The 116,666-nt window shown below is 41.4% G+C and overlaps 13 protein-coding genes and 1 pseudogene across 22 annotated transcripts; 7 read left to right on the top strand and 7 right to left on the bottom strand.

The window, feature by feature from the left end:
• Nucleotides 1–3,388: 3,388 nt before the first annotated feature.
• On the top strand, nucleotides 3,389–9,176 carry LOC9271669 (protein STRUBBELIG-RECEPTOR FAMILY 8). The gene is made up of 16 exons (XM_015788233.3): nucleotides 3,389–3,799; nucleotides 3,907–4,039; nucleotides 4,818–4,889; nucleotides 4,968–5,033; nucleotides 5,110–5,181; nucleotides 5,277–5,348; nucleotides 5,447–5,518; nucleotides 5,605–5,670; nucleotides 5,764–5,829; nucleotides 5,922–6,241; nucleotides 6,889–7,148; nucleotides 7,294–7,565; nucleotides 7,662–7,797; nucleotides 7,901–8,040; nucleotides 8,149–8,305; nucleotides 8,541–9,176. Exons 1-16 carry the CDS (start codon nucleotides 3,721–3,723, stop codon nucleotides 8,694–8,696), a joined length of 2,139 nt encoding a protein of 712 aa, XP_015643719.1. The 5' UTR covers nucleotides 3,389–3,720; the 3' UTR covers nucleotides 8,697–9,176.
• Nucleotides 9,177–14,412: 5,236 nt separating this feature from the next.
• On the top strand, nucleotides 14,413–18,447 carry LOC4341595 (nudix hydrolase 2). 2 transcript variants are annotated; one of them, XM_015787951.3, is made up of 9 exons: nucleotides 14,413–14,648; nucleotides 15,350–15,570; nucleotides 16,228–16,293; nucleotides 16,606–16,743; nucleotides 16,939–17,016; nucleotides 17,114–17,164; nucleotides 17,256–17,290; nucleotides 17,773–17,881; nucleotides 18,008–18,447. In XM_015787951.3, the coding sequence occupies exons 1-9, from the start codon at nucleotides 14,465–14,467 to the stop codon at nucleotides 18,254–18,256; spliced, it is 1,131 nt and encodes a 376-aa protein (XP_015643437.1). In that variant the 5' UTR covers nucleotides 14,413–14,464; the 3' UTR covers nucleotides 18,257–18,447. The 2 variants fall into 2 exon arrangements, with proteins under 2 accessions (XP_015643437.1, XP_015643436.1); XM_015787950.3 differs by having other exon boundaries at nucleotides 15,344–15,570.
• Nucleotides 18,448–21,846: 3,399 nt separating this feature from the next.
• LOC4341594 (nuclear intron maturase 4, mitochondrial) lies at nucleotides 21,847–29,394 on the top strand. 4 transcript variants are annotated; one of them, XM_026026187.2, is made up of 6 exons: nucleotides 21,847–22,241; nucleotides 22,344–24,994; nucleotides 25,599–25,701; nucleotides 28,172–28,577; nucleotides 28,673–28,893; nucleotides 29,072–29,394. In XM_026026187.2, the coding sequence occupies exons 1-2, from the start codon at nucleotides 22,163–22,165 to the stop codon at nucleotides 24,731–24,733; spliced, it is 2,469 nt and encodes an 822-aa protein (XP_025881972.1). In that variant the 5' UTR covers nucleotides 21,847–22,162; the 3' UTR covers nucleotides 24,734–24,994; nucleotides 25,599–25,701; nucleotides 28,172–28,577; nucleotides 28,673–28,893; nucleotides 29,072–29,394. The 4 variants fall into 4 exon arrangements, with proteins under 4 accessions (XP_025881972.1, XP_015643429.1, XP_015643430.1 ...); XM_015787943.3 differs by having other exon boundaries at nucleotides 28,673–28,925; XM_015787944.3 differs by having other exon boundaries at nucleotides 25,599–25,716; nucleotides 28,673–28,925.
• On the bottom strand, nucleotides 25,894–27,982 carry LOC4341593 (uncharacterized). Its single transcript, XM_015787952.3, has 5 exons — nucleotides 27,788–27,982; nucleotides 27,644–27,690; nucleotides 27,408–27,537; nucleotides 26,803–26,852; nucleotides 25,894–26,332 (listed from the first exon to the last, which is right to left on the bottom strand). The coding sequence occupies exons 1-5, from the start codon at nucleotides 27,912–27,914 to the stop codon at nucleotides 26,024–26,026; spliced, it is 663 nt and encodes a 220-aa protein (XP_015643438.1). The 5' UTR covers nucleotides 27,915–27,982; the 3' UTR covers nucleotides 25,894–26,023.
• Nucleotides 29,395–33,760: 4,366 nt separating the features above from the next.
• LOC4341592 (uncharacterized) lies at nucleotides 33,761–38,052 on the bottom strand. Its single transcript, XM_015786221.3, has 6 exons — nucleotides 37,540–38,052; nucleotides 35,647–35,683; nucleotides 35,282–35,518; nucleotides 35,165–35,212; nucleotides 34,380–34,813; nucleotides 33,761–34,282 (listed from the first exon to the last, which is right to left on the bottom strand). Exons 1-6 carry the CDS (start codon nucleotides 37,866–37,868, stop codon nucleotides 34,198–34,200), a joined length of 1,170 nt encoding a protein of 389 aa, XP_015641707.1. The 5' UTR covers nucleotides 37,869–38,052; the 3' UTR covers nucleotides 33,761–34,197.
• Nucleotides 38,053–42,815: 4,763 nt separating this feature from the next.
• On the bottom strand, nucleotides 42,816–46,415 carry LOC4341591 (amino acid transporter AVT6A). Its single transcript, XM_015787834.3, has 6 exons — nucleotides 46,014–46,415; nucleotides 44,908–45,344; nucleotides 44,298–44,450; nucleotides 43,984–44,187; nucleotides 43,436–43,901; nucleotides 42,816–43,343 (listed from the first exon to the last, which is right to left on the bottom strand). The coding sequence occupies exons 2-6, from the start codon at nucleotides 45,326–45,328 to the stop codon at nucleotides 43,211–43,213; spliced, it is 1,377 nt and encodes a 458-aa protein (XP_015643320.1). The 5' UTR covers nucleotides 45,329–45,344; nucleotides 46,014–46,415; the 3' UTR covers nucleotides 42,816–43,210.
• Nucleotides 46,416–54,326: 7,911 nt separating this feature from the next.
• On the top strand, nucleotides 54,327–55,658 carry LOC4341589 (uncharacterized). The gene has a single exon (XM_015785762.3). It carries the CDS (start codon nucleotides 54,410–54,412, stop codon nucleotides 55,424–55,426), a length of 1,017 nt encoding a protein of 338 aa, XP_015641248.1. The 5' UTR covers nucleotides 54,327–54,409; the 3' UTR covers nucleotides 55,427–55,658.
• Nucleotides 55,659–59,118: 3,460 nt separating this feature from the next.
• On the bottom strand, nucleotides 59,119–59,643 carry LOC136357042 (bZIP transcription factor 2-like). The gene has a single exon (XM_066311768.1). It carries the CDS (start codon nucleotides 59,641–59,643, stop codon nucleotides 59,119–59,121), a length of 525 nt encoding a protein of 174 aa, XP_066167865.1.
• Nucleotides 59,644–64,708: 5,065 nt separating this feature from the next.
• Nucleotides 64,709–66,614, top strand: PSK1 (Phytosulfokines 1). 2 transcript variants are annotated; one of them, NM_001421657.1, is made up of 2 exons: nucleotides 64,709–65,014; nucleotides 66,152–66,614. In NM_001421657.1, exons 1-2 carry the CDS (start codon nucleotides 64,871–64,873, stop codon nucleotides 66,275–66,277), a joined length of 270 nt encoding a protein of 89 aa, NP_001408586.1. In that variant the 5' UTR covers nucleotides 64,709–64,870; the 3' UTR covers nucleotides 66,278–66,614. The 2 variants fall into 2 exon arrangements, with proteins under 2 accessions (NP_001408586.1, XP_015642599.3); XM_015787113.3 differs by having other exon boundaries at nucleotides 64,711–65,026.
• Nucleotides 66,615–80,455: 13,841 nt separating this feature from the next.
• LOC4341587 (protein GLUTAMINE DUMPER 6) lies at nucleotides 80,456–81,157 on the bottom strand. Its single transcript, XM_015787068.3, has one exon. The coding sequence runs from the start codon at nucleotides 81,103–81,105 to the stop codon at nucleotides 80,719–80,721; it is 387 nt and encodes a 128-aa protein (XP_015642554.1). The 5' UTR covers nucleotides 81,106–81,157; the 3' UTR covers nucleotides 80,456–80,718.
• Nucleotides 81,158–91,451: 10,294 nt separating this feature from the next.
• On the top strand, nucleotides 91,452–95,080 carry LOC4341585 (uncharacterized). Of its 3 annotated transcripts, none has more exons than XM_015788855.3 (3): nucleotides 91,452–91,723; nucleotides 92,569–92,904; nucleotides 92,975–95,080. In XM_015788855.3, the coding sequence occupies exons 2-3, from the start codon at nucleotides 92,582–92,584 to the stop codon at nucleotides 94,818–94,820; spliced, it is 2,169 nt and encodes a 722-aa protein (XP_015644341.1). In that variant the 5' UTR covers nucleotides 91,452–91,723; nucleotides 92,569–92,581; the 3' UTR covers nucleotides 94,821–95,080. The 3 variants fall into 3 exon arrangements, with proteins under 3 accessions (XP_015644341.1, XP_015644339.1, XP_015644340.1); XM_015788853.3 differs by having other exon boundaries at nucleotides 91,452–91,727; XM_015788854.3 differs by having other exon boundaries at nucleotides 91,452–91,739.
• Nucleotides 95,081–100,146: 5,066 nt separating this feature from the next.
• On the top strand, nucleotides 100,147–103,536 carry LOC107276309 (putative B3 domain-containing protein Os06g0632500). Of its 3 annotated transcripts, none has more exons than XM_026026074.2 (6): nucleotides 100,147–100,377; nucleotides 100,475–100,796; nucleotides 100,982–101,046; nucleotides 101,703–102,027; nucleotides 102,113–102,306; nucleotides 102,977–103,536. In XM_026026074.2, exons 1-6 carry the CDS (start codon nucleotides 100,297–100,299, stop codon nucleotides 103,217–103,219), a joined length of 1,230 nt encoding a protein of 409 aa, XP_025881859.1. In that variant the 5' UTR covers nucleotides 100,147–100,296; the 3' UTR covers nucleotides 103,220–103,536. The 3 variants fall into 3 exon arrangements, with proteins under 3 accessions (XP_025881859.1, XP_015642659.1, XP_015642658.1); XM_015787173.3 differs by having other exon boundaries at nucleotides 102,107–102,219; XM_015787172.3 differs by having other exon boundaries at nucleotides 102,107–102,306.
• A 3,668-nt stretch (nucleotides 103,537–107,204) lies between these two features.
• LOC107278631 (uncharacterized) lies at nucleotides 107,205–107,858 on the bottom strand. The gene has a single exon (XM_015787227.3). It carries the CDS (start codon nucleotides 107,721–107,723, stop codon nucleotides 107,493–107,495), a length of 231 nt encoding a protein of 76 aa, XP_015642713.1. The 5' UTR covers nucleotides 107,724–107,858; the 3' UTR covers nucleotides 107,205–107,492.
• Nucleotides 107,859–114,315: 6,457 nt separating this feature from the next.
• Nucleotides 114,316–116,666, bottom strand: part of LOC107278401 (cytochrome P450 89A2-like) — a 3,059-nt pseudogene continuing 708 nt past the window's right edge.

Here is a 116,666-nt window from a genome sequence, read left to right as displayed (position 1 = left end):
TGTAAAATCACCTGTCGGTTTGGCTAATTGGATTGGTCGATCCAACCAACAACTGACGACAAGTAGGTGAGCCCTGATCAGAAAAACCCCCAATGATTTCGTCCTTTTCTCCTTCCTCCTCCTCACCACCTGTGTGCTCTGGGACCGTGGTGGGCTCACTCACCATCGGGGGTCCATCGCGGCGACGTGACGGGAACGAGACGCCGACAAAATACCGGACGCGCGGTTTCGAGCTGTAAAAGTGCGTGAGAACTGAAGAAACGCCAACAATTCCCCGGCTCTATCCGGTGGCGCGACGCCGACGCGGATGCGGTGAGCGATTGCTCTCCTCCCGCCGCTGTAGGGAAGCACGTAGGTCAACCCGCGAACTCACTTATAAATCAAATAAATAAGTAGTTCTAGAGATCTCATGTCGTGATCCGACTTACCGTATCTCTGGCAAGGTTTAAAATTGCAGAAAGAAATTTTCGAAATTTTGGTCCTATCGGCCGATTTTTTTTTTGAATTTGGTAGTATTTTGTTCAAATTTGATCAAAATTTATTTAAAATTTTGGACCGAAATTTCTGAAATTTCAAAAATTTTGGTATATCGGCACTCTCCGATACAAACGCCAAAAACGAAATACCGAAATATGATCTAGGGATACAAGTGGGACGATCCGTGAACCCATTTATAGATTAAATTAGTAGGTAATCCGCGGGTTACTAATTTTGTTTATAAATGGATTCGCGGGTTGATTCACTTACTTTCCTACCCGCTGGTGCATCGGTGATCTGATGATCATGGGGGTTGTGGCCTGTGTGGCCTACTGGCCACGAGCGCTGCCTCTCACAGGTTACGATTTGTCACGGGTGTTGCCTATTGGTGAGATGCTGTGATCTGATGGGGTTGATTAATACGGGGAGAAACCGGATTGGTGGCGAGCATGAGACTGGGAGCTTCCAACTTGGTTAAACTAAGAAAGCTTGGGGAGTGTCCAAGATTGATTCGAATTCAACCTTTATTCCGCAATTCAGCTTCTACTATTGGCTTAATCACGTGCTCGTTGGAAACTTATTGAGGTACTGACGTACTGATTGGAGGGGGAGGGGGATTTTTTTTTTTGGCCGTCGCAGCTGCTCCAAAAATCTACAGCTATTCTTTAGTAGCTGCGAAATTAAAGGTTTGTTTGGAGGAACTTAAAGCAATCACAATAAAAATATAACCTTAAGACAACAATTACACTTATAAAATAAGTCATATACATTGTGGTTATCCTTGAGATCTACCACAACACAAGCAAATAGAAAGTAATTTTTTTCACTCTCATTCACTTCATGAACGAGAGCTGAAACATTTTTTTTTCATTTGATGCAGGCTCATTTTGTGGCTAATTCTAATGATGGTATTGTGGGAATTACTTTAACGATGATCTACTATTCATGTGTCTCACCTTAAGGTTACATTACACCATAAACATTGAGGTTGCCGTAAGATTCTGAGAAGCAATTGGTTGGTATACAACTTTTGTGAATTTCTTAGCTTCTAGCTTTTAGTTTATTTTTTCTAAATTCTATAACTATAACTTTTCAGAATCTAGATAAAAAATAGACAGTTTGAAAGAGTTTCTGATTTTTGAAGAAACTACGGCGGCTAGAAGCCTAAGATACTCTTAAAAAAACCCCGCAATAAAAAAAAGATACTCTTAAAAAATTACTACATCCGTCCTAAAATATAGCAATTTTTGGATTGTCCAGATTCATAGCTAAAAATGATTATATTTTAGAACAGAGGGAGTACTTTTGCATTGTTGAAAGCAGAAAGCTCTCCCAAACAGGTCCCATAAGCTCTCTCAAACGGTTCAAGTTACTTGCATCATTTATTTCACATGAAAAGTCTAATTTGGTTAAGAATAAAAGGTAATTCACATGTACTTCGACAAATAAGGTTAGACTAACTATTGGTAATTCACATGTACTTCACATAATGGATTATTTACGTCGAAGGTTAGAATGGGACCTCGTATGTCTATTGGTTTCGACCTAAGGAGAAGCATTATGTCTCTTGGTTTCGACTTAATTGTGTGATGTTTATTCCGTTGTCATAAGTATCTGTACTAGTTCTAAGAAGAACCTTTGGCTCTGGCCTAATTCAATAAATGTTGTAGGACACTGAAATACAATATGTACTGATTTCTTTCCCTTTATATTTCCAAATGGTTGGATTAGCTTCTCCTGCCAACATTCTGATTAGCAAGGCTCTCAGCCTGTCAAACACATGTAGCCATCCACCAAACAGTTTCCTGTCCTCTCAGCTGTTTAATTAGCTAACAACACTGTACTCAGTTTGGTCGAACGTCGCACAGATTTCGGGTGGTGGTAATCTGGTATGTTTGACGAATGGTTCCCTAATGACTAATGCTCCTAACTAATCAATTCACTACCGACATTTTGCAGTAAATCTATTAAAACAACAACTAACATGATGTGAAAACTACAATATATTCTTTGCTTACAAACCTTCGGTTCACACTACCGAATTTTGATTTCTCCTCTTTTTTTTTATTAGACCCTCGTTTGTCAATAGCAAAACATCATGCCAACTAATGAGTGATAATAAGTGTAGACAATTTGTACATACTGGCCACCTTAAACAATGTTTAGTAGGGACGAAAACGTGGAGTGTGTGTAACTCAATTGGTTAGTCCACTTGCGGTGGAAACAGTCTATCCATATGAGTTATAGACTTAACACAGGTGTTCGTATTTACGATTAATTATTCTTTTAGTGGTAGGTGATGCACCTGTCGATAACAATGTGTCTATAGTGACTCCTTCAATCTCAAGATATACCAGCTTAGTTTTATGAAGGTGTCATAGGAGAAGGGTGTAAGTATGCGCATTTATAACAGCGAGTGTGCAAACATTGTGAGCTCTTGGATTTATACCGTGTTCTCAAAGAAAAAGATAGGGATAAAAAGGGTGATAGAAATTTCCGACCAACTGAGCATAGTTTTTTTGTAAAAACTGATACCAACCGTTTTTATTCTAACCCCATATATTTGTTTTTTTTGTTTCTTTTATCATCATATTGTAATCATCACTGGTTTTCGTGAAGATGCTACCGTTTTCGAACATTTTTCATACCTACTTGTAACCGTTAAAAAGGTCCCTCTTCATCTGTAGCAAAGGTGCATTCCTGTTACAACTTACGACTTGACACTGCCAGTGATTAATTAAAGCTCACAGTGAAGTGTTGGGTAGTGCAGAGAGCGAGTGAGAGAGTAGAAGCACGTCAATAATCGGGTGGAAGAGGGTCACAATCGGTGTTGATCAATGAAGCCATCAGCGTCTTCTTCCAACAGTTGCTCCGCTCCCACATTTATCATCTTAACCCCAAAAGCTCACTCACTCACTGCAGCTGTACTGCCACACCCCCACCTCACTGCGGACTAGCAGCAGCAGCAAGAGAGAGAGAGAGAGTGGGAGAGTGGGGAGAAGCTAAGAAGAAATCAAGAATTTCAATCTTTGCCGACACCACACTGGATTTCCTTCCTCAAGCAACCATGGCAGCAGCAGCAGCAGCATCAGCATCCATCGAGAGCATATATTAGCTATCCGTGGTGATCATGTGATGCCAAGATTGCTACTATAAGCAAGGAGATAGCGAGGGAGATATTCTTCTCTTTCTTTTTCAGGTGGGGGAGAAGGTGAAGGTAGGAAGGAGGGAGAGAGGCCAAGAATGGCGGCCGCCGCTTTGGCCGGCGTTCTCCTCCTCGCCCTCGCGGCGGTGGCGGGAGCCGACACCGACGGCGGCGACGGTAATATCAATTGCAGCATTCACCCCAAGTTCTTGGTTTCTTGGAATGCGTGCGTACTGTTTGATGATATGTCTGCACGGATGATCAGTTGCTTTTGGTTCTTGCAGCCGCGGCGCTGGGGAATCTGTACTCCTCCTGGAATAGCCCGGCTCAGCTCACCGGCTGGTCGGCCGGCGGCGGCGACCCTTGCGGTGCCGCGTGGATGGGCGTCTCCTGCGTTGGCTCCGCCGTCACCTCGATGTAAATAAAAGATCTTCTGATTAAACTCCCCCCAAAATGTTTTTGAGTGATGAAAAGATTTCGCGTTTGATGCCTTTCATGTTCGTGGAAAGCAGGAGTCATTTTGCTGGTTTTCTTTTCACTGCATTTCGTAAAAAAAGATTGCCGTGGCTTTGTCTTGACGTGTGGGCATTGAAAGCCGCTGATGAAATCCTGAAGTGTGTTGGTTTTTCACATTCTCTATCTTTCAGTAAATTTCTGATAGATAATTGGAAATTCTCATCCTTTGCAGTAGTTGATTGATTCTACTATCATGAGATAAAACGTTGTCCAAAAAATTTTCATTGGATGCCTATGATATTAAGAGATAGAAAGTTTTTTTTTCCTCCCTGCATGATGTCAAGTGGTGTTAATATAATTCTACTCTACTCTCTGCATCGATTAATTTGCCAGCTCAGAGTTTGGGAGACTGGATCCAGCCATCCAGGCAAATAATGGTGCTCTGCTGGTTTTCAGTGTCTTTTTCAGTTGTAGGAAAAAGGGCTTTTTCGTATGCATAAAAAAATATTTGATATTTGTTCTCGTTCAAAATCTGATGTCTGGGTAACATGCAACAAGCAGAATATATCTATTCTGGCTAAAATATAGATTATACAAAAGAGGCTGGAGAGTGTATCTTATCTTTAAGACCATACCTTAATTTTGCTATTTTCCTCTCTTTTTTTTTTTTTGTATATGAAATCGCCTCAAATGGAGATGCTCGATGCTGAACCATTCTGTTTGTTCCCTTGTTCTGCAGCAAGCTTTCTGGTATGGGGCTGAATGGCACTCTTGGCTACCAACTATCCAATCTGCTAGCATTGAAGACAATGTATGAGCTACTACTTGAGCACAAGTATTTATTGTCTTGTTTTCCCCTAATTTATGTCCTTCATTTCTTAACTTACAGGGACTTGAGTAGCAACAACTTGCATGATTCAATTCCTTATCAGCTGCCACCAAATCTCGCCTATCTGTAATGCTTCCTGGCTTGCACAAGTTTATTCAAGTAGTTTTTGATGCCTGCATCTTCAATAACAGTTGCGATGCAGGAATTTGGCAGGAAATAACTTTTCCGGTAACCTTCCATACTCGATATCCAACATGGTTTCACTCAACTATCTGTAAGTGCTGGCCATTGCAAATGTGCAATTCATTAGGTGGAGATTGTTATTTTGGTTGACATAGTCTAACTGTAAAAAAACACATCTACATGCAGCAATCTCAGCCACAACTTACTATTTCAGGAAATTGGTGAAATGTTTGGAAACCTCACTGCACTTTCTGAACTGTAAGTCCTACAGGACCTTTCTTTGCAAGGCTTGTTATCTCGATTGTTGAAACTCTTGGTTTCATGACATGATCTTGTACAATTTGAAATCTTTACAGAGATGTATCTTTCAATAACCTGAATGGCAACTTGCCTATTTCTTTACGCTCTCTGTCAAATATTTCTGGCATGTAAGTTCTTACTAATCCTCAGTTCAAACTTCCAAATTTCGTATTTCATTTCATGGTTCTGATAGTTCTTTTGACCCATTGTGTAGTTATCTGCAAAATAACCAACTATCGGGCACAGTCAATGTACTCAGCAACCTAAGCCTTACTACACTGTGAGTGATTTTGTACAGGCTGACACGATTTCTATCCTAATCTTCCTCTCATGCTTTTCGCCTAATTATGTGAGCTATTGTGCCTTTGAACAGAAACATAGCAAATAACAATTTCAGCGGTTCAATACCACAAGAATTCAGTTCAATTTCACATTTGATGTACGCACCAACAACCAACATGTTTTAATGTTCTTTTCTATGAAAACCATCAAATTTTGCATGCTGATGGGATAATGCATTTTCAAAAATAGACTTGGAGGAAACTCATTTCTCAATGTACCTTCATCTCCGCCATCTACTATCACTTCACCACCTCAGGGTCAACCAGACTTTCCTCAAGGACCAACAACTGCTCCAAATATCCCTGAGATTCCTATTGATCAAGGTAGTGACAAGAAGCAACGTCTGCGAACTGGTCTGGTTATAGGGATAGTTATTGGCTCAATGGCTGCTGCTTGTGGTGTACTTTTCGCGTTGGTACTGTGCCTTCACAATGTCCGGAAAAGTAAAGATGGTGGGATCAGTGAATCAAAAGATGTCGCAAGCACTTTTGCAGTAAACATAGATAGAGGTATGCTCCTATATATTTGTGCACAATATTTTCATTTTATCATACTATTAATATTTGTTATTTGTGGCTCAGATTTTTTTCCCCATATAAGAATAGTAATAGTTCTTGTGGCTGGTGATAATCGTGAAATTTAGGCCACTGTCTGACATCTGACTAAGACCAGATGGCATGAGCAGGCATTACGAAAAAATATGTGAGTGAGATACTAATATCATTTTTTCTCCAAATCTGATAAAATATAAATAGAAAAGAAACGAAGACTTGTTTGAGATAAACATTTTATTCTGCCAGATATCTCAAACATGGTGTTTGCTTTGTTGATGACTAGCTTTTTGGCATTCTTCTTCCTTTATTGATGTGCTCTTTGCACCTGCATTATAGCTATTAGGTGCTTGGGTATGCTTGGGAGATGGGAATAATAAACTTTGTACCTTACTTTGTGGCTGTTTCTGCTTATTTTATTGGCAGTGCTCCTGCCATTTTGAGAAAAAGGCAAAGTGTAACATTACTTTGTGGTTTGCTGTTACCAATATATAATAAAAAATGAAACTTAAAGAACTGCAGAAGGCCCTGATGTTCAATTGTTCATTCCCCAAAGTTGAAAATAAATCAATATTACCTACATCTTTGGTGCTTTTCTTTTGCAGCTTCTAACAGGGAAATATGGGATCACACCCAGCAAGACGCACCTGTTTCAAGTTCCGTGCTCCCGCCTATGGGAAAAATGACTCCTGAAAGGGTATATAGTACAAACAGCTCTATGTCAAAGAAGATGAAGGTCTCTGTCACAGCGAATCCATATACAGTTGCTTCTCTCCAAGTTGCTACAAACAGCTTCTGCCAAGATTCGCTCCTAGGTGAGGGTTCACTTGGTCGTGTTTACAAGGCCGACTTCCCCAATGGAAAGGTAAAACATCACTTGCAGTAATCTATTGTTGGTCAATACAGAAATATTACTTTGAACTTAGCATGGTATTGCCTTATATATGTTCAACAAGTGTTTATTTGCATAGCTATGACGCAGTGGAACTGAATTCTGTGCTTGATCGCAGGTACTTGCAGTGAAGAAGATAGACAGTGCGTCACTTTCCTTGTATGAAGAAGATAACTTTCTTGAGGTTGTGTCGAGCATTTCACGACTTAGGCACCCAAACATTGTGCCGCTTGCAGGCTATTGTGTTGAACATGGACAAAGGCTTCTTGTGTATGAGCACATTGGAAATGGGACACTGCATGATATATTGCATTTTTTCGATGATACAAGCAAGATCCTTACATGGAACCACCGCATGAGGATAGCACTAGGCACCGCGCGAGCTTTAGAGTATGTTATTATTTGAGCACTCTAGTGTTTTTCACTCTATGAAAAGGTTATGTTAATCAAGTATAATGCTACAATGCAATGCCAACCTTTCTTCAGATACCTGCATGAGGTGTGCTTGCCCCCTGTTGTACATAGAAACTTAAAGTCAGCGAATATCCTGCTTGATAAAGAATACAGTCCCCATCTGTCTGACTGTGGGCTTGCTGCCCTGACACCAAATCCTGAGAGAGAGGTAAGTAATGTAGTACCACATCTCTATCAATGTAGTTATTTCCAACATTTCATCTTTAGGTCCTACAGTAGTTCTTTGGGCTAAACCATGTGTTATGATGCAGGTTTCAACTGAAGTGTTTGGATCTTTTGGATATAGCGCCCCAGAGTTTGCCATGTCAGGAATATATACTGTAAAAAGTGACGTGTACAGTTTTGGAGTAGTGATGTTAGAACTATTGACAGCACGTAAACCGTTAGACAGGTACATTACCTTATTATTTCAGAGCTAGTAAGTAGTAAGAAAATGAGTAATGTATTTCTTTATTAGTAACTTCAAGGCCGTCATTCATTCTTGTGTTGCAATGTGCAGCTCTAGAGAGAGGTCCGAACAGTCTCTTGTCACATGGGCTACTCCACAGCTTCATGACATCGATGCGCTTGCCAAGATGGTTGATCCAGCAATGGATGGGATGTACCCTGCAAAATCACTCTCCCGTTTCGCTGACATAATTGCATTGTGTGTCCAGGTAATATTCGTTATCTTTCGCACATTTCTTTGTCCTGCATATGACTACCCATTTCTTGTTCGCCCAAAATTGTTCTTACAGCTTCTAATATGAACAACTCACTGAGCAGACGGTTCAGTTCTATCAATCTTAAAGTTGGTTTTGGATAACATATGAACTAGAAATACTCTTCAGAAGCACGCTAAGATCGATCATCATTTTCAGTTTGTACCATAATGCTGTCAATGCTTTGTAGCCCGAACCGGAGTTCCGTCCACCGATGTCCGAGGTTGTCCAGCAACTGGTGCGCCTGGTGCAGAGGGCAAGCATGGTGAGGCGTCAATCAGGAGAGGATGTGGGGCTTTCATACAGGGGCCCTGACCGCGAGGGAGGCACAGCCGACGCCATCTGAGACCAAAATCTTCTCAGTCTCTCAGCTATGCAGGGTTACAAAAGTTTCAGAGAAAGCAAGCTGGGACTGTGGCAACATCCCAGTATCTCCAAAGCTATGGATCAGATCACTTGTTCCTGCACAAAATGAAAAGAGAAGAGAAGAAAAGAAAGAATGATCTGATCACCTGTTGAGTTTGGCATGAGCTGTTCAGTGTTCAGTTTTTTCACTCTGTTCTCTCTGTGGTATCTGTCCAGATTGTATACTACAGTATGTGGATTTTGGGCCGCTACTGGGACTTTGTGAATGGCATGTATAGTGTTCAGGTGGCTGGTATTTTGGTAGTTGTTAATTAATTTATAGTAGATAAGAAAAGAAGGTAGATAAATGTACATTTATGGACTTGTGCACTGCTACTGTCAACAGCTGAACATTCCACCTTCTACGGCGAGCTGTACACTACATGCTTATAGTTTTAAGAGATCTCTAGTTTTAACGGTATTTACATTCTTCGAGCACTTCCTCTTTTTTTTTTTTGAAATATAAGTATTTATACGTTGTTTAGCAGAGATTATCTTTGGGAAGAAAAGACTTTGGTGTCCCATATTAAGTGATAGATGGTTGGGAGGTAAGATGTGAATAAATTTCAGTAGGAGGTGACTGATGGGATAATAAGTGGAGTAATACTCTGAACAATGCTAGAAGTGTTTATATTTTGCTACAAATTTCAAATGTTAGAAATGCTTTTATATTTTAGAATAGAGGGAGTAGTTTGTTGTTCTTCTAATTTAATGGTATTGTACTCTTGTCCTGCCATAAGATACCACCGTACTCTACGACTATGTGCATCCATGATCATCATGTTCATCCTCTGTCTTAAAAGATAAAACTGCTGAAAATTTCTCAGGATAGTGACATGTGCCTGGTTGGTAAGTCAAGCCTGAGTACTACAGCATATCGATGACAGCAAATTGCGATGCAATCATGCAAAGTCTGCAAACACATGGCAATTAAATTCAGTAACAGGAGGCTGACAACTCCATCATTTAGTATTAGGTACAACTAAAATTTAAATTTTAAAATCATTTTAATATATATTTTTTCATCTAACTTATTTTTTAATCTTACCAGTTGAATCGTTAAAAAACACAAATATAAGATTTTATTCACAAATAATTTTAAAGCATTACAATTTATAATCAGTCGTATACGAAAACGAAGAGAGAGTAGGAGGCTCTACTCCAGACCTCCAGTGGTGTCCTCTTGCGTGCTAATGTCAAACCGTGAGATGGCGATGCGGTTTGACGTTGAAGGCATCTTGATCTCTTCCCTGATTCTGGCTCTGTTATAGGAGTATGTTTGAGTGATCAGCTGGTGTGCATTGAATTTGAGCCAGAAATTGCTCTGGTCGAATTTAGTTTCAAATTTTTTCTTCAAACTTTCAACTTTTTCATTATATCAAAACTTTTCTACACACATAAACTTTCAACTTTTTCAATTTTAACCAAACTTCTAATTTTAACGCCACTGTTCGAAAAGTTGGTGCTTCTACTAATTAAAATGGAATATAATTTCTTCTTCTAAAGTTAAATCAGTTGTGCCACGTGAACCATTTGGTTTGGGGATAAGCAGAGAACTTTCAGATGGTCACGTCGACGGGACAGGTTTACTTGCCCGTCTAATCACCATGCGATCACACGCCATTACGAGACTAGGGAATATCCATTTGTAGAGCATTTGTAGAGCAGCAGCATTAATGCAGCTGGAGAAATGCAGGATTTAGGAATAGATTTTTCTTTTAAACATCATTAAACCAGCATGTAGGGATCATATGCTCAAGTAAGGAACAGATGATAAATGGCATACTACTTCTTAATTTTTATGTACATAGCTTATGTTCATAAGCTTGTATAGAACTTTATTTATTTTAAGATGGAGAGGGTAACATTACTGTCAAATTATTATAAAAAAGATAGCACTAGCAATATGGTGGCATATTTTACCCATATAAGAATCGTTCCGGTGACTATGTATATTACCCATATGGCCACATGTAAATGTACTTTCAGTGAGGCCAGTAATTTCTCACTAGTCTCCATCTTTCTGTGTGTTAACGAACGTATTTGTATGTGGGTACGTGTCTCCTCTGTATAATTGAGAAAAAAAAACCTATGAAATTTGACGTTCTTTCTAGCTGCGTCATCTTCACCTAAACGAAAGAAAGAAATGCCTCCATGATATATCGACAAGGAAAATAACCACATCTTCTTTTGAAAAAAGAAAAAACCATGAATAAGAAAGGAAGACAATCACTATCTACTCTAATTTAATAATTTTCGTTCAGAAAAAAACTTTAATTTAATAATGTGAAATGCTCTCTATACAACAATACGGTGCAAGAATTTTCTCTATATGAAATGATTCGCCCATATGTTACCGCCACCAATTGACGACGACGGAACAAATTAATCCTCTGACTTTGGAACCAAAAAGCCAGATACAGAACAGTTATTCAAGTACTGGTGCCATAATGATGTGTGCAGTATGAACCGTGCAGGTACTGTACCAAAAGGGCTGTAAGACACTGTTACCGGAAATTAATCCATCCATGTTAAAATAAGAGAACTTTTACGATATAATATACTACCAGTATATACTGACAGTATATAAAAGGGCATATTAGGAATTTGATAGAAAATAAAACAACACTTTAGTAATTTTTGGTTCAAATTGAATTTAATTGAGAGTACCTGGTCCTGGATCTTATCGTGCACTAGGGAAAGAGCATCCTGAGCGCCATTTGATGACAAAGCACGTGATGATAGCACGATTTGATGATAGAATAACGAAGAAAAGACAAAATTACCCTTTCAAACTTTATACTGCAATCTAATTAAATAAAAAATTAAATCAATCTACACCGTTAGATCATATATACTTGCAGTATATACTAGCAGCATATCGTATCGTAAAAATCCTCTAATAAACTAGTTCGAAAAGCTTAAAGTTTATCCCAATACAAATCAATTCTTACCTTCATGTATATCTTCGGTCCACAAATCGAGAAGTTATATCTATTGAATACCTTTGTCTATATGTAATTTCTTATTAACTTTCTTATTGACGAAGAGTAGTTTAATCTTTTATCATCACTACTAAATACTTTGTACTAAATGTATCTTTGTAATGCAAGAGACTGATTTATTTAGGAAAGAAGAAGTATACAACTGAGCAATTGTATTATTTACGCGAGCAAGTTTAATAGTAGATTATAAACTAACTATAAACTTATATAGATTTTAGAGAACTAGAAAAATAAATAGTATTGGCTCTTATAAAAGAGCTAACTCTTCATATACTATTTTAAGATGAATGGATTAAATTCATAGGTAAGAGAAAAATGGAGAGAAAAATAGAGATAACGTTATAACTCATCCACTATAAAATGTTAAACTCTAATATAAACATAATAGTTAGCTCTACTATTAAACTTGATATGATACTATAGCAAGTTGACCTCATCCATCAGCTACCTAAATCAAATGACTCCAAATTCCAAACCCATGAAGTTATATCGATGTTCCCCTTGACTTTAACCCACTCAAATTCAGAGGACCATTTCCACGACAACGGCCACTCTAGAAGATCACAGAAAGGCTGAGTGCCCTGGTTGAGCGGCTGAGCCCGAGAGCAAGTCAACAAGTACTATAGACATTCAAGCTCTTGCTTAAGGTGGCATGATGAGATGAATGAGAGAAGAGAAGAGAGATGATGAGTCACTGCTTATGCAATGGGTAATATCCACACACTCCTAGATAGATGAAAGAAAGAGACCAATAGATTAAGTGGAAATAAATAAAGTAATACTCCCCCTACCTACTTTTGATAGTCATATTTCATCTTGGCACACAGACCAAGGATAAGTAATTCTACTTATCATTCATTTAAACATGCTACTAGCCATTCCTCGTAAACAAGTGATTCATTAATATTTACATTTCTCAATGCCCATGTAGCCAATCATGTGTGGAAGAATAGAAAGTCACACATTAAATCCGAGAAAGTCATTAAGATGATAGGTTGTTGGATTGAAATATGACTATCAAAAATAAAATTTTTAGATTTGGAAATATGACTATCAAAAATAGATGGAGGGAGTATATTGGGACAAGTGCTTTAGAGGCCATGTATTGTATAGATTACCTCGTAATTAGTGAGTAAATGATTTCAACAAAATTAAATATGACCATCACCTCTACTATAGAACTGTATTCGTTAGTTCAGGTTGAGAACTTGTCCCACCAAAAAAAAGAACATGATTAGTATTAGTAAAAAAAAACTTGAAAAATAGATTCATATGATTTTCTTTCAAGCGACTTCCCTATAAAAAAATTTCTAAAAAAACACACCATTTAATAGTCCGGAAAACATGTGCGTATAAAATAAGGAAGTAGAAGTTGGGAAAGAGAAGAAATGAAAACAGCCTAAAATTTGCTATGAGCAAACACCGTGTAAACTATACTCCCTCGGTAAAAAAAAAAAGATACAGTAACGTTTAGGGATGAATCTTCACTGTTCTAACAAAAAGATAATTTTTAGGGGGTTTTAAGAAAAATATGAAGTGAAACCCTGAAAATTACCGTTTGATCGAAAAATAAACGTTTGAGATTCGTCCATGTCACCATAAGTAAATATTTTACTTGGGAATCTCAAAAGTCTATTTCTAATCCAATAATAGTTTCCACTACATATTTTTCCCTTTTTCTTAAGGGACACATGGGTTTTTCCTCCCCCCTCCCTCTACTCTGTTTAGATAACTACGGATCCGTCAACCCCCTCCACCCATCTCCATGCGGCGAAAAACGCACAAAAACCCTTTTTGGGAGCTTCCAACTCCTCCAAACAGTCAGAATTCTTATCCAGATTCTGCAAAAATGTAGCTATAGAATCGTGAAAATAACCTAGAAGTTTTCAAAGACTAACTACCAACCAATTACTCAACCAAAATCCCCAAACAGAGCTGAAATCCCCCGTGCCACGGCTTCCCCAGCCGATCCAACAGTATCCACCCGTTACTTGGTTCCCCATGCGGTGAGAGCCGGTGAGGTGAGACACTGACTGGATTTTTCACATTTTTGTCCTTTTAAAAAACTTATTCTACAAATAAACTCCTAAAAAATTTATTATAGAAATGGTCCTTTTCGCAGCGCCAAAATCATTGGTGCCATGGTCCAATATGATGGTGCCATTGACGTTGGCGTTGTCACATTCACCCCCGGTGAAAGCTAAGTTAGTAATGTGAAAGGGGACGGTGTCAGCGTCATTGCACCAAGGACCTATTTGTAAATATTTTTATTTACACGTGGGTTCATTTTAATTACAAATAGGTTCTTTCCAAAAAAAATACAAATTGGTACTCGGCACCAATCACGTTGGCACCGGCCTCCTTCGCATTTATAACTTAGCTTCCACTGGGAGGCTAGAGGGACGGCACCAATATCATTAGCGCTGTTATGATGTACTATGTGCCAATAATATTGGCGCAGTAAAAAGGATTATTTTTAGAATAAGATTTTTTTTCGACATTATTTATCGAATAAGTTTTGGATGAAAAACTGAAAAATCCGGGAGACACCGAGATCCGGAGGCCGAAGAATGTTGCCGCCCACGCGCAAACGCTCACCACACCTGCCTGCCTGCGTAAAATAATACACGGCGTGGCGGCGCGCCGCGCGTTGCGCTGGTGGTGGTGGAGTAAATAAAACGCGGGCGGTGATGCGCTGAGCCAGATGGCCGCCTCCGCCTCCGCCGCCGCAACGCTCCCCACCACTCTCCTGCTCCGCCGCCTCCTCCTCCTCTCCCCGCGCCGCCACCCTACCACCCCCGCCCCCCGCCGATTCCGCTCCTGCTGCTGCTCCTCTTCCTCCTCCTCCCCCGCCGCCGCGCCGGCTCACCCCCACCCGCCCGCCGGAGGTGCGTGCTCCGCTCGACTCCATTCCATCCAGCTAGCTTTAGCTTAGCTACCAACCATCCACGATCCCATCTCGCGTCAGTTGCCGACTGCTTCAGAAACCGAGAGAGACCCTGCTCGAACTCGTTCGTGTGCTTCCACCCGCCGCGATTTTTTTTTTTTTTGAGGAGGATGATCTCGGTCGCGCCCACCGACGTTCTCCCCCTGGATTTACAATGCTTTCTTTCTTCATTCTGCTTCTGCTTCTGCGCTGCCATGTAAACGCGAACTGAAATCGCTCGGATTATCCGTACAACTCCGCCAAAAAAAAAAAAAGAAAAAAAGTTTGAGGTGGGGAATGGATAAACGTGGAGAGGCTGGGTTCCCAGATGCTGGGGTTACAGGATGTAGACCGGGAAAAAGAAACAAAGATGGATGCAAGGATGAAAAAGATGGTCACCATGGTAAAGAAAAGAAAAGAGAGGAGATAATCACGATGGAGACAATTCAGCGGTGGCCACTGGGCCGCCTTCGCCATATGCCGTTCCCATTTGCATCTTGACTATCTCTTATCTGTCCATGGGAATCGAAAAAATTTTCAATACTGTGTTTCAATCATTTTTAGTGCACGTTTGCTTATGCTGAAGTTCTATATATAACGAACATGTGCTTCAGGTAATGGCAGTCCATGTGTGTTTGATTTGCTCAAGTGTGGTAGGTGCAGGGAGAAGACTGAGAGGCGAGCTGCGCAGCAGAGCCATGTCAAGTTCCACGAATTCGACGGTTTTGGCGGAATCGGTAGCGACTGGGAGCTCAGTGGATGTTGAGCTTCTACCCTTTGTGAATGACAAACATGGTGGTGTGATCGTTGAGATGACGGCCCCGATGGATCCCCAATTGTTTTCAGCTTCCTTGAAAGCATCATTGTCAAAATGGAGGGAACAGGTAATTTCCGGAACAGTGGGGTATACACTTATAGGCGTATGATTTTCTTTGGGTGTTAGCATATGTTCTGGATGATTGGTTAGTAATGTAAATATCCTTTAATATTCATATTTATATATGCAACTTAATAAATTACAAACAGTTCAAGTTTGAATAGTGTCCAGTTTTTCAAGATTCATAATGGCACCTATGCACTATACGTATTTAAGTTAATATTCAATACACTTAAGATTTACACAGAAGTCAATGGTGTGCAAAAAAAAGACCTGAATATTGATTGATATTTGGTATGTATCATTTAAATGCATCCCATGCAATGTTCTATGTACACATGTGGCTGCAATGACCACTAGAAGGTTTCAGTGCTATGCGGAATGGCACCCTGAGAGATTTAAATATTTCAGCAAGGAGAACGGAGTCTAATTTAAATAATGTTTATGAGGGTTGGGGATCCATCATGATACCCAATGAATGCCATAGATCAGCAAAACCTATTAATGTTCATACCTAAGTGCACTTTTCATGGCGACCTGAAGGAGATAATGTTATAACGCATAGCCTTCATACAGTTTGTTAATTAAATATAATTTCCTGTATGATATTCCCGTTGGTATCTCTGTAATTGTTTATCATTTTCTTTGCCTGCCCTTGTTGCAGGGAATAAGAGGTGTCTGGATAAAATTGCCCATCAGCCTTGCCAACCTTATTCAATATGCAGTGGAGGTAGCTAAACTCACATATTTACATCTCTTTAGTAGCAAAACTAGTTTCATCCTCCCATTCTCAATTTAATTTGCCACGGTACTATTATTTTCCAAATTGAGATACTTTAGTAGAATTATGCATTTTTAAGTTGGAAATAGCAATTATTCTAGTTTTTTATAGTAGTTAATATGCATATTACCATATAAATCTGTTTGGACATTTTTATGGACGAGACAGTAAGAGATTATCTTACTGTATGAATGAAATGCGACATTGTACAGGAAGCTGTTTGATTGATCTCCGAATCACTTTTACTTCATCTTCATGTAGGAAGGGTTCTGGTACCACCATGCAGAGGAAACTTACTTAATGCTTGCATACTGGCTTCCAGCTACAACACATACATTACCTGTAAATGCTACTCACCGTGTGGGTGTTGGAGCATTTGTAATGAATGACAAAAGAGAGGTACTGAATTTGAATACAAAAGCACTATTTCAGGGATTCAGAATTTCAGATAGTCATGGTTCTGTTATATCTTCCCAGCATCCTTAAAATCAATGTTAAAAGCTTATATAGTGATATTACAATTAGGTACCCTGTTACATAGCATCTTTCTAAGTATACTGCTTGCTTTTTATTACTTAACTCCTAATTATGCAGGTATTGGCTGTCCAAGAAAAGAGTGGTGTACTTCGAGGCCTAGGTGTATGGAAATTTCCAACTGGAGTTGTTGAACCAGTAAGCATTTCTGCTCTGGACATGTAGAGATGTTATCCATGAATTTTTTTCCTCACCACCTCAGCACTTAATGACTACAAGATCTTGATTCTTTCAGGGAGAAGATATAAACTTAGGAGCTGTAAGAGAAGTAAAAGAAGAGACTGGGGTAATTATTAGCATATTGAGAAGAATTCCTTTCAAAATACTGCTTTAGTTACTTATACTCTTTTTTATTTTTCTTCCTGGTCATGTTTCAGATTGATACAGAATTTGTTGAAGTTCTTGCCTTCAGGTAACCGCTGGACCACCTTTCTTATTTTTATTTAATTTTATCCATGTCCAAAGATCTAAAGAAACTAGTAAAAGTTATAGTTATGCCAACTTACCTATTAGTATGTTTTTATGTGGCACCTAGCTGGCTAGCTTTGTTGTCTCATTTGCCCATACCAGCTACTTTCCAGATAACAGGAAGACCTGTTAATTAACTCCATAACGTACTGTTAGAGAGATTACTTAAGGAAACAACTGGATATGTTATGAATTAGTAATATCCATCGACACCCGTCTTGCCTGTTTTGGTCTCCTCACCTTTGATGGTGTTTCACTTAGTATGGTTTCAACTTCCAACTGCCAGTCCATTATTTTGCATTTCCATTAACTATGCAGTTTTACACCATTCCTTCATTCTTCTAATTTATTGTAATTATTTCAATTGTTTTTACCTGTACAGTTTGAGTTAAATCTCTCTCATATGGATCAATTACCAATGTGCAGGCAGAGCCACAAAGCTTTTTTTGATAAATCGGATCTGTTTTTTGTTTGCATATTACGGCCACTTTCCTTTGATATTACCAAGCAAGATTCAGAAATCGAGGCAGCTCAGGTATTTGGAACCTCTATTCTAGCACCAAACTGACCTATCAGAGAAGGGTCATTTGTTGCCAGTTTCTTATTCAACCTTTGAACTACTTTCATGTAAATGCCCTGTTAACATACTTCTCAAATGTAGTGGATGCCTGTGGAGGAATTTGCTGCTCAACCATTTGTCCAGAAACATGAGCTAGTGAAGTACATTCTTGAAGTGGGTTTGGCGAAGGTTGACAAGGACTATGCAGGATTTTCGCCAATCCTCATAAAATCCGCATTCACGGACAAAAAATCGTTCTTTTACATGAACAGGAGGGACCTGGACAAGGCCTCAGAATCCAGTAGTACACAGAAAAAGACTGAAAAACCTTTGTTCATGGAAAAACTGTAGCTTTCATACTGGATCTTTTTTTCCATCACTGGTAGCTTCTACACCTGATTTTGACCGAATGTTGCCGCTCCACCAGTCCTGTAATTCAGAAAAAGGAGCAGCAGTTCAGAAATACAGCTGAATTTGTTGTACCTATGAATTTGTATTGAATATTTATAGGCTTACAAATAATGAAAAACATTTGTTGGACACTTGGACTTCACTAGAATTTTCTCTTTTTTGTACTACTTTTATCTTTTGTTTTGAGCGTGTTTCATCGGAGGAAATCTGAAATACATAGAGCGTAACCTTTGCCCCCTCCTCTATCCCCATTCTTCTCTTATGTTTCATGAAACTCTTACGGTTGTTTGAAATAAACCTCTGAACTACAAAACCGGGTATAATACACCCCCAACTATCAATACTGAACATCTAGAGCTTGTTTGGTTGCTGCCCTGACAGCAAGTTGCTGGAAGTTCCCAGCAAGTTCTCTGGCCGGAGACATGCCTGGCAGCAAGTTGCTGGAAGTTCCCAGCAAGTTCCCTGGCCGGAGACATGCCTGAGATTAATTTGTGAGTGTTTGGTTGCTAACCTGAGGCTCCTTCCACCTCGCCTGGCCTGATGTAACTCAGGCGCGGAATTAGCCTGAGCCAGGCGACCGATGGGCTCCAGGCGCAGCAGCGTGCTACACATTAGCACCATAATCCCCTCATCCCCGCCGTGATAACTCCACACGAAGCCGCCGAGGCCGCCGCCGTTGCCGTCGCGCGAAGCCATCGCAGCCACACGAAGACCCCTCCGGAGTGCTGCGTCATGCTTCACATGCAGATGCTCTTCTATGATGGATGCATGGATTTTGCAATTCTATTCTGATGGATGCGACATGGATCTGGGGATCTCTTTGCTCCTGTTCTTCTCTCTTTTTTCTCTTCTTGATGATTTCCTTGTTGATCCTGGTGTCTACGCAAAGCAGCGCCGCCGCCGTGCGGAGGCATCGTGTCGCCAGGCAAGGATTTCTTCCGCCCGTGGTTGAGTAAGCAGATCGACTTTGCAATCTGGGTGCAATCTTTGCTTTCTTTTTTTTTCCTTTTTCCCTTGTTTGTTCCCCTTGTTTTTAGATTATTTTTTCCTTTCTTTGCTTTATGATTGATTTGTGTAGGGATTTATTGCGCTAGATGAATTTGGTTGTAGGTCAGATGCAATTAAATGCAAAAATTTGTGCCGGATATTAATACTTGACTTAGCGGCATAATAATCAAACATCTAATTGAATTTTTTTCTCAGGCACAAGTGACAACCAAACAAGCACAGGCTCAGGCTGCCTGACCAGGCAACCTACATTATAAACTTGAATGCTACTCAAGCTTACAAATTTCTCAGGCACGGAGGTGAGGGCACCAACCAAACAGGCTCCTAATCCCCTTGGGCTATTTTTACCGTGGTTTTTGCACACGTGGATGACATGTCGGATGCCACATCAGCCCTTCGCCTGAGCTTGATGAAATTCAAGTTCATTTGCTAGAACCTGTCTGAGTGTTGCTTAAATCAATTTAATACAAATTTTAGACAGATTTCACAGAAAATTTACACATATCAAATTCCTGAACCTGTCTCAATGTTGCTTAGACCAGCCAAATACATGTTGACAGACATATCAATTGAGTACACAACGAAAGTTTATTGCCATCACATACATAACATAGATATAGATTGCACCCATAAGGATCTACCATTGTATCTAAAAAGTTGAAGGAAACCATAAGCAGATTTGTCCACTAAGAGTGTGTTTGGTTCCTGGTCAAGATTGGATGGGATACGGCGGTCCATATTTTGCTGGATATGGCGGTCCAGTTTTTTGTTTGGTTGTGTGAATATGACGATCCAATTTTTTGTTTGGTTGTAGGGACAAAGGTAGATTTGGTGATCCAATTTTTTGTTTGGTTGGAGGAAGTATGGTGGATTTGTAGGTGTGGTCACCTCTCACTTGAGATGGTGAATATACCCCATCAAATTAATACATAATACACATTCCATTATAAATACACACTCCATTATAAATACATATTCCATTATAAATACACATAGAAAAAATAAAAAAGAAAAAGAAAAAAGAAAAAAAAAAGCAGCGCCGGATCTGGGCTCGCCGACGCCGTTGGCAGCCTCCTCCCGTCGGCTTCCTCCCGCCGCCGGCCACCTCCTCCCACCGCCGCGGCTCGCCTCCTCCCGCCGCTGCCTTCCTCTCTCGTCACCCACGCCGGCCGCCGAGCTCGTCGCCTCTCTCGCCGGCCGCCGAGCTCGTCGCCCTTCTCGCCGGCCGCCGTGCTCGTCGCCTCGCTCGCGTCGTGGTGGTGAGGGGTGACGCGAGTCACGCAACTCGCTTGCCCGGCTCGCCCGAGCCTCGGGCGGTTGCATCCGGCCAAATCAGCCAGATCCCTCTATCCAGCATCTAGAGGGAATATTCCCCTCTGGGCCGCCCTATCCCACTCTCGCCCAGCATCCAAACACCCTCCAAAAAGCGGCGGCCATGTCCTATCTGGGTATATCCTACCAACCAAACACACCATAAGCCACAATGCAACTATCAACAATACTAATCCAGCAATAATTGACAACAGAAATTCCCTTCCCTCTTCTAATTCAATACATTAAGTTTACAAGCTGAATCATCTTTCTCCTTGAGTTTTCTTGTCCAATCAGCCACATCTCTATTGCACACACCATTGTGCACAACCTTTAGCTCATCTCTTGCACTGACAAGACATGCTCTCATCTCTGAGTTCTCCTTCAAACCATGAACAACATTGTGCAAATCATTTAACACCTACCTTAAATAAGGTGTAGTTTCTGGCTCATACCATCTCCAGAATGCACAGCAACCATTCCGCTCAAATAGAAGAAAAATCGTACAATATTATATCCATTTAAACAACAAATGCATTATATTAATATTTTACCAACTCACGCGAGCTCTCGCACATGTCAGATACCTCCTAGATGGATTATTCCCACTCAAGAAATCCATCTGACCGTCATTGTACCCACACTTGCATAGAATAGCCGGAGAATAATCAAATTGCCCCTCCCTTTGTCGAATTGGAGGTGGATTGCTCCCGCCTTGACTGGATTTGCTGTCATTTCCAGAACTAGTCATGTCCTTCGATCTGCTTGTTCCACCGGCTGCAGATTCCACCTGCTCATCGTCGCTTCTTCCTTGATCAGCCATCTCTATAGCGTGTGTGGCTTCCATCGGCAACCGTCACCGCTCGTGAGAAGGTTAGGCCAAAACAACCCAGCAAATCCTACGCGCTGACGTAGTGAAGGGCTGATGTGGCATTTGACATGTCATCCATGTGTGCAAAAACCACGGTAAAAAACAGCTCGAAGGGTTAAGTGCCCGGTATCGACAGTTGGAGGATGAATTATACCCGGTTCCGTAGTTCGTGGTTGCATTTAGATAACCATAAAAGTTCGAGGGTGTAAAATGGACTTCTCCCCTGTAAGCCTAACCCATACAGAAAGCTTAATTCAAGCTTCAAATTAAAGGGGTTAAAGAATACAAAACCAAAAGGAGTTTTTCTGGCTTTTTTGCAACCTGATCCAGCGTAACACCCGAAAAATTGCCTACTCGTCGACGGACTCTCACGACCCGCGCGCGCCACGCAAGAATCAAAGATCCCCCTCCAGCTTCAAACACGCTAGCCGACGCCGCCGCCGCCGCGGCGACGGCGCGAGCGACGCCTCGTCGCCCTTGGAGAGGCCTCGACAGCGCGCGGCGCGGGCGCGCCACAAGCTCCGCTCGGCTTAGCCGTCGCCGCCGCGAAGCGAAGGCCGGGGGCCCTCGCCGCGCTCTCCTCGGCATTCCGCGCACGCCACCTGTTCGACCCAATGCGCAGCTAGACCGGCTAGAGATTAAGGTTGCGCGATCCCATGTCCTTCCTGGCGCCCGGACGCGGCCGCCTCCTCCGGGTGCTCCCCACAAGGCGGCACCGTCTTCCGCCTCCCCAAGGTACGCCACCTTCTCTCACCAACGCGTCGGTTCCCCGTCACGGCCTCACGGGGTAAGAATGCCACTAACGATGGTGTTCTGTTGTTGTTTCTGTTCCTGGAGGGTCAGGAGGCTACGCGGCGTGCTTCCGGCGGTGCAAGGCGCACTTCTTGCTCGATGGAGTCGAGGATGCGGTGGAGGGAGCCGCCGAGCCGCAGCAGCCACCGGTGTCACTTGCGAAGAGCCTGGCCTCTCTCACCGAGGAGTCGGCCGTGGCCGCTCAGAGGCAGAGGAAGCCCCTGCTGCGGATGGAGCGGAAGAGGCTGGCTGAGCTCAGGATCAAGAAGAGGGTCAAGGCGCAGTATTTGAACGGCAAGTTTCATGATCTCATGGCTAACGTGGTGGCTAGCACTGATACTTTGGAGGATGCTTATGACATTGTTCGGCTCAATTCAAATATTGACATGTCATCGGTGAGGGATGATGTTTGCTTTGCTACATTGGCGGAGCTGCTCAGGACTGGTGAGTTCGATGTCAGAGCGAATGTTTATGCGGTGGTTGCAAAGAGGCGAGATGGAGGGAGGCTTGTTCTCCCACGGTTGAACTTGAGAATTATTCAGGAAGCAGTAAGGGTGGTGCTTGAGGTTGTTTACAGACCCCATTTCTCAAAGATATCACATGGCTGTCGGAGCGGCCGAGGGCATCAGTCGGCTCTGAGGTTCATTTCCAATGAAATTGGGATTCCAGATTGGTGCTTTACTATCCCCATGCATAAAGAAGTAGATAGAAATGTTCTCTCTAAGATTATCTGTCTAATACAGGAAAAGATCGATGACAATCAGTTAGTTACATTCATGCAACACATGTTTGATGCAGAGGTGATCAATTTGGTATTTGGAGGATTTCCTAAAGGCCATGGGCTTCCTCAAGAAGGAGTACTTGCGCCAATCCTAATGAACATATACCTCGACAGTTTTGACCACGAGGTGTTCAGGATTTGCATGAGGCATGAAGGCCTTGGTTCAGAGGCAGCAGATGTTTCAGACAACCAGGAGTCAAATTTGCGCCACTGGTTTCGAAGTCAAATTTCAGGCTTGAAGGATAGGGAGGAAAACAGTGACAATCAAACAGACTATCCACTAAAAACAAAACTATATGCTTGTAGATACATGGACGAGATCTTTGTTGCAGTTGTTGGATCCAGAGATATTGCAGAAGATATAAAATCGGAAATGATTACTTACTTAAGAAAAACACTATTCTTGGAAGTTGATGACAGGTTGTATCTTATGCCGGTCAGAAGTAATTCCCGGGGCTTACAGTTTGCTGGCTCTATGGTAAGAGTTACAACAAAGGAAAGTGCTGCACTGAAAGCTGTGCATAAGCTGAAGGAAAAGGTTCATTTATTTGCTTCTCAGAAGCAAGAGATATGGGATGCTATGAATCTTAGGTTAGGAAAGAAGTGGTTGGCATATGGTTTGAGAAGAGTAAAGGAGTCTGAGATCAAGTCACTTGGTCTTAGCACGCCTTTGTTGGATCACATTGCACAGTTTAGGAAAGACTGTATGAAGACAGATCATTGGTTCAAAACTTTACTCAAGGTATGGATGCAGGATATCAATGCTAAACGCGAAGCTGATGAGAGCATACTCCTGTCAAAATACATTGCTGAACCATCACTTCCGCAGGACCTCAAAGACGCGTTCAACAACTTTCAGAAGCAAGCCAAAGATTACATCTCATCAGAAACTGCTGCCACAGAAGCATTATTGTCCAGCTTAAAGAATAAAGAATCAGCTATTACCTGCACTGATGGTGCTGTCATTAAGATCCATGCTCCTATTAGCTATATCCATAAGTGCCTTAATCGTTATGGTCTAATTAATCTTGAAGGTTTCCCTAAGCACGTTTCAGCCCTTGTTTTGCAAGACGATGAGCTAATCATAAGTTGGTTTGCAGGAATAATTCAACGTTGGATGAGATGGTTCTCAGAGGTTGACAATTTTAAAGAACTTAAGCTTATGTTGGTTGAATGTGTCAGGAAATCCTGCATCAGGACATTATCGGCAAAGTACCGAATGTATGAGAAAATAACAGAAAAGCGATTTGAACTTGATGATTATGGTATTCCAATGGCCGAGGACTTTGAGGCAATAATGGCACCTTTAGAATCTAGTTCGTCGGTTTGCACTGATGAAGCTCTGATGTATGGCATTTCTAGTAGTGGATTGTTTGTGCTCACCCTCTCAAGAGTTAGAGTTCCTTCTCGGCAATTTGACTGTTTTGTCATGGGATGCCAATCTGCATCGCTGAGTATGTATGTTCTTCATGTCAAAGAGAGACAGCGGTTTCCAGGATTTAGGACAGGTTTCTCATCATCAATTCATGGCAGTTTGGATGGTAGACGGGTTGGGTTGTGCACTCAACATGTTAAGGATTTATATCTAGGACACATCTCCCTTCAGTCAGTTGATTTTGGTGTGCTGATAGATGACTCTAATAAAATACCTTAAGTTCTTGTAGCTCGAGTATGAAGGACTTTATACAGATTTGCAAAATAGTGTATTCAATGTTTACAGGCGCCAGTATTTTTTTTGAAAGAACGCTAGTATTATGATTTAATCATAATGGTTCTAAGATTTGTGCAGATTTGTTTAAAAAGCACAGGTGTGCATCGCTACAAATAAGTGATATTACTGTTCATACATGTATTGCCTTCTAAAGCTGAGAACTTGGTGGCAATAACACTCCTCTCTTGATCTCATAGGACAAAGGTATATGCTTACATTTACCATGGTACATTGTTTATTCGTGTTGCATATGTATACAACTGACATGTTTGAGGATTCAGTCATTAATGTGATCTCTACGTTAACCATGGTCTGTTGTTCCTGTTATCTGAGCTTACAACATCTTGATAGGTCTGCATTATTCTCGTTCCCCAGTACTTACCATGTGACACTACACTCTAATCAATGTTTTTTTTAATGTAAATGTGATGGCACCAGCAATGCACGATTTCCATTTTATATCATCTAGTTGTGCAATACCAGGTATGCGTAAATGGAAATTATCTCAGCTTCACAATATTTCACTTTAAAGAAACAAAATCCCATGAGCATAAACAGTAGGTGATAAAATAATAAAGCCCATGTCATTATGTTTTTGTATCTACTACTTTTCCCTGAATTTATATAGGATCGATCATAGCTAATGAAATCCATCTGCTTTAGATGGGCTGTTATAATGCAATTATGCAAAGTGGTGCTACATCAACTCATTGGTTATATGTTAATTTCACTACTCATATACGTGGGAGGGAAAAATTGAATTCCTAACTGGAAATAGACAGTTTTGATTATGTATGTCAACATGTAGGTGGAGAGCTGGTCTTATCCACCAAGAGAATTTCATACAAGGACAGAACAGCGTTCTCATGTTCACATGAGGCAATAGCAGGCAACTCATGGACTTTGGCAAGGTTTGGTTTTCTACGGTAAACCATTGTTTTCAGCTTGCATATTCTCTATTTGGTTGTCACGTAAACCAGCGATGGCCTTCTGTTTAAACTCATGTCACATTTGATCTCTTGATGGGGCTGACTGTTCCACTTCCTCTCTGATGCCTATGATTCAAAATTTGAACTGCTTTAAATAATCTGTGAGGCATCAAGTTAAGTGGCCCAATTGTTTTATTCCTTATGATACATTACAAAGCAAAACATCATACAGTTATAGTGAGACACCACCAGACATTAGTTTGGGCCATAATACATGACTCAGGCTTGAGTGCCTTGCCCTTTCTTAGTTATGAACTGGTGGCCTCCTATGGGGGTTGGCATGGTAATCCTTGTTAAGCAATCTGAGAACTTCATCTCTGGACTCCAGCATTTTCTCCTTCCAGTCTTCATTAGTTCTATATGAGTTGCAGCAAATACTCGAACCTTTTTGTTCTTTTTTGGAGCCCAAACTCAGATGCCTGTAATAAGGCTTGAATGGCAGTATTATGATATGTTGGGGATTTGGTATGTTCAGTGTCTGCTCAGATGTGCTTCCTTCTAGTTTTATGTTGTCCACGGATGGTCTTGCCTTCATCGTCGAGCTGCTACTATCCTGAGAGATTTTGCTAGGAAATCAGTAGCGGCATATATTCCTATAGTCCATTAGTTACTCAATAAGGGTAAGAAACATAGGGAATCCGCAATATGGTTGGGCATGACTTTCTTAGGCATGTTTTCTATTGGAAAGCATTAAACATAGTCATAGAGTGGGTTTGCACGTGTGTGTGACTGTTTTCTTGAATTTATAAGGTTGACAGTAGGCTTTAGCACCAAGTACATTTTGCACTGTGTTGTTTGACAATATTGCATAAAGTTTTGACCTACCTAACACCTAGACATTTTTTTTGTCTTACATGTGCATGTCCATATATTGCTGGCAAATAACATTCTCATACCAGCAAATGTAGATGTAGGAATTTTCAGTTCTGTCTCTAGTCTATGTCACTATGATAAAATGTAAAATATGCCAACCTTTGACAAAGATAAAACATGGAGTGTGTCCATGAAGGAAGAAAAGATCACCTTTAAGCTTGAAGGTACACGTGAGTTGGATGAGTAGTTGCTAATCTCTCCTGCATCAAGACCAAGAATATATTCAATTCGAACATAATTTGTTAGTGTACTAAACAGTAAGTTTCCTTTAGGACTTCCTTTTCTTTATGGATATTTCTTTCCCTTTTGGTGAACTCAAGCTTGTAAGAACTAAAGAAGTATGATTGAATTAGTATATACTGAATGCACTTGGAGCATAAGAAATAGTCTTTTTGAAGGAGCATTAACAGTACTATTATGACACAGTGAAAACAGAACAGATTACTATTATATCATGATTATTAAACACCTATATCTAACAAGAGGGAAGGCCATAAATTGACAAATACAATGGCCAATCAAAACAGAAAACAGAAAGGGTAAGCGAAACATGCTAGTTCTAGATACTTGGATGTACCCTATATACTTCTAGTTGTTCTTGGGCGGGTGGTGCCGGGGTGTACGGTAATCAGCTGTGAAGGGTATGTGGCCATCAAAGTTAACCCCTGGAGGAAATTTTCTACTTCTAAAATAACAGTTCATACTCAAATCCTTTCTTCCTCCATGCCCACATTTTCCAACAGAATGTTTTGCACCTGAGCTTGGTTTGCTTCTAGCATCCTTTGGGTGGTTCTCCATGACTGCAACTCCAAAAGCCATCTTCCGTCCTGCAAATATTTTGCTTTTGATCTCCTCATATGTTCTGGTTTCATCTACACCATGATCCTACAATCAGAGTATCTGTAGTTAGAAATGAGTTTGGATATTAAATTTCATTGAGTAAAAAAAGTAGAATTTACATAAGCAATGCTTTGAGTAATTCTAGTCCTACCAGCTTGTTTTCTGGGCCTTTCTCACTGTAAGTTGCCATCATCAGTTCTGAAAACAGGTAATATGTAACGTCAGTTCTCACACATGCTATTTACACGGAGGAGGAAATAAACTTGAAAAGAAAAGGAAATGAATCAGCTTGTACCTCTATGTGCAATGGTGACAAAGGGTCCAAATGTTACCGATAGGATGGCCAGCCCAAGCAGGAAGATTACACAGTTTAACGGCTGCATAACTAACTGTCTGACCCTGCTTTTAGGTATGTCTGTCATGCAGCCTAACAGAAAGGGAAGGAGAAAGCAGGAGAAAGAAAGAAGGGGTAGATTTATAGGACTATATGAGCACTGGTGCTCTACCAATCCATTGGTCAAAGTTAGAGTTGCAATATATATTTCCTGTTCATAGAATGCTGCACCTGTACTTTTAATTCATACAATAATCTGAAGCCTCATCACTTTTTTTTATTAGCTTTAGTATATTCATGTACTTGGAAGTACTAAAAGTTTGTCCCTTGTCATTTGCCAAGCAGTTCTTTCCAAAGATCCTACATATTGTAAAAGTGCTCCAAGGATCTACCATTGCTTGGGATAGAAGATTTTGAGTATCTTGGGCATTCAGCATTCTGCCCTACGTCGCCCTGTCGATGCATGGAACGATGGAGAAGAGGCAAAGTCTAGTGGCCAACTAGAAAGGTTTCCGGTGACCAATGCCAGAACCTTGGGTTTCACCTCCCTTTGATCTAAAGTATGCCATTGGTAACCCCCACATGTACCTTAAACCATATTGATGCATCAGACTCCCAGGTGATAATAAACTAAAAATTACATGTGGTGTGGGGTGAATCAGACGCCCTCGGTACACAAGAGCGTACCCGTGTAACCATGTTCTACCCCTGTTGTCGGTAGCACCAAGGGAGGCTTCGGCTTTGATGCACGGTGAATGCATTTTCCAGTGAATTGGTTGAAATTTGATCTATTTTCAGAGAACACATTATTCAAGCATAGACTAACTTGAGGGTTCCTCTTTTCAGGTGTGATCACGGTAGGTGACTCGTAAAGCATGGGCAGGATGCCAGCTTGAGCTTTGGTGCTGCTGCTGGAGGGCATTGGCCCTAGAACCCCTGCTCCTGGTGTGCGGATTCTTGCTGTACCTGGAATGTACTAATCTCAGACAGTCAGCTCGGTCTTCCGGATTCAAGCTGTACCAGCTGCGTGCCCGCTCTTGCCTTCACAACTCACGTTGCGCGAAAAGGTTTGGAGAGCTGAACTGTTTCTCTTGCGTCTGTAAGTCTGTTCACCTGAAGTCTATTAGTTCATATGCACTAGTCAAATTGGTAGCTGTTTTTAAACATCAAGGTCATGAGGTCGTTTGAAAACATAAGCAGATTTGAACTTCCCACTAATAGAATTTTTGTATCGTTATGATGCAGTTGTGTGTGTTGGATTTCGATGCTGAAGATAGCAAGTTGGCAATTTCATCGTCAACTTGATGCTGTTTCACATGTTTTGGTGCAAACAGTTGCGGGCTGTTTCGCACACCACATTCATGCGACACAGTACAAGCACAGGGTATGCGCCCAAATGCCCAATACAATCTGGGAATTTTGTCGGTGGATTATAACTTTCTAGTGGCGAGGACAATCGTACAAACATCTGTTGTCTATAATTTTTCACAATTTATTTACATAATGTTGTACACTTGTGTAGTACTAGCTTGGCTACTCGTCGCTTTCTGTTAACACGCTTTTCAAACGGTTAAATGGTGCATTTTACATGAAAACTTTATATATATAAGTTGTTTAAAAAAGTATAATAAATGTATTCATCAAATTTTTATATATTAATACTTAATCCTATGTTAATTAATCATGTTTCTCGTTTTACGTACGGCTAATTAGCTGTTTCAATCATCTAAAAAGAACGCAGCCTAAACGCCCATGCGTTGCAACCGGAATTAAAAAAAGAACCTTACTGTACACTTTAAAGCCTCAAAAATTAAAGTAAAACTATTTTCATTGTAATATATATATCATCATTTTTATTTCACTTTAAAATAGGTTTTTCTTATTTGATGACTTGACACTGGGAAGAGACAAAAGTTCACCTAGCTCATTGTTTGGAGGACCAACATGATAGTGGTGGTGGCAGATTCACCCCCTCACCACTACCAATCAAGGTTGTCAGGATCGGAATACTAGATAGTATCGTTTTGCTCAAAGTAATATCGTATCATAGGATCATATCGTAGTATCGGGATACTATAAGATTTTCTTTTTTTAAGTTTAATTAATATTTATATTAATTATATATAGCCATTCTATATAAAAAAACATAGTAAAGATATATGTCATGCAAATAGAGACATTTATCAAGAGAAACCTCGTTGGTTTTGATATATTTAACTGATTTTTATATAAATTTGAGCATATTTATTTACATTATTTTCAAACCATATTATTTTATATAATATTTATAGTATCGTAGGGATCGTAGAATCGGGATACACCTAAGATTTTGTAGGATCGTGTAGTAATGAATAGTAGGATCGGGATACTATGAAAATTAGGATACTAGGTGGGATCAGTATCGTTTTGGCTTGGTATGATCATAATATCGTAAGATACTAAGATACAAATCGGGATACTGATAACCTTGCTACCAATAGGGTGTTTTAAAGAGGTGTTGGGGAAATTTTGGTTCGTAACACAGTTGGGACTTCGAATTTGTAAAATACCATAAAAACTTCCCCGCTTTGCTGGATACGATAAGACATGGTAATTTCTCTAGAAAAATATGTACCACTATCGTCTCAACTCTTAGTCTTTCGGCCTACTGAAAAAACGGTAATTTGTTGGTATAATGGTATTATTCTGTGACTTTTAGTCATATTTAAATTTAAATTTGTAGTAATAGGATGAGTTACATCTCATATTAGGTTTATTTATTTTGAAATATTTTTTCCTATGCCTATAAAGCTTTTAGCCTTCTAGTTCAATATATAATCCCTTTCCAGTCTTTCTATCTCAAACATCACAAAGATAAAAACCGAGAAATACCAAGACGATAATAACAATCTTCAAGGCTGTGTAGTCTACACGCTGTGCTGAAAAATCAGGTAGGAGAGCGTCTTGTACGTGCGTGCGGCCGCGCGAGTGTGCGTGCGACACGCGCGCGTCGCGCTTTTGGACTTCGATGAGGACCACGCGACGCGACGGGTCCGTGGCGGTGGCGAGGCCGTCGCGCTGCGGTTCCCGATTTCGGGGGGGACCCAGCGAGCTCTCGCTCTCTCTCGCGCATGGGACGGGGCGCTGGGCGAACGTGCGCAGCGGCCTCGGGCTCCGGCGACCGCATCATTTGGTAGGCCGGGGAGCACGAGGGCCGCCCCCGCACCCCGGCGTGCCATCCAACCCCGCGAGCGCGACACATTTTCTGCCTTGAATCACCTTCCAAAGCACTACTACTCCTAGTAACGACCCTCTCGCATATCGCACTACCAGTACCACATGTGTTCCCTACACACGCCAAAGATGCAAGTGACATTGGGCCCTTGGAACATACAAGTTCACGACTATTCTACTGGGAACAAGACTATTTTGTATTTCGAATCGCATCCCTAGCTCAACTGCAAAACCGGATATAACGCCTCTCCTAACTTCAAAAATTGGTGCAAATATACTACAAAGGCAGGATTGGGCCCGGTTATGGCTCACAAGACATCCGACGCGGCGTATTGATTGGGTCTTCATCCCATGTCAGTGAAAAGAATAAAAAACGGTAGGCCCCACATGTCAGGGACTATCTCCTTCCTCTGGCCTCTCCCCTCTCCTTGTTATCTCAAGGCGGCAACCAGCAAGGAGATGGGCGACGACGTCTCCTCTCTATGAGCAGTGCAGGCGGGGGTGCCTCGTCGGGAGGCAACGACCCGATCTGGAGTAGTTCCTGACTGCTCCTACCCCCGTTCCCCCGTGAGCTCGATGAGGCCCACACCGTCTGCTGCGCCTGCAACCTCAAGCTCGAGATCCATAGTCGTCGTCGCATCTTCGAGCTCAATGACACCGTCGATGCTTGCGCCGCTCGAGAGGGAGGACACGGCACACCACCCACGCCACTCCCTTCCATCTTTGTTGCGGGAGCCCAAGCTCCATCTACACCACCGCAAAGCTCGAAGGCCACGAGGTTGTTGCAGTCACCGCTCGGGTAAGAGGACACCACGGCCAGCGTGACCCCAAGCTCTCCTATTCTCTTGCTCTAGCTCCCCTCCATCTCTGTTGCAGGAACCTGAGCTCCGTCTGTGCCACCACGAGCTCGTCGGCCACTGGGCTGCTACGGCCACCGCTCGGGAGAGAGGAGACCACGGCCGGCGGGACCCCGAGCTCTCTCGTCGCGAAAGAGGGCCAAGCCTAGCGGCGACAGTCCTCTTGCTCCAGTTCCTCGTCATCTTTGTCGTGGGAGCCTGAGCATTGTCTGTGCCACGACAAGCTCATCAGCCACTGGGCTGTTATGGCCACCGCTCGGGAGAGAGAAGACCATGACCGACAGGACCCCAAGCTCTCCCGTCACGAAGGAGGGCCAAGCCTAGCGGCAGTAGTCCTCTTGCTCCAGCTCCTTGCCATCTCCATCGCAGGAGCCCAAGCTCTGTCTGCGTCACCGCGAGCTCGCCGACCATTAGGCTACTGTGGCCACTACACCAACCCTCGACGTCGCCTCAACGACCTGTCGTCTCTCTGTCTCAGTTTCTCTTCTAGATCTAATGCCGTCGTTGCCTAGGGTTTGTTCGGTTGACCAACCGGATTCACCTCCTAGCCTCGCCTCCGACCTTCGACTCCTTCCACATCATCGTTGACTTCTGCATCCCATCGTTGGCCACCGGGTCCCCGCCACTCCTGATAGCGGCCCAGACTCGTGCCAATTCACCACAACTGGTCATGTCCTATGGCCTCTTGCCTCCATGGTTGCATATGAGGAGAGAGGAAGAGGTGGAGGAAGGATAAAAGAAATGTAACTCGCATATGGGCCCACTATATATATTTTGCCATATTTCACTGACATTTAAGGTCATGCGCTAACTCAGCGAGTCTAACCGCAGTCAACCTACCACGTCAGCAGGAACTGCTTTCCAAACCATCGAAGGAGCATATTTGCACCGGTTTTTGAAATTGGGAGAGGTGTTAATATATAGTTTTGTGGTTGAGGGATGCGATTCGATCAAGGGTTAGAGATGCAAAATAGACTTATTCCATTCTACTGAATGCATACAGCCGGCCGTGGCGAGAGGCCTTGGTTTGAACCTGGGCTATCACTATAAATCACATTCAGGCCTCAATCCTCAGCTTTGCCCTTTTCCCTTCCTAGTTTCCTAGTCTAGGCCTCAATCATACGGAACCCGGTCTAGCAGTCCTGGACCCTGGTCAGATTTGGGCCGAAAAACAGTTATAACAGCACCACGAGTGTATGAAAATGTATTAACCGATTACCATCCATTACCCATAACTCACGAGTGCTAATGGTTACTCACAAATAAGTACTAATATTTGCATATCCTTTCTTACTATAAAATTATAACCCACTAATTCTAAAACTCAACATGCAAACATGCCACCTCATCATCCACTAACAATAATTACATGCAAAACTAATACAAGCATGCAACATCATCTATAATTCATTGAATTTACATATCAACATCTAATCATCCTCCTTCACATTATTTTTCACAGTATTTTTAACATGTATATATCCAATATTTTTATAATCCTTAACATATATTCATGCATATAATCAAAGTGCGGGATATCATGTATATTTCATCTACAATCTCATACATAGTCTATTAAATGTATTTATCTCAGAACATAGTCTGTCAAACTAATTTTATTTGTTGTTAATAACTAATATAATTTTTATTTTTATCTCGATTATTAAAAATTTTTAAAAGTTACTTAGGAATTTCCGCAGCAAAGCGTGGGGAATCACATAGTTCACCAGATTGTAAGTACTTAACACGGCTACGCAGAAACTGAATAGTATTAAAAGGGCTTCACTGAAGAAAGGTGATGCATAAACTCACACAATAGAGCCATTTCAAGGCTTCAAGCTCAGTCCCCAGAATTATGACGAAGTACTGTAACTAGCTTATTTTCTTCAGAATTAGTACATGATCAGACAATAAAACTCGCGAGAGGGACAAAAAAATTCCCAGTTTTGTTAGATCACATCTTTGAAATGTTCCCGTGTGAAAGAAAAACTGGACAGTATAATGATACAACAATATGTACATGACATCTATGTAAGAACGGTGCTCCTTAGTGCTCCACGGCAGTGTCGTTCTTGAACTCAACAAAAGAATGTACTCCAAAAACTCAAAAGGGTTGGGAAAGAATGGCTATTTCTTTTCAAGAAACAACTCAAGGAGAAGACAAGGCCTTACCCAAATCAATATACCTTCCACAGCGTATTTCCGAAAAAAAAATACACATTCCACAGCCAGCCACAAACGAACAAAGAATGCAAACGGGGTAAATACAGATGACTCACAAACACTAACCTTTCAGTATTCTCAGCTCCCAGAAGCATAGGTTACTTTGAAACAGTCAATATTGCACAACTTGACGGATGTCACCGACCTCATCATCCCTCCAAAACTGTCACAGCAATGGGTTGCAACAGTCAAATCTCATCTGGTAACAGGAATCCACAAAGAACCGTGAAAACAAAACGAGAGCATATAAGAATACACACCGATCGATGCTTCTCCGTGGTCTATCAGGTTGATCCACACTAGCCCTTGGCTTATCAGGATGATCTATACTCTTTCTGCTTTTATCTCTCCTATCTATGCTTCCTCTTGGTTTTTCCCGCCTATCAACGCTATGCCTGTGATCAATGCTTGACCTAGATTTATCCTTTACATCCGTGCTTTTTCTTGAGCTCTGCATACTTTCTGATCCTATTTCACAAGGATCTGAAGGACCTGAGCTCCCTGAGGATTCATCTTTTGTAGGTGGTAATTTCTCAATGGCCATGACAAACTTTTTTAGGTGCTTGATGTATTCTGGATATAGTTCCAGATTACAATGATTTCCACCTTTGACCCACAGAGGCTCATACTTTATTTTAGAGAGTTCCCACAGTGCCCTCCCATGAGAACAGTCGACAACTTCATCAGCTGTACCCTGCAGATGACATAATTTTTTGTTCTTTTAGAAAAATATTTGTGTACACTATACACGTAGCTACTCAATAGTCATTCTTCATCCAAAACATCATAATCAGAATATCAAAATAGAAACAGCCATCAGGCAACAATTACAAGTGTGACAATGGATGAAAGATTATAACTGATCAGTAAATACTTTTGTTGTTAACATACAAAGTTGAACAAGAAAAGGGTAAAAGAAGGTCAGGAAAAGACAAAAAAAAAAAAGAGGTTCATTTCGAAGTGCATATTGAAGTACTCCAGGAAAATGATATAGTTGTCAGATTTAAAGGCTTCATGCTAAAAATGATATGAGAAGAATACTCACATGGATTACTAAAACAGGACATTTGACCAATGGAACTTTATCAATATTCTGCAAATAAAAAAGTGCATATTAGATCTAGCAAAGTTAAGATTGACATAAACAAAGAAATGTTATCACCTTGTATATGTCAAACCAGTATGTATGCTTTACAGGATACATCACTCTTAAGCCAGATAAAATAGGGCTGTGTAAAACAACAGCCCTCAGATGAGGCAAACGGGATGCCAAATCTAAAGTAGGACCGCTGCCAACTGATTGACCATACAGAATGATGTTTTCCTCTGTGGCTCCATAAGTTTCTACTAGACACCTATATGCAGCCTCTATATCAGAATAAGTGTTCTGCTCACTTGGCTGCAACACCAAAGAGAAATAAATCCATCAGTTATGCAAACTTAGGAGGGAAAGAATTCACTAAAAGGAAAACGAAATGGGTAAAAAAGGAAGGAAAAACACTTTCCTAAGAAAGGATGATTTTATACCTTCCCTGATGATTGCCCATAACCGGAATAATCGTAACTGTAAAAATATAAATATGAAGTTACTTTATGTTAAGATATCAGTGAGGCTTATCACATTGAAACAATCATGACTAGAGAAATATCAAATGAAGCTTATATCATAATCATGATTCAGTGATTTAAGCAAGCTATGCGGATACTGAATGATCATCAAAATCAACAAACTGTAATTGCCATCATGTCAAAGTAAAAGCATAATAGACCACAACCAGGTCCCTACCAGGATAACAAAAAAACTTGGTGATAAACTTTTCATATTACTAAAAACAAATGACCAATATGAGTAGTTGAATGGGAATGCAGAACACAGCAATCGATCAACATGATAAGATCAGAAATTGGCTATAACGTATCTGTGTTAGATCCAGGTAACCACCCAATGACTATCCAACAAACAGATCATCTGCCAGCCTATCCATTGAACGTAGTCATGGGATCAATGCCTACTTCCTTCACTAAAAACCTAGTACTGTATTAAAATGTAAGTATGGAAGGGAGCTATAGACAATATTTCCAGTATTTTTTATTCACTACTACACCTAAACCAGAAATAAAAACCCAGACTTTAATTGAGAAGAGCCAAAGGGCAACAGATTTAATGGAAGCAGGCCAACAGAACGTTCATCAAAGAACCCTCTCATAGAACATGTATTTCTATCGAAAAACTGGTAAATAGAAGAGTTAAGAATCAAACTATGTTCTACCCTCCCTCTAAATGGGTGCAAATAGTCTTAAAATGTCCTGATTTATGACCAACGTTGGCACACAACTTGCAATACGATAAGATCCATAATTTAAACTTAATTTATTTAGGCGATTAACTTCTGTATAAAAAAAACAGAATGGTATACAGTATCGGTGTCCAATAAAAATCATATACAAATATGCACATCACCAAATACACCACAAGGCACATACATCAATAAACAATTCTCAAAAAATATCAGAATATAAAAACAACTCGTCATCTTACCAATCCTTTGATATAAGCCAATGAGGTGTTATTTTTATCAAATGTGGCAACTACATTGGGTTCCACTATATCTAAATATCTAATCTACCAGTTCCATAACACCCATTGCCATTTAACACCAGATCACAGGGTACTAACAGCCTAGTACTAGTGATATGACGCAAACATCCCCACCTATTGCTAGGACAGCACAGTAACCTCCAAACTTTCCAGTCAGCTCTAAAGCTTAGTACATAAACTAATCATCAACTTCAATCAAATCTATCAATTATTCACCACAATAGCCTCACTTTTCTTGAGCCACACAGCCGGATAACAACTGCCGTGTCAGACATTCCCACTGATGCAACAACACATGAATCTTCCACCACACTTCATAACCCAATACACTTCGAGACAACTATGAATAGCAACAGTAGCAATCGCCACCTTCTGCGAATACAAAACCAATCGCAATCACGGCCTTGAACATTATGAAATCTTCCATGATTCCATCAAATTCGCCAGGCACTCAAATCAAATTAGTAAAAAGTAAAGAGCACCGCATAACACATTTTTCCCTCGAACTAAAATAAGGCCAATGGCACTATACCTGAAATATAACTCCTAAACTGAAATGCAAAACTGAGAACAGTAGTGGAGACCAAAACATTGCTACCCATCCATCACAAGATCCTAAACACGCACAATCAAATGATCATGAACTTCCTACAAACTATACTTCAGAGATCCACACTTTCGCCTGAATTAAGCAACTAGTATGCATCATAACGCAAATGATAAAGAAGAGGGTCACGTTCCAAAGCAATCCAATCCGAGAGAGAGAGAGAGAGAGAGAGAGAGAGAGAGAGAGAGAGAGAGAGAGTGACGTGGCGTAATACCCCATGAGGTTGACGTTGAGGTGGGAGCTGAGCTCGACGAAGAGCTCGTACATCTGGCCGAGGTCGGCGGCGTTGCCGTGGGAGTAGAGCAGCGTGAGGCGCGCCCCGGGCTGGCGCACGTACATGGCCACCACCTCCGTGCCCCGCCCCGTCGGCAGCCGCCGCGCCTCCACCCCGGCCCGCCGCGGCACCCCGCTGAGCTCCACCACCGCCCCGTCCTCCGCCGCGGCCGCCGGCGACGGCGACGGCGGCGGCTCCACGCCGTACGACGGCGGGGCCGGCGGGAAGAAGGCGAAGCGCGCCGCCACCGTCGACGCCACCGCCCCCATCCCTCCCTCCCCCCCTCCCTCCTCGCCGCCGGGCACGGGCAGTGCAGGGAGGAAGAGCGCGCTGCTGCTGCTGCTCGCTGGAGATGGTGCTGCGTTCGCCGGGGCGAGGAGAGCTCGGGTTTTTTTTTTTAATGGCGGATTCTTCGCGGAAGCTGCGGCGATCGGAGAAGAAAAGGGAGACGGCGAGAACGGCAGCAGAGGGGTGGCATAGTATAATTAGTCATTAAAAGGTTAATGATGTTGATTAAAAGAGGGATTAAGCTTCAAAAGAAAAAATTACTGTAACTCTTTCCTATCATAAATAAGTGGCATTCTCAGATAAGTGTAGTTAGGATTAGAATATAAGGGTTACTGTGCCACTGACATATGGATCATATCGAAGTGGAATATATATATACAGAGAGAGAGGATATAACCATAAGTTGCACGACGTTAGAGGATTCACTTTCATGTATTGTAGTTAATATGCTTCTAACTTTGACCATCAGAAATTCTCTCTGAATATTTTGATTCAACTTTTCAAAATAATATGGTTAGATTTATCAGCTTCAAAATATTGTGACATTGATATATTCTTCATACTAGGTTTTACTACTTAGTAATTATTAAATAAATTATTGGTGATAATGTTGGTTTCCAAAATATCACTTATTTATGACTGGTGGGAGAATGAGCAAACATGAGGATTAGCGAAGGCCTACAAAGCGTGTTACAAAAAATGTATAGAATTCTCATGTAAAATTAATACGAACCACTCCCTCAAACGTTCACAAAAATCCTTTAAAATTCACACGTTCAGAGCAAAACCTCAGGCTATTTGTTTGCTATAGAAAGTTGGTCATTCTAGTTGGATGATTCTCTATTGTGCAATCAACATACACCTTTTGAACTTTGAAGGAAAAAAATGCCCATACATAAGACTTGGGAATTATTTCCAACACCGACAAAAAAAGGAAAACAAATTTGAACTTTGAAGGCGAGTTGTAAAACAAGAGCAAGTTGGGGGCGCCAATCTTGGCGACAGCCATGATAAAGATGCGGAAAGCCAGCATGTGAAGCAACTAAGCTTAGCTTAGCTTAAGCCTAATCTTAGGCTTAGGCTGCGGCCGGTGGGGGCGTTACGCCATTGCTTTCTGAAAAGGACACTGTCCCCTTTGGCTAACTGCAAGCTACTACTGCAGCTTAACATCTCTCACTATCAGGTGGGGCCCACCTTTGACAGATGGCTCTGCTGTTCAGTATAGTAGGGTCCCAATTTGGAAGGGTTAAAGAGCTTTTGTTGTTTTTTTTTAATTATTGAAGCAGATTATTTGCTTCACATTTAAAGAAAAATTCAAGAAAACTTTATTTGGTTGTATTGTACGGTTATACCCTTTATGTTTTGAGCTACTTGTATTTGTTAAGATTATTTTTAAAATATTAAATTTATCCATATAATTAAGTAAAAAATTTGTAACAACAACCCACTTAATTATCTATTTTAAACTCAGCCTTAAAGCTAAACCAAGTAATTGTTCTTCCCTTGTAAACTCTCAGAACAGGGTGTCATTTTCAGCTAAGATATATAAAGAATTCAGTTAAGAAACAGTCAGGTTTTAAGGAGACTTGTTTACGCTTTAACTGGCAACGAGATCCGGTAACGAGATTCGCATGTTACGTAGGCATCTCATCCTGGAACTGAAAGCGTCGATCTGGAAGCTAATGCAGTAATTAAGCTTTAGGTTTAGGTATAAACAAATGTGTAATGTGAAGCATAAGCCACGGGGATGCATGTTACTGCCACGCGTCTCTCGTTGGAGATATATTCAGGAGCATTTTTAATGGCAAACAACTTCACATCTCAACAACCAGCTCATCACCCAAAGCATCATCCTGCTAGATGAAAGGGTTTACAGGTCTATTAGTTCTTAATGTGATCTTAAAGACAGTGTACACTAACACTACACTATACTCCTACTAAACTTCAATCGGAAGCCTTGATTAGAGCAGTGAAACCTGGCCTAATGTGTGAAGCTAAAGAAACCGGTAAATAACTAAGCATAAAACAAATATCCCGTTTCAACCATCCAGTAAATAATCTAAAAAGAATTTAGGGGCTGTTTAGTTGGTTGCCACACTTTGCCACGCCACACTTTAGTCATGCCACAGTTTTTTTAGGCATGTGTTTGGTTCGCTGCCGCAATTGTGTTATGCCATACTTTCTTAACTTTGGGACCCACATGTCATGCTCTCAAATTTAGAGCTAAGCATGCCACACTTGTGACCAACTATTTCTAAGTCACATTTGTACCACCATGCTACAACTAGTCTAAACTTAGGTATGGCAAGGTTAGGCATCAACCAAACATCCCCTTAGACTTCAACTTCTGTTCCTTGGAATGAGACTTCAAATTCACATGTTAGTGACAGCGCAAACGAGGGATGATTGCACTTGAAAATGTGTACTCCCTTTCAACCCCATCGTTTGGTTGTTTGGTGGAATAAGCCAAACAACATATTTGCAAATAAAAAATAATTTGTGAATAAAATATTTATAAACATATTCTAAATGATCTAAAAACAAAGGCTGAAAAATAAATTACAATGAAAAACCCCTAAAATCAACTCCAAATTTAGAGTTGAAAATTTAAATTTTGGTTGATAAGCATAAGAAAAAAGATAAGGTTCTTTGTTTTATAAAAAAATACAATCCTGTTCTAGGTTTATTTTTTTTAAGTACGAAGGGAGTAGTACAGTCCAATTCCAGTTGATCTATTGATGTAAATTTATGGAAGTACAATGATGGTTCTTGTCAACACATAAATGTATAGAGTAATTAGGATCAGTTTACATCTGGTACTACTAGACAGAAATTCCCTATCAGTCAAGGTAACAGTAGTACAGACAAGTTGGAGATGTCACTTGTTTCTCCAAAGTGAATGTAAGGGGTTGTTTAGTTCACGAAAAGAAAATTTTTGGATGTCACATCGAATGTTTGACCGGATGTCGGAAGGGTTTTTTGGACACGAATAAAAAAACTAATTTCATAAATCACCTGGAAACAGCGAGACGAATCTTTTGAGCCTAATTAACCCGTCATTAGCACATGTGGGTTACTGTAGCACTTATGGCTAATCATGGACTAATTAGACTCAAAAGATTCGTCTCGTGATTTCCTTCCTAACTGTGCAATTAGTTTTTTCATTTATCTATATTTAATGCTTTATGCATATATCCAAAGATTCGATATAATGTTTTTAAGAAAAAAATTTGGGGAACTAAGTTACTTCTTAACTGAAGTAGTACACCTCAACTGGCAGCAACACTGCTAAGCAGTGACCCACTTTCTCAAGAGGCAATAATTGTGTCTTAATCCATGAAACGAAAGGATACATGGGCAAAAATCTTGTCCCGGTAAACAAGCCTTGTTTGTTTAGATAAAAAAAAATTAGCCAAAAACATCACATCAAATGTTTGGACACATTTATGGAGCATTAAATGTGAGGAAAAAAACCAATTGCACAGTTTGCATGTAAATTGCGAGACGGATCTTTTGAGCCTAATTACGCCATGATTTGACAATGTGATGCTACAGTAAACATTTGCTAATGACGGATTAATTAGGCTTAATGAATTCGTCAAGCAGTTTACAGGCGGAATCTGTAATTTGTTTTGTTATTAGTCTATGTTTAATACTTCAAATGTTCGTCCATATACTTCAAAAACTTTACACCCAAAGAACTAAACAAACTTATAATTGATTATTGTCTTGCTGAATGCAGATGAGTGTATCATTCGGTTGAATCATCTGCATCTGCATGTCCAATTAAGCAGAAACTGCCTATTACCACATTCAGTGCACTGATACTAGTCTGTTCAGTGAGGTCCCATTTCTAATCTGTCAACTGTTCTGTACAGTACTTCTTTTTTACTAAGTTTGCTTCTTATGAAGGACACAGCTCATACTAACTACAGAATGATTTAGGTCCAAGCTTTTGCCAAACTATATAGAAGTTACATCTGCTTCACCCGGTTGTTAATCTGCATTCAGATGTTAGTTGTGAGTTATGGTAGAATCAACTTACTAAATGCCTTACACAGTCACATTCTAATTGCTCAAACACCCTAAAGTTTTTCTTTTACTTTCTGACAAGACCTTCAACATTGACAAGGTGGGCAACTGGGAGCATAATTGTTTTTCCAAGTGACGTAATGAAAACAAGATGATTGTTTTGGCCAACTAAGTGTTTTCCAATTCTCAGCTAGCTTGCAAATCAGAGTAAATTATTTTTCAACAAAATATCATTTGGGGCCCTCTATGAATTGATCTCTGAATGATTCCTGACCAACATCTAAACTTGTGGCTCTAAACCCTCCATCTGCAATCTGTCTATCATAATCATACATAAATTAATTGCCTTCATGTCAAGAATTTCCTCTGATTCAAACTCATCAATCATATATTATAGTGTCAACATAAGAATGCAATTTTGCTAGTGCCAGAAGTACTTTGCCAGTGACTGAAAAGATAAGCCTATCACAACTAGGAGGATTCTGTCATTGTGCCCAATTGGCTGGATGTGATACCAAGTATCCTAACAAGAGAATATTAGCGAAAAATACGTCAGACAAACTTCAATGTTCCTTTCAAGGGTCCCTCATATTTGGTAGTGCTCTTATGCATAATTTGCTCTGTTGATTGCTTGGAGCCTTGACCTTTCAAGATGCAAAGAGTATCAGCTGAGCTTGGTACCTCCTGTTCACCAGAAGGCAAATAAGTAGTGTTATGGATCTTTCTTTCTGAACTCTATGTGCAATTCTAAGATTGGCCCAGGGTAGACACTCTGATGCAGTGTGATGAAAATTTAGCATTGTACTTTTCAACATCATTGGAAACCAGAGTTTTTCAAAAGTAAATTAAATTCTCATATTGCCTTAATTCAAACATGCAGAGACTTGACACACAAGTGAAAGTCCGAAAGATGGCAACAACAGCCATTCCAATTTTAAATCGACACTGAGTCCAGGTTCACATAGACATTTAACTCATCTGAAGTATTTTTGAAACTGTACATTATTGTAAACCAGGCATTTTAAAGCCATACATTGCTTGTGGATACAAGAACACTAACAATACAGATATCGCGAGCAGCTCAATTCGAATTTGAGCCGGTTCGCACAGAAGCCACGCAGATTCAACCATCCAATTCATTCGAGTGACTGGAACCTCGACCGCTGACCAAGAAATCTTCGTTCGCTGGATTCCAGGAAATAATTTCCCTTCACAGCATCTGTGTCTCATAACATGAAGCCACGCTTCCTTCATCACTGATATTTGATGACATTCCTTTGGAGTCTGACATTCATGCCTCCTCTTCCTTACGGAAGATATTCATTGCATCGCTGTATAAAGCAACAGAATTGGAGAGGACAGCAAGCACGATCATGGTTACAGCCAAGATCTTGTCACGCTTGGATGCGATTCCATAAGGATCCCTAGAAAAAAGAAAGCCAAAATGTTATATGTCAATATGAAAATGCATGAACACAGAGGGAATATATAACACATCGAGACATAATTTAGTTACCTAAGTATAACCATGGCAGGGAAGATGAAACCAATCAGGACAGCAGCAGTTGCACCAGTAAACTGGAATGCATCCCAAATGCTCGGTATGAAAATGGCAGCAAGATAAATTACTGTGAGGAGTGAGATAGTGATTATGGCAAATCTCTTGTTGTCACGAGAAATGTGCCTTGATGTGGGGAAGAGCAGTCCATCCAAGTTGAGCCTAAGGGCAAAGAAGACTATGGGAAAGACAAGCATAACGTGAGCAGCATAGCTCACTCGCACTATATCATCAAAGACGGAACTAAATGGAATCCCAAGATTTGCATCGAAGTTAGCGAGAACATCATCTAGGGTACCCTCGCCGAAGAGGAGATATGCAAAGAAACTTGTAGCAATGTAAACACTGGAGCAGAGGAACAGGGATGTTCGCACAATAGGTTTAATTTGTGTTCTGTCTTCAAGCTCATTGTCAATGCTGTGAACTGTGAATCATGAGAGCGTGCATTTAGACATCAGATTATTGAACACTTGAAAAAAAAAGGTCTGAGCACTGAGAGTGCATACCATTGTAATGGCAGATGTAGGCAGTGACAAGAACAGGGACAGCTGTGAAGAGCTTCCAGATGGAACTAAGACCATCTAGTTCTGGAAAAAGTTTGGGCATCGCTACAGTTCCATTGAAGAGTTTGATGATAGCAATTCCAGCAGTAATGACGACAAAAACCACAGCAAGAGCAACCGATAGGGCAGAGGTGTATCTCAATGAATCTACAAGGCATGACAATTGACAAAATCTATAAGTAACATCATGCTGCCAATAACATCAAATACAATGAAGGATATTTTTTCTTTACCAATATGAAAACACTAAGACGTACCCAGACGCTTAAAGCTCACCAATGGAGCAAACACGAAAAGAGTCGTCGCAAGAAGAACAATGGCACGTGAATTCCAGAGATGAGCTCCAAACCAGCCCTCAAGTATACCACGATGGTGAACACCGGTTGATGATGTTCCAGATAATACATCACCTATTTTACAAATTTAAGAATTAATATCGACTTCAGTTAGGGAAAAACAAAGTTATCTGTCAAGACAGGTGTTGATTAGGAGGAATTATCCTATGACTCCACATAGCTTAGAATGGATAGGTCATTGTTTCTTTTCAGAGAAGCAAAGATTCCAGTTGGTAGTAAAAAACTGATCAAACTAGCTGACAGCGATGACAAATTGTATTGTTTTTGCTTGAGAATGAAGTGCTAAGAAATCCAAGCCTAACAGCTAGCTCTAAACCTCTAAATAAAAAATCACCAAAATAATGGGGTTTTTTTCACAACAAAATGTTTGGCCCTAAGTTAACTACACTAGAATAAAAGATGTTCTACCCAATCTGTAGATTATTTGCACAAAGTCCAGCTCAGCAATTTTTGGTTGCACATCTAAAAAAGTCAAATGTTCAAATGTAACAGCAGAGCATAGAAGGGATACCAATGATAATCATGTAAACAATCATCACGCCAATGTTGTTTATGACGACAGAGGCCTGCAGTGCAATTCTTCCCCACTGTCCGTAAGCCTCACCCATTAGCCAACCATAAGATGTAATCTTGCCCTGGTGGCTGCACCTGACAAGCATGTCAATTGATGCCTCTGTGAGCAACGCCACAACGATGATCATCAGAATCCCTGGGATGATGCCCAACATCTTGATACTGGCTGGCAAGGCCATAATTCCAGCCCCAACAATAGTGGTCGATAAATTGAAAACCGCCCCGGAAAATGAAGCTCCATTGAACTCATGAAACCCCTCCTCCTCCACCTTGACCGGCAGAAGTGGTGTTGTCTCATCTCGTGTTTCCTTTTGTACAATCTGCTGGCTCCCATTCGGCGATTCGCTGCTGATCCCCATTATGTCTTTCACTCTCCTGGATAGCAAGGATTCAGTCAGATTTTTATCTGGAAAACCAAGTATGCTTATTATCATGCATCTAACTTTCTTTGAATCAGACAGTTTTAACTTGGTTTCCATTTCTTATGCTGTTCAGCTTTAATATTCCCCAAAATGAATGTATCACATTTTTAATTAATGCAAGTATGGACTTATGGAGAGAAGAAATTTCTGATACTAGGTACTCCCTTGAAGCAAGAAGTTCATTCTCTCTTCTACCAAAAGACTTTAAGAATTTAGAAACGCAACTCTCTAAGTCAAAACATAAAGTAAATAAAATTATATCCAGAATATGAGACAAAACGCACAAAGAAACAAGCTGCAAGATCATGTTAGACCAACTAAAGCTCAGCCCAAAAAATCCAACCTTTCCACCACAATTCACAACCACGGGCATAAGCCTACGAGGCTACGACACGGTTGTACGAATGATACTTCAAGTCCATCCTAATCAGCATACATATCCAAAATTTATCCCCAAAATCACTGCGACCCACGAACCAGCTACTCAGAACCAGTCTTCTCCTAGAATTGATCAGGAATCCCACCACCGACACAAAGCCCCCCAAGAAAAGCAACGATCTTCCCAATCCAAGCAAGAATCCTCACCAAGAACTCAAAACTGAAGCAAAAGAAAAGGGGATACCTGATAACTTCGGAGGCTCAGTCCCCTCCCGGATCTGAAACCAGCAAGAGCAGGCAGAACCAGACAAATCGCCAAGAAATCTGTGGAGGGCGGCCTCGCCGCAGCCCGGCTGCGGCCCCGCTCGTTTTATAGCCAGGGGAGACGAAGAGCAATCAATCAACCAGCTTGGATCCAAAACCACTCGCTTTCACAAGCTACAGTACTTCTCCTTGCCCCCACCTCCACACTGTGATTTCCGTCGACATCAACGGCAAGAGAGGGAACAAAAAAAATATTTCCGAATCGAGAACGCGCGATCCCTCCCCTCCCGTCGCTGTCTTTGCTGTCGTCGGAATCTTGTGGGGGGCGCAGGGCAGCGAGAGGTGGTATCCGATGATTGATTGATGGGGTCTTGCTTGCTCTGGTCCTGTTGCTGCTTTCTTGCCGTCTTGATGTTCCTCTCTCTTGGCTGTTTTTCCTCGCTTGCTGCTTCGATCGATGGCGGCGCCTAACCGCGCCCGCCGTGACAAATGTAAAAACGGGGGAGCATTTAACTATTTGCAAACGTGACAATAAAAAATTTACCACGGTCTATAACAACACGTGACCCTTACATGTGTATATATGGTTTCATTTATAGATCCTTAATTATCGCTTATAAGATTGACAAATAGTTAAATATCTCATAGAATGGTAAGGTCTAAAAGCTCACGCTCACATAAAAATAGCGAGGTATAACAGTTGCACCATCCGTTCCAAAAACAATCGAACTTCTGAAGATAAATTTGGATATATAGATTCATCCTAGAGATTGGTTCTTTTTAAGAACTAACCCCTCATTAAAAAAAAGCCCAATCTTAATGAGAATGGGACATCACTACAACAATGAATTTAGACAACCCACTGTCCAAATTCGTTGTCATAGATAGTGTGATATCTCATCCTCATTAAGGTTGGGATTTTTAAAACGGAGAGAGTAAGCTAATATAAACAAGCACAAGTAGAAAATTTTTTTCACCATGTACTTCCTTCGTTTTATATTATAAGACTTTCTAGTATTTCCCAAATTCATATAGATTGTTAATGAATCTAGACATATATGTGTATAGATTTAGATGAATGTGGACAAGAAAGTATTATAATATGAAGTGGATGGAGTACGTCCCACTTGTTGTCAAGCTAACTTAAAAAAAATGGGGATGTTATTTTTTTTTCTTCCAAAATTACCACTACAAAAATTGGCAAGGTAATAAAATAAAATATTACCAAATTTTGTCTTCACTGTGTTTGGTAACAAACCAAATACAACCTACATTTCTTAACCATACCAAATATTAATACCAAAATTTGACAGGTAGCAGGATGGTCGTAAAATGAGTTGGTCAACCAAACAACCAGCAGCAGCAGTAGCAGGATGGTCGTAAAAAGTAACACATCTCACCGAAGTCTTTACCCACGGTGAACCACTATTTAGGGCTTATTCACTTTGCTACCATTTTCAAACTTACCAAGTTTTAGTATTGCCAAATTTTGGTAAGGTTGCCAAAATTTGGCAAGATTTCATACGTACTCACTAAAATTTGGCAACAAAATAAACGTAGCCAAAATTTTGGTAACTTTACCAAAAAATGGTATGGTTGAAAATGTAATCAAAGTGAACAGACCCTTGGATGCGTATGATATTAAAATGGCGGACAATTGTCATCTATCGAAAAAGTTAAACTATTTCATAACCAATTTTCTTTGATTAAAAATCAACTATCGACCAAAAACATAAAACAATAATGATTTTTAAAAAAGGGGGCAATTGCTTATTTAACCCTGTTTTGAACTGTAAGTGCCAATTTGTCCCTACTTTTTGAACTTTGCTTATTTGACCCTCCTTTTTGAGTACGAAGGTCCGGTCTGACCCTATTCCGTTTGGATGAGGTGACGGTGTTAATTTTGTGGTAAATAGTCCATTTTGCCCTTGCTTATTTGACCCTATTTTATCTTGTTTGCTTGCTTGTTTGATCCTATTTTGTTTTACCGTGTATATATTCAAGAATGTTGAAATATTTGTAATAATTTTTGCTCAAGAACAGATTTGGCATTAATTTGGCAAATTTGAATCATTTTGTCAAATTTGACTTAAATTTGACAGAATTTTGTGAAAATAAATTAAATAAAATATGTCACAATTATGACAGATTTGCCATAAATTTGAAAATTTTGATTCATTTTGACAGATTTGACTAAAAAGTTGTCAGAATTTTGACAAAATGAATTAAACAAAATTTTGACAGCATAACTTCTCATTTTGTGGATTCCAAAGTGTATTCAATATAGCATAAACATATAGCCAAATCCAACAAGTTCATATCCAAGCATGTGACAACATACATCAGTTCAACATGCACATTACTAGGTCCAATATAAGGCCAACAAAAGCACACCACCAAGGCCCACAAAAGTGCACCATTAGGTCCAAAACAACATCACACAGAGGCACAAAGCCATGTCCAACATCACACAAAATGCAGTAAATAGTAGGCACATATTACATGATGCAATCAACAGCCTAACAAAGCAGCTAGCCTACCTCTAACTCTTCCCCTACCTCTGCCACCTCCAGTAGCACCATCACCACCACCACCTCTAGCTCTTCCCCTACCCCTGCCACCTCCACCCCCACCTCCACCTCCACCTCCACCTCCAGCACCACCTCCACCATCACCACCAGCACCACCTCCACCTCCACCTCCACCTCCACCTTCACCACCACCACCACCACCACCACCACCATCACCACCACCACCACCACCACCACCACTTGAACTTGCCCTCCCTCTGGCTCTTCCCCTTCCCCTTTCCCTTCCCCTGCCACTTGCACGTCCACCTCGTGCGTTCATGGTACCTTCCCCATCCCCTTCCCCTTCACATCCACCTGCGCTTGCACTGCATATGGAAGCATAAGAAAGTTAGTTTGAGCAAAAGTTATAGATGAACTGAAGTGAGGAAAAATTCACTTACTTAGATGCATGTGCATCACTGCTACTCTCTTGAGTGGCTTTTTTCCTCTTTTGACTAGCTGTAAGGCCTCTTTGGCAATACTTAGCTGTATGGCCCAATTCATGACACTCTGAGCATTTTCTTTTTTTCCTTGGGGCAACCTCATCAGAAGCCTTCATCCTAGAGACCCTTGGTCTCCCTGGTTTCCTCCTCAATTTGGGCTTCTTGATTTTGTAGCCTACATCAACCAATGGCCACAGATGCTTGGATGTCATAGGGTTGAATAACCCTGCATATGCTTTCCTGAACCTCTAAACGGAGAAGCATTCATCCACAAAATCACCCATATGTACTTGTTTGCTAAGCTTTGCAATGAAAGCTAAAGTATGGCTACATGGCTTTCCACTTATTTGCCAAGCCCTACAACTACAAGTTCTCTCATTCAAGTTTACTGCATGTGTAATGGTGGATACAGTTACCTCAGCGGTGCCATCTCCACATCTAAGAACTTCATGGTTCTTGATAGCCTTGCTCTGAGCATTAAGATCTTTGGTAATGGCTGGGATTATCTTGCCCTCCATATTTCTAGCAATCTTGGCTCTCAAGTCAAACTTTGCAACAATCATATGTCTTATTTTCTCATGCATATCCACAATCTGCAAGTCCTTAGTTTTTGACACCCAACTGTTGAATGATTCAGAAAGATTATTATTGATGTAGTCTACCTTACAGAGATCAGAAAATTTGCTCCTACTCCAAACATATGGATGATTCTCATCCAACCATTGTATTGCATCAGGACACTTCTCCTTTATCTTGTCCATGTGGTATTCATACCTCTGAAGTGTGCAGCTCTTGGCAGCTCCCCACATGTTCTGAGAAAACAATGTGCCATGATACTTCTTCTTCATGTTCTTCCACAAGTGCCTCATGCATTCTCGGTGTTCCACTCCTGGATAGACACCATCTACAGCTCCCTCTATCCCTTTGCTTGTTACAACAAAATGACAAGGCATGAGATACAAGTGTACATCACAGTCATGAACAAAAGAATGCAAAACGGAAATCACTTGTTAATATACCTGCATCGGTGCTGATGACCAATCCTGTAGGAGTACCTATGGCTTGCTTCAAGTTCTGAATAAACCATGTCCAACTCTCCTTAGACTCGGTTTCAATCACCCCATAGGCCACTGGAAATAGCCAATTGTGGCCATCGACTGCAACAGCAGCTGCCAACTGACCTCTTTACCTTCCTATTAAGTGAGTTGAATCCATTGCAATGTAAGGATGACATCCTTGCAGGAAACCATCAATGCATGGTTTAAGAGCTACAAAGAATCTCCTGAAACAAACATCCCCATTATGCTCTTCAGTGTCCAACTCAACAATACTACCAGGGATTGCCTTCAGAAGTGCCTCTTTGTAAGTAGGCAATATATCATAGCTCTCATCCCACTTCCCATATATCATGTCCATAACCTTCTCCTTGGCCCTAAAAACCCTGAAATATGGGACATCCATCTTATACTTCTTATTGACCTTCTCTTGCAACTCCTTTGGTCCCAATGTGGGTTTCTCCTTTAACCAGTCCACCACCCTATCAGCTATCCATCCCTTAGAAGCCATTGTATCACCACACTTATTGACTGAAAAACAAATGTGGTCTGGCCCATTAAGCTTAACCTGCATCAAACAATCAATGGGCTTGTTAAAATTCACATGAAGGCACACATGTTAAAATTCATGATTGAAAGCATGGAAAAAAATCAGCTCACTACATACCTTGCATCCATCATATTTGGACTTGCTGGTGGATGCAAAAAACATCCACTTGCAACCCTCCTTTGCTCGCCTACACTTTGCCTTAAACCTATCCTTGTTTTTTTTAACAGTTTGGAAAGCATAATCATTCAAGATTGCATGGTGGGTTACTGCTGATTTGCATTCATCAACATCACGAAACAGCACATCTACATCAATGCATGGATCATCAACATCATATGAAAAATCATGAATATCATCACAATCATCATCATCATCAACAATTTCATCATCATGTTCGTAGCTGTTATCGGAGTCAGAGCATTCAGAATCATAGCAATCAGAATCAGATGATGCAGCCAAGTCAGTGTCATAGCTACTATCACTTAGTGCCACCAATGATTCAGTTTTGGAATATGAGCCCTCCTCATCAACTCCGACTGTCTCATCACTGACCCTTTTCCTTGTGGCTCTTTTGGTATGCTTAGACTTTGAAATAGGTGGCTCTACCACTTTAGCTGTGGGTGGGGTTAGATCAGCAGGAGGACACAAAGAAATATGTGGAGCACTTTCAATTTGCAGCTGCACACTATTTCTGAAATTTGGATGGACCCTTCTTTTTGTGGGAGAGCATTGCAATGGGCCTTTAAATTCATCAACATCGGCTTCAATATTGGCTACTTCATGAGCTATGTTCAGCGATAACCACTCATGCAATTGCTCATCACTACTAATCTCAACCCATGCATCATCACAAACACGCCAGAAAGTAATGTATTGTTTAGAACCCCACACAATTTTAGAGCCGATGAAATCAACTAACTGCAGCAATTTGAAGCTAGCTATGTCCACATCTGTTGTAAAATGCCTACTTGTGAAATAGGTCTTTGGCCCCCCATCTGGCAAACTGAAATGTGACCTTACTCTAACATCAAGAATCAAATTACATGGAACAGGCCTACAAATAGGAGCAACACAAGATAAAGAACAACTTTCAGTAAAATTTTTAGGTGCTTGTAGGAATGGAGACAACATACAACATATAAACCCTAGGTTAGATTAGCAATGGAGACACCAAGTTCAATTAGAGTAAGACACAACATCTAAACCCTAAATTAGCACTGGACACAACATCTATACCCTAAATTTGCATGGTATTGCATATGTTCCTATAACCTAGCAGGGTCACAACCACAAGCATGCACGGGGTCACAGGATCACAACCACAGGGTCACTGGAAGAGAATAGAGAGAAAATACCTTTGTATGGTAGGAATCCCTTGCATGGTTGAGGGAGCGTCGATGTCGGCTACCTCCGAGCTGGTAGGAATCCCTTCCATGGTTGAGGGAGCGTCGATGTCGGCTACCTCCGAGTGCTGGCCCTCCCACCGTCACCGCGTGTAGCACCCGCCGCCGCCCCGCGTCCCACAGCTCGCTGTCGCCGCCCCCACAGCAAGCCGTCGCCGCCCCCACAGCAAGCCGTCGCCGCGCCCCACAGCTTGCCGTAGATCGGCGCCGGCCCGCTCCACATCAAACTGCCGCCGCCGCCGCCCCCACAGCGCGCCGTCCCCGTCCCCTCAGATCGGCGCCGCCCCGCGCCCCATCAAACCGCAGCCGCCGCCGCCTCCTCAGCTCGCCGCCGCCTCCCCGCACAGATCGGCGCCGCCGCCCCCCTCAGATCGGCGCCGACCCGGACCGGACGCGCCGCCGCCCTCCACCACAACGAGCGGGCGCCGCCGCCGCCGCCCCTTTCAGCCGCCGTCGCCGCATGCGTACTCGCTGCCGCCACCGCACACACGAGTGAGAGAGAGGTGAGACCGTGAGGAATGCACGAGTGAGAGAGAGAAAGAGAGAGTAGAATAGGGTTTGGGATTTGGAGGGTATTTTCGCCATTAGGAACTCTGGAAAGATTTTCTTTTTTTTTTAAATTGAACCCTAACGGAGTCAGTGAAAGAGGGTTAGACGGAAGTTTTGTACTCAAAAAGGAGGGTCAAATAAGCAAAGTTCAAAATGTAGGGCCAAATCGGCAATTACAATTTAAAATGGGGTCAAATAAACAATTGCCCAAAAAAAACGCCATACTACAACAAACATGTGTTCACATATTCAAAACAATGGAATCATCTCCACTGTTGTTTTCAACTGGTTTTACTGTTTCCAATTGTGAGTTGGACAGTTCGTTCTGGATCTGCATAGTCAGAAAATCTCGTTAGTGAAACGGCAACGCGCAATCAATAACTATCCTGCTTAGGTATGAGCTTCCAAGTCCCGAATCCTTTTGTCTCAAGTCTGCCTTGGTAATGTGACCAAGATCCAAATTCGAATTGGTTCCTGGTCCTGTTTGGACATAGAATCGAGTCCTTGTGAATGGGCAATTGGATTTGGATAGAAGGGTACATTCTTTTATTTTAGATAGAAGAAAAGTTTCTTCTATCTAAAATAAAAGAATTTTGCTGCTTCATTAGTTACATATCCTGTTCCTGAAAGAACTCCAGAAGGTGAAGATCCAGCAGGAGGTGGTAGCCATTCTTATTGAGAAAGATAAAGAAAGCCACCCTTTAAAGAGTGCGTAATAGCTCACTGATCGAGCGCCCTTGCGCTGAAGATGAACGGGTTCGATTCCACCTCAGAACGAAAGAAAATGCAAGTGAAAGAGAATTATAGGACAAGAGCTGATGGATGATAGAACAAAAGAGCCATTCAAGTTGTTTGGATGCACATACTTTTTTCAATCCTCTCTGATTGACTTTATCAGAAGATTCCTATGGTCTGGTTTACCTTAATTACAATTCCCAGTCAATTCAGTTGATACAAATCAGGATCTAGCGCGGGCCAGTTTGGAATTTCTACCACCATTTCCACCCGTTGAACGTTAAAAAAAAAAGAGGTAACTACAGCCTACAAGTATATTGCAAAATCCTTCTACTTTTGCACTTGACGAAAATTTGATCAACTCCTTGTGAAAATTATACTTTATTTCAAGTAGGTATGGTAATGGCCAGATCGGGCATGGATGGAGAGCAGGAACACACCTGAAAACACTAGTGAATAGAAACCAATACCTATACCCATATTCAATTCATACCGGGCGGGCATGGGTAACCTAGTAGGTTGAGCAACATATGAATAATAATCAACGGTCTTCAACATAGCAAAGGAAATTTTACAACAGTGGGAGAGGTGGAGACTATGATCGGGGAATTGAGTGTCTTTCTCTCTATAGGGTTTCAGCTGACTATAAATATCCACCTAACATATATATCAGGAGTATTTTACAAAACCCAGGGCCAGGTAGGACATAGGTTACCCATGAACGAAATACAAAACCTGGCTAAGCCCGCTAGGGTCTCGGCCTCTTGGGTCGGACATACCCATGAACAAAAGATTTAACCCACAGTACCGGGCATGGCGCCCACCCACAGGGCCACAGGGCCACAGGGCCGGGCCAGAAAGCGGAATCGTCCCACCAACAAGAGACTACGTAAGCGGTGCACCGAAGGCGTATTTCCGGGCGACGTCGAAGGCGGAAAGACGTCAGCGCGGGCGGCGTGAAGAGGGGTAGACCAAGTGGGCGCAGGCCGCAAGTCGACTGACCCCGCCGGGCCCAACCTAACCAAACTCGAGACGGGGACGCCACGCCTCCCTCCCACGCGGTCGCGACCCATGGAGGAGGAGATCGCCGCCGACGACCTCTTCCTCGACGCCGCCGCCGACCACCACCCCGCCGGCTTCTCCTCTTCCTCCTCCTCCTACTTCGCCTCCTTCTCCGAGGTGGTCGAGGAGGAGGACGAGGAGCGCCACCCCCACCCCCACCACCGCCTCCTCCTCGACGACGACGCGGCGGGGTTCGACCACGACGAAACCCTAGCCGCCCCCGCGCCCGCCCCGGGCTCCCCGTTCTCCTTCGCCTCCGACCCCGACCCCGACCCCGACATCGACCTCGAGCTCCGCCTCTCCTCCCGCTCCCCTCCCTTCTGGGACTGCCTCGAGGACGACCTCGCCGACGAGGAGATGGTCGGGGGCGGATTCGAGTGGGAGGAGATCGCCGACGCCGCTGTCCCTGCCCCCGGAGCCGTCGCTGCTGGTGGTGGTGGTGGTGGTGGAGGAGGAGATGGGGGCCTTGTTGGGGACGGCGACGTGTTCGGGTTCCTCGACGAGAGGGAGATCCTCGGCGCGATGGAGGGGCTCGACAGCGGCGACGACGAATCGGGGTTCTCCGACGAGCCGTTCGACTTCGGCGACGAGGGGGACGACATAGGGGACATCTTCCGGAGCGTGGGGTGGGAGGTGCTCCCGGTGCCGCTGGACGAGGACGACTTCGAGGTGCTGCCGGGGCACGTCGCGGACGCCGCGGCGGGAGGGGCGCCCCCCGCGGCGCGCGCGGCGGTGGAGCGGCTCCAGGTGGTGGCGGTCGGCGGCGGCGGGGAGGAGGCGGCGGCGGCGTCGCGGGGTTGCGCTGTGTGCAAGGACGGGATCGCGCAGGGGGAGCTCGCCACGCAGCTGCCGTGCGCGCACTTGTACCACGGGGCGTGCATCGAACCGTGGCTCGCCATCCGGAACTCGTGTCCGGTGTGCCGTTACGAGCTGCCCACCGATGACCCCGAGTACGAGAAGCGGCGGGTGAAGCGGCGTTCTTCTGGTGACTCCGTGGCGCAATTGGGTACTCCTATGCAAATTTGAGCTAGGATTGCTTGGTGATATGTGTTGGTTGCAATTCCGTGGAATTGAGAAACTTCACTCTCTAACTGCTCATTGGGATGCTTCGAGAGTGTCATACCTCTTTGATCTCAAAACTTTTTAGTGCGTAGCTGTCATGATTGGTAATTGAACGGTAAGAACAATTGCTAGAATTTAGAACTGCTGTAAATACGTTGTGCTGCTCCAATAATACAGAAAATTGTTTCAATGTTTCCCCAGAATTGTTAGCCTTTTTTTTAACTTACTGCATGAGTAACAGCCATCATAATTTGATAAACCAAACTGGAAAGTAGTCTTCCTTCTGTACCAGAATACTCAACCAAGTGTTGCTTATTTGCGTTAATTAAAAAAAACAATTCGGAAGTGATTTTAGGTTCTTAAGTTTCCTCTTCATTAGGCTTAGGCTGCTATAGTGCTATTTATGATAAATACCATTTATAAGAAGTTACCCTCTCTGTCCATTTTAAGCTAAGAATCTGGATAACTATCTGTCCAGATTCGTAGCCAAAAGTTGCTATATTTTGGGACAAAAGTAGTATCTACTTGTTATTGTGAATACCGTGGTTTTGAGATTATCACACAACAGTGTAGCATTTTAGGTTCCTCAAAGCATGCCATTGCTAGTAAGCAGTAGCTAATAGATGACTGTGTTGCATGGTCCTCCAAAAATGGTAAACTTCATAGTTTTGTTTTATCTTATATATGGTCAGTACTAACTACTCACAAATAAGCCATACGGTCCATAAACACATGGGAAGCAAAGTACAGCTCATATCCATTTGCAGGGAACATGCTGGCAAAACAGGTGTTTATTAGCTAGCATGCAGGATGAAGAATACTATAATTGGCTTATTGGAAACGTGGAAAAATGGTATAAATGCCATAGTTTCGGTTGTCTCGCTATTAATGTTCATTGAGTTAAAGATTATTCCATATTGTATTTGCTTATATATTAGTGTCCCCTTCAGTAGACTGCATAGTATGTCTTACAAACATTCATAACCATTTATTTGCCGATACTTCTGCGTATTCACGCAGGGCAGGTCTAGGAAAACAAGACACTGGAGTCACTATTTACTAATGTCACTTATGGTGCGTTTGGTTTGAGGGCGAGGTTGGATAGGACGGGATGATACATGGTTCTGTTGCTGGGGTGATCTGCGTTGAGTGTTTAGTTGGGTGGATGGGAAAACACAGAAAAATGTTACTCACTCCATGCTTGTTTTATTTGCATTGTTTCAATGTTTGGCACAGAATTGTTAGCCTTTTCTTGTTTTCGCTTACTGCATGAGTAAAAGCCATCGTAATTTAAGAAACTACACTGAATTATTGTCTTCTTCTGTACTAGAATACTCAACCCAGTGGTGCTTATTTGTGTTAATTAAAAAACAATTAGGAAGTGATTATAGATGCTAAAGTTTTCTGTAGGTTGCTATTTATGACCAACACCATTTATAAGCAGTTATTTACTTGTGACTATAAATACTGTGGTTTTGAGATTATCACACAACAGTATAGCTTTTTATTTTTCTTCATACATTCAGTGTTCATTAGCATGTGTTTCTTCATACATTCAAAAATGTTAATAATTTGGAACCATGCCATTATAATTTTGCAAAGTTTGAGATATGCAGTCGGTATCTCAATGACATGTAGGACCCACAGGAGTCAATGACATGTGGGTCAGGATGACATATCTCAAATTTTGCAAAATTATAATGGCATGTTTCCAATTTTCCCCAATAAATATGTGTTCATTAGTATGCGGGATGAAGTTCACTGTAGCTTGCTTATTGAAAACTTGGAACATTAGCATAGATGCCATAGTTTCCATTTCTAGTCACAGTTAATGTTCATTAAGCAAAATATTCTCCCATCTTTTATTTGCTAATATGTTACCCCTTCGGCAGACTGCATAGTATTGCTTAGAAACTTTCATAACCGTTTATGTGCCATAATTCGACATATTCACATACAACAGATCTAGGAGAACAAGCCACTGTAGTCACCATTTAGTAACAACACTTAACTCATACATATAGTTGTGGACATGGATTTGGGCCGAAGGTAGTTGGAGTCACAGGGACCCCCTTGGAACTGTGGAATGTGGATCTAACCTGCATATGTTATAGCACACTTGAGCTAGTGTATCATGGTGCGGTCCGTGGGTATATAATTAAAGAAAACAGATTTGTCAGGCCATGGAGAACTTATCTGCAAAATCTGGTTATTGATGATTGTTTCTAAAATTCTGTACGTGCTCACATCCTTTCCTTGGCCTTGTTTTGAAATTCTGTTTGAGCTAGATCTGAAGCTGTATCCTATTTTGCTGGTGATATTGCACAAGATGAGTGAAGTTTCTGGCACAAGCTCATTTTGCATCGCTGTTTCAGAAATACTCCTTTTTTTTTTGCATACCTTTGATCAGATTCGCATATATTGAAACTTTGTCCTGCTATTTTTCAGTGTATGTCAAGATTTCAACCATTTACCCTATTTTATGGTCAGGGTACAGAAATCACCACGATTGCACTGAAATTTCAAGTCTTATTACCATATAATTTCTTTCACTGTAGTAGCAATACGTCAGGGGTGTGAGCAACAGCAGTAGGCAGTGGTTCATGTCTGACAGACTGGCAGTAGCCAGTGATTTTTTTACTCAATGATCAGCTTAAATCTCTTGTTTTTAATGTCTCACAGAATGGTTTCCTTCCTTGAGTGCTCCAGTCAGCAAGGATTATATTTGGGATACTCTTGTAGAAATTTGCTAGCGTGTATCTTGCATTCTTGCTGTTTAGAACTAGGAGAACAGATGAATCCTGATGGCTGAACAGGAGAAGATGATACAACACCTGTTTGACACAGGTTTTACTGTGCCTGTTGACTTGACTCTAGATGAGGCTGCTGCTACCTACCTGTTCTGTTGTTCCAGACCTCTCATTTTTGCCTTTTACACAGACATGAAGATGATCTCTGTGGTCAGAATTGCAGAGAAAGAGAGCTTAACAGAAGGTGGTGATCTTATTTTCCTGGTTGAGAAGAACAGGAATGTGGTATGCTGCTATCATCTTCATAGTAGTATATGATAGTAGAAAAGAAGGTGGTGATTTTATTTTTGAGAAAGACAAAAAAAAGAAAAAGAAAAGAAGAGGTGGCCATGACTGATAAAGAAGCATCTATATACATTTATCCTTGTTGGGCCTTCAGTTCAATTGCAGCTCATGGGCTCGTGGTTGTCTTGCAAAAGCCCAAACTCCAAAGGCCCTGTGATAATTTGCTGGTCGCCGGTGTTGGTGGTGCTCGGGGACTCGCCGCCGGTGACACTGGATCACTCACTGATGCTGCTGCTGCTGCCTTTCATTTCTGGCAACCCAATACAAGTAGTTAGCTCAAGTCTTTCACAAGTAACAACCCTGAATCATCAACCACTGTTCGACCAATTTGCTGGATATTTGAGGTATTTGGAACATGTTCTGTTAAATTTCTATCATTGTTTTTTTTTGGAATTTCAATTATGATCCGATGATTTTTTTTCCTAGCTTCATAGAGATTAGTGGACGACCAAATAACAATCCTAATTAATCTCGATTAAGGCACAGTAGCTATGCACAATAAATCAATCACTTCCTCCTAATTTAATCACCTAATGCTAAACACAGATACTGGTTTTAATCTTAATCCATTGGCGCCAAAATTGCCTCCGCGCCGCAGCCTCCTCCCGCTTCCTCCTCCGCCTCGCCGTCGCCGCCGCCGCCGCCGCCGCCGCGGAGGGGCAGCCTCTCCCGGAGCGCGCGTGCCTCCTCGGCGAGCCGCGCGTTCTCCCGCGCCATCTGCGCGTGCCTCGCCGCCGCGCGGTTCAGCTCCACGGCGAGCCGGTGGTTGGCGGCGCGGAGCTCGGCGACGTGCGACGACAGCTCGTCCAGCTGCCGCCGCCGCCGCACCCGCGACCGCCGCGCCGACTCGCGGTTCGACGCCAGCCGCCTCTCCTTCCTCTCGTCGCGCCTCGTCCCCTTCCCGCTCGCCGCCCCTCCATCGCCGCCGCCGTCGTAGCTGCTCCCGCCGTCGCCGCCGTCGCCGCCGCCGCCGCCCAAGAACCGATCGCCATGGACACCGACCAATCCAGGCTGCGGCGAGGAGGAGGAGGAGGAGAAGAAGAAGCTCGCCGCCAAGTCCACCGCGCCGAACGATTGGTACGCCATGGCTGCGATGTCTTGTTGCATGATTTGATTGGATGCCACACCGCTGCTGCAATTTTTTTTTTTTGGCAATGTGGAGGAGATGATTAGCAAGAACTAGCTAAGCTCTTTATATAAAACTGGAGGGAAAAAGATTGAGACGAGTTTAATTAGCTCCTTTAAACAGCAGAAAAAGGAGGAGCCCTAAAAGCTGAAGCCACTGGCCCGGTTATGCTGTAAGCAAACTTGCCTTTTGCAGCTCATTGCGTCTGCATCCTATCGAGATTATCCTGTTGATTCTGGGGATTTGCCACTGTCCTCTTGGTTTTAGTTTTGTATATATATGCACATGTCATCATCACCAGGGAGAACTTATATATGTCGCCTGTTTCATTTTCAGAAATGTTCTTGTCTTGTGGAGAATTCTTCTGTCAGGAAGTAACAACACTTTCTTGTTTTGTTCAGGGGAATTTCAAATCTGTAAGCATGGGTTGGACCATGTAGAAACCATGGAAGCAAAGTCTGAAAATGCATTTGCTTGTGGAAGTTGATTTGAAACTTTGTCAAGATCTCACCTCATCTTGCTGGATTTTTACAGGTATCAGCATAGCAGACTGAGCACAGAGAATTGTGTATTAGGTCATTTGGCTAAACCTTTTCGGTTCGTTTCAAAAAAAAAAAAACCTTTTCGGTTGTTGTGGCAATTGGCAAAGTAATGGCAGTGCTTTTTAGGCCTTTTTGTGTCAAGATATGACAGCTATATGCATATATTGTATAGCGGCGCCACAAAGGATTATAAGCACAAGGGCAAATGCCAGTAGTAGCCCAACTGTTTGGTCCACTTTGAGGTTTTCAGGTACTGTTTGGTCAATCCCTATATAAGAGGTCTTTGTTTGATTTGATGTCTTTTGTTCAGATTCACAAAGAACTAGTTCTTCCTACAAACTCAATGCAATTATGCAAATGCAGTGAGTGGTGACATTTCTGAATACCCTGACATCACCATGCATCTTCAGATGGATACATGATAGATGCAATACTGCATTAGTCTGAACATTGGTTTCTTTCAATATTGTGTGCCATTCTCTGGATTATGGCAAAAAAATTATCTTCGATTTCAGACATGAGAAACAGTTCAATGGCCATCAGGATTCAAATCCTATCGACTGACTCAGGTGCGCACCTCCTTCTTCAGTGAATGCATAATAAGATATTAGCTTCTGTCCAATTTGTTTTATATATAAATAGAACTCTGGACATGACATGACCTCTTATGCATAATAAGATATTATATCTAGGTCTTTAGGTCTACTACATAGGATTAATTTTGATACTATATAACAAGTTTTTATTTGCTTACCTACCAATGCCATTAGCAGCAATAATTGTTCCAATTTGGTTTATGCTAGTACTTCTAGGAGACACTCAAGGCAGTTGTAGTGTCCAAAGCAGAAAGTAATCGAGTGATGAAGAAGTTTAGGACAGTTTAGACATGTTTAAAGCGGAACATACCAATCAGATGGCAATAATTGCTTATGGTGACTCTTGTTGACCATCAACTTTTGGAAACATGCAACATGCATGCATATTTCTTAGGCAAACTTTGCTTAATTTGCTGCCGTATGAAACAAATGGCTCTTGCTTTTGTGCTTTCTGGTAGAAATGCTTCTTAGCACCAGATGTTCATGAGATGTGCTAAATTGCTCTACGCATCAATCACAATGAAAGCAACACTTACCCAAGTAAAACTTAATTTCTTGTGATCCTGAATTCCTGGTTTAGTTTTCTATTAGTTGGGCACAAGATCATAACTGCAGTATTGTATTTAAGATTCAACACAGGTTCAATTTGTCACACCCTGTAATTTGGCATCTACAATCTGAAAATGAATGGCTAATCAAAAGGCTCTGAGGACACAAATGGCTAATTTCTTCCATCTAGTTGAGAAACCTTTCAATTATACAAATGGAAAAGATATGGATGTGATTTGTGGGCTGAAAACCCTTTATCATCAACAATTGTTAGTGCCTTCAACTTTCAATGCACCCATGTTTTCTTGTTACGTTTGCAAGATCAAAACAATGTTGGAAACGTCATCTCGCCAGGTAAAGCAATGAATGACGACAATTAAGAAGATTTTTGCTCCTGAAGACTACTAATGATGGATATTAAGGGTATAATAACCTATCCAGGATTGTGATGTGCAATCCCCTTGTAGCATACCTGATAAGTGTGGTGAGTTAAAGCAGTCCATTTACAAAAAGAAAAAGGAAGGCCATATCTAGCAAAAAAAAATAGACTGCATACGTATAGTGGTTTGTGAAAAAGTTCAAGATGCATACAAGCCGCAGTTTTCTTCAGATAGTGTGGCATCTTCTTACTTCAAGGAAAAAAACATTATGCTAGTTTGGAAATAACTTCAAATTTGTCCCTGTGATGGAAATTAAACCATTGGTAAGTAGTCTAGCAATATCAAACTTAAGGTGTGTATTGCATATGAATTAGGAAAAACCATGTCAAACCAACTGAAACCAAGGAAAATCAACCATACTAACATACTTAAATACCTTGAGGTGAGAAACATATAAAGCATACAGAGAACATGATTAGTAAGAATGACGAAGATAAAATACACTAAGGTAATTAGGGAAAACAGCAAAGTTCATTTGGACATTTGATATCATGGAAAGCTATAGAAAAATGTGTACCTTACAGACCGAAATGGAAAGAGTCCACGATAAAAAGTCATTTTTGCACCATTTTCCATTGTAATACTTATCGAGACAAATTTATGCGCGCACCTTTTTTCCCCCATCCATCCAAATAAATTTTTATTGGTAAAACTTGTTGCTTTATGACAGCAGGAAGTATCTTTTACAATCTAATGTACCCATCAGTACAATATTCTAGTAGTATATCTACAACAAAAATAAAGACCAAGGGCATGCTTGGCACATAGAATTTTGTATGGAATTAGTTCAAGTCATTTGTTAAGCACATAAATTTGGCAAAACTCTCATCTTCCAAATTAACCTTGCAAAATTTAACCAAGAAAAACTATATACTATCATCCGTTCCATGTCCTTCCTAGAGAAACTTTTTATGCAACCATTTTTTTTTCTCGACAGGGATTATTCGTGGTTACTGTGTGCATTAATAGCATTAATAACAGCTAGCATGTGAGCCTGTTATTAGGGGTAGGCAGAAAGATCTGAACCGAAAAGACCGACACCGAGAAATTCAGTCATCAATTCGGTCCTATATAGTGAAAGACCGAACTTTGTTCGGTCAATTCGGTTAGTCTCCTCGGTTAACCGAATAGACCGAAAGACCAAATTAAAAAAAAAATCTAAATGCAACCTACAATCCACCAAGTTCAATATAATTAAACTCTAATTTTCACAGCCCTACTTCTTCTAGGCATGCAACGTAATAAGAGTCTTTAGTCATACGTGCTTATGGATTTGTTTTGTGATTTTTGTGTAAAAATTTCCATTATTTCTTTGCATATATGAAAATGTTGCTGAATTTCGGTCAGACCGAGACCGAGACCGAATTTGTCGGTCATGATATTTTTTGCGTTGAAATTTGGTCTTCACTTTTCGAAGATCGAGACCGAAAATTTCGGTCAGACCGAATGCCCACCCCTACTTGTTCTCTCTATACCCATATGTCAATGATAATTATTATTATTATACTCCCTCCGTTCTAAACTATGAGGCACTTCCTTTTTAATGAAAAATCGAACTCGATAACTTTTAATTAAAAATAATACTAATATATACTAAATATTATGCATGTTATATCACTATATTTATATTTTAAAGTACTTTCATGTAATGCTAATTTCATATTCGTTAAAATATAGATATTATAATTCAAGATGGAGGAGTACAACCAAACAGTAGAGGATCCACTTCCTCTTTATTTATGCCAAGTTATTTTAGAACCATGCTCCACACAAGACACGCACACATGCATTGACATGTGCTAATTTTGTTTCGTGTGGAAAGGCATGGAGGCCGGTTCCCCACAATGTCCAATCGCTGCCAACTCTGCGAGAGAGAAGGGGGAGGAATGGAAGCTTGTGCATGGCCTAAACACACACTTTGACACTTGACTTTGTGTTGGAATCCATTGATTAGCCGCTCAATGCAGCATCCCCAATGCAGAGGTCTCCCCTCTACTCCTAGCTCTTTGCAAAACCCAATGTCCACCATTTACTTCAATTTCTCAGTCTTCCTTGCTCATGTCTCCCTTGCCCTTCTCTCAACTTGGGTCAACTTCATTAAATTTCTCCTTTGGTATGTGCAAAGGCTTTGAAGGTGTAGGCCTGGTGCAAACATTGCAAAGTCAAAATGTACGGTACGATGCATCGAGTTACTGACATGGTAAATCTTCCCGATTCCCGTGTAAATAAACTACTATTTCATTCGTTTCATTTATAAGATGTTTTAATTTTGTTATGGGTCAAACTTGCTTAACTTTGACATAGTTTATTGAAAAAAATAGGTTAGAAAACTTAAATTCAGGAAAAAAAAATAGGTGAGATATCCTAGTATAACCATCTTGGTTTGGTTAAGACATGCCTTAGAATAGACGAGTCGGTCGAAACGGTCAGAATCGGTAGCATCTCTTTAGAAACGACGCTCAATCGACCTGTAATTGACCGTATTTATCATTTAAACTATTCATTGTCAACATTAATACAATGCAAAAAGAAATTAGATTTTTTTTTATAAATAGTCAAAAATGGTACGCCAGTCTATCGGGAATTTATGTGACCGTTTTCACCCCTATTCAAGTGCATGGGCACTTGAGTTGTAAAATTGACTTGATCGAGATACCAACGTATATACAATTTACACATCGAATTGCCGGGAAATTGGACTTTGAGATCATTTTAGCTCCCCAAGGCGATCCACACGTACTCTACCACAAAACTTTGGTTGTTTTTGCTATCATCTCAAGGCCACTGCAGCATGCGCATTGCGCACGTACGAGATGCTACTCTTTCCAAGGAACCGATGTCTCTCTCTCTCTCCAGCCTCCATTGCTTATAAATATGTTCCTCCTTCCTATACTGGTAATGGCAGCAAAGCAAAGAAACAAAGAAGAAGAAGAAAGAAGAAGCAGCAGCAAAAAAGTTGATCAGTTAATTAGCAAGTGTGTTCTTCTTTCTTTTGGTGAGAGAGAGAGAGAGAGAGAGAGAGAGAGAGAGAGAGAGAGAGAGAGAGAGAGAGATCTCAGAATGGTGAATCCAGGAAGAACAGCTAGGGCACTCTGCCTCCTATGCCTTGCTCTCCTCCTGCTAGGTCAAGATACCCATTCCAGGAAGCTCCTGTTGCAGGAGAAGCACAGCCATGGCGTCGGCAACGGCACAACCACCACCCAGGTCAGCAGATTAGTTCAGTATCGTTTCTTCAGCTTATTAACCGTGGCCAAATTTGAATTCTATAACTTAATTTTAGAGTTGATGTGGATGTGTTATTAATCATAGATTATTTCTCAACATTGGGTTTTATGCCGCTAATAACACATATGTAAAACCTTTACAAACAAATTATTTTTCGGTCGCTAATAAGCGTTACGGCTTATAATTTTCCTAGTGAACAGTGCATGCATTTTGCAAACTTCTTGTTGGCTCTGGTTGCAACTTGCAAGCACGCATATGCATTGAGAGAAGAGTTCATACACACACTGTATTATATATATGTACATTTGGGCTATAAGATACTAAAATGAAACAGGAGCATCGTGTTCTGAAATGGCGTGGCGTTCTTGTTTATTTTCAGCTTGTGTAATTGCTGGAGGGCAATAGCATGGGAAAACACTCTAATCTGAATCTGTGACACCTGGAACAGTAGCACCATTCTTGATGGCATAATACATGTACTTAACCACATGTTTATCGTTGGAATCCTGGTACAATGCTCCGAGCTGCATCGATCCATCCATGCGTGTTACCTCCATGTGTTCGAAGATGCTATATATTTGCATACGACAGGCACAGCTTCATGAATGTTACTTCGCACTGTCTTAACAAACTCCCTCAGTTTCATATTATAAGTCATTTGATTTTTTTTCCTAGTCAAGTATGACCAAGCTTATAGAAAAAATTAGAAACATCTAAAATAACAAACTAGTTTCAGAAAATCTAACATTGAATATATTTTGATAATATGTTTGTTTTGGGTTGAAAATACTAATATATTTTTCAATAAACTTGGTCCAACTTAACTAGAAAAAAAATCAAACGACTTATAATATGAAACGGAGGGAGAACTTTCCAAAGAACGACATTATCTTAATTTTAAGACATCGTTATTGTTTTTAAAATAATAATAGGATCACTAGTTTCTATTACAATATATTTGTAAAACACAATAATATGACAATATTATAGAGGTAGTACTACTTTTTGAGATTTCCATACATCCAATCTATAAATTGATCAAAGTTTCTGCTTCCACTCTGTTTCGTTCGTTCTTGAAAGTTTTCTTCTAACAGTATGATGATCTTGATCAATCAGGAACCAAGCAGAGAGAATGGAGGAAGTACAGGTTCCAATAACAATGGGCAGCTGCAGTTTGATTCAGCCAAATGGGAAGAATTCCACACGGATTATATCTACACCCAAGATGTCAAAAAGCCATAATGGCTGTTCATTTATGATTTGAACTAGTACTAGTAGCTTATACCTTCTGCGCGTCTTTTGTTCGTTTGGAGAGGGGATTTTCTTGGGATTTAGCATATGAACTAATTAAATTAAATCCCAGGCAAATCCCACTCAGCCCATTTTGTGCAGAAGTTGTCAGTGTTGCACTGTATAATTATTTAGTCATACACAACTACTCCTGGTAACTACTCCTATCTTCGATGAATTTTCTGGTTTTGCCAGACGTGACAATAGTCCAGTAGCATGCAGTACCCTCTCAGAATCCCTGTAATTTAGCAAAAAAAAAAGGAAGAAAAGAAAAGAAGCTTCCCTACTACTTTCTCCGTTTCACAATGTAAGTCATTCTAGCATTTCCTACATTCATATTGATGTTAATGAATCTGGATAGATATATACTCCCTCCGTCCCAAAAAAAAAGGCAAACTGTGGGTTCCCGTGCCAACGTTTAACTGTCCGTCTTATATAAAATTTTTTTATAATTAGTATTTTCATTGTTGTTAGATGATAAAACATGATTAATACTTTATGCGTGACTTATCTTTTTAATTTTTTTCATAATTTTTTCAAATAAGACGGACGGTCAAACGTTGGGTACGGAAACCAGGGTTTGTCTTTTTTTGGGACGGAGGGAGTATGTCTAGATTCATTAACAACAACTAGGGAGGAAGCCCGCGCAGATGCGCGGACAATTTAGTTATTATTTATTAAAAGAATGCTAAAACATGTTATCTTACCATATTTTATTTAAAATCCATAGATTATCTTATCTCTACCCTAAAATTGACCATAGACTTTGATGATACACTAAATTTAATTATAAGAATGTCTCTCATATTAAAAAAAAAACCTAGCTGGTTATATATAAAGTCCCCTATCACAACTACTTATTTTTGTTCTCTTGAAAGAGTTGGGTGCCTTTTTAATAAGATAGAATTGATTATTAAAAAAACAAACTTAATATATCATTAATACAATAAAAAAATCATCTCCATTTCATACCGAAGTGCACATGTCTCACTTGTGTCTAAATGTATAAATATTTTTAAATACCACTTCTATCAATTAATAAGAGAAAACCATTAAAATTAGATATAAATACCCATCTAACGTGCTAAGTTGGCCATCGCTGCTAAGGATTTATTCTATAATGCCTTTAAATATGGGTGCCGCATTGATGTAGCCATACCCTTCAAGACTATCGTCGATCACAAATTTTAATACCTAGCTCACGGTCTATACACTTATAAAAAAGTGTATTAGTAAGTAGGCTAGTGAGTTCTCCTACCAAGAGTGAAAGGAGTCATAGAGGACTCGATGGACTGATCGTATGTAGGTAGGTACAAACATAATAAAGTTTTAGTTTTAAATTTGAGGATTAGGAGGGAAAGATTAATATTTTTAATCATACATGCGTAGGTATGTTTTTCTAGGTTTTTTTCGATGAATAGTACATATTTTTCTGTGGTATGGATACGGGAGATTAATATGGAGAGATTACTTTGATACATCTAAACTAATGTTTAAAAATAATAGGTCACATGACGGCTTAGGAGCATTTGTATGATGTTCAATGGTATTTTAGTATATAATAATATTCTTGCCTCAATGATTGGTGGATAGTAGTACATACACAGAATTGATACAAGGGTTTAAGTGTAATATAGAATTGACACGTAAGGCAAGACATGTATGAGTCAAGTACACTGGACCTTATATACTATATACTCAGATTAACTTAAACTTATACTCCGAAGACTAAAGAGGAAAAGATCAACATATACACCTCCTATTAGTCTTAATTAAGACATATCGGTCTAGTTCATTTAATTATTTTTTATAGTCGTTGAAATGCTAAAGATATAATTATATCAAAATATTTATCTGGATATATCTAGATTTACATTAATGTGATAATTCATATTTTAAAACAGAAATAACATTTTTTAGTGCTAATCACAATTAGAGTATTCTAGTTTGGGATATTGTATATTCCTTTAAATATTAAATTTATGATAACGTCAATTTTTCTGAAATATTTAACTAACATTACTTTGTTTTGTGAAAATAATATTATTTTAACATATCAATATTTTAGAACAGTGGATTTTTTAGAGTGCTAATCAGAACTAATTATTATATTTTATTTTTTGATATTATAGAGCTAATCTAATTATGCATGATTGTGAAGTGATATATGATGATATGATCTACATTATCTATGTTCTACACAATATTTTTTTATTGTTGGATGGCATGTGAAAGGTTCGGATATGATTTGAAATAATGGAGGAACTTTTTTTTAATGTTACTCATGCTTTAAGTGTTTTTATTTTTTGTCATATCTATTATATTTAATTTATTTATGAAAGTTTTATAAAGTGATACATTGTTGTTTTTTCTTCTTTTTTTTGACAGCTTCAATAGCATCCTAAGGTTAGGATATAATAAAAAATAAATATTTCTTATGAGTTAAAGAATGTAGTACATTTTATTGGTATTTATTTGGTTAATTAAGCACCATGAATACGATAATGAAGAATGATAAAATAGACTTATGTGCAAGGTTATGATTATTCCTCTATACGGAAATGATTTAAAAATATTTTTTTTAATTGTAACAAATTTAAAAGAAAGAAAGAGATGAGAAGATTGCATAGGAGGGGGAGAGATACGTACGTACGTACATACCATAGGGAGGAGGGTGGGTTGGTGGGGGAAAGGGGAGGAAGGTGGATTATGGTTTTTTTTTCTAAAAATAAATCTCGTAAATGAAAATAGTGGGTATTCTAAAAATAAATCTAATAGATGAAAATAGTGGGCCTAGCGATTTATTAGAGAGCCACGTAGTAGCTTAGGAGCGTTTGTAGGAGTCCCACGTGGCGGCTTGAGAGTGTTTGTACGAAGTTTAATGGACTTTTACTATATAATAATAGATATGAATGTGAGAAATGCTAGAATGACTTACATTATGAAACGGAGGAAGTACAATATGCACAATGCATGATGGTGAAGCTGAATTTTTCTTCGCAGCTTGCAGCTTCTGTTGTATCCCAATCGGAAACTCTGTAAGAAATGCAGTAACGCAGTGTTATGCGCAGGGTTTCAGTGTGAATTTGGGATAAAACACCGCCAGATCGAAAGATAGTTTAGTTGGGATGAGAAGAGATTATAGATTGAGAAGAACTTGAAGGGAAACTAATTTTGATTATTCATTGCTTAATCTCAATGCCCATAACACGCAGAGAGATTGATCCTATTCTCGAGATCATAAATTGGGCCCTCACCATCTCAGCCCACCATGGAAAAGAAAAAAAAAAACAAGAAGAATAATAGCATAACAGAGTGTGAGTTTTCAGAGAGAGAACTTGGAAGTATACCTGGGCTGGGCTCGCACCAATTTGGGCACGAACCGTTTCAGCCCACAAACCCATTATTTCGGTTACTTGCACATTATTTCTGCAGGATTCTTTGAGAAATAAATTTATTCAGCACTTGGCTGAGCATTTTTCTCCCCCATGATAATAGGCCACAACCGATTGGGTAGCTTAGCTTTGCTGTCTACAAAAATATCATACATGTGGCTTTATTTTCTCTCGAACATTCCTCCTACATGTGGCTCATAGTCCAAACCAAAAGGAAAAAGAAAAGAAAAAGAAATAACGGATCTGCCAAGGATGGCCTCAATTCCCAGTAATATTTTTGTAGCGTTTTAAAAATATCTCGGCCCCTAGATATTTCAATTAAGAAGAAGCATACAAAACCGGGGTAAAAAAATATCACGAAAGTCTATCCTCCCTACACTAGGAATATCGTTCTCTACGGATCAGGTCTTAACTCGTGCTTTGAGGCCCTAGCTATCCATACATACATATATGTCGACTTTTAGCCCATGTTTTTGTTTTTTTTTTTGGTGGAACAAAGGACCGAAATTTCTTGGTGGGATGAGGATTTAAACCCTGGTCGATAGCTTCCCACCGGAAGACATCCACCACCATTCCACAAGCACGTTTGCAATTTCCAGCATTCTTCCTAGCTAGCTTTGATTCCATCGTCCATACATATGTATGGTCCTTTCACCTTTTGTAGTCCTGTTCCTAGCTCCATTTTTTGACCTGGCAACAGCTCGCACACGTACGTCCACTCGCCCTTCCACTACTCGATCCATCCATACCTATATCTGCTTGCGATTGGTCGATCGATCGACGACGAAACACTGAAAAAAGTCGATCTGAACCGGCCATATTCAGAAATCACAGCAACGATGCAGAATTATTGCAGATCAACGTACACAAGATGCTGGTGCAGTGTGCGTGATAGTGTCGACATCATGAGCCAGCATCACCACACCTCTATCCATCTCTTCGTCTGGTCTCGATCTCAAAAACCTTTACACTTCATGCAATATTATCACTGATTATTAGTTACATATATATGTGTTCATCGCTTTTTAGAGAACTGAGACAGATGCAGTCAGGGGCGGATCCAGGAAAAAAAATTGGAGAGGCTCAGTTACACAGTTTCTTCAATCTCCAACCATTTAGGGATCTTTAGTTTACCATTCATTGTGAAAAAAAAAATCAAAGGGGGTGTTCCAGAGGTATCCATAGGTCTTGTGGATGTAGGGGGACTTGCACCCATGTTGGATCCGCCCCTGGATGCAGTGAAGGATGATGGATGCACGTAAAAAAATATAGAAAAGATGTGACGATCAAATTCGATGGATATACATATATACATCTATATCTTCTTTCTCCCCAGCTAAACCACCAAGCTGAAAGAAAAAGGTGTGACAGACAAGGAAAAAGATAGAGCTGACGATGGCGAAGAAACGATCGAACGATCGATCAATCTCTCTCCTTTCCCCCCCCCCTGAAAACCTACGGCGAAGTAGAAAACTTTGTCTTCGCTTTAACTGCTTGCTGATTCTCTCGCCCATAGTTCTCCCATCACTGGTGGAGAAACTATCTTTCGTCGGTCGGCCGAATTCCACAATAGACCCGGATGTAATAAAAACTGGGGCTAAAGATGATCTTTAGTCCCGGTTAAAAAGGGTAACGGACATATTTGATCTTTAGTCCCGGTTGGTGAAGATCATCTTTAGTCCCGGTTCAAATGCTGTCAGGGCCTGTCAAGCCCCCCCCCGGGATCTTTAGTCCTGGTTGGTATACCAACCGGGACTAAAGATTCCACTGGGTGCATTCCCGTACGAACATGCTAAGTGTTTCATATGTAATGCATCCAACGCACATTGCAGATTCCACTGGGTGCTTTTACTCTTCGACCTGGAGGCCTGCACCGTCAACGTACATGACTCAATGGATAAAAAAGAGTCTACGTTTGATAAGGTTTTCGAACTTATAGACAGGTACTGTCATAAGTTCCTATGTTAATTAAGAATCTTGTTATAGTTAATTGCTACTACGAATCATAGCTTTAAACTCCATGTAGGGCTTGGTATCGGTTCCGTCATTTGGTCCGCGGCAAATGGAGAGAAAGACTTAGGCGGAAGTTCAAATTTCCTGTGAGTACACATGCTCTACATTTATATTTCTCCGATTCAAATACATACAAGTGTATATTAATTAGATCTCTCGTCGTTTGTCATTTATTTATAGTGCGCAAAGCAAAAGTAGGGAACTAACTTGTGAGGCTACTACGTGTGCGAGTATTGCCACTACCTTGTAGACCAAATCATCACCACAAGAGAGCTCGATGTACGTACAAATAAATTCAAAATTTCATTTTGTATCGATTTGTTGTTTAATTACTAATCAATTTCATACATTCATATAGTTTATTCGCATGAGGGATAACCTGATCACACACAAGGAATTTATCGTGGCGGTTCAAGAACAACTCATGGGATTTATCAACGAACAAATCCTTGATCCCAAGGGTGAATTCTACTACGACGGAAACACAATTCATAGGTCCTTAGCTTCTGAGATAGCGACTACTACTACGTCAAAATTGTAGCTAGCTAGGACATATAATGGATTGTAATTAATACATGACTATGTTTCTATATGCATCTGTACACATTTTCTATAATGTAAATATATATTTTGGTCATATATATATATATATACATATGCATTTGCATAACATATATATGTATAAATACATATATATTATGCATGTACATATGTATTGGAACATATATAAATATAATATTTTATATATATATATATATATATATATATATATATATATATATATATATATATATATATATATATATATATATATATATATATATATATATATATATATATATATATATATATATATGTATTGAAACATATATATGCATGTATATAAACCATGTAGCAATAGGGCCATGAAAAAAAAATAGGTCAGCTCGATCTTTAGTTCCGGTTATTTCACCCGATACTAAAGGGGATTATGAACCGGGACTGCAAACGCTTTCTCCACCAGTGCATTTTCCGTTAATTTAGCACTGTAGATAGCATACGTGGTGATCTGATCTGAATATATATCTGAATCTGACGCAGATCACGCTCAGCATGCGAGTATATAGGCTTGTAGTGGCATATCATGGGTTGCTGCTGCCATTGGCGGTAGCTCATCGAAAAGATCACCAACTAGCTATAAGCTGGAGTAGCTTGTAGCTTGCACTGTGGTATGCCTGCTTCTGCGGCTGCTGCTGCTGGTAGCTGCATGCAGATGTGTTTGCTAGAGAGAAAGCAAAGGCGTGGCGAGAATATTCGTGAGGATAATGCCTCTTCCGAGTCGTTCCAATCTCTGCAATTCTGCACACGCTCCTCTTCTTTTATCTGCACGTACTGTTCTTGCAGTAGTTGGCATCCAAGAGGCGGACTTACTCCATCCGTCCTAAAAAAAAGACTAACTTTTATCTACGAATCAAGATATAGATATAGACATAACCTATGTTCAGATTCGTATATTTTTTAGGTGAATGGTGTATTTACGATGTGCACTAACCAATATAATAAGGGTGTATTTAGTTCACGTCAAATTAGAAGTTTGGTTGAAATTGAAACGATGTGACGGAAAAGTTAAAAGTTTGTATGCGTAAGAAAGTTTTGATGTGACAGAAAAGTTGAAAGTTAATTTGAAGAAAAATTTTGGAACTAAACTCAGCCTAAACTGTCAATGTAGGATGGAGCGCTTTTGATCATGTTATTTCATCTTTGGTTGTACCGCAGTTTGGATTGCAGGGAGAAATTTTGGATGGATCACGTGTGTTTATTCCTTGAAATTATTTTTTGATTTTGTATATGTTTTAACTAAGGATAACAGGGATGAACATGGTGGCAAAAATTTCCGACCGACCGAGTATGATTGCTCTAAACTGTTTTCAATTCTAAACATATAACAAATTTGATTAGAATATTTTTTGTAAGTATCGTATTGGTATCGTCGCTAAACTGTTATACTAATAAATATGATAAATTCTCAAGTGAGTGCGAAAAACGTTTCTATAGACATGATATCATTTTTGACCATTTTCATTCAACAAGATGTATCATAGCCAAAACATTACGATGACAAATCGTTGTTAGTAAATAGGAAGGGCTTATTTGGAACACAAGAATTTAGTATGATTCTCGCGTTAAAAGAGATCGCATAGTTTTCATGTGCTATTTCTATATTGCAATGGTAACCATTTAAAGGAAAATTTTGCGACGGTAACCTACACTACACAGCTACATCTAGAGTAGCATCTCTAACTAGGAGAGATTTGATGATGAGCTAATTAGAGCCTAAGCTTTTTTTCTCAGTGATCAAGAAAGTGCATTCAAGCTTTTTTTTTTCCTCTGTTATGCTATCGGCTTGTTTTTCAAGCTGGGTAATGAAAGTTACCTGTTGTCAAAAAAAAAAAAGTGCATTCATGACGATATTATGATCGATCGATGGCAAGTGAGAAAGGGGTCCAGATCCCCACCGAGTGGATTTGGCCTAATCTCAACCGTCCTTTTGACTTATACGGCTGAGATTTTCTCTAATCTCTGTAACCGTGTTTCTTTCTTTTCCTAATTAAATTACAAGTACCAAAGCAGCAGACCATCGTTTTCCCTCCAGAGCCACAACAGCTTCATCTTTGTCATCGAACTTTAGTTCAGCTATGGTGTTAATATTGGCATATTGTTATTCATTGCCTCAAACAGTCAAACTGAAGATTCAAGGGTATCTACCTCCAACCATGGTGAAGAACATAATGCTAATGTTTATTTAGATGGTTTTGTGATGGACAACGTTGTTTTATTGATATTATTGGCCGGAGAATAATCATGGTTATGGTGGGAAGTACTAAAAAACTAAATATTTTCCTCTAAATCTATATGATTAAGATAGTTGATTAGAAGAAGAGTAGGGGCCATGATCCCAGCCATAGAAGTCAGAAGAACGGTTAAGATTGAGCCAAATCCACCGGTGGAGTTAGCCCCAACTCTAGGGGATTTGGACCCGTGAGAAAGAGTCATATGCTCCAGGATATTCGGCAGGCTAGGCAAGAGAAATTTTTAAAAGAGATTGAAATTCTGAGCCCTGGTGGTGGAGACAATGATGGCAGGGTACAAACTGTGTTGTTCACTAGCTACCTCTGTCTTTGATTATCTATGATGCAGCGGATTACAGTGAGAATTTTGGATGCATCATGTTTGTTTTCCAAAGAATTTCTATTTGATCATACATGCATTCTAAATATCATAAGTATACCCTTCGACAAACTTATTTTAAAACGTAGGAATTGTCCCAAGTACTTCCCACCTCTTCATATTTTATTTGTAGCTTAGCCCATAACACTAGTTCACATTATTAATATATTATTTAGTCCATGATTGGTGGTATTTATCTCTAATAGCACTTTTGGGTATTTCAATATGTATTTAAATATATTTGCTAGTTGCTACCGTATCTAAGTTATTCGTATGTTTTTGCATCCTGCTAAAAATTCATACTAAGGTATGTGGTGTTTAAATCTCCTGAAGATAAAAATGAAGATAAATATTAAGTGTTTTACGCAAAACAATGTGGTAATAACGTGTGATTAATTTAGTTTTAACTATTACAAACTTGAAAAATGGATTAATATAATATTTTAGAATAACTTTCATATAGAAAGTTTTCACACGAAATATACCGTTTAGCAGTTTGAAAAACGTGCTACTTTTATTAAAAATTTATTCAACTTTTGTTGGAGAAAAGAACAGGGTTCCTCCGATATAATCCATATCCCATAACACATTCACACCGACAAGTCGTCGGTCGTAAATACTAAGGGCTTATTCGGGCACAAAGAATTTCATATGATTATTGTGTTGAAGATCACCTAGTTTCCCTGTGCCATTTCTAAATTGCAGCGGTAACCGTCCCTACACTACATAGCTAGCTCTACACGCCCAGAGAAGCAGCATCTCTGACTCCGAGAGAGATTTGGGCTAATCAGAGCCAGAGCTTTTCCTAATTCTCCATGGCAACAAAAACCCAACAAATTAACGAGCATATATATGAAAAATTAAGTGCATCCATGCATCCATGACGGCATAGATATGATCGATGGCAACAAAGTTGCGACTTGGCGACATGAAACAGAGTAATATGCTCCAGGATATTCGGCAATTGAAATTGAAAAAAAAGTTAAAGATGGAAATTGGTGAGCTCCTGGTGGTGGAGACAATCATGGCAGAGGGGTACAAGCTGTGTGTGTTCCCTGCCTCTGCCTTTGGTTTTCTGACTAGGCCCCCACTCCCAAAAGCTCCTTTTCCCAAAAACTTCTCAAGAAATGAAGGCGTTGCACACGGACGATCCGCCGCTTCCACTAGCTAGCAAATAGTACTACTAGTACTAGGGTACTTTCGTTTATGTATCTCACCAAAATTAGAACAATATTAAAAAGAAATAAAAAAAATTAGAGCAACATTACTCAGTTCATGGATGCTTCTGCGAATGACAGGTAGTGGAAACTACCAGTACCTGCATACAATGAATGGAGACCGAAATTTTGACAAAGGGACCCTTTTGCAAAACTTGTTTTTAAGAATGAACCGTGAATTCAGCGCCAATTAACCCTAATAGCGTGGAGATATGACTCTCGCTAGTTGCATTAGAGATTTTATTACTCCCTTCAACCACAAAACATGTTATTTTGAAATGTTTTACTCCCTCCACTAGTATGTAACTTAAAACGTTTAACACTAATATCTCGTCAACTATGCAGATTAGATGTAGGGAAATCAAATGTGTATATTTGCCTCATAAAGTAATTTAGTCCGGTTTCCTAGTTTTTCAAATACAAATTAATGATCAAAAATTTATTTTAGGTAATGTGTCAATGTCTAAAACATATTTTTCGCGGGAGTGGATACTTCGATCTTTTTTCCCGAATGTAAAAGTTTCTCTAGTATTGTTCGGTCTTGTCCACAATATCTAGTGAGAGTGAGGACGAGAGCGAAGAGGAATCTAGGCGGCAGTAACCTCGACAACCACATCGGCAAACTAAGGATATTTGCTGAATTATGATTTTCAAAGTTTATGGATGGAGTAATATTTGATACAAGTTTAAGAAATTAAATAGCACCGACGAATTTTACTTTTAGATATATAGAGCCGTTTCATGCATTTTGCCACTCGAAAAAATGTCTTTAATTATTTTTCATCCTAGTCTATATGCCATTTGAATTAGATGGTTATATGAAATGGCAGCATAATCAAAACGACAATATTTATTGTGTCAATTCATATTCCTCAAAATTTAAATACTGGTCTAGACTCGAAATAAGATGATTTAGGAGGACGGAAGAGCACAAAGCTTCCCCATTACCCTCTACACGCTCGAGGCGCCGCTTCCAGGCTAGCCGCAACAAAAACACAGAACGCCCTCCTTTTGGAAAGTAGCGTAGGGCCCCGAAGTGACATGACTTGGATATCATATTAGCATCGCTATTGGATTTGGACCCCTCTACTCTACACACACCTCTCTCTCTTTTCCCCTTTTATTTTCTCTTCCATTTTCTTTTCTATGAGAGCAAAAAAGAAGGAATTCTTGGATGATGATCACTTTGGAAGAAAAAGATTTTGGGGGTGAAATGAAACCTATGGGAAGGAATTGAGAACTGGAGGGAGGAATCGATCAGTCAATCAGTCAGTCTGTCACTCACCCAAGTCACTTTAATTGCCAATCTAGTTAGTTATGCTAAGGAATATTACTTGCCATCAAACAAGTAATAATAATGATGATGATAAAGCACCTTTGGCAAAAGATGGAGGTATGTCAGCCATTGATAATGGATTAGATAAGCAAAAACGTATGGTTGATCTCAACTTAATGGCAAAAGAGGTATATATACAATGCATAGTTATTCGCGCATTGGCCCTGTTCCTGATACCAGCTTGTAGGTAAAAGGCTAACAATTAATGCCAATTAACTAAGAGGCTAACAATACCAATTAATTAAGAGATGTTTTATTGGCAACTCTGCCACTGGTAAACTATTTTGTTTACTTCTTCCGTTTCACTATAAGTTAATTTAGTACCACAGGTGACACATTCTAATACTACAAATTTAGACATTATACTGTCCAGATTCTTAGTATTAGGTTGTGTTATATCCAGTACTAGATAAACTTATTCTGGACGGAGATAGCACTTTAGAAAGAAAAACGAGGAAAACCATTAGCTAGCATATGATTAATTAAGTATTAACTATTATTAAATCAGAGTAATAGATTAATTTGATTTTTAAAAGAATTTCTATATATATTTTTCATAAAACATATTGTTTAGCAATTTTAAAAATATATTCACTGTAAACGAGTGATTAACCCAACCCAAACTCACTTTCTAGAACGCTCCCTAACTGCAGTTTAAATGCAGTAAGTAGCCCTGCAAGCCAGTTTACAGATGTTTGTGATAAGGTGTCATTATAATTCATAACATCGATCATGAATTCGGTACGGTCGTTGACAAATTAAAGTGAACAAAGCACATCAATTTGGTAAGAATTTGCCCCTTTTGTTCAGTTTCTAATTGCTCAGGAATATATCCTAATTGTTCAATAATTAATAGCAGAGATATCTTTTTGTTGAAAAGAACAATGCCAATTTTTTTTTGAGGCAAATGGACATACAAACAAATGGATCATGGATGCACCTGATCGTACAAAGTGGCAACAGAACATACGACCTTATTTCTCCTTTGATTAAAGTTATCTTATTTAATTTTTTTGGGGGAGAGAAGTCAATACTCAAATGTCTCAATAATAATATATATCAGATGTGGTCTTGTATGCAGGGCCCATAGTTTTGGTAAAGTTTATACATCTTGAATGATCGCCGCTGTTGTATGAATTCCACGCAACGTGTCGCGACACACTTTAATTGCACTTATTTTTAAGTACCTGAGTATTTTCATTTGCTAAGAAATTAAACTAACTAAAGTGGTTTGATCGATCTAAAAAAAAAGCCGCTAGAAGGGATATCCAAACCGGTTTTATGATTTGAGATTTTATACTTCAGAGCTTAAATGGACTTTATTGATGTTTAAAATAAACTGTAAAATTAACTAATGTTAATTTATGATTAGTTTACTTCACAGGAACGCATTGATGCATACCCATATATGGCTTGTATAGCATGTTTGGCATCACCATGAGGGGGTGGGTGGTAAGGTTATAGGATGCGAAGAGAGATTTTAACTCTAGCATCTCCATACCAAAGCATATGACAATTTTGTTGATGAACTTTACCTCTTTTTCTTTTTTTAAAAAAAGAAAATACATTAGGCAATCGTAATATATGGAAGGTCTCCCTTTTTTTTTTACCTCTCGATGTGATGGGAGGTAACCTAAAAGTTATCTTATCCATGTACTTTCGGAAATAATTGGAGTGATAATCGAGGTCATTTATCTTAGGGGTGTAAAGTTTTGGCGTGTCACATCGGGTATTAAATAGGGTGTCACATGAGGTGTTCGGACACTAATAAAAAACTAATTATAGAATCCGTCAGTAAACCGCGAGACGAACTTATTAAGCCTAATTAATCGGGTATTATATAGCATGTCACATAAGGTGTTCGGCACTAATAAAAAACTAATTATAGAATCCGTCAGTAAACCGTGAGACGAATTTATTAAGCCTAATTAATCCGTCATTAGCAAATGTTTACTGTAGCACCATATTGTCAAATCATGAAGCAATTAGGCTTAAAAGATTTATCTCGTAAATTAGTCGCAATCTGTTCAATTAGTTATTTTTTAGCCTATATTTAATACTTCATGCAAGTGTTAAACGTTTGATTGCAAGTGTTAAACGTTCGATGTGACAGGGCGAAAAATTTTAAGGTGGGATGCCTTATTGAAGTTGATTTGTTGGGAACTGTGGATATCTACCTCAGTGAATTGATTTGTTCTGAGAAATCGCTCGATAAACCGGTCAAATTTAGAAGGAAAACAAACTAGATTTTTAGCTTTTGGCAATTTTTGCTCTTAATTCGTTTTCAAGATGATCGACCCGGCTTTTCAGAAAGCCTAAAACATAACAAAGTCTTTTAGAGAACACAATTTTTTTAAAAAAAACACACACGAGCTTACCCAAATTTTACCATTAAAATTTTCAGCCAAACATAACCAAATTTTGCCCATTTTCACGGTAACCACACTAAAATCAACAAAAGTGACCGGTCCCCCACTATGCAAGAGCCCCAAACACCACTGTGTATGTGTGCATCATCTGGCCATCTGCACTACTCGTCCTATCTGTTGTGCTCTGCAGCTTCTTCCTTCCTTGCGACCCCCTTGTACTGTAGCAGTTGAAGAAGCAAAAAAACACAAGTTCCAACCAATCGTGCATGCGGCCAAGCTACTACTGTACCAGTGCTAGCACAGTAGTACCGGTCAGGGTGCGCCTCTGCTCTGTCGCTCCACACGAATTTTGCATCCATCACCTCACCAAACACACGATTACTCTGCCCTGCCCCCCACAAAAAGGTTGTGGTGTGAGTTGTGACCAATCTGAATTCCGCAAATGAGTGCTTGGTGACTCATTGCCATGGAGGAGGTTGTCCATGAACTCATCTCACTGATCAATCAGAACAATGATGAACAGAAATCATCGGAAAAGGAAGAAAGGAAGAGATGAGATGAGTGGAAAAGGAAGAATTTTTTGGAGTTGGAAGGGGAAGAAAAGCCTTGATGCATTTATTGGAAGCACAAAGCTTTGCCTTTTGTCAGTTGCAACAACAAACCAAAAGACTTGAATTTACAGATTCCAAAGCCGAAGCTGGCCAAGAATTCGACCCAAATTTGACCTCTCGTCTCCTCTCCATGTGTGCTAGAGCTAGCAGCCGATGATTACAGGGGTGGAAAAAATTAATTCCTAGTAGCAAATCTCACGAACAAAATTGGTCCCACGCGCAACTTGCAGCACGGGCGGTTTCCCCTACGGCTCGCCGGCGGCGGCCGGTGGCGGCGGCGGGGGGAGGACGAAGGAGGAGAGCGGCTTGGCGCTGGCGAGGAAGGACGGCGCGGTGTCGCCGGCCATGATGACGACCACCTTGGGCTCCCGGTCGAGCGGCACCAGCACCTTGACCGACGCCGCCGCCGACGCCGACGACCCCGCGTCGCCGTGGTTCTTGCGGCGCGTGCAGACCAGCACGAGCAGCGCCACCGCGATGAGGCCCATCATCACCGCGAACCCCAGGAAAAGGTACGGCGTCGGCGTCCTCCACATCCCCGGGTGCCCACCACCACCACCCGCCGCCGCCGACGACGACGTCGCCGCCACCCCGCCTCCGCCTCCGCCCACCAGCTTCACTCCTCCCCTCATTCTCGAGCTCTGCGTGTGTTTGCCTCTCTCGCTCGCTCTCTGCTGCGGCGGTGAGGAGGGAGAGGGGAGAGGAGGGGGTATATATAGGTGGGCGAGGAGGGCGCGCGCGGTTGCGGCTAGCCGCTGCTGGGTTTTGTGGGCGCGACGCGACGCGACACGAGCGCGGGCGCGTCGCGCGCGCGCGCGCGCGGCGCTGCTGGGTTTGAGGCGGAGTCTGCCTGGCTTTTGCTTGGTTTGGGTGACAGGTGGCCGACACAGTGGCCAGTGGAGAGTGGAGATACTACTACTGTTGTTGTATCCAGTGTGAATGTGTGATATGGACTGTAAGTACAAAGTTGCATGTATTGATTTAATTGATTTATATGTGGTGTATTTTGGAGTGTCATTAAATGTGAATCTGGAAGTTTCTTGTGGAGACAATTGAAGGGAGTGCAAATTTAAGGGGGTGATTAAATGAGTCTCTTCTGCTTTTAAGCATGAAGAGAGAAACATTAAAAGGTTTTTGGAAGATATGAATTAAATCCTGGAACTTCTTCAATTGGTCTAATTATATTATGCCTTATATCATAGGTTCTCTGTTACGTGGTAAAAGATATCTAAAGCAATAGTCTAGTTACTTTTCCTTCGTTCCAAAAATATATAGCAAACTAAGATAAGATTGGAAATTTTCTAGTATTAAGAATTTGGACATGAGAAAATATCTAATTTAATCCTAAGATGCTATATTTTACAATGGAGGGAGTGCCCTTTTTTTCGCAAAACGGTATTATACTATGTTCGAATATGTAGTTACCAGCCTGATACTCATAGATACTAATCCTGGTTAGCAGGCATATATCAGACGTGGCACTCGTGCGGTAATAGGATGGGTACTTATAAGTACATCCTATAATGTGCTATTCTTGGAGTACTCTCTCACATGGCCGCGCCTCCTTTCCCATCAACAATAGTCGGAGTTGAAGGTGACGACCCTCGCTAGATTGTTGTGGTAGTAATTGTTGTACAAGAACTCCACCTCCCCTTAGCTTTAGCAAGAATGAGGGAAACAACGGGGCCACTCCTAGTTGTGCAAGTTATCGGCGAGGAGGTTAATTATATTTGTTCTAGTGGTGCAGTGAGCCAGTGAGGTGAGTGTGGAGGGGGATTGTTGGCCGACATCAATGGTGCATGCCAGAAAAGGATGACGAGCTCCTCAATGGTGAATTTCTTGCGGCGGAAGTCGTAGATGAGCCAAAGGTGGGATTTAGAAGGTCGCGCTGGGCATCCAAGGTGCAGGAGAAGATGTTGTCAATGTAACTAGAGATAGCCTTGAAGTGGACGTGTTAGGATAGCACTCCTCCATCGCCGCCTTGATCTCATCAATCAGCTAGAACGATACCGGTCGACCAAGCAGCAGTGGTGGCACACCGCACACACCTTTCTCAACCGTGCGCATGGGCGGAGGTGCGGCACTGTATCATCCTGCGCGTCCATATGGGATGATGTCCCATACCCCTTTTTTTTCCCAATATTTTTAGAGATTTTTATGTAACTGTGCGGTGGAGCACACCTAGTAGTTAAATGGAAAACCGAAACTCGAGTGTACATGTGTGCAGGGGAGAAGTCACGTCTAATAATGGTCTAAAGCAGTTAGGACTTACCCTAGATTAGCTTATACTCCCTCCATACTCATAAAGGAAGTCGTTTAGGATAATGTTTAAGTCAAACCTTGGGAATATAAATCATGAATAACTTTCAAGTTATTGAGTTTGAAAATATAAAAATTATATGTATAGATTTATTTTGAAAAATACTTTCATAAAAGTATACATATATCACTTTTCAATAAATATTTTTATAGAAATAAGAAGTCAAAGTTGTGTTTTGAAGACCGTGTCGTTGTCTTAAACGATTTTCTTTATGAGTATGGAGGGAGTATTTTCTAATTTATTATACTCAGATCCTCTTAAATCCAATGAAAATTTTGGAGAATAACCCTGCCCAGCGGTCGATAGTTAAATGCGTGCATGGATTCAGTGAACCTGGCCGTAGTGGGAAAACGTCGGAAGGACGAACCTACCCGGGTTGCTTGGAATGATCCATTCCAGAGGGTCATATATAATAGTACTCGCGTCCTTTTGTACATTTGTACTGCAAATGGCTCGCCGTCGTACGTTGCTATCCACAACCACTGTGAGCAGTAGACAGTAGTAGTGCACTAGTGCGCGTTACGTAATACTACTAGTAGCTAAACCGCGTCTTTTGGCTCTAATTGGCCCTCTCTCCCCGTGCCTTTTCTTCATCCATTTTCGCTGTGCTCCACTGAGGACAGACAGGCGATCGACCAACTACTCCTCTAACCCTTTTCACTGGAAATCGACATGCATTTTGTACAATTGTACTGCTAGTGTTAGCTCGCTCGCGTATGAAACGGTGACAGAAAAAGATTAATTAGGCATATAACCATGACGAGATAAATATATTAACTGTGATCGAATCACGTAGTAGCTGGCGGCGAATGCGGCCGGCTGGGCGGCGACCCGGCGTGCGTCACACACGGGAGAAAATTTAGTTGGCTGCGTGCTCGATCGATCGGTTGCTCTGCGTCGGTCGTCTCGCGTTTCCGAGTCGCCGCGCGCGGGCGCCGGCGCGGCGTTTACGCACACGCCACGCGAGCTGTCGTGCGTGTGTGTATCAGCAGGAGGTGGGCGCGGCAGGTGGCGTATGTACTGCGTCTCGAGGCAAGCAAAGAGAAGCAAGCGCGTTATGTCGTAGGAGTACGTACGTATACGTGTGAGCGTCGTGTGCCGCTAGCCTTTGGCTATTCACTCCGCCGTCTCACAGATAAGATTTTTTTTAAAATAATAATTATTTGTATCGAAGTTTATAAAATTGGAAATAAATATATTAACCGTAGATAAAGAAATAGATAATTGTATTGTGATTTGCTAAAATGAGGATATTTTGATTTTTGGTTTTATATTGATATGAGTAAAAGGTAAATTTATTTTAAATTGGGACAGATGAAGTGTACTTCAGAATCAGATATGGGGATCAAATTCGATCGCTAGCTGCTGCACACATGCGATTTTCCAAGTGCTCGATCGCGTCCGTCCAACGATCGCATGGGCTACTAGCGGCTGTTTGTTGTTCGAAGTGTCTCTTTGCTACTACTCCATTCTCGTTCGGATCGAGTAGCTTCTGGAGTGATCGTATATATCATCGTACACAAATTGCGTAGAAGTAGCACTGTACTGCATCCTCACGTCTGCGCGCAGAGGTCTCTGATCAACCGATGCATCGCCTCGTGTGCACGAAAACGGCCGGGAAAAAGGCAAACTTCGCTACTCAGTAGCACAGTACGGCGTACCTACGCACAGTACACTGATCTACTCTGCTCTTCTTTGAATAACACAAGACAGAACACGATAGAGAGAAAGGAAGGAGAATAAAATCACAAGCGAAACGAGAGGCCATCCGTCAATTTTGCGCGACCTGCGTGCGTGCGTACGTGGACCGGCCGGCCGGCCGCGCGCCGGCGCGTTCGCGACATTCCTTGCACACCCGAAGACAACGAGTCGACGACGACGCTGACGAAGACGATCGACGACGTACGACGAAGGCGGCGTCAGAGACAATGGTGGAGCGGTTAGTTTTGACATCACGCGGGCCGGGTCGCCGCGTGCGTATCATCATCATCGACAACAGCAACATCCGGATCAGCAGCTGGCTCGCGTCGCGGCATTGGTTTAACTTTTACTTTTGAGGCAGATTTTCCTCTCTTCTTTCTGGGATAAAGGAAGATTCGAGCGCACTACTACTTCGTTAGTGGCGGTAATTAATTAAGGGTACCCATTAATTAATTCAGTAGTGCGCTAATGGCGTAATTAATGGGCCAGGGCGAAAGGCGGTTTGTTGGGGGGGGGGGGGGGAATTTGGTAAAGTTTAGTACTGCTTGACCAGGCTTTAGGTAAAAAGCTATTCTTAAACCAGGTGCTGAAGTTAAAGTTAGTTGTGAGTACGTTCATCCGGAAGTACAACGAATGTTGTTGCGAGATCCGTCTCTCGGGTCAGTACGAAAAGTGATGTGATTTCCTGGATTACTATTTCTCTCGTCACACTCTAGAAGAAATTAACTTTAACTTTGCCATGATATATAGCCACCAATTGTTAAAAGGTTTGACTTGCACATGCCAAAGTACGGTTTAACTAGTTGTTACTAGCTACGATCGGTATGCATGACTCATGGATTAAAGCGCTAATTAACAAATTAAGTACTGGATTGCTACACAGTTATAAAAACGAGATCAACACACCAGCTAAACCTAACAAACGTTGCATGGAATATCATAACACTCATCAAGGGGTTATTATATTGTCTCCAACAAGAAGAGATTTTCTGCTCCAGAAAAACCGGTTTAATCATATGATCTGAACTCAAATCTGTATAGGTGGTGAACATTTCACCAGGAGGAACAGATGCAAATGCAACATGAATTGCACATATTTCCATGGCCAAGACTAGCTTAGCAACTGCTAGTAAGGAGTAAACTAGCTAGTACATGGGCGGATCCAACACCCACAAAACCCATGGATACCCCCCTAAGCCCCCCTTCAATTTTTTCATCATAGTTGATAAGATAAGAAGTGCTAAAGGTCTTATAATAGTATTTTAGCATAGTTTAATACTGAGATTATGTGTTTATATCGGTGTACTCGGTATGTTGAGTCCCCTCAACTTTTTTTTTCTGGATCCGCCCTGCTAGTACTCCCTCCGTTTCAAAATGTTTGACACCGTTGACTTTTTAGTACGTGTTTGACCATTCGTCTTATTCAAAAAATTTAATTAATTATTTATTCTTTTCATATCATTTGATTCATTGTTAAATATACTTTCATGTCACATATAGTTTTACATATTTCACAATATTTTTTGAATAAGACGAATGGTCAAACATGTGCTAAAAAGTCAACGGTGACAAATATTTTGAAACGGAGGGAGTACTTAAAATAACAGACAATCGCTAGTGCCCAGATCTTTGACAAACAGAAAAGCAGCGTCGCTCTCAGCTCGATCCGGCCCCTCTCCCTGCGATGCGGTGGCTCGACCGGCACTACATTAATTACACGCGCCAATAATCAATCACGCCACAAATTCTTGTCATCTTGGACCGACAGCCATAATCATCATATCCACTCGATCCATCGATACGATCGATGGCGAGGTCAACATTACACAGCTACCCACAGTACGACGACGGCTTCATCAACACCTACGTGGCTGCACGTGCCATGCATTTTCAGCCGATTCATCGGCGCCGCCTTGCGATTCCGGCGTGATAAACGCCCGCTCCGCTCCGGTTGGAGCACTCGATCGATCGGTGGATGGTGGTGATGCGACGATGGCGAAGGTTTCAGATTGGAGATCGCGATGTGGCAGAAGCATACCAGCGCTCTCTGTCAGCTGTCTCTGTTAATTTGTGTTTCTGCCCATCATTTTCGGGTGGAGAAAATGGCTTCTGCTGAAAAGTTGTTTCTTGTCTGGCCTCTTGCTTGATGGGCCGCGTCAAAGCCCAGAAACTAGTTGGCCCAGCTACTGTATAATTGAGGAATTTTTTATATTTATATTTATTTTCTAAAAGATTGAAAAATAAATTATTGTTCTAAAGTTTTTAAAAATATACTCCTCCCGACATACCGTAGGGTGGGGCATATAAATTACCCTATGGTAGGGCGGGCTCTGTAACGTGTCACAAGATGAAAGAGGTGCCGTACCATGATAAAATTTGCATATTGCCCTTTCTCGTCCTCTCCTAGGATGATTTACTTCGGTGATGTAGTAGATGTGCTATGGCAATTTTGTAGGTGCCCCGCTCCCAGCGATAAATCGCCCACCCAAGGATAATTTATCGCCGAGAGGGGGCTGCCTGCCAAATTATCACGGTGTACCCTCTCGCGGGATGCCACATCATATAGATTACCCTTTCGTAGGACGATTTATACGTATCGTGCTACAATAGGACAGGAGGAGTATATTTCTGTAAAAATTTGAAATGAGAATTCATTTTTAAATCTTTTGAAAAAGAAATAAAAAAATAAAATTCTATAATTGAGCTCTCCTTGGAGCCACAAATCAGAGGGATGGTAAAAAACAGAAAGCCCACGAGCTAAGGAGATGCTTAGATTCTCTTAAACCATCACAAAAGTTTTGGAGAAAACCCTTAACTTGTTAAATTAGTTGAGCCCTAGTCTTAAGTGCTCCTTGCTAACAGTTAAGGGCTTGTTTGGCACAGCTCCAGCTCCAGCTCCAACTCCACTCCTCCTAGAGCTAGAGCTCAGCCAAACAGTTTTAACTCCATCAAAACCGGGAGTGGAGCTGGGTGGAGCTCTCTTACAAAATAAACTAGAGTTGTGGAGCTGGGTTTGGGTAGCTCTACAACTTTACTCCAGACCCAACTTCTGAAGCTAAATTTAGCAGTTGGAGCCGTACCAAACATGCCCTAAGTAATGGTGAGTTTAAGCCTCGTTCTAAACAACTTTTATGCTGAATTGATTTGTAAAAGAAAAAGAAAAAAATATTAGTATATAATTAATTTTCTAAGTATTAATTATTACAAGATTATAATTTACATTTATAATTATTATTAAAAGAAACCTTCATATGATTTTTTATGTGAAGTGCCCTGTCTAGCAGTCTAGGCAGTCTAGCTGTACATTTAGCTGTTGTGAACGTGGCCGAGAGTTAAATGCATGGACTTAGGCCTGCTTTAGTTACAACTTTTTCTTCAAACTTTTAACTTTTTCATCACATTAAAATTTTCTACACACACGAACTTTCAATTTTTCTGTCACATCATTCCAATTTCAATTAAACTTCTAATTTTAACATGAACTAAACACACCCTTAGTGAACTTAGACGCGTGAAAACGTCGGCAAAGAACGTACTGGTTGCTTGGGATGATCCCGAGGCGCCTACAAATCAGACTCAAATCAGGCGCTGTTTTACCAAATAGATCGAACATGTTTCACATAATAGATCGAAAATGTTTCACTCTTTTAGAAAACTAAAACACAACCAAATCACCTCATGAAACATTTTGCTACAATGTATGAAACAACTGTCAGGGTTATAGATAAGGTATACCTCCTATCCTGCGACTTATGAAATATACCGATAAGGTTTATCTTCACGTATACGGATTGTTCCTATGAATGTCATGAGGAAACCGACTCATGTTATGGAAAGTATCTCTACGAGTCAAGTGATTTCCAAAGTTCTACTCGGAATAGATAGAGTTTCTGTTATACCGTATCAGATCCGATATCCTCAAACCTTTCTTGGGGATCAAGATGATACACGGTATGAAAGGGACCCCCTGGCAGGGGTTCAAGACATCCAATTCAATCGCCAACACACCCAACAAAGTTTATGAAGCCGGAGTACGCGGAGTCAACTCGCCGGGAGATCTCGTCGAATCCCTCGACTACGATCTCGTCGGTACCATTTGTTTCGACTACTCTCTTTGTAATCTGTTCTCATCATCATCAATCTCATATAAACTGGATTAGGGCAATTACCTGACAAGGGGCTTGAACCAATATAATCCTTGTCTTTTGTCTGCTTGATGCCGTACTACGTAGACCCTCGTTCCGACATACCCTAATACTCTACTCATCAGGTCCGTAAGTATCACTCGTCGACAACAACGGTTTCTAAAAAATCAGATGTTGTTTCACCCTATATAAAAACAATGTTTCAGTAAATAGCGAAAGAATGTTTCAATTCTTAAAAAATGTGAAACACAGTCAGATCGCTAGATGAAACAATTTGGTTCAACGTATGCAACAAACGATTTGAAGCCATTTGCAACACTTAAACCCCGTGTACATCAACAAACCACGTGTCCATCAGATGGAAAATATTAAACAATACAAAAAATCCACTGCAACATTTCATTCATATATAGTAAAACATCACAAGTACACTTGCTGAAACATTGTTGGTGGAACAAATTAAAAATAAAACGGATTCCCTTAATAGGACGTTTCCGTTTATATCCGGGCGGTTGTTGCAATGGGGACGCTGTTAATTGACGTATGAAGTAATTAGAAAAATGTGTTAGAAAAATGTAATTCCTTAATAAATACATACGTACCCCACTTTTGTGTCTCCCGAACGGCACTGACAAAGTATGGATTATCGGCATTTCTACCTGGAATGCCGGCGGTAAAGAAGAACCTTGCCCATGACTCACCAATGGCCTGCCTAGCTTGCTTCCCCTTCTTTGTGAAGAATCCTATGTCAATGCGTGTCTGCACAGGGAACTTGGCAGATGCTAGATTGTAATCTCTTACAGCAGGTGACTCCCTATGAGATGTAGCCCTTCGTAGCATACTGGTAATTGGGTTACTTCTACCTTTCCGTGCCTCGAGCTGAGCGGATCCACTCCCACCACCATGCTCATAAGTGCCACCACGCTCCTCCACGTGGCTCCTGAAGTTTTCCTCTTGTCATGAGGCTGCCATGGCTGCTTCCATTTGTTCCTCCTCGTCGGCATCACCTGTTAGGTCATAATAGTTGACCCCTGCCGCTTCAACCCTTCTATTGCTATCATTCTGACGCTTGTCACCTGTTTGTTTTATCCTCTCCAATTCACGCTTGAAGAAATCACGGACATCCGGAGGCACTGAATTGCAATATGTAACCCCCTTCCCTTTGTGTCCCAAGTGCATTTTTAGTCGTGTGGCCCCACCACCTTTCTTCCTCTGATGGCAATACTTACAACGCCATCCAGGTGCAAAATCCTCCCCGTGCTCCCACACAAGGTCCCTACTTTCTGCCATCTCCACCCTGTATGAAATGCATGAAAAATTATCACTAGGAATTATAAACATACCTCTCATAACGCAATAATATGTATACAGCTAAGCTTGCACCCAAATTCGGGCATGTATACAACAAAACAATCAAATGTACTTCACATGCATGGTTTTAGGCAAGTACGGGCAACCAAATTCGCTAATAAACTCATATTCCCAACGTACTTCACATAATCCCCAAATATAATTCATATTCACAATGTTTTCACCTAATATGTTCATATGACAGTATAAAAAAACATATACCACGGTTTCACGCACGGTAACCACGGTATCAACCACGGTTACCGCGGTTTAAACAACGATTACCGTGCTCAACAATAGCAGCGAACGTAAATAACAGGCTACGGTTTCTCTCCCAAACCGCACGGTTACCGGACAAATCTCGCGGTAACCGCCCCCTTTCATGCGCATACCTGTTGGTGGGCGAGCCAGTCGGTAACCGCCTCCTACCACGCGGTTACCGCTGCATACCGCGCGGAAATCAGCCACGCCGGCACGGAGGCGGCGGATCTGGCGCGGCAGTCCTCGTCGCCCCTTCGAAGCAATGCGCAGCTGTGAGAGAGAGAGGAAAGAAATAGAAGAACGCGACAGAAACCAGGAAGAGATGCGGTAGATATTTTCCCCCCACTGTTGGGCCTTATTGGGCCTCCTGAACAGTGCATATTTGGCCCATTACATTAATTATTTTTTCTATTTTCTAATCGACATTAGTTTTTGCGCTCAAATTTGAATTTCTATTACTATTTTTCAAGAAATTTTTACACCATAACAACATACAAATCAAGCTATACATCCATGATTTTTTTTGGTTATTTTTGAAAATTTTGAATTTGAGCAAAATTTGCTCAAACCCTACCGTCGGTAAGGGTTACCGACCCCCCGCGGTACGGCCGGTAACCGCGGTAACCGGCGGTAGGGTGAACCCTGCAAATGACATATAATATGAAACGGATAGGGAAGAACTTAAAAAGCAAAATTAACGGACAATCGATCGCTAGTAGTGCCAGGTCTTTTGACACAACAGGAGCACCTAGCGTGGCTCTCAGCTCTATCGATCCGGCCCCTCCCTGCGTCTGCGATGCGGTGGCTCGACCAATAAATTAATTAATTTAATCACGCCACAAATTCCTGTCACCTTCGACCGACAGCCCCATCATCATTATCTCCATGATGAGGCGGTAAAAAGGATGTAAAAATGGCAACGGTTTCAGATTGGAGATCTCTGTCTGTCTATCTGTTAATATGTGTTTTTACACATCATTTTCGCGTGGAGAAAATGGCTTCTGCTGTGAAAAGTTGTTTGTTGTCTAGCCTCTTGATGGGCTGCATCAAAGCCCAGGAATCAGTTGGCCCAGCTACTGTCGTTGGGCCCACGATCCAGGGAGATGGTGGCGGCCCGGCCTACTGAGTTGGTTCTTGGTGGGCCGGCCCAGCACGTGAGACGTTTTCTGACAAGTAGGCCCGGCGCGCAAACCCTAGATCCGTGGCCGCAGACTTACACGACGACGCGCCTTATCTCCCCCGGTCGCCGTGCCCGCCCGTCGCCGTCGCCGTCGCCGTCGCCGTCGACGCCGCAGCAGCCGGGAGGGAGGCCTCGTCGTAGCTCCTCTCCTCTCCCGCCTCAGGGTCGGGGAGCCCCCGCCCCCCCGCCGCGGGTTCCGTTGACGTGGAGCCCTAGCGCGCGCCACCGCCGGGCGTCGCCCTCCCGTAGCGACACCGCCGCCGCCGTCGCCGCCGGTGGACCGCTGATCCATCGTAGGTAACCCCCGAAGTGCGTCTGCTACGGTTCGTGAATTTATCGATTCGATTCGTCCGGCAAAACTTGATTGTTCGACACAGCACTATAAAGAGAGGCGGTTATATTACTTCTTAGCTTTGTAAAATTTCGAAAGATTAGTGTATTATTGGCCTCCTCCGATGAATAAATTTTAGTGCTTCCGCTCCGCGGCTGCTTGCGGGTTTGGGATTCTGGCAGGAGTGGTACTACTACTTGTTTTACTCTGAATTCAGCTAATTTCTGCCATCTTAGTTATGCAATTGGCCATTATGGATTCTTGGTAAATCTTGTTTACATGATTTGGAAAAGTAGCGTGAATGCGTAGTTATTATTATGCCTGAATACTGGGCTGGGCAAGGTACACAATTCCTGTGTTGTCGAATTTGAAATTAGAAGGGCAGCTAGCCTTAAAACCTTCTTTAAAGCCCTGAATTCCTGGGTCCAGGTCACCCACCAATTCGATCATAATTGGACACGTGGGACCAGCTAAACCAATGTTTAAGTTCTACCGTTCATCATTACTTGACCAGGCAGAGTTTGTGCTTCACAACCACACTGTTTTACACCCCTGTAGTTTCACATGGTTGCCCTTGTTTGAATTTACAAAAGAGAAACTACAAGGTCTGCAGGTCTGATTATGAAATCCTTGAGGTAAATTGTTCTGTTGGAAAATCCATATAATCTTCAGGATTCTCGAATCTTGCTTATTAATCGCTAAGCAAATAGTTGCTTTCCTACTAAGGCTAACTCATGTGACTCATTTCCCTGAAAGTCACAACTTTTTACATAAGCCTAATTGTTGGATTGATCGCTTGTATTTTAGGACATAAGCGCTCATGGGGAAGGGAGAAATTGTGGCTGTTCTTCAAGTAGGTGGAGAATTCAGCACAGATGCTGATGGACTAATGTCTTACTCTGGTGGAGAAGCACACGCAATGCTTGTCAAAAGTGACTGGACGTTCAGTGCATTCAAGCATGAAATATCTTCAACGCTGAATAATATCAGAGTCGATCAGTTTGTGTTCAAGTATTTCCTTCCAAAAAATAAGAAAACCTTGATTTCTATTTCCAATGACAAGGATCTACACCGCATGGTTGAGTTCCATGCAGAATCTGAGACTACATACATCTATGTCATGAAAAAGAAGGTTGACAACAGGTACCTATCTAGTTTTGTCGTAAATTTCTTGTCAATTTCTTTGCCAAATTGACACAAGACATCTTTGCAGGGCATCGATTGTTGTTGCTGACTCTGGTACTCCTGTAGATACCACTGCAGTTGTGCCAACGACTCAGGATGGGTCTAAGAGGCAGAAGATCTGTGCAACATGGAAGAATGTGATTACTGGAGTTGGTCAAGTGTTTGATGGTCCTAAAGATTTCCGTGATGCCTTACATAAGTATGCCATTGCCCATAAATTCCATTACAGATTTATCAAGAATGATTCATCTCGTGTGACTGCGGAATGTACTGGTGAAGATTGCCCTTGGCGAATACATGCTTCCAAATCCCCTGCCAAGAAGCAATTCATGATCAAGAAAATATCTGAAAGCCACACCTGTGAATCAGAGACAGTCAAAAGTCATCGTCTGGCTTCTCAGCGATGGGTTGCTAGTGTTATAAAAGAAAAGTTACGCGATAGTCCAAACTACAGGCCAAGAGATATTGCAAGTGATCTTCAGCGTGAGTATGGACTATGCCTAAATTACTCTCAGGCTTGGCGTGGAAGATCAATTGCTCAAAAGGAACTTCATAGCACACACGATGAGGTAACCAGTCAGCTACCTTGGTTTTGTGGACGGATCATGCAGACAAACCCTCAAAGTGTGGCCACTGTAGTACCTATGGAAGATTCAAAATTTCGTTTGTTTGTTGCATTCCATGCATCGCTTCATGGTTTTGAGCATGGGTGCAGACCATTACTTTTTCTTGATGTAATATCTGCAAAACCAAATAAGCAGTGGAAGCTACTTACTGCCACTTCTGTTGATAGTGAAGGTGATGTGTTCCCAGTTGCATTTGCTGTAGTGGATGATGAGAGCAGTGAACACTGGCATTGGTTTCTTGAGCAACTTAAATCTTCTGTGTCAGCTTCCCGTGCCATAACATTCATATCGAATGGAGAAAATGGACTATGGGATGAAGTGCCTTTGGTTTTCCCTGACAGTCACCACGGATACTGTGTGGACTATCTTATTGAAGAATTTAAGACACAATTGGATGATGCATGGACCGAAGAAGCAAGAGATGTCATGGTTGAGCATCTTAAGAAGGCCATATATGCATGCACAGTTGACGAGTTCAATCAGTATATTGAACTAATCAAAGGTGAATCTGACAAGCTTGCTGAATGGCTTCTGGAGATTAAACCCGAGCGATGGTCAGATGCCTTTTTCAAAGGGTCAAGGCATGGGCAGTATTCATGCAATTTTCCTAGCACTATTGTTGAGTGGATCCCCACCAGATACGAGCTTTCAATTGTCCAGTTAGTTGACATGATAAGATGCAAGCTCATGGAGATGATGTACACACGCAGGGAGTCTTCTAATGCGTGGGCTGAGTTATTAACACCTGCAGCTAATCAGAAATTGCAGGAAGAAGTGAGCAAAGCCCACACCCTGAACGTCATCCCTTCTGAAAGTAATGAAAATGGCAATGTGTTCAAGGTGTGTGATGATTCTGTTAATGTTGTCAATATTGATGCATGGGAGTGTACCTGCCGAAAGTGGCATATTTCTGGGTTGCCATGCATGCATGCAATTGCAGTAATAGAGCGGATTGGACACTGCCCTTACGATTACTGTGTGAAGTATTTCAGAACAGAATGCTACCGCTTGACCTACTCCATGTCGATAAATCCAATACCCGATGTTATGCTGCCTCCTGCTATATTAAGTGATCAATCTCAAAGTCCAGTAACACATGCAACCCCAATAAGAACCCGACGACGGGTTGGCAGGCCAAAGGAGAAGCCGGCAGACCCACGCATCGCAATTAAAAGGGCAGTGCGGTGCAGCAGGTGCCAGGGTTATGGCCACAATAAAGCAACCTGCAAAGTTCCTCTGAGCACATAGTCTACCCATGGGTTCAGTTCTCCTATGTACATTTAGGTGGAGAGTTGCTCTTGTTTGCTGTAATACGAGTGATGCTATTTCTTTATAACTCGGTACATGCATCAGTCATTGATTCTAGCTCTAAATTGCTTTGTATTTGCTTGCTTTGTTAGGCTAACATATTTGGTCGTAAAATCGCACATTGTAATGGACGCAATAGAGAGACTTGGGAGGTTTGCTGTTATGTAATGCTGTCCAATTTGATCTGGTTTCCCGTTCTAGCTATTGTGTGCCAATCTGATCATCTCAACTCTCAGGCAAGGAAAGGAATATATATAGACTGTAGTTACTTGAAAAACCTTTGTCAGAGTATTTGAACTTTGCATTATTAGTTTGTTTGGTTTTTGCAGTAGCATACATTTTATCTGTTATGTACAAAGTAATTTCTTATTCCTAGAGCACTGGTGAATATAATTATATTTTAACACAGTCAACTGATTCTCTTTGAAATTCCGTTGCTGTGATATACTTGTATTGACTATATAATCTACAGAACCTGGGGGCACAATGAGGATGAGGATGATGAGCTATTTTGCAGCAGCGTTGAGCCAGGTAATGTTGGTGCTGCTTTTCCATGTTCGAAATTTCTGCTTCGCTTGCTTTGTTTTTTGCTTCAAGATGAATTTGTTCTTTTTTTATGCTCAATTTTTTATGCTCAAGATCTATCACCTGCATCTGAACTTAGGTGTGTGATCTTTTGGGGAAGATCTTGTCAGGGAAGGGTATTTTGTTGTAACGAAGCCTTGTATCTGTGAACTAATGCTGTAAACTCAAAATATCATTTCATGGTGTTGTTCAGCGAGTGCTTCTATGCTCTCGCCGTCCAGCTAGAGCTGTACGTACATTGCAAAGTAATGTTCATAAGTACATATAAAGTTGTCCCTCACGATAATAGTACTCCCTCCGCTTTTTTTAACGTAGTTTAAAATTGAACTAATCAACCTTAAATATTAAAGGATGAGGGTAGTATTTCTCTTCTAGTAACAGAATGCTACTTATCAATTATTTTTTATTTTTAGTCCTCCGATTAACATATGCTCAAAATTGTTTCTATTCTCCCTCTTCCCTTGTGAAGCACCATAGCTTAAGTTTCTAGTCTTTCTGGATGATTGATCACTTGCATACTGTGTCCAAAAATTCAAGGACAATTAGAATTTGAAATTCTTTCAAGAATACAACGACATCCTTGGATTTCCCATCTCAACTAATCATAACTCATTTAATTTTCTCATCTACTACTTTATCTCAACCAATCCAGGGATAATCTGATACAAATACGCCGGGTTTTAAGTCTCCCGCTATAGCTGCGCTATCTCCCGCTATAGCTGTTTGAGAAAGGTTTTAGCTATTTGCTCTCATATACAATTTAGTCGCTATAGCTCCATTTGGCCCTCTATAGTTTGAGAAGCTAACCGCTAAATGTCTTATTCCGCTATTTAAAACATTGAAATACGTGGTACGGCGATATTGTGATATGTCATATTTTCAAAAATATATGAGGATAGACAAATATATATAATAATAAGTAAAATTTAAAAATTATATAACATGAAGAAATAAAAGGTTAATGTTTTAAAGAGAGCTATTCAATTTGATCAATAGGATAATCACATATTCCCTCTGTCTCAAAATATGAAGTGTATTTAGTTTTTGCCCGATCTACTTTGGGGATTCCGTCCCCTGTGCGGCGTGAGGGGATGGCGACTTGGAGCCACGCACTCCACAGCGTAGGCGGGATGCGTTTTCTCCGCCACGCATAGACTCGCGGGACGAAAAGGCTAACAGGTGATCGCGGCGATCGACACTCACCCTCCTCCACGTGTTTTCCTTTTTTTGGCATTGCATTACTTTCCTATTTTAGTAAATTTATGCACCTAAAGTTTTTGTACACCTCAAGTTTACACATCTAAAGTTTAGAGACCCAAAGTTTATAAGTCAAAAGTTTATATATCCGATTCAAAAGTTTACGCATAGACTCGCGGGACGAAAAGGCTAACAGGTGATCGCGGCGATCGACACTCACCCTCCTCCACGTGTTTTCCTTTTTTTGGCATTGCATTACTTTCCTATTTTAGTAAATTTATGCACCTAAAGTTTTTGTACACCTCAAGTTTACACATCTAAAGTTTAGAGACCCAAAGTTTATAAGTCAAAAGTTTATATATCCGATTCAAATTTGAATTTGAATTCAAATATTTTTTATATATAGTATTTCTATACATCTAAAGTTTATACACCTAAAGTTTATAGACCCAAAGTTTATAAGTCAAAAGTTTACATACCCGATTCAAATTTGAATTTAAATTCAAATATTAGTTTATAGACCCAAAGTTTATATGCCCTTTTCAAATTTGAATTTGAATTCAAATATTAGTTTATAGACCCAAAGTTTACATACCCGTTTTAAATTTGAATTTGAATTTGAATTCAAATATTTTTTATATATAGTATTTCTATACATAAATTTTTCCAACTTTGTATTTTTATTTTTTAAAAAAATTTATGGTGTAGTAGGAAGAGAAGAATGGGATGAGGAAGGGGGAGAGGAGCGTATAGGGGGGGATGGGGGTGATCGCTGTGGCGATCACCCGCCCATTAGCCACGCCCCTCGCGGGAGGGTTAGAATCGCGTCTCCCGAAGCGAGAGGCCCATCAAGAGCGTGCTCTGGCTGACACTTACTACCTCCATCCCAAAATGTTTGACGCCGTTGACTTTTTAAAAATATTTGACCGTTCGTCTTATTAAAAAAATTTAAGTAATTGTTAATTCTTTTTCTATCATTTAATTTATTGTTAAATATACTTTTATGTATACATATAGTTTTACACATATCACACAAAAGTTTTTGAATAAAACGAACGGTCAAAAATGTTTAAAAAAGTCAACGGTATCAAATATTTAGGGAAGGAGGGAGTACTATGTTAATTTTCTAGTTGGCGATACTAACAGGCCCGTTGACGAGGCCGTGCGAACGGAGTGTCAGCGCAGGCCCCCCAAATCAGAGAGACCAGTACAACCAGCCAGCCTTAGGATTACAACTGACGTCCTATGTGTGTTCATGTGCATGCATGTGAAACCAGCTTTGATCAACAATGACGCTGCCCAGAGCAGCTAGCCAACTACCTCGTCTACCATATTAGGTTCCTTTGAATCAAAGTAAAAACCATTTGAATTTTAGAGGATTTTATCCTATAGAAAATAATACTATAGAGTCCTTTGAAACAAAGAATTGTTTCCTATCAATTTCTTTGAAATTCCTATGGAATGAACCTTATTAGAGCAATTTTGGAGGAAAATAAGTATGAGATATCACCTCATGTTTTCCTCTTCATGTGTCTAAGATTCCTGCGTTTTTCCTGTGCGCTAATCAATATTGTTTGGAGACTTTCCTGTGTTTCAAAATCCTATAGGAATTCAATAAGTGTGGCATTCTATTCCTACGTTTTTCTATTACTCTGTTTTCTCAATCCTGCGATTTAAAGGGACCATAAAGAGTTAGACTGGACAACTGGTAATTAAGTCAAATACTGAATTGTTCATACTCAATTATTGAATTGCATGCATGTATCCATGCATGATCAATTGAATGTTTCAGTACTCTTCTTTTAAATCAAATTACCATGAATATAATTTACTAATTTAAATGATCTATTGAATCAAAAGTAAAATGTAGGATCTCAAATTATATTTCGTTCCGGGGTCCCCGATTCCGGGAGACGGCCCTAGGTCCGAAGTAACTCGCCACGTCTACTCTCTATGAGGAGTGCGGGTAGCACACTTGAGGAGCTTAAGCCTCCAGCTAGACCAGGAACCGAGTAAAGAACCACACTTCACGATGCATGTGTCTTAAACAATACATGTTAGTAGGTCCCACCCGTGTTAGTAGGTCCCACCCATCTCTCTTTTCACATCCATGTCTCCCCCCCTCTCTCTCTTCCCTTTGCCTTCCCCATCGCAGCGGTGGCCCAGGCGGTGATGCGCCGGGCGAGAAACGGACCGGCGGCGCGCCGAGTCGGGAACGGATCGACGGTTGGGTGGCACATCTCCAGACGATGACGCCATTGAGCTCCCTTTTCATCTCCCTCTCTCTATCCTCTCTCCTCATGTTCCAAGGGGCAAGAAGGCATGTACGCCGGCGCCTCCCTCCCCCTACGACCCTCCGCAGCGACGAACTCTCGGCGGGGTCTTCCTCGCGGAGGTCACCACGCGACCTTGTCTTCCTCGCGAAACCGGGTGGAGCAACAGCCCGAGCGGCGACATTGGGCTGAGTGGTCAGATGTGTCCTAGGCTCACTGGATCAAGGTGACAGCGAGCTCGGGCGTGGCCTCGACCTCGAGCTCCTTTCCTTCTCCGTGCTTTCCTCATCGAGCCCGCGAGCTTCTCCGACAAGGACGGTGGCGGTGGCGGCGGCGCAGAGCTCCCAAGCAGTGTGGCGACGAACTCCCCGGTGACACCGAGGTCGGTGATGCGGAGCAGAGCGCAGGGACGAGGACGAGATCGACGACGCAGAGCGGGAGAGACGCTGTGGAGGGCACGAGGGGATGGTGAGTCGGAGGCACACCCTCCACAGCGCGGGCTTCAGGCGTTCCCTCCACCGCGCGTGGTCTCACGCGAGCAAGGAATCGCGTTGCCTTGTGTGGGAGCGAGCAGCTCAAGAAGGACGCGGTCCGGCGCGACACGTCTGCGATATTCCTAGCTGGTGCAAGGAGGTAACGCTCCACGTAGGAGCATGTGAGAGGCCTGAAAGGCGTAGGTGATTCTTCATAGGTTAGCGATACGAAGTAACTCGCCACGTCCACTCGATGAAAAGGTTCATCTTTCGCTTTTTCGTGTTCAGCTGGAGATGTCAGAGCCTCATAGTTTGGCCTAAACAGCCAAAGAATAAGTCAAAATTTGAATTTTTGAACTTAATTTTGAAGTTGATTTTGAGATGCTTTTAACGTAAGTTTTGTTAATGTTAGCTTTTAAGTCGCTATGAACAAATCTATAAAAGTTTTACTTATAAATTAATTTGTAAAATGGGCAACCGATGGGAGCCTTAGATGGAAGACAGTACTTCATCTGTAAAAAAAAAAAACCAATCTAGAAGGAGATGTGATCCTTATTAGCACAATAAATATGGACAAATATTTATCTAGATTTGCTATAGTACAACGAAATCCATCTCATGATAGGTTGGTTTTTTCCGGACCAGACATACACTCCATCTGACCGTTGTCTGACCGGCAATGAATTCTGAGAGGGAGAGAAGCCGGCCTGACCAACCGACCTCCGCCGTCTCGTCCCATCCAACACCATCTCCGAGGAGCCACCACTCCACTCCAACCACCACGCCCAGGCAGGCAGCCTTCTCGCCGCGTTCACACTCACTCACACGGCTAGCTCAGCTACCTGCGACATCGTGGCTGTCGCGCGCTTCTCCCACTCTCCACCGAGCATGCCACTCTCCGCCGGCTCACTGCGGCGGCGGCCCAAGTTCGCCGCGCCGCTGCTCTCGCCGGCCTGCCTCCACCGGCTGGTTCGTACTACTCCGAGTCCGATCGACCGGAGCCCGGACGTGACGAGCTGCGTCTCGGTCTCACCAGTAACGTGATGTGATCATCGTTGGTTTGCAGAGCGTCCCGGGCGAGTTCGCGGCGAGGCTGGACGACGACGACGCCGCCGGGGTCGGGGAGGAGGAGGAGGAGGAGAGTGGCCGACGGGCGGCGGCGGTGCTCGTGGTGGGCCCGCTCGGCAAGGTCTGGCGCGTGGAGCTGCGCCGCTCGCCGGCCGGCGACGGCGAGGCGTGGCTGGGCGGCGGATGGTCGGAGCTCGCGGCGGCGCACGGGCTCGGCGAGGGGTGGGGCGTGGTGCTGAGGCTGGAGCGGCGCGGGGTGGCCTCGCTCAGGGTGTTCGACCCGGGCTTCTGCCTCGCGCGCTTCTGCACTCCTCACGCAGGTACACCAAATCTCAGCAATGGCGTATGTGTAACTGTTTATCCATTTCTATATGTTTTTCTATAATGATTCATGAGCCAAAGTTGAGTTAAATTATTTTTGCTTGAAATATGACTAATTTGGTTTTACTTTGTAAAGATTTGTAGCTTTTTTTTTTAAACATTCGGATTATGGTTGCATTTACAGGTATGAGAACCAAGGACAGGCCTCGCTTCATCAAGCTGCTCCAACAGGAAGACCTGGAAAAGATGGTGAGCATTCACCAAGCCATCATCTTTACCTTTTTTTTTTTTTTGGAATACGCAAGGAGCGTATCTTTGTATTAAGAAGGAATAAATGTATGTACAAAGTGGGCCGAAAAGACAAAGCGAAGGGGACAGGGTACAGGAGGAGAACCAAGAAACAAAAGCTTAATCTCCAACTAAATTTTGCGACCCTTCTCCACTAACATGAGCTACCAAAACAGGGATTGCAGCTCTAGCTAGCCGCCACAGCTCCGCTTCACCCGTCATAACCCTTGCAACTTCCGCCCAAGTTCTGCTCTTCTGGTTGATTACCTGCTTCTCTTCTTCTTATGATAATGCACTCTGGCCTTGTTTGATTTAGATTGTTAAGCGGATTATCGATCGATTGGATTATGGGGATAAGTTAAATGCTTTAAGAAATAAACTTAAACAAATAACTTAAAACAAGTGGTAACGTATTTTTCGAAGAGTGGAGCAAATAACCCCGTTTCAATAGTTCGATGAATGAGATGAAAAGAACAGGGCCGCCTTCAGCTAATAAGCTAGTGCTAGTAGTACTATGTATTTGTGGAATTGATAGGCTATTAGCTCTGAAGGTGATGCAGTTATATGTATTATGTGCTCACAGCATGCTCTTTCTTTTGCTGTCAACATTCTTTCAGAAAATCCCTGAGAAGTTTGTGCAGCAACACCTGACTGAAACCTACACAAACAACCACCAGAATGCCATTATTGTTTGCCCTCTTGGCAAGTTCTGGCGAGTCGAACTACAACGGGAGCAACCGGACGTGCTACTGCGAGACGGCTGGGCGCCATTTCTGGCTGCTCATGATCTCTCCGAAGGCAACATCCTGCTGTTCCGGTATGAAGGTAACATGGTGTTCACGGTTGAGGTGTTCCTACAGAACGGCTGCCTGAAGGAGTACAAAACGGCAGCGCTGTACTTAACTGATGGTACCGAAGGACCGAGCAATGCGCCTCAACAAAGTAAGCCAGTAGCATTCCAGCTCCGTTGTAGTTTCAACTATGGATTTTCCGTGTTTCTTTTCAAAATGTAATTATGCAGGTGCAGCAAAAGTTGGAGTTTCACCTGTCAAGCGGAAAAGGACGCGAAGAATTGAGGGTACATGCTTAGAGGGACCAAACAGGAAATCTAGGGCTTCCCCAATTTCCGTGAAGGTTGAACCACATAAGAAACATGTCAGCATTGTGTCACAGAATTCATTCACAAAGGAAATGACGGCCTATAGTATTCATAGCCTACTTGTGAGCGCTTCAGCTTCTGCTGTTTTTATCTAGCTTAACTGCTTATGAGCTTAAGAACAAAAAAATGAAATTAATCAACATGAAAGATCACTGACATTTTGTTTCTTCTATTTCTGAAAACTATCTGTTCAGGTCTAAATATGGATGATTTTTTTGGTTTAATACGAGCTTAAGGAAAAAAATATAGAAATTATCAACATGGAAAATCACTGACTTTTGTTTCTTCAATTTCTGAAACTATCTGTTAGGTCTAAATATGGATGATTTTTTTTGCTTTAAAGAACCAAATCTGTAATTGTAAAATTGTCATACACATAGAGAAAAAGGACACTACAACATGATATCAACTAAAAATGTAGTTTATCATGAGAATTTTGGTTAAATACCATCAGTTAAATGTCGAGAATTTCCTGACAAGAAGTCCTTGGCTGTTTATTTTGACCATTTTGTAGTACTTGTTATTGATTCTGATATGAAAATGAAAATTTCTTTTGTGTTTCTCAATATATTTTTTTTGTTAGGGAAGGCAATACAGAAATGCCATACATATTCTTAATCTACAGTGTGTTGACAATAACAATCCTTCTGATTTTTGTGAACGTTTATTTTTTCAAAAATAATGAAACATCTCACTACTATTTTATTTCTTTATATTGCTTTAACATTGCAGTCTGTGAGAGGCACCTTTTGCTCTCAAATTGGTCTGCTAGAAGCCTGTGCGATCACACTGAAGATATCCATGAAGAAAAAAGGATCTTGGCGAGTGGCTTTCAAAACAGCGAACACCTATGGCTACATAAATGGACCAGGTTGGAGAAAATTTTGCCTGGAAAATGAGGTAAAAGAAGGTGATCGCCTCACCTTCAACGCCATTGAAACAACGGTCTGGCATGTTGTTATTGTGCATTGCTAGCACAAAAAATGAAGAACGCGAAAAAATAGTCCCACTACTTTGCCTAGCAATGCCAATCCCAGTTGTAGGTTTGAAAATATGTGGTAGAACATATCACTGAAAACCAGCTGTATATATCGGTAGCCCAGTTAGATAAGTCTGAACAATGGTTTTGTTGAATGTTGGTACGCCAGTAGACGTATCATGTACTGAAATACGTAGTACTGATCTCTTTACTTGTCCCGTACCAACCTTCTGCAGTTCTGCTTCTGCCAACATATCAGTGTGTATGATACTAAAATCTGTTCATAATTCAGCTAGAGGTTCAGAGAAGATAAGAGAGCTACGCACATGCTACATGCGCTTGTTGCATAGCAGAGAATCGATGCTTTGGGCAGCCTTTTCTCCTGATTGAAAGCAAAATTATCAGGTGTGGCTTCAAAGTGCAACTTGTTCTCATCATCGAACGCAAGCTCGATCTGCGATCTATATTTGTCATGGTGGAATGAATTTTGCGGCACTTTATAGATGAGAACAATCTCTGAATTCTGACATATGCATACTGAGCAATCTGCTGGTAATTGCCCCAAAGAAGAACTCCCTCTTTTCTTTTTCAGATTCCATGGGATACAGCTTGGCAAAAAAGGACCAATGCAAATCTTGGCTATAGCCAGGTTCTTGTCACTTGTCTAATGATAGTGTATTTATGTAAGATTTAATGCATATTGCCCCATCAAGGAGCTATCTGAATTAGAATCTCATGTTTGGTTCACTGAACCAATACATATAATACCAATACCTATGATGTCAAAATCAAGAATCCATAATTTATTAGCTTCAGGATGCTTAAAGGATCATTTGAAAACATAAAAGGGAAACCTTTATTAGGTACAAAGGTTCAATCTCATTGTAAAAAATAGTTTATAACTAGAAAGTCCTAACAAGTTAGGCTAGCATTCATTTATCAAAATTTGTTTTTTTTTCTTCCAGAAACCTGGTGTACTATGGATGTACTTTTTCCATAGTAACTGGTACTTCCAAAGTACTGAAAAAAAAGGCCTTCTTTGATAGCCTTTTCACACATCATGTGCTCACAGCTGTGCAACACCATGTGAAGATTGCTCTCCTCCGTCCAATGCTGCCCAAAGAAATGACATAATTTTGCACGTTTTTGTTCCTATCAACAAGGGGAAAAATGAGAAAAAGAATAAAAGACTGTTTCTGAGCCTATTTGACGCTATGTCCTGAAAAAAATGTCCCTTGCCAAGTTTGAAATTTGGTGATAATTTGAAATCCAGGAAGTGTCATAGATACTTCTACAAGCAACCATTCAGCTTCTGAAAATCCATGAACAAGGGTGACACAAATAGGCAATTTTGTGGCACATATGGCGGTGTCTATTGATTTGATCATGATGTCCAAATCATGCAACAGTGGCAAGCACATACACAGGCTATTATTTGCAGATGAACATGAACAGGAAATCTCGCGGACAATCTCAGAGTTTGGTACAGTAGAAAAGCGAAAGCGCGGTATATGCCAAAGGAATTTCCGCTTTCTCAAAACGATATCTCCACCATTTCTTGAGAATATTCAGATTCACCAGCCCTGTCCTCTCAAACATGCAGAGATTGACAGGTCAAAGATATAGTAATTGGGTAATTGCAACTCCACTGAAGAATGTAATGTAAACGGTATATGTAAAGCGCAATTCCGAGGACGATGATCCGGTGCCATTGGTACAAAGCAACGATCTTTTCTGATAATTTTCCAACACACAAGGTCCAGTGACTTGTCACAAATCATTGGCTCCTTCTTCTTATCTACCTAAAGCAACACTTGCCATGGGAGGATTTGATACCCCAGCCCTAAAGTATTGATGATGGCTTGAGAAGGGGAATTTTCGGACGTTAAGGGAAAGAAAGGATGAGAGTTCAGAGACAAATTCAAGTGATCCCTCTAAGTTGGATCGAATCTTAATTTTGCCGGGGAAAGTGTGTATCACAGGTTCTTGGGAGCTTAAGTTGCTGATGATCCTTGTCGAATGCGTTTTTTTTTACTGCAATTAATAACATTCCGTATGAAAAACAGCTTACTAGTACTAACCTGAATTTTGAAGTTTTCGGTGAAATATATTCATATGGAAGAGATGTGTTGCAAGTGAAAAAAATTGACTGAACAGATATATGTAAAAGTTAATTAACAGATTGACAGGCAACACATCACACTGATTTTTAAAAATAGAATTAGAATGCTGATCAGTGATGGTTTGGAGGAAATGTCATGAATGAAAGCATCAAGTGACAGTTGATTAATGATTTAGTGTGACAGCAGATTGCTAGGCAGGAACATGGTTACATTGCTAGGCTGGAACATGGTTCTGGCCTATGAGATCCCACCGTACATGAAACGGGGACAAGTAATGCGACAAATATGTTTATGATAAAAGCTTTTGTCGGGAAAGATTGTCGCGCCTTTCATGTTTTGTTTTTAAATGTTTTTATTTTTTGGTTAGGTCCTTAAAATGGTTGGTGATATGTAGCTGTAGAATATGTTCATTGCACTGAAAAGACCATACGGCAAAAATATATTTGGTACTATCTGTTGGTACAAAATCCTGGTAATTTTTATGGCACCAAAACTCCATTGTACTGACGAAATAGTAGGCAATTGATTTTTTGTTTTACTATGCAATATTTGCATCCAAGAGACTGTTTAGATAAGTATCGTCCAGCGAGCCGAGCATTTGATCATCTTTTCCCAAGATAAGCTTGAATCTTTTGTATCCATATGTCAAACCTTTTCAACTTACATAAATATAACAATTTTCAGTAATATCATGTCTTTTAAAACAAATTAACTTCATAAATGTTGTAAGAAAATTAGTTGCAGCAGAAATTCAGTTAGAGGCAAGAAATTAAGTACTGAAACAACATAAATGTTTTTTTTTTATTTTTTGAAAATGAGATGCGATCGAATATCATCACAATTCTTGCAAGGGTTAATATTACTCAATCATGGATGTATAATTGGAAGTAAACATATATCAGCTACTAAATAGTGCTAAGTGTTCAATCAAAACTGTTACTCCAATAATAATGTGATTCCTCAATTATTTCGCATTAACTTTATTAACGTTCACCATCACATTTTACTGTCAATCTATAGCAGATCTCCTTCTAAATATCTGAAGAAGATGAACTAATCAAGGCATCAATAGTAATGCTTGGATGCAAAGGCTGAGGTTTGCATAACTTTTAATCAGTAAGTCCTTAAATTGTCATCTCTTTGACAAGTATTTAGCCAAAGAAAACATCCATCGTTTTTCTGTAAATGTTGGAAACTCTACCTCGACTTGGTAAAGTGCTATGAGTGAAAATAGCAGAAGGGTAAAATTGAGGAGATCCACTGTGGAATTTCCTTTTTCTCTGACTTTAATTAAGCTGAACATAATGTTGTAATCCGTTACAGATAAGCTAGTCTTGATGATGAGCTTACCGATCGAGGCTTCAAGTATATCATTATATATTGTTAATTTGCTAGTTTTCAAAGGAATTAATCGAATCAGCTAGCTAGTAAAACTACCGGAATTGCATTGTTAATTTAGTCGTGAAGGGTAGCCAGGTAAGTGGGTAACATAGTCTATAAGCATTTGTATGAAGGGCAAGGCTAGTTACATAAATATTTTCTTGGTCAAAATTGGAAAATTGGAAAGCAAAAAATCAGCATTCCTGATATGGCTAGCGAGAGGATGCCAGTCTGAATCAGCACTTAATTCACATATAAACTGCGTGCCAAATAAGTTTTGTGTTAATTACCTGACCAGCCACAACATCTTTGTAGAGTTCACTACTTAGTACTGATAAATAATTAATCCTTACTGGAACTTCTGTTCTCCTAATGCAAGTAATTATTAATTCACTGCATCCTCTCAAATCCCATCAAGCAATAAACATTGCATTTCACTTCAGATTTCAGAGACCAACTCGTTGCAAGAAACATGTACTTACATACAACAGCAGCTTGTGCAGCATTGCTCTTATTTAGCAGAATAATAATAATACAGATTTACACGTCCTTAATTACACCGATTAAGTACATACATTGATATACACATACATATATCTATATATGCATAGGACTAGCTAATTAACACAGTTAATTATACAAGAAGAGAAGTAAACTAAACGAACCAAGCAGATCACCAGCATGAGCAGCAGCTAGCTAGAGAGAGTGACCCAGGTATAGATCCAAGAACCAAGATATCTGAAGATGTCATCAAATTAGGCTCAATTCAAGCCTCCACGAACCTAGCCGAGGCATGGAACTTGGCGATGAACTCCGCCGCCTTCCTGTCGACGTCCCGCTCGCCGACGTACCACAGCCTGTCCTCGTCGCTCGGCCGCACCTTCCTCGACGACCGTCGCAGCTCGTACGCCGCCGCCGCCGCCGGCTGGTCGTCGGCGATGTCCCCGTAACCTGAACCAGCCGCCGCCGACCCGAAGCAAGACAGGTTTCCTCCCATTGTGTACTCAGTACAGCTGCTTGCTTAATTAGCTACTTAAATACACTTGTCAAGTAGCTGGTAGTGATCACTTGGAACACACTTGTCAGGTAGAGGAAGCTAGCTCTGCTTAATTTTGGAGGGTAAATGGCTTGGCCCTCTCCAATTTATAGGGGAGGGATGGCAACCCCCCAAGGAGATCACGGACGGCCGGGATTCGCTCGAACCGCGGCCGCGCCGTGATCTGACGGTGGAGATTGCTGCAGAGAACGTGCGTACCGCGTGTTGTGCACGTTGCGCGCCGCGCGCAGGGGTGGTGGTGGTGGTGGTGGTGATGCTGGGGTTCAGGTAGATTCTTCGGAAGACAACGGCGCGTGTGAAACTCGATCAGCAAAGTTCCTAGCTTCTTCAGACTTCTGGGTGGAAGGAATTTCAGAGGAAATTAATTTGAAACGATTTCATTAATCCTTAGGAAAATTTTCTTATATATTAACTCCTTTGGAACGAAGGAATATACTCCATCCATTCTAAAATGCTTGACGCCGTTGATTTTTTTAAAAATGTTTGACCATTCATCTTATTCAAAAAATTTAAGTAATTATTAATTCTTTTCCTATCATTTGATTTATTGTTAAATATACTTTTATGTATACATATAGTTTTAGACATTTCACAAGAATTTTTGAATAAGACGAACGGTCAAACATATTTAAAAAAGTCAATGGCGTCAAACATTTAAGGAATGAGGGAGTATATGATTAAGAAAAATAACTTGCTTCCTACGTATGTCCCAATTCTAAATGAAAACAAACATGAGGTCTTATCTCATGTTTTGAGAAGTCGCATGCACTCTCTCTTCCCCTTTCTCTCTCTAGTATCTCTCGTCCATTAAATTATTTTCACCAACCTTCTGTCGTTTAATTTGTTTCGTACAAACCATCCAAATGCCCAAAGTCCAAAGTTCCTATACAGCATATTTTTTTTATTGCCATATTGTAAAGTGTGCTTAGCGATATATATTTTTTCCTTTCAAAATCCCTCCTCCCTGATATAGTGATATGCTAAAAAAATATTTTTAGTAATTGTCTAAAGGGAGTGCCTAGATCCACTAAAAAAACTAATTTGTTTGGAAGTGTCTTATATTGGTTAATTTGGCATTATCGCAATGATATACTATTCAATGATAAAAAATTTTCTAACCATTACAGGTTATCTTCATGTCTTCCTTCCAGTTGACTCCATTTTTGTTCTGGATGCTTTCACAGAAGGAGCATGATACTGTGTGCAGTGTAGCTACACACTCTTGAAGTCGATAGCTAGATGTCTGTTGTTCCACTTTGGATGTTGTAGTTTTTATAGAATATCGTTATAGATTTTATATGTTCTATTTTCGGTTTTTCAGCTAGATATAATTAGGAGAGAGATGTGGGTTTGTCTCATAACCTCAAGTATTTATTTATCTTTTCTGAGTCATTGGCCGCATGCAACTTGTTGGCAGAGGTCGGGGATATAAATCATTTTCCTTATCTAAAAAAAATCATGAAACAATAGATTTAGTAGTAAACTTATTATGAAAAAATGGAATTAAGATTGAGTATCGCAAAAATATAGATATACTGGTAAAATTATTACAAAACTACATGTTTAGCGCCAATTTAATCACAAAACTATAATATATATAACTCCAACATAATAGTAGTGCTAAAGATTTAAACTCTAAATGTGTAGTTATGTGATAACTTCACTATTATATCTGTAATTTTGCTTTATCTCACCTTAAATCTATAGTTTTATGATAAATTTAATGTTCAATTTGTAATTTTGTGATATAACACCTTAAATCTGTAGTTTTGTGAAAAATATCTATATGCAGTTTTTTAAATTCACTTAAACTTTTATATTTCTATTGCTACAGGTTTGATGATAGAAAATAGAATTTGATGAAAAGATCTTAAAATCAACTCTAAATTATGTATATAATTATTATTTTTTTTGCTGTGGCCAACAAGTACACAATGAGAGAGTTAGAATTTAGAAATAGGATTTTTCTTAAAATTTTATATCTGTACTTATTTCATTCTTCCTGCTATCATGATTGAATGTTTAATATATTTCCTGATAAATATAAACTTATATGAAAAGTTTCCATGGTTTTTCTTTCGAAATGTAACAATGAGAGTTCTATTGGTCACCAAAGCTGTCTGCACTCAGCTCTGAATCCTGCAAGCCTGATCTGAATGAACAGGGCGCTAGTACAGACAATGACAGTAGTGATGTAGTATAGGCATAGCGTGATGCACGCATTGGATATCTTGGATATGAAATGTCATGAATATATTAAGGTAATAATGGTGGCGAAATGGTATTTTGGTTTCGTTTCACATGAAGCTGTCTATAAGCATTTTAACTTGAGGAAATAATTTCCTTTTCTGAATTCAGATACGGAGCAACTGTTCAGATAAGAAAAGTTTATGGCGATAAGCCGGCATCTCAGAGTCACTAATACGTTCGGTCATTTCAAGGCCAATTTTTTTTATATATAATTAACATTCATCAAGATTTGGTCTAGCTATATATGCAGGCGATCACTCACTACTTGCAAAAAAAAACCAGCTGCTTGATTTGCAAACATGCAGGCGTACTGTATATGGCCTCTAGCTAGTAAGTCTCTTAATGGGTTAATTTCCAGCGTTTTTCACGTTGCATATGTCTAGTTGTGTCTACAACTAATAAAAGCAATGTGTACAACTTGTTTATACAGTTGTAATAAACAAATAGAAATATGTTCACCTTTACAACTTAAATCCACTCGTTAACTACAGTTTAGCTTATATTAACACAATAATATGCAAATCTTTTGTATATATATATAATTTTATAAAAGACATAAATGTACAGTCTAGTCGTCTAAATGTAAAGCAATGCATACCAATCCGAAGAAAATTTCCCCGTTTTTACCTATCAGCTTAAACCTCTGCTCGATGAAACGATGACTATAGCTTAATTACATTGAAGAAACGAAATGTTCAAGCTTTTGAGAGAGAGAGAGAGAGAAATATCTTTCATATAGCTCTCTTCATCTTTACCATATTCGGTGCCTAGCTAACCACCCTAACTAGCCCAAAGTTTCACAGTTCAAATGGTACCTTCCTCCTTTTAACATGCATTATTTCGCCAAGGTCAATGCAACTAACATAAAAGATTAATTAGTACTAACTAATCAGGTAGGACCAGTCAAAAAGGTGGCATTAAATTGCCATTTCAAAGTGCAAATTGGATGCATAATATCGATCCTAGCTAGCTAGTAGAACTTTCACTGTCTTTTTGAGAAAGCTAGAGTTGCAGTGTTTGGTTTGTTCTGGACGCCAAACTGCATATATAATCTCTCTCTCTCTCTCTCGATCGTGTAGTGCCATCATATCGTGCATGTAATGCTTGCATGCTGTAACCACAATGCTTATATATAATAACTAGCTTTTAGGCAGAATCTTATGATGATAATGATCACTTGTTCAGAGGTCTAGCTAGAGCCGTTGTTAGGCGAGAGCAAATGCCTGTGGACGACGGATCGATGTAGTGTTAGCTATATATTCCTCATTGGTTTGTGTGCACGTTGTGCAGAGACCAGAAGTGTAAAACACTTCTTTTTTTTATACGGAGAAAAGCCATATATTCTCTAAATTACGCGGCTGATAAAGTTACACCAATTGTGATATCGTTGCGGGCTGAAATATATCTCTATCTACAATAAAGAAGAAGAATTAGTTGATAGAGATAATGAAACTCTCATACATGGATCTTATCCATTTTCTCAACAAATGTGAAGGATAAAAGGATATAGGAGATATTTTCCTCCATCAGCAAAAACAACCACCCCATCTTACACTCAGCCGGCCTAGCACTAGTAGAGACCAATCCTGGCCAAAATAATTTTCCTCTTGCAGATAGAACATTTTCCTAGATTTTTTATGATATTTACCAAAACACTTCCCTCCTCTTCTCTGCTAGCCACCTGTGTCACCGCCTGTTGAAATATATCTCCATCAACAGTTAGAAAAAGATTAGTTGATAGATAGCATAATTAATGAAAATCACATGGATGGACATGGTTATCCGTTTTCTCTACAAACTTATGGATGCCTACACGCTGCAACGGGAATTTAGAAACACTTTTAACAACACTTGAAAAACCACATTAACTAAATTAGTATAATCTCTTTAATTAAAGAATTAAGTTAAACATGAGTCGAATAAGGTGGAAACAAATGGACATGAATTGAGATATATTAAAAATATAAATATTTGGATATATATTGATTATAAACTTAAAACTGTAAGAAAAATAAATAAAGAACAACAAATTGTTTGATACATCAATCAATTAAATGTTAAGAGTAACACGCAAGAGCCACCCTATAGGAACATTAGTGCTAGGAAAATATATGAATCGAGTCAATAATCCTAAGTAAGACGCATGCTCCAAAATCCTGGTTTAGAAAAACTGAACTAAAATTTAAACGGTTTCATAGGCAAAAGGAATGGTAATTTTACTTGACAAACTAATGGTTGTGATCAAGTACTTCAGTGATAATTTATTACCTCCGTCCCAAAATAAGTCCATTCATGAGTTTTCGTGTCCAACTTTGATCGTCCGTCTTAATTGAATTTTTTTTATGATTAGTTATGCATGACTTATGTTTTTAGCTTTTTTTTAAAAAAATTAAATAAGACGGATGATCAAAGTTGGACACAGAAACTCATGGCTGCGCTTATTTTGGGACGGAGGGAGTATCATTTAATATTATTACAGATTAATTTCAACATTGGAAGAGAAATGTTGCCATGACAACCAAATTAATAAATTAATATCAATAATGTGCATTCTTCCTTATCAACCCAGAGAGCTAGCCAACGTATGCATGCATGTGCATTGCAAATTGCCTTGTAATTGGGAATAAAGTACACCTATATATGTTTTCAAAAGAAAATTTTTAATAAAGCAGCACCGGGACAAGAGAGTGTTTAGGCTATGAGCATTTTTTTCCAGGTTCTTCTAATAAACCTGAGGAGTTTCTCTTCTACTTGCATAGTTGCATGCCCTAAAAGATGCTTGCCTTTACATTAATTTCTTTAATTATACCCTTTCTTTGTCCTTGACATCTTTGTTAATTACTCTGATCGAGGGGTTTAATGTTTAAACCCAAGACGATGATAGGGCCTAACATATTCCAGGTTCCCACTCAAGCGTAGCTAGAGTTTGAACCTTTTATTTTTCTTATCACTTTTGTTTATCTTCTCGATCTCTTCTGCTTTCTGTAGTAAAGGCTATGAACTTATTGCTGTCTAGTCATTTGATCCAAGCTAGGTCATGCATTTAGATTCAGGTGCGTTCTTAGCCACTGGAACTCAAATCAGTTTCCTTCACCATCAAGCTCAAAACATTTCTCAACTCAAATTATTGAGGCTCTAAATGAGGCCTTACCAAATGTTTGGTGGGCTGAATATATTTATGCTACATAAATTAAAGGAATAAATTCACCGAAGGCCCCTCAATTTTCCTTAATGGTGAGATGTTTTGAGGTTCTTTAACCACAAAACCACCAAAGGCCTTACCAGATGTTTTGAGGGGTGGACAGAAAGCTTGTCGCTCGTTACCTAGCTCGGCTCGTGATAGGCTCGACTTGGCTCATTTGAATTTCCTAACGAGCCGAGCTGGCATTTCAGCTCGTTAGAGAGCTTGAGCTGGCTCGCGAGCCTTAATGAGCCAGAGCAAATGAGGCTCAGGCGCCCAGCCCAGCCCAACAGCCCATCCCCTTCTCAAAACCCTAGTGAGTGAATCCCCTTCTGGCTTGTCCCCATCCCCAATCCCCACCCAAGCCGCCGCCAGGCGCCAGCCCTCAACGCTGCCGCTCCTCCCCGGTGCCGATGCCACCGCCCGTGCCTCTCCTCCCCGGCGCCGACACGGCCAGCCGTGGACGCCGCCGCCCGCGCCGCTCCTCCCGGCGCCGACACCGCCGCCGGCGCCTCTCCTCCCCAGCGCCGACGCGGCTGGCCATGGATGCCGCCGCCCGCGCCGCTCCTCCCCGGCGCTGACGCCGCCGTGGATGCCGTCGCCTGTGCCGCTCCTCCCGGCGCTGACGCGGCCGGTCGTGGACGCCGCCGCCCGCGCCGCTCCTCTCGGCGCCCCTCCTCGGCTCCTCCCGGTGCCCCTCCTCGGCTTCTCCCCTTGTTCGCTTTCTCTCGTCCCCAAAGCTCACGAGCTAAACGAGCTAGCTCGAGCTTGCTGACGAGCCGAGCCGAGCTTGGTTTCTAGCTCGTTAGGATAACGAGCCGAGCCGAGCTAGCTCGTTATCCTAACGAGCCAGACCGAGCCGAGCCGAGCCAGCTCGACATCCAGCCCTATCACTGTGTACCCTAAACTCACACAAACCATGCACACAAGGTCCTATGCCAGTATATATGCGTGGTTTAGCTGACGTGGCATCCTAGTCAGAAAAAAAAGTACATAGGGCCCACATGTCAGCTGCACATTTTTTTTCTTCTTTTTTCTTCTCCTTCTCTTCTCTTTCCTCTATTCTCTTCTTCAGGCCCACCACGCTCTGCTCGCCCACCGCTACTCCTGCTTCTCGACGAACTCCACCTCGTCGCCGGCGACCTCCTTCTACTTGAACTCCCTCACCATGTTGGCCACGAAGTACTCCAGGTGGTGCATGGCGAAGTTGAGCCCCACGCAGATCCTCCGCTTGACGCCGAACGGCATCATGCGGATCCCCTTGCTGCCCGTCACGTCCACTCCCTCGCTGTCGCCATCAGGGAGGAACCGCTTCGGGATGAACTCCATTGGCTTCGCCCACTCCTGCTCATCCCTGCTGATCTCGGCCACCATGAAGTTCACCGTTGCGCCCTTGGGGATGAGGTAGCCGCCAACCTCCATGTCCTCCATTGCCTTCTGCGGCAGCACGAAGTGCCCCGGTGGGTGCTTCCGGAGACCCTCCAGGACCACTGCCCTCAGGTACGGCATACCGTGGACGTTCTCCTCGGAGACCTCGACCTTTTCGTCACCGGTCTTCGCCGTGATCTTGTCGTGGATATTTGACTGGATGGACGGGTTCTTGACCAGCTTGGCCATGATCCACCACAACGTGGTGGACGTCGTGTCGGTGTCAGCGTTGAGGAACTCGGAGCAGAGCTTGATGATCTCAACGGGCGAGTGCAGCGGCAGCGGGCGAGCGGCGGCTCTGGCACTCCTTTTCCACTCGCCCGCCGCGTCCCCTGCCCCTCTGCTCTTCCCGCGCCCGGAGCCGCCGCTTCGCCTGCCTCCGGCTCGCCCGCCGACGTCGCCACTCCCCTTTTTTGGCAAAGACAAAAAAAGCAAAAGAGAAGAAGAGAAAAAAAGGAAAAAATAAGATATGTGGGCCCGATATTTTTTCATCTCACTTACATGTGTGACGGAGCGTGGGGCTCCTCACCGGGAGACCGCACAGGCCCCCCTTTGCCGGTTCGGCCGGGGGCGCTAAGTGAGGTTCTTCGCCCTCGATCTGAGGAACGTCCGCGAGAGAGGAAGCGCACAAGACACGGGCGACGTAGACAGGTTCGGGCCGCTGAGAAGCGTAACACCCTACTCCTGTGTTCTGGTGGATCTGTGTGTGAAGGAATACAGAGTGCCGGAGAGCCAGACAGAGTTTCCGCTCTAGCCCCCCCCCGTCCTCCCCCCTTCTCCCTTAGGCCTGGGCCTCCTTTTTATCTGGTCAGGGGTCACCACATGGGCCTCTAGCTGCCTAAGAAAGGAAACATGCTTTTTACAATGAGGGCTAGTCTACAGCCGGAAGTGATCTTTGACAAGCAGAGCGCACGTCTCCTGCCCCGCTCGTCAGCTTTTCCGGAGGACGCCCATTTCAAACTTCATTTAATGGCCGGCGACTTCCTTGCCATACTTGCGCTGAACCCTGGAATGAATCTGACCGGGACTGACATACCAACTCCAGGAGTTAGCACGCCGGCTCCGGCTAGGGACGAGAGCCAGGAAGCTCTCATCATTCCGACGGGACGGGGCGAGGCGTGTGACAGGCCGCCTGTTGCCACCTAACCCGCGATCTGACCGGTCTGTGACCGGTCACACACCGCGACTGGTCACGGACCGGATAAACGTGCGCTGCGCCGCATTAAATGCGGCGTGACGCGCTCATTCAATCCGCTATAAATGCGGTTAGGTGAGCGCCGCTGTGCTCACCTAACCCACACACGTGGCGCCAATACCACGGGGAGTCGGGGCGCCCCAGCCCTCGGGGCCGAAACGGGAGCGGCCCGACCCCTCGGGGAGACAGAGTGTGGGGTGGCCACGTCACCCTTGGGCCCGACCCCCCCAAGGGGGTCAGGCCACGTGGGTGACCGCGGCTGCCCAAGCCTCTAGTCATGATACCCCCGGTCCCATGTCACCGACAGTAGCCCCCGGCGTTACGCCAGGGCGATCGCCCCCCTCGAGGGAAGCGCTCGGGCGTGACGCCACTCCTTAGGCCTGGTGACAGGTGGGGCCGGTCTCTACAGGCGGGCAGAAACCCAGCGGTCGCAAATCGCGTGCATCGGCAAGGGAAAACCGACCGACAATAATGAGCGGTCTCTTCAAGACCGCTACATTACTCGAGCAGCGCGCGAATCGGGACGAGCCGGTTCGTTTCGCCTGGAGACATGATGATGGCGCTCTTCTCGGTTGGCAAACGTAGTTAATGCGCGCACGATCTGTCCCATCTCAACCGCCACGGCCGCACATCTGCCGCGTGCGCCGCAAACGGGCGAGTGGGATTAGTGGAGGCGTGGGCGCGAGAAACGAGGGGGCGAGATAGTGGGCGCGGGAAGCGAGGAGCCGGGCATAGCGTTGGCAAGGGAATAAAGACGCCGAGGAAGGGATTCGTTTCCTTCCTCTCGCCACTCTTCCCCTTGCCTTCGCCACCTGTGCTCTAACTCTTC

This window comes from Oryza sativa, chromosome 6, assembly GCF_034140825.1.
Source record: "Oryza sativa Japonica Group chromosome 6, ASM3414082v1".
Classification (NCBI taxonomy): domain Eukaryota; kingdom Viridiplantae; phylum Streptophyta; class Magnoliopsida; order Poales; family Poaceae; genus Oryza; species Oryza sativa.
This window is presented reverse-complemented; position numbering and strand designations above follow the sequence as displayed.

Bases quoted from the DNA above. Each gene is read 5' to 3' on its own strand.
- LOC4341594 (XM_026026187.2), top strand. From the start codon at position 22,163: ATGTCCTTCCTGGCGCCCGGACGCGGCCGCCTCCTCCGGGTGCTCCCC. The intron at 22,242-22,343 runs GTACGCCACCTT...CTGTTCCTGGAG, and splicing joins CCGTCTTCCGCCTCCCCAAG to GGTCAGGAGGCTACGCGGCG.
- LOC4341589 (XM_015785762.3), top strand. From the start codon at position 54,410: ATGGAGGAGGAGATCGCCGCCGACGACCTCTTCCTCGACGCCGCCGCC.
- PSK1 (XM_015787113.3), top strand. From the start codon at position 64,871: ATGGTGAATCCAGGAAGAACAGCTAGGGCACTCTGCCTCCTATGCCTT. The intron at 65,027-66,151 runs GTTCAGTATCGT...TTGATCAATCAG, and splicing joins CCACCCAGGTCAGCAGATTA to GAACCAAGCAGAGAGAATGG.
- LOC9271669 (XM_015788233.3), top strand. From the start codon at position 3,721: ATGGCGGCCGCCGCTTTGGCCGGCGTTCTCCTCCTCGCCCTCGCGGCG. The intron at 7,566-7,661 runs GTATGTTATTAT...ACCTTTCTTCAG, and splicing joins GGCACCGCGCGAGCTTTAGA to ATACCTGCATGAGGTGTGCT. The intron at 7,798-7,900 runs GTAAGTAATGTA...GTTATGATGCAG, and splicing joins CACCAAATCCTGAGAGAGAG to GTTTCAACTGAAGTGTTTGG.
- LOC4341592 (XM_015786221.3), bottom strand. From the start codon at position 37,868: ATGGGGGCGGTGGCGTCGACGGTGGCGGCGCGCTTCGCCTTCTTCCCG. The intron at 35,684-37,539 runs GTATTACGCCAC...ATATTTTTACAG, and splicing joins CTCAACGTCAACCTCATGGG to TTACGATTATTCCGGTTATG. The intron at 35,213-35,281 runs GTGATAACATTT...TTTTATTTGCAG, and splicing joins ACTGGTTTGACATATACAAG to AATATTGATAAAGTTCCATT.
- LOC136357042 (XM_066311768.1), bottom strand. From the start codon at position 59,643: ATGGCGTACCAATCGTTCGGCGCGGTGGACTTGGCGGCGAGCTTCTTC.
- LOC107278631 (XM_015787227.3), bottom strand. From the start codon at position 107,723: ATGGGAGGAAACCTGTCTTGCTTCGGGTCGGCGGCGGCTGGTTCAGGT.
- LOC4341585 (XM_015788855.3), top strand. From the start codon at position 92,582: ATGGGGAAGGGAGAAATTGTGGCTGTTCTTCAAGTAGGTGGAGAATTC. The intron at 92,905-92,974 runs GTACCTATCTAG...ACATCTTTGCAG, and splicing joins AAAAAGAAGGTTGACAACAG to GGCATCGATTGTTGTTGCTG.
- LOC107276309 (XM_015787172.3), top strand. From the start codon at position 100,297: ATGCCACTCTCCGCCGGCTCACTGCGGCGGCGGCCCAAGTTCGCCGCG. The intron at 100,378-100,474 runs GTTCGTACTACT...GTTGGTTTGCAG, and splicing joins CGGCCTGCCTCCACCGGCTG to AGCGTCCCGGGCGAGTTCGC. The intron at 100,797-100,981 runs GTACACCAAATC...TTGCATTTACAG, and splicing joins CTTCTGCACTCCTCACGCAG to GTATGAGAACCAAGGACAGG.
- LOC4341591 (XM_015787834.3), bottom strand. From the start codon at position 45,328: ATGGGGATCAGCAGCGAATCGCCGAATGGGAGCCAGCAGATTGTACAA. The intron at 44,188-44,297 runs GTACGTCTTAGT...CATGCCTTGTAG, and splicing joins GGTGAGCTTTAAGCGTCTGG to ATTCATTGAGATACACCTCT. The intron at 43,344-43,435 runs GTAACTAAATTA...TCTTTTTTCTAG, and splicing joins CCTGCCATGGTTATACTTAG to GGATCCTTATGGAATCGCAT.
- LOC4341587 (XM_015787068.3), bottom strand. From the start codon at position 81,105: ATGAGGGGAGGAGTGAAGCTGGTGGGCGGAGGCGGAGGCGGGGTGGCG.
- LOC4341595 (XM_015787950.3), top strand. From the start codon at position 14,465: ATGGCCGCCTCCGCCTCCGCCGCCGCAACGCTCCCCACCACTCTCCTG. The intron at 17,165-17,255 runs GTAATTATTAGC...GTCATGTTTCAG, and splicing joins AAGTAAAAGAAGAGACTGGG to ATTGATACAGAATTTGTTGA. The intron at 17,291-17,772 runs GTAACCGCTGGA...ACCAATGTGCAG, and splicing joins GTTGAAGTTCTTGCCTTCAG to GCAGAGCCACAAAGCTTTTT.
- LOC4341593 (XM_015787952.3), bottom strand. From the start codon at position 27,914: ATGACAGACATACCTAAAAGCAGGGTCAGACAGTTAGTTATGCAGCCG. The intron at 27,691-27,787 runs GTACAAGCTGAT...ACCTGTTTTCAG, and splicing joins TGTCACCATTGCACATAGAG to AACTGATGATGGCAACTTAC. The intron at 26,853-27,407 runs GTGCAAAACATT...GTCTTGATGCAG, and splicing joins TAGAAGCAAACCAAGCTCAG to GAGAGATTAGCAACTACTCA.